This window comes from Prionailurus viverrinus, chromosome C1 (assembly GCF_022837055.1).
Source record: "Prionailurus viverrinus isolate Anna chromosome C1, UM_Priviv_1.0, whole genome shotgun sequence".
NCBI lineage: Eukaryota > Metazoa > Chordata > Mammalia > Carnivora > Felidae > Prionailurus > Prionailurus viverrinus.
This window is the reverse complement of record NC_062568.1, coordinates 28,877,001-29,021,179: the sequence shown is the minus strand read 5'-3', so window position 1 is coordinate 29,021,179 and position 144,179 is coordinate 28,877,001. Positions and strand designations below refer to the sequence as shown.

The following is a 144,179-nucleotide window of genomic DNA, read 5'->3' as shown; positions in this document are numbered from 1 at the left end:
CCCTTTATCTCTCTCTGCTCCTCCCCTGCTCATGCTGCTCTCTCTCTTTCAAAATAAATAAATAAACTTTTAAAAAATAAATAAAAGGCAAGTAAATGACAAATGTACAAATAGTGCATTTTAAATGTTTAAATTTTAAATGTACTGTAAACCACTGAAAAATAAAACATATATAATGGAGACAATAATGCTTACCAGAAAATTTAAGTCACTTAGAGAACCTGGGATTATTAAACAGCTAAAAGGTCTAATTCTGTAGTGACCATGATAACCTACAACGGAGGGGCAGATGAAGAGCAAGGACTTGGGACTGACACGAGGCATGTGCCCATTTATCTTAAATGTCTTATCCCATTTAATCACCATAACAACCCAATAAGCAAGTTATTATCATCCTCATTTTATATTTACACTTTTTATCCACATAGAAATAAAAATGTTTTATGACTCACACGGCCCTAAAAGAGAGCAGGATCCCAGAAATCTGCACAAAGCCAGCTGGATCCAGTTTCAATCCCAATCATAGTGTGGAATGTTATTAGTTGACATTTCTACATGTAAACTATTACTTAGCATATAGGTGTGTAATTTATCAAAATATCAAGACATAAAGAAAAAGAAGACCTTAGGAATTTAGTAAAATAAAGTCCTCCAATATAAATATTACATGAAAAATTCCTTGAATGACAAAACTATGCTGAGTGAAAATAGGAAACAGCAAAATACATAAAGCCTCAGACAACTTGTAAATATACTTCAAATACTCCAAAAGGAACAAAGCAACAGAATATTCAGTGAAGGAACATGAGAATTATGATGCAAAAGGTACATTTGTGAATAAGAATATACCAGATTTAGTTTTTACAAATGGAAATATTGGAAAGATTCTCAATTCTTAGACTTCTGAGGTTATAATTAGTTGATCAAATCACAAAGGCTCAGGATATTTAATCAATCAAGAATAAATAACCAAAGTCCAGAAAATATCAAAGAGATTCAAGGGTGAAACTCGGGAACATCTGCTAAAGAAATACAAGTTACACTAGAAATACTAAGCAGTTCCTAAAGCAGTTCTCAAGGGCTATCAGGTTGCTAATATGATTCCCCTTCTCCAGATGTTCCAAAAAGGGTCTGGGGACAATAGATTAGTAAATCTCACTTTCCACCAAGCACACTAAAGCTAGTATTACTACATATTTCATTAGACAATGAAGGGTTACGAATTTGTGCCAGGTAGAGGAGGTAAGAATGAATATGTCTGATAAAAGCTACATAGATGAAGCATGATTTATTTCAAATTAAGAGATACTTTGATCAGAAGGAGATCAAAAGAAATGAAGAGCAAAGACTCTCTATAAAATACTTGAAGGGTTCCAAGAGAAGAATTACCTCCTAAATATAAATATGTACATGGGCCACAGAAGACTTTCACTAAGTACTCTAGGGCTCCAACTCTCTTAGACTCTCACTGCTTCTCCTGGCATTGTTTCACCACTTTACTGTTACTCTTCTTTCATTATTTTACTTTAAACACAGCTTTGTTATCAGAATATTATAAGCTATATTCAATAAAAGAAAATTTATAAAGTCAAAAGATTTCATGATATTCTTATACTATTTCTTCTTTAATACCTTCACTAAGATCCATGCCTGGCCTGTAAGACAAAAAAAGCCATGATAGTCCAACCAGAAGGGCCACCACCAGATTCACTACAATCCATGGCTGGAGAACCTGTTCCTCAACTCCTGCTGCCCTAAAGACACACAAACACTCATTAGAAATATCTTCATTTAGGTTCATATATCCAAATATATCTCTTTAAGGAACTTTAAAAAAATTAGTTCTCACCTAGAGAAACAACAAGCATGAAATAAGTATACAACATATAATTTCCCTATAAAATACACCATATATATATATATAAAAATACACACACACACACACACAAACACACACATACACACACCATGAGAATAAAGGTTCAAAGGTTACTGAACTCTATCACCAAACAAATTTTCTAGGTTTCCCTTCCATCTACTGTGGTGCTACTCATGTCCCTAGCTACTCTCACAAAAAAGACTGCCCCTCTCAGTTTTGTGAACTTGACTCTCAACTCACCTGTCAGCTTCATGACTGGCCACTGATCTGTGGAGGCTGGTTCTCCTTAGATTGTTCTCTTTCTAGCATTGCTTTTCTAGCAGCATTTCTGACTGCATCCCAGCTACCCACTCCCATCACTATTCTGGAGTATTAGGCCCCTGATCGGGGGCAAAGGTACAAGGCTTCTCCAGTTCATGGTCTATGACTGATCTTACAACCGTAACTTAATAGATTTAAAACAGACTTATAAAAAGAGTACATTTCATTAAAAATGCAATCAAATAGCAATCGTTATCCATTAACCAAGGTAATAGGTATTTTCTTACCATAATTTTGGAAACAAAAACAGGGCCTTCATTATTATTTTTAAATGAAAACATGTAAGAGAGTAGAAGGATAAGAACAGTACCATTACTCCGGTGGTTGCTGTTATTTTACATCAACAATTGCTAATGCTATTGTGAGTTCTTACCAGAGGCTACCATTAACAGAAGAAGGTGTGTAAAGGTGAATTCTGTCACTTGTCATTTGCTGACTCAGAGATAATATAAGAGCAGTAAAGTACACTGAGAAAAAGACAAATGAAATTACTAATGTATTTTTAACAACCCAGTTTATTTTGAATTTATAGATTACTTTAAGGTCAAAACTCTATACTTTGGGGAATGATGACATAAAAGAAATTCATTTGATCAATTTCAATAGGCTGGCTAACCTTATTTTAATTTTCAAGAATATAGATGCAGAAGGGTATTTTGAGATGCTCATTATTTCATCATTAGAAATTATAAGAACCTAAAGGTCTCTGAAGAAATTAAATTACTTACTCAAGGTCTTAAAACTAGTTTTATTAATACTCTCATAATGTAGAACAAAATGTATTCCAAATTATCAAAAAGATATAAAATAGTATTTGTTACTGAAATGCCATGCCAGCTGAATCTGTTTAATATCAAGTAGAAAATACAAAACTGAAACATTACAAAATATAAGACAAATCAAGCTTTTAAAAGCTATCTAGATCAACCTGTACTGGAAAACAATTCTATCAAAATTATGCCTATCATATTTTTTTAATTGCAAATCCCACTGGACATCTATAAGTAATGTTTATAAGTAGCAATAACATAAAATCTTTCTAAAAGTAAAATTAAACTTTTCTTGGTTCAAAATTACAGTGTAATTCAAGTATTACACAATTATCAAATTAAACTATTTACTCACAGAAAGATGCTAAAGCTGTAGGGTCCAGGGCAAGAAAATTTCGGATTGCTACTGATGTTTTAGCAAAGTCGATCCTAGAAAATACAAAATCCACTTGTCACAGTGCATTCGTAAACCTCTCACAAAACTGTACTCTCTTGACTATCATTTTTTTCCTTCTCTATTCTAATGCTACCACATACATTGTCTATTATTAAGCTTTAAGTGGCTACAGTTTATATAAACACACATGAAAGAATATCTTATTTACAAAAGCCACATAAAACATTTAACTAGATTAATATTTAGTCAATATTCTTTTGGAGTTAAGACATTCTTAACAAATTAAATTAAAAATGAACCGCAAAATTTCATTAGATTCTACCTCTTTGTATTACCCATATCATTAGGCTTTAAGTTGTTGTTTTTCTTAAAGAGTTGAATTGTGTTCTCAAAGACATGTTGAACTTCTAGCCCCCTCCCCCTTTTCCTGTGAACATGACCTTATTTGGAAATAGGGTCTTTACAGATGTAATCAAGTTAATATGAGGCCATTAGAATGGGCCCAATACAACTGGCGTCCTTAGGAGAGAAGGGAAGACCATCACGTGACAAAAAAAGCAGAAGTTGGAGTGATGTGCCTACAAACCAAGGAACTCCAAGGATTGCCAGCAACCACTGGAAGCTAAGGAAAGACATGGAAGAGACTCTTGATCCAGCCCTCCAGAAAGGAACCAACCTGACCAACACCTTGATTTCAGAATTCTAGCCTCCCAAACTGAGAGGGAATAAATCCCTGTTGCTTTAAGCCACCCAGTTTGTAATACAATTGATCCTTGAATAACACAGGGTTGAACCGCATAGGTCCGATTACACGCAGATTTTTTTCAATAAATATAGTGCAGTACTATAAATGTATTTTCCTTATGAGTTTCTTAATAACTTTTGTTTTTTCTGGCTTAATTTTTTAGAAGAATACAGTATGTAATACATATAACATACAAAATATGTGGTAATCAACTATTTATGTTATTGGTGAGGCTTCTGGTCAACAGTAGGTTATTAGTTAAGTTCTCCGAGGGGGTCAAGACTTATATATCAATTTTTGACTTGCAAGGGGTCAGTACACCCAACCCCTGAGATTTTCAAGGGTCAACTGTACTTTGTTACAGGAAACCTAGGAAACTCATACAATACCCAGAGTCTCACCTATACCTGATTCAGGTGATTTGGAAGATGATATTTGGAACTGTTTTCATTGACTATATTTGGAAGAAATTTTAAATTCAGAGTTGATGCTGGAATGGGTTTAGATTTGGGAGATGCTTTTGTTGAGAGTATTCCCATCCCCTCCTGCCCCCCAAAAACGGAAACAGACTGGCTTTTAAAAAGAAAGTCAAATTAATATTAATTCTCTTTTGAAAACTGTCATAGGGACAATGCTCAACATTTCTGAAGAAAAGTTAGAGGGATGTGCAGTCACAATAATCTTACCTGTCAAAAGTTGAAACTGTACTTAGAGCCAAAAGCAAGTAGAGAAGACTCTGGAATGGATATGCTAAGGTCTTATACTGTTGCAGAAGGTTTGAGAGGTTAGAAAGCTGATCTCCTGCCAGAATATATATGAAAACAATATTCCACACAGCACAGCCAGCCAAGAAGCCATGGGAAAAGAGACCAATCATCCTGAATGGAAAAGGGTTTAATTATTACACACGCATTACTAAAGTAAAAAGCTAAAATATTTTTTAAATCTCTTCACATGTAAGGATAAAACTCAACATTTCAAAAAACTAAAACCAAGCTTTTTCTTTTTATCACACTGATAGGCAGATGATTTAACTCCAATTAAATATTTTAAAAAATATACCTATTTACTATTTTGTCAATTTTGTTCACAGTATAGAACAATCAAGACTTATTTTTAAAAAAATTATGGAACATCTGTTTTAAGAAAAGTCCAACAAAAGCAGTCACCTGAAAGCCCGGTGCACTGAGAGTGCAACATCTCTGGTCGTCCAGGAAAGCTTCACGTCCATTGACACCTCTATGTTTTCTGTGGTCTTTATCAACTCTGAACGATCAGCAGCCTGGAATCTCCCTAAGAACACATTACACACTTGTCAACAACTAGTAACATTGAACCCTGGCAGGCTGTTTACATTATTTCACACTGTAAGAACCCTCAGACTGAGATTTTGTGGTTTTTCTATCTAAAAACTCTCCCTGATCCAGTCCCGATTTCAGAAGGCTCTTCTCTTTTGGTTGCTTAAATATACTATTTTTTTATCTTTAAGAAAAATAAACAAAGTCCATATATTTCCTTCTCATCCCAAAATAGATGTTAAAGTAACAGTTTTGGAAATCAATTACAGTTAACGAAATAATGAACTTTCCACCCAGAACAAAGTCTAGAAACCTTTAACATGACATAATCCAAAATATTCTAATTTTGAGATGTTAGTTTATTAAAGTTCAAATGCCAACACTATAAAGCTAAGTCAATGTTTGAAAACACTTCAAATTTCTTAGGAAAAAAATGCCAGTGTGTGTAGCATGGCATTCTGTGATGACAGAGTGGAAAGGGGTTGTTTTATAAACATAAAAGTCCTGTGACAAGTATCCGTTCAAGTGTCAGCACCACAACACTGTGTGAGCAGAGCATTATCCTTTTAATGTTGACAAGGCTCCTTCTTGTAGATCTACCAATCCACAAACAGACCTTAGGAAGCAGGAAAGGTTCCATTTCATTATCTTTGCCAAATCTGGCAGTCAAGTATTTGGGAGGATGAAAGACAGAGGTGCAAGACCTAATTTTCCCTCAGAAAAGACAACTTCTGGGCAAGCAACTGGTGTCTTTTATGGTCAGTTATTCTAGGAGGGAAGTTTCTGTGCTAAGGGAAACAAGAATAAAAATGAGGATTCAGTGACATTGCTTAAAAACAGACTATAAAAAATAGATATTGCTTAAAAGTGAGGATTGAGCGATATTGCTTAAAAACAGAAGTAAATTAAAAACCAACATAGTATACTAGTAAAAATGCTTGACTAGAATAGTCATATAACCTCAGTTCAAGTCCCAGTTCTGCACTAACCTACTTCGAGACCCTGTCTAAGTCAGCCTCTCGGGATCACAAGTCTCTCACTGGCTAAGAACTCCAAGATGCCTCACATGGGATCTTATAAAATACAAATTCTAAAATAATTTACATAAAATCTAAATTATAAATTTTAATACCAATGTTTATTTTTCATTTGAGTTCTTTAAGCAGCATATTCATAGCATATTCATGGGATATGTGTGATCATGATCATGCTTTCCATATGTTTTTCTTAAACACTGCAAATGGAGTTTTATAATCAATGTCAGAAAGAATATGGAGCTACAACACTGTATTTCTTATTTAATATGGTAATACCATCATGTATTTTCTCTCATTTATTTGTAATTATAAAAATCATATCATTATCTGCCCTACCACCAGCACCACCATCATTATTGAAAACTGGTAAAGTACAACAAAAAATAAAGAAATGGGTGAAAGTGGGTGGGAGATTTTCAAAGTTACCCACAATCCCATAACCCAGAAACAACCAACATTAATATTTTGGCATATTTCCTTCTAGTCTTTTGTCCTATACATTTTTCTACAGTTGAGCTCAAACTACATATGTGTGTGTATGTTCATTTTTCATTAAATCTTTCCATGAATTGGGGCGCCTGTGGCTCCGTCAGTTAAGCATCGGACTTCGGCTCAGGTCATGATCTCGTGGTTCACGAGTTTGTGTCCCACATTGGGCTCTGTGCTGACAGCTCAGAGTCTGGAGCCTGCTTCAGATTCTGTGTCTCCCTCTCTCTCTCTCTGCCCCTCCCCCACTCATGCTCTGTCTCTCTTTGTCTCTCTCTCACTCTCAAAAATAAAAACATTAAAAAAATTTTAAATCTTTCCATGAAATTAAAAATTCTCTGTAAACACTATTTTTAATGGTATGGAAGATTTTATTATACAGACACACCATAACTGACTGAAATCATGCCCCTTCCATTTTATATTTATATTGTTTGCATTTTCACTCTCAAGAATAACAGTATGATGGTTAGCTTTGTTTATAAATTTTTGTTCATATTTTTATTTCCTTAATTCAGATTTCCAGAAATATAATTCCTAGGCAAAAGGATATCCTTGTATCATTCCTAAAAAGCTCATATTTATTATTTTTTAAAAATTTTTTTTCAACGTTTATTTATTTTTGGGACAGAGAGAGACAGAGCATGAACGGGGGAGGGGCAGAGAGAGAGGGAGACACAGAATCGGAAACAGGCTCCAGGCTCTGAGCCATCAGCCCAGAGCCCGACGCGGGGCTTGAACTCCTGGACCGCGAGATCGTGACCTGGCTGAAGTCGGATGCTTAACCGACTGCGCCACCCAGGCGCCCCCAAAAAGCTCATATTTAAACACAAGGAAGTACTTACGGCTTTTTTCCACAAATACTTTGCCTACAGGCTGGCTAATGCCAGTGGGCACAGTGAATCTAGACTGTTGTTCTGGACTGCTTTGCTCATCAGTAATTATGTCTTCATCTTCTACTCCTAGTTCATTGGCATACTGTAATTCTGCTGGCTGGGTTTTCCTGTAATCAGGAAGAATGTAAGAAAAATGGATTATTACTGTATTTTTACAGACACACATAAGGAGGTACCTGTAAAAGAGCTCTAGACTTGGGAATCGAGAAATTTGGTTTTACTCAAATGGATTATTAACTGTTATGTGCAGCAAGTCATATATATTTATGTGGGCCTCAGTTTTCTCATCTGGAAAATGAAGTGACTGAACTAGATTTGAAAGGTTCTTTCCAAACTAAAAATGATAGGATTGTATACAAATATTGATCACTATTTATTGGGTAATTTCCAAAAACAAACAATAGTGTTATATAACTTCTTTAAAGTATCCCATTCTATTTTATCCGAGACTTAATTTCCTATGCTAAAATACACATTTTTTTATTGCTGAAATAATCACAATTTGAATTCTATTAACATGAGAAAATATATCACAATAGCCCATTTTATTACTATTACCTTCAAATTTCAGTATGTTTAGTATCTAACTTTTTGCTATTCATATAATATCTTCTATTGATGTTCATCTTTTTTAGAGATAGCTCCTAAATTTTTAATTTAAGTATAGTATTTTACATTTGTAGTTGTTTACCCTTTTCAAATCTATCATTAGGTTGGTTTAACTGATATTTTTGTAATCTTAATTACCGTATTTAATATGACTTAATCCAAACCTACAACTTGAGAGCTCTGAATTAAGAAGCATAGTGTCCCTGAAGAATATTTAGAAGGACACATAATTCTTACTTTGTCTTCCTTCGAGGTTTCTGAATAACCACCTCCTCAGTTGGCTCCATATGAATACCATTTTCATTTCGTAATAAAGATGCATTGGATGCCTTCTTTTGGGTAAAGGAAGTCTCCAATTCTGAAAATAAAGTATATTAAATTTTCAAGTTACTACAACATAGAAAGAAAAGTAACGCATAAAACTTATAAGACAAGAAAACTTTAAAAATTCTAATTAGAGTAGAACAGATCAATGAAACCAAAAGCTGGTTCTTTGAAAGAATTAACAAAATTGATAAACCACTAGCCAGTTTGATCAAAAGGAAAAAGGAAAGGACCCAAATAAATAAAATCAAGAATGAAAGAGGAGAGATCACAACCAGCACAGCAGAAATAAAAACAATAATAAGAGAATATTATGAGCAATTATATACCAATAAAATGGGCAATCTAGAAGAAATGGAAAAATTCCTAAAAACATATACACTGCCATAACTGAAACAGGAAGAAATGAAAAATTTGACCAGACGCATAACCAGTAAGGAAATCGAATTAGTAATCAAAAATCTCCCAAAACACAAGAGTCCAGGGCCAGATGGCTTTCCAGGGGAATTCTACCAAACATTTAAGGAAGAGTTAACACCTACTCTCTTGAAGGCGTTCCAAAAAATAGAAATGGAAGGAAAACTTCCAAACTCTTTCTATGAAGCCAGCATTACCTTGATTCCAAAACCAGACAGAGACCCCACTAAAAAGGGGATGATCATGACCACCAATTTCCTTGATGAACATGGATGCAAAAATCCTCAACAATACATTAGCCAACCGGATCCAACAACATTAAAAAAATTATTCACCACAACCAAGTGGGATTTATACCTGGGATGCAGGGCTGGTTCAATATCCACAAAACAATTAACATGATTTATCACATCAATAAAAGAAAGGACAAGAACCATATGATCCTCTCAGTAGATGCAGAGAAAGCATTTGACAAAATACAGCATCCTTTCTTGATAAAAACCCTGAAGAAAGTAGGGATAGAAGGATCATACCTCAAGATCATAAAAGCCATATATGAAAGACCCAAACGCTAATATCATCCTCAAGGGGGAAAAACTGAGAGCTTTCCCCCTAAGGTCAGGAACAAGACAGGGATGTCCATTCTCACCACTGTTATTCAACATAGTATTGCAAGTCTTAGCCTCTGCAATCAGACAACACAAAGAAATAAAAGGCATCCAAATCGGCCACGAGGAGGTCAAACTTTCACTCTTCACAGATGACATGACACTCTATATGGAAAACCCAGAAGATTCCACCAAAAAACTGCTAGAACTTATCCATGAAGTCAGCAAAGTAGCAGGATATAAAATCAATGCACAGAAATCGGTTGCATTCCTATACAACAACAATGAAGCGACAGAAAGAGAAATCAAGGAATCGATCCCATTTACAGTTGCACAAAAAACCATAAAATACCTAGGAATAAATCTAGCCAAAGAGGTGAAAAATCTATATACTGAAAACTATAGAAAGCTTATGAAATAAATTGAAGAAGACACAAAGAAATGGAAAAAGATTCCATGCTCCGGCATAGGAAGAACAAATATTGTTAAAATGTTGATACTACGCAAAGCAATCTAAATATCCAATGCAATCCCTATCAAAATAACACCAGCATTCTTCCCAGAGCTAGAACAAATAATCCTAAAATTTGTATGGAAGCAGAAAAGACCCTGAATAGCCAAAGCAATCTTGAAAAAGAAAACCAAAGCAGGAGGCATCACAATCCCAGACTTCAAGCTATACTACAAAGCTGTAATCATAAAGACAGTATCGTACTGGCACAAGAACAGAATAGAGAACCCAGAAATGGACCCACAAACGTAGGCCAACTAATCTTTGTCAAAGCAGGAAAGACTATCCAGTGGAATAAAGACAGTCTATTCAGCAAGTGGTGCTGGGAAAACTGGACAGCGACATGCAGAAGAATGAACCTCGACCACTTTCTTACACCATACACAAAAATAAACTCAAAATGGATGAAAGACCTCAATGTAAGACAGGAAGCCATCAAAATCCTTGAGGAGAAAGCAGGCAAAAACCTCTCTGATCTTGCTCGCAGCAACTTCTTACTCAACACGTCTCCGGAGGCAAGGGAAACAAAAGCAAAAATGAACTACTGGGACCTCAACAAAATAAAAAGTTTCTGCACTGCGAAGGAAACAATCAGCAAAACTAAAAGGCAACTGACAGAATGGGGGAAGATATTTGCAAATGACATATCAGATAAAGGGTTAGCACCCAAAATCTATAAAGAACTTATCAAACTCAAGACCCAAAAAAACAAATAATCCAGTGAAGAAATGGGCAAAAGACATGAATAGACACTTCTCCAAAGAAGACATCCAGATGGCCAACCAACACATGAAAAAATGCTCAACATCACTCCTCATCAGGGAAATACAAATCAAAACCACAATGAGATAACACCTTACACCTGTCAGAATGGCTAACATGAACAACTCAGGCAACAACAGATGTTGGCAAGGATGCAGACAAAAAGGATCTCTTTTGCATTGTTGGTGGGAATGCAAGCTGGTGCAGCCACCCTGGAAAACAGTATGGAAGTTCCTCAAAAAACTAAAAATAGAACTACCCTACGAACCAGCAATTGCACTAGTAAGCATTTATCCAAAGGATACAGGTGTGCTGTTTCGAAGGGACACAGGAACCCCAATGTTCATAGCAGCACTACCAACAATAGCCAATGTATGGAAAGAGCCCAAATGTCCATCAATGGATGAATGGATAAAGAAGAAGTGGTATATATATCCAATGGATTATTACTCAGCAATCAAAAAGAATGAAATCTTGCTATTTGCAACCACATGGATGGAACTGGAGGGTATTACGCTAAGTATTAGTCGGTCAGAGAAAGACAAAAATCATATGACTTCCAAAGTTGCAGGCTACAAAATCAATGTACAGAAATCAGTTGCATTCTTATACACTAACAATGAAGCAACAGAAAGACAAATAAAGAAACTGATCCCATTCACAATTGCACCAAGAAGCATAAAATACCTAGGAATAAATCTAACCAAAGATGTAAAGGATCTGTATGCTGAAAACTATAGAAAGCTTCTGAAGGAAATTGAAGAAGATTTAAAGAAATGGAAAGACATTCCCTGCTCATGGATTGGAAAAATAAATATTGTCAAAATGTCAATACTACCCAAAGCTATCTACACATTCAATGCAATCCCAATCAAAATTGCACCAGCATTCTTCTCGAAACTAGAACAAGCAATCCTAAAATTCATATGGAACCACAAAAGGCCCCGAATAGCCAAAGGAATTTTGAAGAAGAAGACCAAAGCAGGAGGCATCACAATCCCAGACTTTAGCCTCTACTACAAAGCTGTCATCATCAAGACAGCATGGTATTGGCACCAAAACAGACACATAGACCAATGGAATAGAATAGAAACCCCAGAACTAGACCCACAAACGTATGGCCAACTCATCTTTGACAAAGCAGGAAAGAACATCCAATGGAAAAAAGACAGCCTCTTTAACAAATGGTGCTGGGAGAACTGGACAGCAACATGCAGAAGGTTGAAACTAGACCACTTTCTCACACCATTCACAAAAATAAACTCAAAATGGATAAAGGACCTAAATGTGAGACAGGAAACCATCAAAACCTTAGAGGAGAAAGCAGGAAAAGACCTCTCTGACCTCAGCCGTAGCAATCTCTTACTCGACACATCCCCAAAGGCAAGGGAATTAAAAGCAAAAGTGAATTACTGGGACCTTATGAAGATAAAAAGCTTCTGCACAGCAAAGGAAACAACCAACAAAACTAAAAGGCAACCAACGGAATGGGAAAAGATAGTCGCAAATGACATATCGGACAAAGGGCTAGTATCCAAAATCTATAAAGAGCTCACCAAACTCCACACCCGAAAAACAAATAACCCAGTGAAGAAATGGGCAGAAAACATGAATAGACACTTCTCTAAAGAAGACATCCGGATGGCCAACAGACACATGAAAAGATGTTCAGCGTCGCTCCTTATCAGGGAAATACAAATCAAAACCACACTCAGGTATCACCTCACGCCAGTCAGAGTGGCCAAAATGAACAAATCAGGAGACTATAGATGCTGGAGAGGATGTGGAGAAACGGGAACCCTCTTGCACTGTTGGTGGGAATGCAAATTGGTGCAGCCGCTCTGGAAAGCAGTGTGGAGGTTCCTCAGAAAATTAAAAATAGACCTACCCTATGACCCAGCAATAGCACTGCTAGGAATTTATCCAAGGGATACAGGAGCACTGATGCATAGGGCCACTTGTACCCCAATGTTCATAGCAGCACTCTCAACAATAGCCAAATTATGGAAAGAGCCTAAATGTCCATCAACTGATGAATGGATAAAGAAATTGTGGTTTATATACACAATGGAATATTACATGGCAATGAGAAAAAATGAAATATGGCCTTTTGTAGCAACGTGGATGGAACTGGAGAGTGTGATGCTAAGTGAAATAAGCCATACAGAGAAAGACAGATACCATATGGTCTCACTCTTATGTGGATCCTGAGAAACTTAACAGGAACCCATGGGGGAGGGGAAGGAAAAAAAAAAAAAAAGAGGTTAGAAAGGGAGAGAGCCAAAGCATAAGAGACTGTTAAAAACTGAGAACAAACTGAGGGTTGATGGGGGGTGGGAGGGAGGAGAGGGTGGGTGATGGGTATTGAGGAGGGCACCTTTTGGGATGAGCACTGGGTGTTGTATGGAAACCAATTTGTCAATAAATTTCAGGAAAAAAAAAAAAATCATATGACTTCACTCATATGAGGACTTTAAGAGACAAAACAGATGAACATAAGGAAAGGAAACAAAAATAATATAAAAACAGGGAGGGGGACAAAACAGATGAGACTCATAAATATGGAGAATAAACAGAGGGTTACTGGAGGTGTTGTGGGAGGGGGGATGGGCTAAATGGGTAAAGGGCACTAAGGAATCTACTGCTGAAATCATTGTTGCACTATATGCTAACTAATTTGGGTGTAAATTAAAAAAAATAAAATAAAATAATTCTAATTAGACCAAAATTTTTTCATCATTTTACTAATTTTTAATTTTTATAATGTTATACCTCTAAATGCTCACCAAAAAAACAGAAATTGTAATGCCAAAAATATGGGGAAAATTATGTAATCCAGTACCCAGAGTTTTGGGAGAGCCCCAAGATTACCTACAGATCACATATTCACCCAACGGACCCTTAGGACTCAGAAGTCATTACACTCACCAGTCCTTACATTCATAGTTACAATGTATCACAGTGAAATAACATAAAGTAAAATCAGCAAAGGGCAAAGGCACATGGAGTAAAGTCCAGAGGAAACAGGTATAAGCTGTCAAGAGTCATCTATCAATGGAGTCCACACAGGATGCACTAATTCCTCCAGCAACAAGCTGTGACATGTATGACACTTTCTCTACCAGGAAAGTTCATTTAAACTCAGCACCCAAGGCTTTTAGTGGCACCTGATTACATAGGCACTCCCTGCCTAGCACATACCAAAATTCCAGATTCCCAGAAGGAAAGCACGTGTTCAGCATAAATCATATTGTGTACACAAATGCATAGCAAACCACCCTTATAATTTAGGGAAAGTTTTATTTAAGTGTGGGGAACTGCTTATCATCCATGTTCCAGAGGTTGAAGAGGCAACCTTGCAAGTGGCCTTTCTTTTTCTTTTTTTAAATTATTCTCAAGCTAGTTGTATACAGTGTGGTCTTGGCTTCAGGGTGGATTCCAGTGATTCATCGCTTACATATAACACCCAGTGCTCATCCCAACAAGTGCCCTCCTTAATACCCATCACCCATTTTCCCCGTCCCCATTAACCCTTAATTTGTTCTCTGTATTTAAGAGTCTCTTATGGTTTCCTCCCTCTCTGTTTTTATCTTATTTTTCCTTCCCTTCCCATATGATCATCTGGTAAGTTTCTCAAATTTCACTTATGAGTGAAATCATACAATATCTCTTTCTCTGACTGACTTATTTCGCTTAGCATAATACACTCTAGTTCCAACTGTGTTGTTGCAAATGGCAAGATTTCTTTCTTTTTCATTGCTAAGTAGTATTCCATTGTATATATATACCACATCTCCTTTATCCATTCATCAGTTGATGAACACTTAGGCTCCATAGTTAATATCATCCTCAATTGGGAAAAATCGAGAGCTTTCCCCTGAGATCAGGAACATGAGAAGAATGTCCATTCTCACCACTGTTGTTCAACATAGTATTAGAAGTCCTAGCCTCAGCAATCAGACAATAAAACGAAATAAAAGGCATCCAAACTGGCAAAGAAGAAATCAACCTTTCACTCTTCACAAGTGACATTAAATTCGACATGGAAAACCCAAAAGACTTCACCAAAAAAACTGCTAGAGTTAATACAGGAATTGATCAAAGTTGCAGGATATAAAATCAATGCACAGAAATCAGTCGCATTTCTATACACCAATAATGAAACAACAGAAAGAGATATCAGGGAATCGATCCCATTTACAATTACATCAAAAACCATTAAATACCTAGGAGTAAATGTAACCAAAGAAGTAAAAGATCTATATGCTGAAAACTATAGAAAGCTTATGAAAGAAACTGAGGAAGATGCAAGTAGGCCTTTCTAACAAGAGCAGTTTCAGGCTTGCTATATTAACTCTTTCCTGAGCACAGGGTATTAAGTTTAAGTAAGTCAATGGAGTCTTCCCATCAGCTAGCTATTCTTCCAATGTGAAAATACTGGCAATGGCTTCCTGGAATACCCTCAAAGCCCCCAGAATTCTATTTTAATAAAACACTTTAGCCCAAACTGGAAATACCAAAGAAGTAAAGCATACCATAATCATCCAGATGAAACAAAATAAAAATCATACAAAATTAAGTACCCAGAAATTTAGAAAGCTGGACTTGCATAGATGAGTACATTCTGGAATGACAGTGACAGGTGCTTTTTTGGCCCAGAACTTAGTTGGGTCCATAACTTTCTAAAAATGGTCAAGTCAGAGGCGCCTGGATGGCTCAGTCAGGTGAGCATCCAACTCTTGATTTCGACTCAAGTCATGATCACAACTTCATGGGATTGAGCATCCCGTTCAACTCCATCCTGAGCGTGAAGCCAGCTTAAGACTCTCTCTCTATCCCTCTACCACTCTCCCCTGCTTGCACTCTCTCTCTCTCTCTCTAACTAAAAATAATAAATACATACATACATACATACATAAAATAAAAATGGTCATTTCTGTAAATACATTTTTCATAAATTGTAAAACTAGGTACTAGTATCCATCTTGATTTTCAAATTTGTACCCTAACTAAATTAACTATGGTGGTAGTTTTAATTCACCTATATTTACTGCCAGTAATGAAAGAAATCATAAAACTGTCTGATCGTCATTTCTGTCTCTTTTGCCTTCTTCTGCCTTCTCCCCTTCATAAATACTCACTGTCCCTGGGCACTGCAGCATCCTACTTCAACTTGCCTCTAAACTGTGCTCCATACTATGAACTCTTCTAGTTCCTACCCTCTCCTCCTGTAATTCTTCCATCCCATCAGGACCTACTATTTTCTAAGAGGATAAGTAATTGGTCAGGGTAGTTATTTTGTAATAAATTATTCATCAGGGGCCAATGTTAGTAGGAAAGAGCTAATCTCCCAATCCTCATTCCTTCCCTTTGTTTTACTCTAACAAAACCCATTATCTTTCTTCTAATTACTATAAAAGTCATAATGTTCAATATTTGAAAAATTAGTAAAAAATAAATGAAGAAAGACAATAAAAATCATCCCTAATTCCTTCTTCCAAAAAACCTACCTTTGCTATATCTTTCCATTGTTTTTACTACATAGATGCATGCATATACATGTGTTCTGGGTTGAACTGTGTCCCCCAACAAAAGATATGTTCAAGTCCTAACCCCCAGTACCTGTGAATGAGACTCTATTTGGAAATAGGGTCTTTGCAGTTATAATCAAGTTAAGATAAGATCATGCTGGATTAGGATGGGCCTGAAATCTAATGACTGAAATCCTTATACCAGAAAATATGGGAAAATGTGAAGACGGGTGTACAAAATGGAGTTATATTGCCACAAGCCAAAGAACATCAAGGATTGCCAATAACCACCATAAGCTAGAAGAGGCAAGGATGGATTCTTTCCTAGAGCCTTCAGAGGGAGGATGGCCCTGCAGGCACCTCGTTTTGGACTTCTATCCTCCAGAACTGTTGGAGAATAAATTTCTGTTCGTTTAAGTTTCTCCATTTATAATAATTTGTTATGGCAGCCCTGGGAAATTAATACAACATATTTTACAAAAATAGGATCCTTTGATATATACTATTATATGTATGTATGTATATTAATATGTATGTATGTACTATTATATGTATGTATGTATATTAATATGTATGTATATTAATGTATATACTATTATATGTATTATATGTATGAGTACAATGACTCAACAGTATATTACTGATGGTTTTCCACGTCACTATTTCACCTTAACAATCCTTTTAATGGGGCCTGGTTTCTATTAAATGGATAAAATATGATTTATTTAGCCAGTATCACTTTGTTAGCTATGGTTATTACCAGTTTCTACTCCTATAAATAATGCTGAAGTTACCATCCTTTAATTATTGTGGCTAGTGTAGTTACTTCTATTTCTAGCAGTTCAGACAGGCTATACCAATTTACGCTCTTAGCAGCAGTATATGAGTGTGCCCCTTCCTCATCAATTTTTATACATATATGTAATATATGTATATGTGTATATATGTTTTATCTAACACTTTTAAATTTTATAATCTGAAAAAAAGCATTGCCAATTTGATATTTGACAGTATTTTGTTTACCTTGTGAATAGCGCCTGGGACATAGCAAGACTCAATAAATGATGACTGTTCTTTCATTGCATTGTTCATACATTCAGTATTAACTGAATCTATCCTTTCCCCACTCATCTTAAATGTCCATTTTATCACATACTAAATTCTTATACACACCAAAATCTGAACTTTCTGTTTTAATCCCGTATTTGTATTCCTTCCCTCATAATATACAGAAATATGAAAAAAGAGACTCTCTAAAGGGTTCTTGACCTAACCTATTAGAGTTACTCCAGTGGTAAAACTTTAAGAAAGAAAAAAGTAAAGGGATACGGGTGAGGAAAAATGGGAACAGAGAAATTTTAAATCATACCCCCAACATAACAACTAGTATCACAACCTAACCTTGGTCTCTTCACATACCAAGAGGTAGCCTCGTCTTCCTCTGCCTCCTTGGAACAGGAGCTTCTTTTGGTTGTTCTGTGGATTCTTTAGCTGGTGGCTCACTGCCCTCAGATGGCTTATGAACAGGAGCCTGAACAAGGCCTTCTGAAGAAGCGCTACCTGCAGACAAGTGGAATGGGAAAAAACAGGATAATTTAACCAAAGATCACTGAGTCTTAAAAAGATGAAAAAAAAAATGGAACTAGAATAGTTCCTAAATGATGACTAACTGTCCTTTGTTACATCTTTGCCTATAAGAATTGGTCTTAACCCACACTTATATCACATTATAAATTATAATAAATTCAGTAGTTAATATATCAAATCAATACTCAAGGGTTTTTGTTTTTGTTTTTTATTATATCTCTACATACAGACATAGATATTTTCACATCTTAAGATTCGTAACAGGCAGCAAGTAGAGTGGAGGGACGAGTTAGAGCTGACTGAGGTTTTGAGCCCAAGTGACTGGGAGAATGGGGGATTCCATTAACAGAAATTTGTGAGAAGTAAAAAATTGATTTATGGTTGAAGGTAATGATGAATTCTGAACATGCTGAGTTTAAGTTACTGACAGAACATCCAGGAGTATTAGTGGATAACTAAGACAACAAGTTCACAAAACTTGCTTATTGTAGAACCTGTAACACATGGTTAATATGGCCTTGACTTCAGACTCTTGCTAATGAAGAGATTCTTTGACTGAAATTAGGGATCCCAGGACATTGTGTCTCTAAATCCAGTATCCTGTTCAAGGGTCTGAAATCAATCACAGCTTAAGACAATTTACGTTGTCTAGGGATAAAAGACCTCAAAGAGTCCAAGAATGCTGTGGAAGTAAGAGTTTAAGTAGTACAATCCTTTATTCCACGAATGCTTCTAGACACTCTTCAGGCTGCCCATTGCCTTGTTCCTCACTATCACCTTCCACTTCCTTAAACTGACTTTGATTCTATCCTCAACACAGCAGTGACTTGGGACTTCTGGGGCTTTGCCTCTACCTCATTGGTGATGTTTGTCATGCCTAAGGTCCTAGAAAGTCTTGTGACCCCACAAAAAAAGAACAACTTCTTACCTAGTGTGTTTTTTGTTCTGGGCTTCTTTTTCTTAGGACGACTAAGGGGAATATCACCTATAAAACACACACACAAAAAACAGAAAAGGCTGCCTAAATTTCAATGCAGAGAGCAGTCAAAAGGAACTTTTAGTAGGGAAGACCTTTCCCTCTCTTCCCTAGGTCCAGCCAACTTCTACACATTAGGGGAAGGAGGCAAGAACTTGACAAAATCAAAGAAAGCTTATAGTATAATGCCAGTAGCTCACTGTTGGTCAGTAATATTAGAAAGAGCGACATTAAAAAAAGAAAGAAAGAAACAGTGACATTTCTAACACTAGAAAAGTGGGCTCACAAAATATTCATCTGATCACCCACATTTTCCAGCCCCCTTGCACCCAGGTGTGGCCAGTGAGAACTGATGTGCCAAAACATTAAAGAGCTAGTGAGTAACTCTCCAGCTTTCTCTTCCTTTGCTGAAGTATGTTAAGATGGCAGAGCCACAGAATGGAAGTAGCCTGAATCATGACGTCATAGCAAAGAGTGGTGAAAGGCAACTGGCCTGGATTGTTGCCACGGTGTACTTAGAAATATTAACCAGAAATATTAACCAGAAATAACCTTGTATGATATTAAGTTAGAGATTTTGAGGTTGGTATAGCATAGCCCAGTCTATCCTGATTAAATGAGACAAAAGACAATGTCATCCCTATTACAAAACTATAAACTAGCCAATGGTCATGTTGTGGGTGACTCCATCCTGGAATGAGTGCTTTCATATTTGTAAGGTAAAGTATCACTCATATAACTAGTGCTATAGATCAACCTTCATTTAAAAAATAGCAGTCATAAGGATATTTTGCTAAAAGGATAAAAGTATATTGCAATATTATAAATTATACCATTCAGATTCAACTTTAAGAAAAACATTAAGGAATCAAATTAACTTTTGAACTCCCAGTTTTAAAAATTTTACATTAAGGATGAACTAACTCACCTTGAATAGCACTTTACATGACACCGACCAAATTTAATTAGGACAAAGACAAAAAAAAAAAGAAACTATTAATTAGAAATCTATTATATTGTTAGACTGAAAACTGACTTAAGTCATTGTAAATTTAAAAATAAGCTTTCACAGAGCCAGCTAGTTTATAAACTAGCATATTTTTATAAGTAAAAAAGCTAATAAAACTGTTAACAAAATAACCCCAATAGTTTCTGAACTTACATATACATATTACCTACTGTCTATTAATAAAGTGGATTAAGCAGATTAAGAATTCTTATTTTGTCACTGATTAAAACCAGCTTAAACTGAAGAAACTATTCTAGCAACCCAAAGAGGATCAAAAGTCTTATAAACAAGACATTAAAACATTCAGAATGGATCCATTATCTTACCATGTTGACATTCAGGCTTTGAAACAGAACATTTAATTATAACTGTAATCCTAATGATTCAAGAATTGTTTACCTTCAAACTTTTAGGAAGCCTTTTTCTAAAATTTTCAAGAAGTTTTCTCTGAATTATTATAATTTTGCAATTGTACTAGTCAATTTTTTCACTTTATTCATTTTACATTTTTAAAACTCAATAAAAAATAAAACTAACTTATTTTTACCTTGGCACAGGTGGAAGGGCTCGTGGAGGACGCTATAGGGAGAAGAAGAAAACTGCTTGTAAGTAAAAGCCTCAGAACATCTTCATGTACTTCAAATCTTTTGATAACCCTGTTCATCAAATGAAACCCAAGAAGTACTACTGAGAATCAGATGGGCAATTCTAAATTTGTCTTAACAATTTCTAAATTTCATATAAAATTCCTTCCTTCCTACTACTCCTTTCTATCTACATGTCAGGCTGTGTCCTAAGGACTACAGTTACATTAATGAACAAAACAGAGAAATCCCTGCTTTTATGGAACTTTCTTTCTAGTAGTTAAGTATGAGAAGATTACACATATGCACATGCACACACATGCACACACACTCGCACACACACAAAAATGAGGGAGGATGTGGAGTGCTACTTTATTTTTTTTTTTAATTTTTTTTTCAACGTTTATTTATTTTTGGGACAGAGAGAGACAGAGCATGAACGGGGGAGGGGCAGAGAGAGAGGGAGACACAGAATTGGAAACAGGCTCCAGGCTCCGAGCCATTAGCCCAGAGTCCGACGCGGGGCTCGAACTCACGGACCGCGAGATCGTGACCTGGCTGAAGTCGGACGCTTAACCGACTGCGCCACCCAGGCGCCCCTGGAGTGCTACTTTAGTTAGGGAAAGTCTCTCTGAGATATTTGAGCTAAGACCTGAATAAGAAAGGAGCCAAAGGGGAGCAAACACAAAGGCTTTTAAGAGAGATTACAGTGTTTCAGCTAAAAGAAGGCCAGTAAATCTGCAGCACAATTACAAAGGATAGGCAGGGGCCAGATTAATTAATTGGGGTCTTTTTTTTTTTAAGTTTATTTTTTTGAGAGAGAGAGTGCACACCTGAGTGGGGTCAGGGCAGAGGGAGAGGGAGAGAGAGAATCCCAAGCAAGCTCCCCACTCTCAGCCCAGAACCAACAAGGGGCTTGATCCCACCAAGGGTAAGATCATGATCTGAGCCCAAGTCCAGGGTCTGAGGTTTAACAGACTGAGCCACCCAGGCACTACCATTAGGGTCTTGAAGACAAAAGGTGTCCAGATTTTGTTTTAATTAAACGAGAAGCCAGTGGAGGTTGTATGTCACAGAGTAACACACTTTTTTAAAGAAATCACTCTGAATACAGCATGAGGAATGCATTTTAGGGCAGAAAGAATTACACACACACACACACACACACCCGTTATAAATGCCACTTTACATGAATAAGAGAAAGTGTTTGCAGTTCAGAGATTAGAGATGAGAAGCATTCTGCGATCTTTCAAAATAAAATACTAACAGAAATACCTCAAAATCAATCTAATGTCCCAACTGTCTCATGCTCCTTGCAGAGGGCATGATTCAAAAGGGTTACATTTTAGACACTCTTAGTTTGTTCTGCGATCGTTCCATTTAGCAATCCATTCGTTCAAACGGTGTATTAATACAAATGCTACGAGATTAGGACAAAGCAGGCTGTCTTAATACTATCTGGTAGTTAAAATTACAACTGGAAAGAAACGATAGTCATAAGAAAGCGCTATTGTAAAGATGCTATGGATCGCGTTCTGTCCAAGGATTCAGTTCACACGTTCCACATTTCAAAAGTCCCGCAAAAATGACGTGTCACCCATCCACAAAGCCAACTTTAAGCCCCATAAAAGCAGGACAGCTCGACTGAACACAAAATCCTAATAGCTCAAACATAACTAAGGCTCGCTTACCACCTGCTTCTTTCCCATTCGGTCTAAAACCCTGCTTCCCCGCGGCGCTCAGCCTCCAGGTTCGAAGAGCTCACACCCCGCCCCCTGCTCTCTCCGGCCCGGGCAGGCTACGCGCAGGCGCCATGCGTCATTGGACTGCGCAGCACTGGCTGCTGTGGCGCTCAGCCCTTCTCTGCAAGGTGGGGGCGAGGATAAGCTCGGGGAGCTGGTTGGGCCTTTGCAATCTAGCCTTGCAGAAAAGGGGACGTCGGAGTGGGGGTTGACGTGCCAAGGAAAAGAGACTCCAGCGGGCATAGGACAGCAATCACGGTTCCACCCATGGTTTCCCAAGTGGTTGCAGTGATTTGTTCCTGGGAGGTGGGAAAAGACCATGATAAAGTCTCCGCTAGGAAACTGCGATCTCTTTCCTGGGCAGGTAAATGCCCTCCGGGAGGAATCCGCATGAGAGACCTCGCTGGCAGCCCGGGAACACGCAGGGGGCGGGAAGGCAGCGAAGAGAGACGTTGTCATAGCAACATCGGGCGCTCAGGCCACCAGAAACTTCACGCCCTGCTTCTCCCCTGGCTCCAGGAGTTCGGGTCCTGGCGTCGGGAAGAACTTCTATTGCCCGCTCCAGTCTAATCCTGTGAGCACCAAATGGGTGGACGTGCACACATCACTGGCAGTGCTCTCCCTTTGCGATCCCCAGCCCTAGGCATGGCCCCGCCTCAGGGCCAGCTGAAGCGTTAGGACAGCACCCTCCACCGCTGCCACTTCCGTGGCCGAAGAGCCGCTCACCGGTTCGGCCTCCAGGCGGAGCCCCGAGTCCTCCCTCATCGCGCTCTCCCAGCCGGGGTCTCTCAACGCAACGGCTGGCGGCCCGAGCCTGGCTCCCGCGACCGTGCCTCCGGGGCCTGCGTCAGGCCGGGGCTTTGCGGTGTCGGGTTAGGCCGCAGCTCTGGGGGCCAGGTCTCTGCCCGCCGTCGCTGTGTCAAGCCCCGCCCACCAAGGCGTCAGAGTTAGGGAGGGGCGCTGTTAGCCCTGTAGTGAGCCTGGTGGAATCACTTTTGTCAAGCAGTGAAGAAATGAATCAAGTAGGCAGTCAAGGGCTGTGAGCAGAGAATAGACACCGCTGAACCCAAAACACTCTGTTGGTACCGAGAACTGATAATCGGCAATGCCAAGATTGCCTAGAAGAGCCAGGCACTGATCATCCCTAGAACCAGAAGTCTGGAAGGGCTAAAGTTACAGAGAGGGAAGGAGGCAAAGCATTAGAGACTCTTAAAAACTGAGAATAAACTGAGGGTTGATGGGGGGGTGAGAGGGAGGGAAAAGTGGGTGATGGGCATTGAGGAGGGCACCTGTTGGGATGAGCACTGGGTGTTGTATGGAAACAAATTTGACAATAAATTTTATATTTAAAAAAAAGAGAAAAAAACATTTTACCTTACATGGACAAATATGAATAAATATCAATTGAAATATTAAAAAAAAAGAGACTGATCTCTGAACATAATAGAAACCACTCCACTGCTTGAACATAACGTGCAGGTAGCAACCAGAGCTGACCCGGACCGGACTGAGTTTTCATCTGAAGGAGGCACTCATTGACTGACTTGGCGTTTGATTCTTTAACTTCTTACCCTTGTATCTTGTTTATTGTGACTTTATCTTGTGTCACATATGTGAAGTCAAGTTAAACAGGTAGTGAAATGTCATTCAGTTTGGAATCCTGCATCTGTTAAAATTGTGTAAATCCTGCTTTATGAGTGAATAAAGCTGACATTATGGAAAGACACAACTCGTGTACCACCTTTACAAGATGCTGGAGACACCCACGCCCCCACACCACACACACACACACACACACACACACACAAACACACAAAAGCCCAGTGTTTCAGGGTGGGTATGTATTGATACAGACTAGTATCAGATTTTTTTCCAGGTGTGTGGGTGTGGGTGTGTGTGTGTCTGTGTGTCTGTCTGTCTCTGTTGATACAGGCAATTCTCAAATTTTCGCCAGTTGCTTATCTTCCATCTCTGTAAATCAAGTTTAGGAACACTTTTTCTCAAAAAAACAGAAGATCAAATCCGAGATAACCTAAGTATCATTAAAAATGACTTCTCTTTGGTCGGGGTTTCTTGGGGGGTTAATTTTTTTCTTTGGTTGTTTTTTTTCCCCCTTTGGTAGTTGTTTTTTTAAGATAATCATTTTAAGTAAAAAAGAACTACAAATACCTTGAAGTATGCACTTGGTTTCTTTTATAGTTAAAGAAAGAGATTGGAGGAATAGAGGGATGGTGTGGGTGTGGGGAATGTTAGAGAATGATGCAGAAGATAAACAGATACAGGGCCAATAAGAGTGACTGCAAGTCTCGAGATCTAGGGAAAAAGAAAAATAAGACTTCGTGGAATAGCATCCTCACCTTGTGGTTTTCTCAGATACGAGTCTCTAGGACTAAAGTCAATTGCCCTTTCCTAGTTTAGGCATAATATGGATGTTGGCTTTTAAGCATATTAATGATTGTTACAGCTCTGAACAGAAGAATAATTTTTTCCTTGTAGATTGATTTATAAATGATGAGGGCAGTGTCTCTTCTGTAAGTTTTCACATTAGATGTGAAATGTGTACATTAACCCTTCTTTCTTGCTAAGTCAAGTAAAAGCCATTTTCATAAAATAGAAGTTTCATGAGGCAAAATCCAGTTTCTGAAATTAAATACTACTTATTTTATTTAGGGAAGCTCTTTTATCTGAATTGTACAAAAACCGCATGAAATCTATGAAAGGTTCTCATACTCACTGGCTTAACATTGTTCGTACTCCTACCATTGCTGCATATGAGGTAAAGGAAAACATTTTTTCCTGAAAGCCAAGGAGGTAATTCTACATACATACAATGCAAAATTTTTTTCAAACCGGACTAATTAATAAACTGCACCACTTTTAAAGTTGTCCACACTATAATGGAGCAAATCCTGCTGTTTTAGATTGCAGCTGTTATTCCAGAGCTCTGTAACAGATGAGTATTGTTAAAACCCCAGCATTAAGCAGGAAGCCTCATTAAGACTCAGTGTCAGAGGAAACCCATGTTGCTGGTACCCACTGAGGCTCCTCCTGAGCCTTCTGAACTGCAGACAATAATTGGGCACAGGCATCTTGCAAGTTGTCATTCACAATCACATGATCAAAAAACTGGCCAAACTGTGTCTCCATCTTTTGGGCTAAATCCTCCATCTCTTGTAGATCTTCATCCTTTAGGAGAAATGAAAAAATATGGATAGCACAGACTTAATAAGATAAATGTAAATAATACACAGTTTGTTTTGATGTTATATTCAGTTGTGAAACTATTTATAAAAACACTTAGGTCAAATAAACGTCCTCTATTCTAAACCACAAAACTTATGTTTCTGTCTTTACTCTTACTAAATGTTTCTCTGGTCAAGACTTTGCAAAACTAAGTTAACAGTTGGTAGCCAGAACAACCCCCTCAACTTCTTATTTGGACTTATATTATTCTATTATCTAAACACTTGAAGCTTTCAAACCATATATAACAAAGAAGAAGAAGAAGAAGAAGAAGAAGAAGAAGAAGAAGAAGAAGAAGAAGAAGAAGAAGGCGTCAGAGGAGGAGGAGCAGGAGGAGGAGGAAAGGGAAAGAAAGAAAATGAAATTTACCAGTTAAATATAAGTAAAACTTACACAAATTTCAAATGAAATTTTAGAAGGTAAAATACAGTTTCTAAAACTAAATACTGATAAGAATGATATCATTCTGCCACTTTCAACATGAAGATGGTGACCTGGTTCTATTGAATTAGACATACCCTAATTGTCCTTTGCCTCATGATGCCATGACTTAATTCACTTTTGATATCGATTTCCTCTATTGTGAAATGTTCATTTAGTGAGAGTCATTTGGCCTTCCTCGGAACTAATGCATTAACTTCACTGCTGTTATTTTCTTATTTGTCCATAACAATTAAAACAGTACAGCTTTTTGACAGTGCAATCATAAAAAACAAATAGGGGGGAGCTTGGGTGGCACAATCTGGTAAGCATCTGACTCTTGGTTTTTTAGCTCAGGTCATGATCTTACAGTTTGTGAGCTTGGGTCCCAGGTCAGGCTCTGCGCTGACATCGCAGAACCTGCTTCATATTCTCTCTCACCCCCTCTCTCTTTGCCCCTCTCCTGCTCGCACTCTCTCTCTCTGTCTCTCAAAGTAAATAAATAAACTTAAAAAATAAAGTAAAAAGTAAACACAAATACAAATGCAGGCACTGCAATGTTGTGGCACTACTCCTTTACAAGATGACAATACTCATGATCCAGAAACAATTTTGTTGATTTGTTTAGCTTGCCATAAAAATGAGAACACAATTTTAAATGCCTATGAGATTCAGAGAATTTATCCATGGACTCCACTGTCTGAAACGCAAACTGAAGAATCAGATTCTCATACAGTAGTCACTTAAAAAAATATGAAGACAGAAATAATAACAAAGGATTATACAAATATACCTGTTTTTCACTTCAGAAGCACATATATTAAATTTGGGGTTTTTTTAGTTTTTTTAACATTTATTCATTTTTGAGACAGAGAGAGACAGAGCATGAATGGGGGAAGGTCAGAGAGAGAGGGAGACACAGAATCTGAAACAGGCTCCAGGCTCTGAGCTGCCAGCACAGAGCCCGACACAGGGCTAGAACTCAGACCGCGAGATCCTGACCTGAGCCGAAGTCGGACGCCCAACCGACTGAGCCACCCAGGCACCCCTTAAATTTGAAAGAATACAGATTAACATGGCCCCTATGCAAGGGAGACATGCAAACTTATGACGTATTCTTTATGTTTAATTTCAGTTTTATAAGATGAAAAAGTTCTAGAGATCTCTTGCACAGTGTGAATATATCTAACACTACTAAACTGTACAGTTACAAATGGTTAGGATGTTAAGTTTTATGTTATGTGTTTTTTACCATATACACAAAAAAATAAGTGGATGTAATATATTAATCTAGGTGATGGTTATCTGGGTATATGCACATGTAAAAATTCATTAAGCTGTTATACATAAGATTTATACACCTTGCTGAATGTATATGATGACTTAAAATAGTTAAGGTAGATTTAATGAAAAAAATAAACTGGAAAGAAACTAGTTATTTCAGGAAGAGTTCACTGATAAATCCCACCTGTCTTGGCCCCTCTATTATTTCCATCATCATTAATACATAATATTTGCATTTAGAAATATATTTTATATAGATAACTCATATTACATATAAGATATATTCACTACAACATTTTAAAAGTAACTTCTCAAACTCTTTCATAAGATAAATAATAAAATATAAACATCAGGCTTGTGGACACCCAGTTTCCACGTGGCTTTGCAAACTGTGGCTTGAGGTCATTTTTTTTTTAACTTAAGCCAGACTAGAAAAAAAAATAATAGTATCATAGCATTTATTAAACATTATTTTAATATCTACAAATGATATCCAGTAAAAAGGACAAACCATAGGGCATTTCATTATTCATTAGAAACAAAAATCACATTCCTTAACACCGGAATGTTGTGAAAATAATACAGTGATTATTTTTTTACTAGAAAAAAAATACATCCGTCAATTTTCTCTGTATCTTACCTTGAACTTCATGTCCACAAAGTAGTCTGTAATGATCTTGGCATTTTTCCGAGATTGCTTCATACAACTCATGTTAGATGGCTTTATAAATATGACATAGGGCTTTAGTTCATGGGTTCGAGCTATTTGAATACCCTACACAAAAAAAATAGGTTCATATTTAAAAACAGAAATCTTAATCTCCTAGAGTCAACATGAATGTTCTCAAAATTTCTAAGACCAGAAATTAGCAATTATTTTCAGCCAATTTATTTTTATTTATTCTCCTTTGCCCTCAAGTCCTCAACTCTAAAAAATAAAAATTTTAATAATTAAGAGATGGGGTTCTAGAATTAAAATTAAGTTTAAATTGTGGCTCTTCCTCTCACTAGTCATGACACCCTTATGAAATCTGAGAATAGGATCCTATAAATAATCTCATGGGAAAGAGGCAAAGACAAACTCTGCAGGTGGATCAGTTCTGTTTCACCCTCACTTCCCCTTCCTCTTGGCTATTATCTTATATTGGATACTACTGACATCTTCACACTGACCACCAGCCTTCACCCAAGTAAGAACAATTGTCTTATCCCCTGATTCTCTTTAGTACACGTGGTATATTTAAAATGACTACAAAAAAAAAATCCCACAAAATACAAGGATCAAAAAATGGAGCCTACACATTGTGTGTTCTTTATCCTAACTTGCTCACTCCTGCCTCACTCCACATATAGTCTCATAGAGGTAGCTACAGATATGACAACATGGGAACCTCACCTCCTTGTGTAAAACAACATCTTATTCTCTCCACAAATTTCCTTAATGCCTTTGTGATCAAAGTCAAAACAGGATTCTAACTTTTCTTTATACCCACCAGCTCAGTTCTCTTTTTGTATCTGGAAGCAAGACTCATTCCCTAACTAAAGACAAGATACTGGCAACTGTTCCTTTACATAAGATCCTGGTCCTTAGATATGGTAAGTGGTCTTATCCCTAAAAGGCTAAAAGAATAAAATGTCTCAACTACGATCTACATCAATATGCACAAAATGCAAGACATTCATTCATTACTTTGGGGAGATGGGAAATATTCTACCACAGACCTACCTGAGGCTCTAAGTCCATGACACAGATCTTTCCTTCATCAAGGACTGCTTGAACAGCATCCACGCTGGTGCCATACAGGTGGCCTTTGTATTCACCATACTCGAGCATCCTGCAAGGGTGCCAAAAGGAAAACAAGAACTCTTTCTACAAGTAAAATACTATTATAGTAACATGAAGATAAACTCCAACGAGATAGAACATAAATATGTGGACTTCGGTAGCACAAGAAGAATTATCAATAGGAGAAAATCAATAGGAGAAGAAAAATATTAGGAGATCTAGGACTCAACTATTTCTCCAAAGTCTCTAAGACTGGCAACTCAGTTCTGCTCCCTCTCCCAACCCAATAAGTTAGTGTAGTAGTTGATCAATTTGCATTTCCTTGCTTAACTCTTAAGAAACAAAAGGAATTGCCCCAGAAGCTTTGGATAATGCATAAAAATGGGGCATGTATTTTGAAGGTAAAATAACCAAAGGTGAGAATCAGATTCTGAATGTATAGCCTACCTGTGACCATACATGAGGCTTTCAAATGTTTCCTTTGACACGTAATGATACTCACGTCCATCCATTTCATAACTCTTTTTGGAACGAGTAGTATCTATCAAAAAACGGAATTTAAAAAAATGTTTTCAAATCTTTGAAATGTTTTGGTTTATTACCAATATACATTTGGATAAATATTTCTAATCAAAGTAAATAAATGAATACATAAACAGGTAAATAAAATGCTAGAACCAAAAAGACGGAGCCTAAATTGGCGATAAGAAAATAGAAGTTCTCATCAAAATCAGTTCATCTATAAATCTTTATTAAGTAATCACAGTGTGGACACGAATGTATTAGGTATTGAGCTAGGATGGGGAGACCCTAAGGGATAGCTGCTCGTACTAAAAAACAGGCATGAGTGAATTATATGTGAGCCCTAAGATGCCTAAAGGCCCCCAGGTAGCATATCTTATGTTTAGATAATGCATTTCCCAAGATCTCATTTCATTGCTCACACTGCTAGCTTGATGAAATGCTATTTCATCACCATAGTTTACTGATAACTAACTGAAGATTTTAGAGAGTAACTTGCTCATGTACACAAGACTAATGAAAAGCAAAGTTGAAAACAAGAACCTACGTGTTCTGACTCCTCCTAGACTAATATTTTCTGCTACACCAGATTGTCTCTGAATTGAAAGGAGAAAGCCCATGACAGTCTGTCTGCAGTCTTGCCCAAATGCATTGATAGCCAAGGGAGATGGTGATTAGTTTTAGGGAACTGCAGAAGGGAAAGACTGGTGGAGTCTGGATTCAGTCCCATTTTTTTATTATAGATTCCTCAAGTTAAATAGTACTTGGTATAGAACACAGGAGCTCATTGAATATTTGAAAGTGATTCATTTTCTGTTCATCTATTTATTCAACGAACATGTACTGAGTGCCTCTGTTCTAGATATATTAGTTTCCTAGAACACACAGATGAATGAACCACAGTTCCAACTCTGTGTCCTATATATACTGCAAAGCTTCTAGTCCCTTAATCTGCATTGCCACAAATTCTCCCTGTTCATAAAAAAAAAAAAAAGGCATATTTGCATTTGTACTTGACAAAGTTTAAGAATGAAATAGACGAACACTTGATAATATCAACACATGAAAATGACAAAGCAGGAACTTGACATAGAACCTAAATGATAAAAGGAGTTATGGACATTCAAGAGGTTTAAAAAACAAATGTCATCTGAGAGTCATCTTTTTTTTCTTTATTCAAGGCTCTCTGCAGATACTTAGAATTCCTACAGTTATGCCACCTCTCCTATAGCTTTGTACTGAAAAAAAAAATTCTGGTAAAACACTATACTCTCGGGTTATAATAAATTATGTAAATATAAACCTAAGATTACTAATTCTCCGTGGCTTCTATTGGACTATATTTTATATGGTAGGTTAAAATCTGTGAACTAATGCATAACTAGATGTATTCATTTTAAGATTAAAACTATTCACTCAATTTAGAAAGCAAAATATGGGCAACATTTTCTCATTTGAATGATGACTAGCTATACTGCTTACAATTATTCTATGTTCTATGGGCATTTTATTTTTATCCAGATTATTTAAAAATGGTGATTTCTTCTGTGGTTTTGTTTTAATTCAAGTTAGTTAACATACAGTATAGTCTTGGCTTCAGGAGTAGGACTCAGTGATTTATCTCTTACATATGACACCCAGTGCTCATCCCAAAAAAGTGCCCTCCTTAATGCCCATCACCCATTTAACCCACACCCTCCACCCACCTCCCCTACAGCAACCCCTGGTTTATTCTCGGTATTTAAGAGTCTCTTATGGTTTGCCCCCCTCTCTGTTTTTATCTTATTTTTTCCCTTCCCCCTACATTCATCTGTTTTGTTTCTTAAATTCCACATATGAGTGGAATGAGGGCTCTTTCCCCAATTTGGCTATTGTTGGTAGTGTTGCTATAAACACTGGATGTTGGAGATCAATGTCCATTCTTACACATGTGAACAGTGTTTGGAAAGCACAACCTATGGTATATGATCATAAAGCAACTTTTTAAAAATTGTTTTTAAGTTTATTTATTTTGAGAGACAGAGAGAGCAGAGGAGGGGCAGAGAGAGAGGGAGAGAGAGAGAATCCCAGGCAGGCTCCATGCTGTCAGCGCGGAGCCCGATGTGGGGCTTGAACTCACGAACTGTGAGATCACGACCTGAGCCAAAACCAAGAGTCAGACACTTAACTGACTGAGCCACCCAGGCACCCCTATAAAGCAACTTTTTCTGTCACCTACTGCCTTCTGTGGGACAAGACCTTCTCCTGGTCCTGGATGAAAATCTAAGCAGTTATCAGGACTCTTCTCATTACTCTTAGGTTAAAAAAAAAAAAAAAGGCCACCATCACCTGTGCCACAAATGCAGTCTTGATCTAATAAAATTCCATTCCCATGTAATAATCAAAATTATGATTATTTTAGGCTTCTCCTCCCCACACCTGGCTCAGACTTGCTGCAAGCAGGGAAGCCTGCAGTCAGAGAAACCAGAAGTCAGGAAAGGGAATAGGATTCCTCTCCTCCCTTTCATTGCCTCTCTACTATTCCTCTCCAGCTTTCTAACTGTCCAAGGCTACAGTGCAGAAAGGAAAGGAAAGAGCAGGAAAATTCTCACTTCACTGATGCTGATGCTGGATACTATAGGCTCCTTTTAGATATGTAAATCTGGTAGATATTTAAATCTGGCTCTGCTCTCCTAGAAGATGCATTGGGTTATTCTGCAAACCCTATCACCACCACCATTGCCACTGAGTATCTCAAATCCATCCCTATGCCAGCTAGTCACTTGTGATTTCTCAAAGGGTAGCTACTTCCCAGACTATAGCCATTGGCCACTCCTTTAAACTCTTTCCATTTTTTCAGGTATAATTCTGACATCAGTCTTCCATGCCCCCCAAACTGCAGGGAACGCATGCAAAGCTCTTAAGTGGTTTCTCTAAGTTCCTCTCTCTTGCGTTCAGATGAAGAGGAAGAACCTACATGCACATGCTCTTTCCTGCCATGGATGATATAATCACATATACAGACTTATATAAAATTATATCTGTATATATTGAAAGTTTCAAAATAAAATAAGGCATTTAAAGAGCCAAGCACAGTGCCAGGAAGATGGTAAGTAATTAATGAATGTTAGTTATTATTGCTAAATATTAGTTTTCCTGAAGAGTCATCTATATAGTCATTGAGAAATGGAAAAGAGACAAAGTCCCCCTTTAAAAGCCTACATGTCAATAAATCAATTCCCTCTATTAAAATAAATATAGTTAGAAGTATTATACAAGGAATATCCCTAGTGTCTGATATATTTTTACAACAAAAATGGTATGGCATAGTTAACTGAGATCAGTGCATCTGCAGAGACAAAGACAGTTTTACCGAAACATGAACTGCTAGGAAAGAAAAACTACACATACGTGGCACAGCACTTTGGAAATGGCTAGGATTACGTTCAATAAGTTGTCTTCTCAGTTCATTTACTCCAACGCCCGAAGGTCCTAAATACAGAAAGTCACATGCAGAAATTATAAGATGTGAATAAATATGATTATGTGGTAAAATCATCATTTCAGTTCTTCTACTGAAAAAACTTGAGAGCAAATTTTTTGGGAAATGTTTTTAGTTTCTCACAAACTGAAACAATTCCAGAAAGCTCTTAGGAATTTTCCTGGTGACCCATGGAGTAACCCACACTTCTTCAACATTCCAGAAATAAGCTGGGGAATTGCAGGAACCAGTCACCTCAGCAACCTTCATCTAATGTCGGACACTGAAAATTCTCTGGCCTCACTTCAGATAATCTGAGACAATCTGCCTTTCCTGTCAAATGAAGTTTCCATCACATCACAACCCAGAAATCAGCCCCTATAATTATGGGTCCCATGACTTATAGAATTCAGACATATTTCCTTTTTTTTAAGTTTACTTAAGTTTACTTATTTTTTTAAGTTTACTTCGACAGAGAGAGCAAGTGGTAGAGGGGCAGAGAGAGGAGAGAGAGAATCCCAAGCAGGCTCCACACAGTCAGCACAGACCCCAACCTGGTGCTCAAACCCACAAACCATGGGACCATGGCCTGAGCCAAAATCAAGAGTCGGACGCCCCCAGACATACTTCCTGATAGATAGTTGAGTCAACACTCTGTGTGCAACTGGAGTCAGAGCTGACTTCATGCAATTACATAGGGCCCAGGCTTAGCATACTACACTTGGTTTAATGCTCTTCTTTTGCCTTCTTGAAATCTTAATCATCATTAAACAAGAAGCCCTTGCATTTTCATTTTGCCCTGAGCTCTGCAAATTATGTAGCCGGTCTTGGCTGTAGGGCATGTTGTTCTGCTCTACAGGGGCCTCCCTTGATTACAGTTGGAATACATAGAGATGGCAGCAAGACATTAGTTACTACAGCTGCAGGGACCAGCTTTGCAGAGCTCTTGGTCACAAAAGCACGTCACCCCAGTACTGTATTTGCCCTGTTCTTTAGCACCATATATAGTCCAGAAAATTTTAAACATTTTTCTAAAGAAGGTGGTTACAAATTTCTTAGGGAAATAGATCTTAAGGATTTTTATTTCTTTTTTTTTAAATAAACTGTGGTTTTTTTTAATGTTTATTTTGAGAGAGAGACAGACAGAGAGCACATTCAAGAGGAAGGGAGGGGCAGAAAGAGAGGAAGAGAGAGAGAATCCCAAGCAGGCTCCATGCCCTGCAGTGGAGGCCCAATGCAGGGCTCAATCCCACCACTGTGAGATCACAACCTGAGCTGAAATCAAAAGTCAGATGCTTAATCAACTGAGCCACCCAGGCACCCCAAGGATTTTTATTTCTAATACAGACTGATAATGCAGTCTGGGGGAATACTCACCTATGCTTACAGAACAAACTCAAAACAGGTCAAAAAAAGAGAAAACAAAATTTCATAATACAACCTGTTAATACCCCCAGTATATCATGGCATACCACATGTAATTGTAAACAATAAAAGCATGAGACAATAAAGTTTTATTTATAAACGCACATATAAGACAGGCTTTTTTTTTTTAAAGGTGTTTATATTGGCGTCCCTAAAGAATTCTAGTTTTGCCACCACTCCCAACACAAAACCACTGACTCTAGAAGGAAAAGTTTACTATGGGGGAGGAGAGACACAGTTCCTGAGACGTACCCACGAGCACTATGAGGCGGTGCTTGTCTGAAGGGCGTCGCTGGTACCTGACCACCTCCTCGTAGGGGGCGCCTGACGCGCTCAGACAGCCGCCGGCACTGCAGACCCCCGCGTGCTGCTGGCGCAGGTGAGACTTCCGGCGGCAAAGGCGCATGCTCCGGCGGAAGCCAGCTGGGAGGGTGGAAACGCACAGGATGTTACATCCAGGTAGGAGAGATTATTTCTCTTGCCCCGCCTGATGGCGCCTGCAGTGACTGCAACCAGCAAGTGTTGATTAACATAATCACGTCTGTCTAAAGGTAGAAAATAAGAAGAGAACAGAAGGAAAAATAACAAAATGCCCCCACATGTTGCCGCTAAGTTGCACCCTGTGCCCACCATGTGCCAGGTGCTGGGGTTCTAGCGGTCAACTAAATCAAACTCATTTCCTCATGACATTCACGTTTTATGGAGGAGGAGAAACAAAAGTAAACACATCAACAAAAATAAGTGCTTAGAAGAAGGGGCAGTGGAGTGATGGGGGTGTTTCTTCATGGGGAGTGAGGGAATTCAAGTAAAGTGTGTGTGAAAAGGTAACATCGAGCAGACATGGGAATAAAGTAATGGAGCCAGTCAGGAGGCATCTGGGGATGAAAGCAGCCCAAGCGAAGGGAACGTCAACTGCTAAGGTGCAGAGAAAGGAGTGTTTGGGGAAGCACAGAAAGGCTCGAGTAGGGCAGGGTCCTGAGCAGTAGAGAGAAGGGTAGGAAGTGGCGTTGGAGAGGAAGCAGAGTGTTGGATTGTGGTCCAAATGGGATGAAAAGCCACTGGGTGGTGGAGAAGTGGGTGTGACATGGTTTGATTTATGTGTCTGAAGAATTCCTCTGTTGCTTGGGGAGGATGCAAAGTGTGGGCTCAGGGGAGAGCAGCTAGGAGGCCCTTGCAGTGCCCCAGATGAGGGAGAATAGTGGCTTGGGCCAGGATAGAAACAGGGGAGCAGGCTGATCACTCACATTTTTCAGATGGATACACTAAGACATGGGTTAGGGGGCTGCTCACAACTATGTCATCAGTGGCAGAGTTGGACGCTTTAACCATGATTTCTGAACTCCTAGAATCCTGTTTAACCTGCCTGCTGAATCACAGAGCTTTCTGGTATTTAAAAAAAAAAGAGCTGTTCCCAGGTCCTTTCAATAAGTAGAGCTAAGGACTATATGTATATGTATAAACACAAACACACACACACACATCTATATCTGTATCTGTATATGTCGAACACCATGAGTTCACACCAATACGCACAAAGCCACCTCAACATTGCGGGATTTATTCCAGCCACCACCATCTCCCCACTTTCTGTATGTTTCTCAGTGAGAAACCTGACACTGATTGTCCTCGATACATACTTATTGGTCAAGAGCACTTGTGCAGGATGGGGACGGATGGTGTCAGCAACCTGGCAGAAAGTGTCAGAACCCAAGCTAGGTGAGGAGGCCATCTTTGTAGAGGCTGTGAGGTGTCAGAACCCAAGTGATGGCAGCTGTCCTCCTCACATTGCTCTGGCTCTGACAACCTGTACCAGACCACCATCATCCCCTGCATAAATGGTCTCCTAATACTGCTCAGTGATGCCCCACCCCAGGCTGCTTCTTTCCCACCTTTGTGCGGATGCCTTCCCTTTTAGCATACTTAATGGCGTTGGGGCTGAGTTAACCTCAAAGGGATACAGAAAAGTGGTCCCATGTTGTTGTTGTTTTTCTAAGCTCTCTCAATGATTCTAATGTGCATCTTGGCCCGGGGAACCAACATTTCACTTTATAGATCCTGCTGTTGTCCCACTGTCTCATGGAAAAGGAGGCCCAGTGTGGTTTTACATGAGCCTTTAAAGGGGTCCTTCAGAAACCTCTGCCAAGTTGATAGGATATAGAAATGTGGTCATCAAAGTTAAGTTTGGTAGTCAGACAATTGGTCTCTTTAGAGTAAGACAAATATGTCTTGAAACAGTCTGGAAGAAAATAAAATATTTGTGTTTGCTGAATAATAAGAGATATCCAGTGGAAACCAGATGAATTATAATGAATGATCAACACATCAGAATACTAACCCCCCCCAAAAAATTGGGGGGATAGAGGGAAACCAGAACAAGGAACAAGTTTGGAAATGTCCATCAACAAAAGAAGTTTTCAGAAGAGAGTCAGGATGGTATGACTAAAAAGTTAACAAGTGACAAAGACCCACCTCTTATTAATCATCACCTACCAATAAAGAACTTCTGATCACAGCCAACAAATTCCTCCTTGTCTGAAACACAGAGAATGGCAGGAACAGAATATGTGGAGGAGGAGAAAGAGAAGTTTACTTAGAACAGATGCATGAAATTATCTTCAAATCTGCAAGTGACGCTCTTTTAGTAGATGTCAGCACAGCTGAATTCATCCTGAATGGCTTATTAAAGAATATCCTAAGCACTCTGCAGCCTATCACATGCCCCAAACTATGCAGAAATACTCTCCAGAATTTTAGCAATACACAGAATATATTCTGTCAAGTATAATTAAAACAAAGAGATATTTTAGGCTTGTTTAAAGTTACAAGAAAGATATTGAGTCATAGTCAAAACAAATAAAAATTTGGTATACATTTTTGAACATGCCCAAAGAAAACTGACTTAAAACAGGAAACAGGGGCGCCTGGGTGGCGCAGTCGGTTAAGCGTCCGACTTCAGCCAGGTCACGATCTCGCGGTCCTTGAGTTTGAGCCCCGCGTCAGGCTCTGGGCTGATGGCTCGGACGGAGCCTGTTTCCGATTCTGTGTCTCCCTCTCTCTCTGCCCCTCCCCCGTTCATGCTCTGTCTCTCTCTGTCCCAAAAATAAATAAACGTTGAAAAAAAAATTAAAAACAAAACAAAACAAACAAACAAAAAAAAACCCAGGAAACAGATGAACTGGCTTTGGCTTAAACTTGTGGAAATGGTATTCTGCAGGACCTTTAATTAATCCCTTTGTTGGAGGGGGGTTTTAAGTTTCTCCCTGATAAAATGGTTTATTCTATATAAAATTAGTATTTGCTCTGTGGCTGCCAATTGTGTCTGACTGTCCAAAAATCTGAGGAACAAGAGTGAGGAGAACTGATCCCAGTGGCTCTGAAGCATCTAGAACTTATTTAAACTCCTGTCTCTGCTTCCACTGCAGTCTCAGAAAAATTCATATAAACTCCAGGAAAAAAAATGTTATAAAAATATCATTTTCAAGTTACTTTTTACTAATAGATGTTCCTTTTCACTTATGCAACTCTGTTCTGATCATTGAAGTACTATGTACAGAGCCACTGTTCATAGAATGAACTAACATATACAACCTTTTCTTCTTAACCTTTTTTTCATGTACATCTTAAAATACAAACAAAACACACCAAAATTAATTCCATCTCCTATTAAGTAAGCACTGAAATACGTCAGTAAGTTTAAAAGGAAATGTTTACTCAGGAATATATTCATAAAGCTTAACTACTTTCATTGTTCACTTTTAAATATTTTTCTATGAAATGGAATATCTCATCACTGCTTTCACCCTCAAAATACATCTTATCTTAAAGTGTATCCTGTCAAGTATGCACATGGAGGCACTGAAAGATCTTAAATATAGCTCTGTTTGGCTTACCCAGGAAATAAAAACAAACAATTACCTTCTGAAAGCTCCTCTGGATATTTGGATAAGTGAAAAAACAGACATGAAAAAGTTAAGTCTTTGAGAAGATTGAGTTGGCCATCCACTAAAAACAAGTTACAAAAATGAGGCTTTTATGTCTCTCTTAGAGAAAGTTCTAACCTGGGTAGGTTTGGTAAGGCAAATGAACAACGTACAACTGGGGACTCAGGAACTCCTGGGACCTGACTGTGCTGCTCTGAGGACTATGACTTGTTCTGCAAGTCACTTATCTACATTCTCCCTGAAGATTTTATCTATGAAGACTCCTCTCCACTGGTTGGCTTAAAATGGGGCTTGAGAGAGAGAAATTATAGGAAGGCAACTGATTTGAGCCTCCTCTCTCCTTCTCTCCCAGAGGCCATATGCTGCTGCTCCAGAGGTGCTGCAGCAGCCTCTAGCCTAAGCATCCTCATTCTTTACTCCTCACTGGGTCCAGTGACACATGTCCATCTCCAGCCAGCCCATTGGAGACAAGGGGAACTAAACACAAAGTGTGCTGTTTTCTTTGTTTTCTAGATATCTTAAATATCCATGTTTTCTGTTACTTTTTTTTAATTGGCATTCCTAATTAGATTATATCATCACCTCCCAGAGAAATTCAAGGTCACATGACACTAAATTCAGAAAAGAGTTGAGATCAAAACTGAAGAAATGTAACTGCCCACTAAGAGCTCTAAGTAACAGAAGTAAGCATCATGAATATCAAGAGTTATTTACTTAGAAGGGCACCTAGGATATAAAGTGAGCTCTGTGCTGACAGCAGAGAGCCCCATATGGGGACTCAAACTCATGAATTTTGAGTTCACAACCTGAGCCGAAGTTGGATGCTTAACTGACTGAACCACTCAGGCATCCCAAAACTAGAAAATTTAGAAACAACATAAATGGTAAGTAAATAATTTAGGTGCATATTTCTCAACTCCATATGTCTTAGTGCCATCTTTTTTATAACCAATATTTGTAGCAATCTCTCGATTCTTATGAAATCAAACTAATATAATCTATTGCACACTTAATTTTAAAAACCAATGCAATACTCTGTCATATAAAGAAAAAAATTAAAAAGAATTCATTTATATTTTTAAAATGTGTATTTCAAAATATTAATCCTCAGGCATGACTTCTCTAGAAGACCTAAGAAACTATGAATAAGAAACTATTAGATGCTTATACCCACTTATAATGAAGAAGCATGGATTAAAGGAAGTGAAAATATTCCTTATATGAAGTATAGAAAAATAGAAGGGCAAAGTAACAGTAAATTCTGAAATAAAAAGTGCTCTGATAAGTAATGACAGACCGGGTTTACTTTTATATAAAAGGGAAATTGCCTTAATTGAAGTAGGGATAATATACCAAAGCAATTATAATCTGATGAACTAGAGAAAAGGAGGAAATATACTTGGGAGCAGTTGAGTAACGTTAACATGCTCCAAAAGTTTGCCAGTTTTCAAAATACTCTGTGAGACCTATTTCATTACTAATGATGTCAACATTACTCTGATGTTGGTATCACACACTTGGTGATACCATATGTCATCAATAATAACAAATAACATTTTAAAGTAAAAGAAAATAATCAGCATAGATACTTCACTTTCTAGTTTATTTACTATCAGTATGGAGCGGACAGAATGTGTGGAGTAAATTATTCAATAGTTGCAAGGCAATTTCTTTAATCCTGTTCAAATGTCTCTCTCCATAGTGACTGTCTTCTAAACAACTGAGATTTTCATGTTATGTATTATGAAAATGTATATCACTAGTGTGTGTTAAGGAACTGTTCATTTATATTTGTAATGTGTTTTGTCCAATAGGACATTAAAAATATTATGCAGGATGGTCTCACACTCTGCAGGACATCTGGCATTCCTGAGTCCTACCAGTTAAAGGCCAGTGCCCCAAATCAATGTGACAACCAAAAAATGATCCCAAAGAGCTCCAAAATGCCCCAAAAGAAGCACTGGTTAAGGTGAAGCTTATAATATCTCACAATTATACTGTTGAGGTATTTAAACAATTATTATATCATATCCCTAAATGTGTGTTTAAATTATACCAATATCTGGAATACACTCTTAAAAATCAATACCAAATATTCATTTTTTACTTACCAGATTCAAATGTTTCTTCATCTATGGTTTCCCATGGGGACACAAAAAAAACCAAAAGTGTCATTTTATTACTATCAATACTGAGCCTGTACTTTAACAGATGAATTCCATGACCCTATGCTTCTGCATACACACTAACTTCTAAAAATCTTTCCTGAATCAAGGCCAAGTCAGTGGTGTCTCTATGGCATATTGAACTTTTAAATGAGATATGTGGTATTAAGTAGCTGGGCTATGACAATAAGCAGGTATGCTGTATGAGGCTATAATCAATAAAATAAAAGAGACTAAATAAAATGTAAAAGAGGCTCAGAGGGAAGGGAAAGGTAGAATGTCACAGGAAACTCCAATGGATTGTCAGATAGTGCACAGCTTTGCTATTAGAGGGCTTTCAGATGGAGGAGAGATGCACCCTGACTGAAGGTCGGGGCAGGGTAGAGGGTGGGGAGAAACCATAAGCAACAGGAATGTGGCAAGGAGAGTGAGTATATATAAATGGTTTGATTGCATAGGCTTGTGTAGGCAATAAGGAAAGATTTTATGTAAACCAACTTTCAGTTAAAACAGTTCTTTTTAGCATTTTAAAGAGATATTAAGGATTACAAAACTAGAATGTAGAGGGAGAGCAATTTGAAATATATAGCAACATTACCAATGCTTGCGTCCTTGGATCAGGCAATACTGCATCTGAGGTTTACTCATACCATGTGGAACAATATATTTACAAAGCTATTTGTTGTAGCATTGTTTGTAATAGAACAGACTGGACATAACTCAAACATCTACTGATAAGTGATTATATAAATGCACAATAATTTATTTAACCAATAAGCTGTTAAAAACAAAGGAAGAGGCTCTTTATGTACTAAGATGGAATCATATACAATGCTAAAGAGAAAAGTCAGGGACAGAAGAGTGTGTATAGTGTACCATCAAAAAGTCTTTTTTGTTGTGTTCTTTTTAAAGGTATTTTTCAATGTTTTTTTTTTTTTTTTTTTTTTTGGGACAGAGAGAGACAGAGCATGAACGGGGGAGGGGCAGAGAGAGAGGGAGACACAGAATCGGAAACAGGCTCCAGGCTCTGAGCCATCAGCCCAGAGCCTGACGCGGGGCTCGAACTCACGGACCGAGAGATCGTGACCTGGCTGAAGTCGGACGCTTAACCGACTGCGCCACCCAGGCGCCCCTAAAGGTATTTTTTAAAGAATGGTAAGGATGATGATAGGGAGAGGAGAAAAAATATACATCATCGCTTTTACATGCACAGAATATGTCTAGAGGGATCAGGAAGAAACTGAGAGCATTTATTGCCTCAAGAAATAAAACTGAGTAGAGGAGAAGGGAAAGGGAGGAACTCTATACTTCGGTAGTTTTTGAATTATAAAATATGTGAATGTATTACCTAATAAAAATTGTAAATTAAAATTATAGAAAGAAATGAATATTACTGTAAGTTTTTAAAAACCCGAATGTGTACCTGGCAAAATAAATATCGTGTCAGCATTATTCTGTAGTTGTTCTGGGAAGTATATGCGAATCTTTAAAATATCCACAATTTAAAGATTTCATATTGTTCTTTAATTTCTAAAAACTAGATTAGCCCAGAAAGCCAAGACAAATTCACTTATCTGACTAAGGATTCTCCAACTACTGTCCCAACAATACTCTGGTGATTCTTGAGCCAATCTTCATTATGCCACTAAATTTGGAAAACCTTTTCCCAATTTACAAAAAAAAAAAAATAAGTATAGAAATGTAAAAAGTTTTCATATATTTCTCAAAAATTTGGAACCCACTACTATTTATCTATACTAGAATCCACCAGAAGATGGTACCAAACAATAACAAAAACTATATGTTGCTTTTTAAAAATTGGCATTTCAGTATTTTATAGTATTTCACAAAAGCATGGTGGTTTCCAGACATTCCACCTGAATGTTACTGAATGTAACACCTGAGTATTACTGAATGTTCCTGTGATCATTTCTAAGACACTGCTTTCTAGAACACTTAGTAGAAGGTTGGTCTTGGAGCCTGGAGACATTCCCACAGCTGTGCCTCCCTTCCAAGTGCCAGAACCACAGAAAAAGGCAGGCTCAGGGGAATTCATTTTACACATTTCTTCCAGAGGAAACCTGTGGCCCCATTTGGCCAACTCTGCGTCAGAGAATCTACTGCTGAAGTGCTTCATATGCCTCTATCAAAAGGAAATGTTACCTGCTTCCACACACTTCTCATCAATCTTCATATCATCTTCTATAAAAGAGGACAGTAAGGGAAAAATAGAACTTAAAATGTATGAGTTTCCCAACGTATAGGCTTATGTCAGTAAAACTCAGACCACCTTACAATAATGTTACTCTTACAACAAGCATATTCCTTATGCTTGCTCACTTGGAGAGATAAAAAGGGCTCCACCATATTCAATGAAAATCTATGGTATAGAAGGCAACATAACATAAAATGGTTAACATTTTAAAAGCATTGGCTTTATGAATGGACAAATTAGTTTACCTCAAGCCTCAGTTTTCTATCTATAAATGGAGATGGTAGCAATACCTCCCATGTAAGTGAGGATAAACTGAGATAGTGTATGAAAAGCTCAGGTGTATGGTAAGCACTCAATAAATGTTAAAATAATAAATAATAAATAAATAATATATATTATAATATATAAAAAATAATGTTAAAAAATTAACTATTTTTACCTTTAACTAGCGTATATATAAGAGAATAAGAGATCCATAACTTTTAAAGCCGACCCCACCTAATATTCAAAACCCTCTACAACATGACCCAAACCCAACTTTGAAGGCTATTGTCCACTTCTTTCCTTCACATATCTTATATTCCCATTAGAGTAGCCACCATCAGTCAGTCCTCTGTACCTTTGCTTATGCTGTTCCCTTTGCCTGTAATGCTTCAAGGTCCATCTCAAACATTAACTAAAATGATTATCTCTGCCATGAACCGCATAGCATTTTCTTCCTACTACCTTGAACTCCCTGCTACTACACATCTATTCTAATATATAGATGTAATATAATACAACCATTTGAGTATTTGTCTTATTTGCCCTCCTAGATAGTACCTTAAAAGCATAAACTGCCTTGCTAATTTTTACATATTTTACAGAGCTTAGTACAGTGTCTTGCACAGAATAGGTACATGACAAATTATTTATTAAGTTGAACTGAATTTTCCTTTTAATATGAAAATAGTTAATGTAAATGTACATTTTGAAAAAATAATTTTTTTTCAGAAAGCACTGTACATCTTGTGCCTACCATAATGCCCAGCACTTCCTAGGTGAGAAATAAATAGTGGTTTAATAAATAAGTCTTATCATGTTCCAAAAGTGCAAGTAATTATCTGTATAATAAGCTATAATATTATCAAGTCACGTAATAAACCTATCACCACCTTCTTACAGACCATATCATTAACTACGGTTTTTAAGTAACATATGCAATATAAAAATTTTTACAAAATAATACTGTTTTATAGAGGTAGGGGCACAGATAAACAAGTAACATAGCTGCCATTCAATTCCTTATAATTATTCAGAGATTACATTTCAGATTAGTATTTTATAACAACAGTGAATTTATTAGTTCCTAAGACATAACTAGAGGTTTTATGTTTTGTTTTTTTGTTTTATCAAAGAAAACTATTATTATTCCTGTTTTACAGAGGAATTTACACTAGTGAATTTCCAGTAACAGCACAAGTAGCCCTGATTTTTCTAACTTGCAAGCCTGGGATCCAAGACAGACACTGATTTTATTCTCTCAAAATCAACAATTCCACACTATAGGCAAAGGGTAGGTGTTATGGGCTGATCTGTATCCCTCTCGAATTTATATGTTGAAGTCCTATCTCCCAGTGTGACTGTATTTGGAGACAGGGCCTTTAAGGTTGAATGAGGTCATAAGATTGATTGGGGCCCCAATCCAAAAGGACAGGCAGTCATCTGCAGGCCAGAAAATCTCATCAGAAACCAGACAGGCTGAACCTTGATCTTAGACTTCTGGCTGTCAGAACTGTGAGAAAAAAAGTGTCTGTTGTGTAAGTCACCCAGTCTGTGGTATCTTGTTATGGCCACCTGAGCAGATTAAGACAGTGGGCTTGTTACCCACCAAGACCTCAGAGACCCCGCCTCTCCAAAGACCTGCCCATTTCCAGTTTCAGGATTGAGCTGTGGGGGTGCCTAGGGGAGTGCTCTTCTAGCCTCTCTTCCCCTCCACAAGCAGATAGCATCTTGCCTTCTTGCTTTTGTAAGTGTGTGTGTGGCATCATAATGAGTCATCTGGGTGTCTGGGCTCAGAGAGAGAAGTAATAACTGGAGGTTCCATTTGCCTCCGAAACAGAAGCTTCAGTCCAGACTACACTGCCTGCAACATCTGGCAATACTCTTACCTTCTTTGGATTTCAATCTTTTCATCCATAAAATGGGAACAATCACGAATTCCTTACAGGGTTATTTTTAAGACAGTGTGTGTAAAACAGCTGACACAAAACAGCAAGCCAGTTTCACAACTTTTATTGAATTTTTACCATGTGCTGCATATAAATGTTATCTCTATTTTCTCCTATTCCTCTCAGTGTTAGGACAATTACATCATGTGTGCTTTCTTTTGACTGACATCTTTTGACAAATTAAGATCTTAGTGATTGGAACACTACTAGGTATATAGGAAGAGCTTAATAAATAGCTAAACTGAATTGAAGTGAATTAACAAAACTATACAAAAGTTCTACAAGACTTTGGAGATGAGGGTTTCTTTTTTCAAATACTATTTCTTACCTTCTTCCATAGAAATTGCTGGATACAGACAAATAATGGAAGTGGGAAAAAAAAGAGAGAGTGAGAGAGAGCACAATAGTTAATGCTATAGTTTTTCAAATTAACATAATAAGAAAAGCAAAGTGCCAAAATCATTTAATTAATGTTCTAGGCTTAATCTATAGAAATTTGGTAGAGATTTAGTAATGAAGTGATAAATACGTATCCTATGGAAACTAATACATTTATGAATCTTGTTGGAAATGGGGATTTTGCTTCTGGCAAATCCCACTCCCTTCCCTCCTTAAAGTTCTATAAGGGTTGTGTTCTATTCATTTCTGAATTAATGCACTTAGTTCAGAATATTTTAGGAACTCAAATCTTGACTGGAATAAAAGGGAGAGAGGGAGGAAGAGAGGAAGGAAAGAAGGGAGGAAGGAGTGAAGGAAGGAGGGCAGGAAGGAGGGAAGAAAGGAAGGGGGAGGGAAGGAAGAAAGGGGGAATGAAGAAGGGGGAGAGAGGAAGGAAAGAAAGAAAAAAGACAGAACAGCCACAACTTAATTGTGTGAGCATCTTTAGTAATATATTTATGATAGCCATCTGCAAATTTTTCAGTAAGTCTTGTTAAATAAAAGTGCCCATACCTCCTAATAACCTGTTCCTGAGATTTTTCCCCTCTATGGTAACATTAATCAGAAAGATACAAAATAATACTTATTACAGCATCATCTAAAACAGTTAAAAGGAAAAGGAATGATCTAATAATTTAGAAACTGAACATGCTCCATGAGAAACAACCCTATGAAAAGTGACCAATTAAGTCAGTGGCTCCACCCTTGAAGTTCCTGGACTTAGAGATTTGTGAGTATAAGAATAGGGGCTACAAACCATATTTCAGGATGGGCTTTTCCAAAAGTCTAATGTAAATCACACTTAGGCTACAGGAGCCAATTAAACATCAACTAGGGGTCCTACTAGTTACCAGATGCTGATTAGAAACTTCATTAGTGGGGCCCCTTGGGTGGCTCAAACACCCGACTTTGGCTCAGGTCATGACCTCATGGCTTGTAAATTTGAGCCCTGAATCGGGCTCTGTGCTGACAGCCCAGAGCCTGGAGCCTGCTTCGGATTCTGTGTCTCCCTGTCTCTGCCCCTCCCCACTCATGCTCTGTCTCTCTCTCTCTCTCTAAAATAAACATTAAAAAAATTTTTTAAAAAGAAGGTTTATTAGCATTTCAATGTGCCTTTGAGAAATGAAATAGGAAACTGAATTAAAGAAGTACCTCAATCTGGTTTGGTAAAACACAAAAAAAAACTTTTTCAAAACACAAAGAAATAACTAAAATATCGCTATAAAGATCACATCATGAAAAATGTTTCTGATAAAATGTTTAAATAAAAAAGATAGGTGCACCTGGGTGGCTCAGCTGGTTAAGCATCCGACTCTTGATTTCCACTCATATCATGATCTCGGGGTTCTTTAGTTCAAGCTCCACATCAGTTCTGTGCTGACAGTGCACAACCTGCTTGGGATTCTGTCTCTCTCTCTCTCTCTCTCTCTCTCTCTCTCTCTCTCTCTCTCAAAAATAAATAAACATTGCCACTCTGAAGGAATTATAAGAGAGTTTTCTTCTTTCAAAAATGTCTCTATGATTATCATCATAAATTTTCAAGAGAAAAGGAGAAGAAAAACTAATTTTGGGCTTAGACGAGTAATAAAGTAAGGACTTGCCATGGGCCAATTGGTGACACTGACACTGTTGTCTGCTTTAGTCCCCTTGCAGCCTCCCGTTCAGGTCCCTCTCCCGCCCTCCAGGCACCCCCAACCTTACTTCCTTTCGGGGGGGGGGCCTGGTGGGGGCCATTTCTGAAAGGGCCTTGCTCAGACAGTTCCAGCTGAGCTCTGCCAAGCTGCAGCCCCTCTTTTCAGGTGGCAAGTAGTTCACAAGCTTTGCCACCATGGATACCTTTACTAACCATTCCCCCACTGCCGTTTGAATATTACCATCTAGCGAGGAAACTGCATTGATTAAGTAATAATGCAGTCCCATGTTTATTCATCAAATGCACACATGACTGTTCATCAGAGCTTCTAAATAGTGTGAAATTTAACCCCCCTGCATAGAGCCCACATGAAGGTTTGTGTGTGCAACCTTGTTCACCAGCATATGTATAATGTATAAGCTAGCTGTAAAGACCTCGAGGCACTCAGAGTTGGGGGGCCATCACAGAAGGTATCACCGACACAGGAACATTTGCATCTTTATAAACTGAAAAATCTTATAAATCCAAAGGCATGAAGGTGCAGAGTAGGATTTCAGATGGCTGCTAGGAGCTTATTTGGGCAGTGGGGACAGTCAGAGATCCTCTCTTGGGCAGGAAGCCAGCCCTGGGAGAGAAGGAGCAGGCTTCCCCACGATGCACACGCTGGGTTTGAGGTATCAGCACACTCACATATGATGGATTTGAGGTGGGTGTGAGGCTGGTATGGCTGAGACCACCAGAACTCCCGCTGCTTCCTATGCACAAAGAAATACACCATGAGGAAAAAAAAAAATCAACTCAGGTTAACTCAGGTGAAATAGATCCAGTGCTTCCTAGAATTCTGCTGCTTCTACGCAAGTGAAAAGGGAGATTTCTTCTCCAAACACATTGTCAAATATTCTCCAAATATACAGGTTTTCTTATCACGTTTTTCCTGTCTTACAGGCTCCTTTCAGAGCAACTCTTAGACTGAAAAACCTGGCCACAGGCCCCAGAGCTTCAGCGACTGACCCATAGGCCCCTGCCTCTCCAGTGGGTAAGCCTGCTTCACCTGGTCTCTGAATCTTCATAGCATGTTCCGGTTCCCCTCCCAGGTTGTTGATGCTCAATCCCTTAGAGCCACGTGGATTTCAATTCCTTCTGCATCCTTTATTTGCGCGCTAATCCAATAAGCCTGTCATTTCTGTGGGCTCCTTGCAAGACCCCTGCCTGAGCCTCCTCACTGCTTTCTGCCCTGAGACCATAAGGACTAACCTTGTAAAGCCTTTATCCCTGTTTATGTCAGTCCCCCAAAGCTTGGGTCATCCCTTATCCTCTGCATGTTAATCCCTGTAAGGCTCTGTCCACCACCCGCCTTCCCTGAAGCCCTTTCACACACCCCATGGAAGTCGAAGTCAGTCTTCAACAAAGCCTCCCAGACTTCAGCCCCTACTGTGAGTAGGTGAGCCCTTCACCCTCTTGCTCTAACCAAATCCCAGATCTCCTGAGGGAACTGCTCCCCTGCATCTTTTAAGAGGTGGCTTCTTTCCTCTCCACTGCCAGCTGTGTGCTGGTAAACAAGCTCTGGGGGAAGGGGAATAGCTGTGTTGAGTAGCTTTTGCTGATTTCTTTCCTGCTGGCTGATTTCCCTGACCATGGACGTGAGGAGAAGTGCATGTTTTCATCATTCTTCCTCTCTCTTTCCCAGCATTTCTTTACCCACCCTCACTCTCAGCTTACAATATTCCTTCTTATTTCACTGAGACAATCAGAGAACTTCCACAAGCTCTCGCCATATCCTCACCCTCAACTATGTCCACACAGTCTGGATTCTCTGCTGTTACTATTACTGTTTATGATCCTGTATAAGGCCAACGCCTCTACTTGTATATGGTTGACCTTTAAGCAGGCCCTCTTATACATGGATTTTTTCCAATAAACACAGTACAGTACTGCAAATGTGTTTTTCCTTTCCTTATGATTTTCTTATTAATATTTTCTTTTCTCTAGCTTACTTCATTATAAGAATACAGTATATAATACACATAACAAAATATGTGTTAATCCACTGTTTATATTATTGGCCAACAGTAGGCTATTAGTAGTTAGGTTTGGGGGAGTCAGAAGTTATATGCAGAATTTTGACTGCATAGGGGGTCAGCACCTCTAACCCCTGTGTTGTCCAACTGTAGTAGATCATGTCTCCATCTGTCTGCTCAAGGACATTGACAACAGCAGTTCCTTTCTTTTTCTCTGTCATAAAAGTTTTCCCTCTCACTGGACTGTTCCTACGAGCATTATGTACCTCATCTAAAAAAGTTCTTTCACAGGGGCGCCTGGGTGGCGCAGTCGGTTAAGCGTCCGACTTCAGCCAGGTCACGATCTCGTGGTCCGTGAGTTCGAGCCCCGCGTCGGGCTCTGGGCTGATGGCTCAGAGCCTGGAGCCTGTTTCCGATTCTGTGTCTCCCTCTCTCTCTGCCCCTCCCCCGTTCATGCTCTGTCTCTCTCTGTCCCAAAAATAAATAAACATTGAAAAAAAATTAAAAAAATAAAATAAAATAAAAAAATAAAAAAAAAAAAAGTTCTTTCACACCACTCCCCTTTCCTCTCCAGCTACTTTCCCATTGCTCTGCTCTGCTTTGTACTAAAATGTCTCATGCCATAATTTCTTCAAATTGCTTTTATGACTGCCATATTGCTATCCAATGGTTAGTTCTCAGTCCTCTCTATAGCAGCTGACGTGGTTGGCCAGACACTATACTGTCCTGATTTTCATCCCGGCTCATTGGTCACTCCTCAATCTCTTTTGCTAGTTCCTTTTCTTCCTCTCGATTTCTTAACATTGGCTGGGCCTTGGACCCTTTTCTATTTTCTATCTTTACTCATTCCCTCAGATCTCAAGGACACACAGATTACAGCCGTGGGTTCAGATTCAATAACTGACGTTTCAATTCAGGCCTGAATGATTAATAGAGGGAGTTAGAACTATCTTTTTAAGTTTGAGTTTCACAAGTGCTTTTCTCTCTTTTCTAGATGATATGATTTTTCTGGTCTCCTGAGTATTTAAAATGCTTAGGGCATATGGATAAGTTGACTTTTGGATTTACAGACCAGTGTATATGTTTATCTATCTGCTTGTCACTCTTTACCTAATCTTAACTACAATAACAGAAGCCTGAGAAACATTTTATGTCCTGATAGTTCAGTCCTGAGTCCAGGAGTAAGAATTTCCTTACCTCTTCAGAAGGTGGTTAGAAGGAATTAGACCAGCACAGGTACCAAGGTCTGAGATTTTCCGGGCCTGCCACCAGAGGGCATCGTTCTGGTCCACAATCTGCAGGATGTCCCCTTTCTGAAAAGGCAACCCTGCATCCATGCAGGGGATAGTAGGATCCTCCTGGGGCCAGTACTCGGTCATGGCACGAACATATACCTGACAGTAGGTACAAAATGGTCCCATCAAAAGAACCCTTGCCCATGGGCTGTCAAGACTTAAAACCATTTCTCTACTCCTCTACCTACTGTTACTATCTTTCCTCCCCATACTCTCCAAAAGGGGAATCTGCCTCTTGAACTGAGTCTAAGATCCACCAAAAAAGTGACTTTGCCAGCAGAATCTCTTAGTACCGAGAAGTGTTTGCTCATGTGTTTCCCATTCTTGATGTTACTTTTTAACTTCTTGTACTCCATCTCCTTTTATTGTATTCATTTATTCATTTGCCTCTCATGTCATCAATATTGAAAAATGTCCAGAGCGCCTGGGTCGCTCAGTAGATTAATCATCTGACTTCAGCTCAGGTCATGATCTCACGCTTCATTAGTTTGATCTCCGCATGGAGTGAGCTCAAGCCCTGCTTCGGGTGAACACGAGCCCCATTTCAGGTGAGCCCTGTTTCTCTCTCCACCCCCCCCCCTTCATGGTATTCTCTCTCTCCCTCTATCCATCTCTGCCCTCATTCACTTGTGCTCTCCCTCTCTATCTGTCTCTCAAAACAAAATGTGCAACACAGTATTGAACAAATGTTCAACACATTATAGAGGAGGGTAGTATGATACAAAATATTAAGTCACTATTATTGTTATTTGAGGATTTCCTATATGTGATTATGAAGGCTCAGTATATTCTTACCATCTTCTGGCTATTAACAGGAGGGGCAGAAACTGGAACCACCTTGAACATAATTGTACCACGAGACATAGCCTAGAAAATGTCAAAGGGGAGGGGGAGAATAACAAATCACAGAGTTCGCTGGGTTATGACATTTTAGCAGATGGAGTTATAACACAGTGTGCCCAGTTTTAAGGGTGACATCCCCCACAGGGACTTTTACAAGGGTTCAATAGCTAAATATCACCATGCAGAAGTGGAAATTAGGAAGAAATTTAGCTCAGCTTCTGCCCTGCTATGGGGCTCCAGAGTTCCTGGCCTGCTAAACCCCACTCTGAGGCCTGGCCTCCCCCGGGAACACTCCATCTCGTGACCTTATTCAGCAAGGTCTTCTTCCCACAGACACCGGGGAAGGAGATGAGGTCCTGATCTGACTTTCCCTCCTCAAACTTGAGTCAGTAATTACTTCCCGAACACCTGTTCCTGTGCCAGGCGGCCCAGTCTGATGGGGAAGAAGAGGGCTCCCAAGTCTTCTGGGGGGATGGACAAGCTCTAAGCTCATGGTGGGAAGGGGGGCCCTCAAACATTTTGAGAAGACAGAGAACCTGTTAGACTGATGGAGAAGGCAAGATCCTCCTGTCACGTGCACTGTGGCAGGTATTAGAGATCCAGAGAGGAACAAATGTTGCTCAGAAATTTCACAACCCCACCATCCTGGCTCTGAAGCTGGCACCAAAATGGCTGAGGTGGAGCCATGTGGGTCTGCAACTGACAGTCCTTAAAGCTCATGTGTAGCATCTTATAGCATGTGGTTTGCACAATGTTCTGGTGCTTAGTATATTCCCTATAATCCCACCTCTCACGTAGTCCCTGAGGCACATCTATGAAAATTTAGGGTTCCCCGCAAAACTCAGTTTGAGAACCACTATGATAAATAGTAATCCATGTCAGCCCCCACACTTGGGGTGTGCATGGGGAAGGTGGGGGGGCATACCACTATGGCTATGACAGCTCGACTGTGATTCAGGCAAAGGTTTGAAAAGTGGAAATGGGACCTAAAAGAAACCTAAACCATAAACTGGTCATAAATCCCCAGTTTCAACCACCAATGATGGTGGGCAAGACAGGCAAGGAATTCCCCCTCCCATAGGGTAGCCTCCCCTGACATCTTTTCTACCCCAAAGCTACCTCAAGGAAGACGTTGAATAGATTTCAGCTGTATAAAAATGTTAGGGGAGCAAAGGTAATTTGCTCAGGTTCAGACACTCCTCCAGAGTCTCACTCTGGCCACCCCAGCTTCAGTTTCCAAAGGAGCAACTCAGGCAACAAGGAGCCTGGGCTGGAGGGATTGGCAGAGCCTTACTGAGGCCAAAAGAGCAGCTTGGCAAGAGAAGTCTCCCAGCAGAAACAGAAAAGGTCTGGGGGTCTGGAGAAAGGACCAAACCCCCCTCATGTTTCAGCACACACACCATGGGCCAGACAGGCTCAGGTCACAGCCACAGCATTGCACTGAGTCGTAGAGAAGGCAAACAGAAGACTGTTACCAGAATATGGATCACTTGCTCAGGGTCCAGTCCCTCAACTGAAACTCCATTCACTTCCACCAGTTTGTCTCCAGCATATAACAGCCCTAGGCAAACAGGAACACAAAACAAAGGAAGATACAAGGAAACTGGCAAAAAATAGAGGTAGCTGTACCAAAGATTTTTAGCAAACTCATTAAGCCAAGCATGCTCTAACATTTAAACATTTACTCTGAAATAATAACAATAATAATACAGGCTGGTTATTCTGGAGTACACCACCACCAAAGCACAGAGAATCGCATTTTATACCTCTTTCCTGGGTATTAAGTGATGGTGATATTTCTATTTCTGCTAATCTGATGCTATAAAATGAAGATATCATGAGTAAATGATAAATGAAAAGGAAAGGGGAGGGGCATTCTTCAAAAGAGGAAACGTGGAGAAACATGGGGGTTAAGATCAAGCCTTGAGAAGTATGAAGTAAATAGTGGAGTTGTCAGAGGGAGAGGTGAGAAGCAGGATGACGTTGTGGAACAGAAACCACAGGTGATGAACACTTCAAGACAGTTACGGTCAATGACACCAAATGTTCTAGAAAGTAAAAATAAAACTGAGGCCAAAGGAAGGGCCAATGGACTTAGCAACTAGGAAATCCTGGGGCCACTGCTCTAAGAATGTTGGGGTATGAAGCCCATCCCGTCTCCAAGGCCCTGGGAAGTGAGGAAATGGGGCAGCAGGCACGGAAACGCAGCCGTGAAAGGAAGGAAATTCAGTTCACTGGTAGAAAAGGCAAGCAACAGGCATTTCAAGGTGGAACAGAGCCTTGTTGCAAGCGGAAGGACCAGGTGAAGGGAGAGAATTGGGACTATAGAGTGGACAGACCCGGACTTGCATCCTGAGTCTAACTGAAAACCGTGCATACATTAGTTACTTAATCTCTTTGAGCCTCAGTTTCCTCTTCTGCAGAATGGCCTGATAATACTTAGCTTGGTAGGTTACCACAAGAATGTAAACTGAGAGAACATTAATATGGGGCCTCAGTGAAGGAGGGAAACAGGATTTTCTGGAATATTTATTCCCTCCTTCCTAGTAACCAATGCAATGCACAGAAGCCCTGACCTTGTTTAGGAAAGCTGGGTTTCCCTGGAAAGAAGACTAAACAAGTAATGGTTTCCTATTTCTCTGGTCACATCCATACTCTGCTGCTCAGCTTACCACTTCTCTCGGCCAGCCCTCCGTGGATGACTCTGGCCACCAGGATATCCCCTGTCATCTCGTGGCGCTTGATGGTAGCTCCCTGGAGAAAGAATGCAGTGGAATCCCTCTTTTACCTAACATGACCATTTTTCTGGTGGCTTCCCTCAATATGCCTCTGGTCTGGTCAGAAGAGGATATTTATACCAACCAGGGCCATACCATGCCATCAAAAAGACAAGGCCATTCATTCAACCTTGGCCTATCAAGGTTTCTATCCAACCACATAGATACAAAAGAATATTTAGATCCTTACAAAGATAAAGAAAGCTCTCACCATTACAACCTAATCAAAGAGACTTCTTAGAAAATCAAATTAATGCCTCACTTAGCTTCCCATCAATAAAGAGAAAAAAACTTATATAAGTACATTGGAATTTAGTGAAATGTATGTACCTCAGAGAGCCAAACAATAAGTATAATAAAATAAAATAAGTCTTATTTCTCACAGATTTTTCAACAAAGAAAAACACTAAGCAAAAATCTTTCCTAGAGAAAACATGATAATGTATCATGTGTTTAAAGCCACAGGCAAAAGTTGCTAGGACATGCTTCAGCCATTATCTTGGATCCCCTCACATTTTCTGAATGCCTCAAACTATACTGTGACTAGAGACAAGAATATTTAACATTATATTAAATAACTACTAGAGATAATAGAGTTCACAATCAACCCTTAGTTCATAATTAACCCTTGGTTCACAATTAACCATGGTATAATTCTAACAAAAAGATAAAGTGATTTCCTTACCAGGGGCTGTTGGTTTTTCACCAAACAAACAATCCTCATTGCTTCCTCACTGTCAGGGATGTTGTCTGGCAATGGGGGGAGAAGGGGCTCAAAATCTTTCTGAGCCACGGTGTCATGGGCACTGAGCAAGGCCTAGGAACAGAGAAGACAAGGTGAGTAAACGTCACACGTAGGACATACGCATTTAGAAGACAGGGAGCCAATACTCTGTCCAAGACACCGCCACCATCACTACTACCACAACAACCAACACGTACACACTGGCCTTTTATGTGGATTAACTCAGTCTTCACCATAACTCTGTGAGGCAGCTATATTTATTGTCCCCGTTTTAAAAGAAGCAAGGCAGGGAGAGGTTAAGTGCTACATAATATATTCTTGCATTTCTGCTAAAATGTGTTTTGTCACTTCTCATTTCCTGCAAATCCATGTAATCCATGGTGTTCCTACAAGCTTGAACTACAGAATAACTTTTGTAATATTTTCTCTAATTAAAGCAGAATGGGGGATAGTAATCAAAACATCTTGCTGGTTTAGTTTGTCAGTGACTCCCAAGGGCCTATGAGGAACAGAATGAGAAAAAGTAGCTTCCTGATTTAGGGTATGAGCAAAGAGTTCCTTCTAATGGCCCATTTTGTTCAATTTTTATTTCATTGGGTGGGGAAGTAGTCACTTGATAGCCCAGCCTGAGATTGGAGGACAGAACTTCACTGGAACTCAGAGAAAATTCTCTAGGGTTATCTTGTAAACTAAAAATTTGACTCATAAGTTCCATTGCTCCAAATGCAGACCTTCTCTTAAAATTCTCATCTGTTGATAAAATGATCTCAAATTCTATAAGTGCTATGAGATAGATTTCCATTCTGCAATCAAATGTTTTTTAATCAAATGTTCTTCATATACCTCTCATTGAGTTTATCATCCTTATACTATATTTTCCAAACATCTTCATACACTTTATCCAAAACTTAAAATATTTACAAGGAAGTATACTACCCTGATTGTCCCCCAGAACTTTAGAGGGACAATGGCCTTGTAGGGGGGCAACAAGACACATGGAAAGTTCCGGATGTCTCCTCATAACTCTGGCAGGTTTAGCTCCATGGCTAACAACACAGAGCCAGTCACATCTGAGTCCCACATCTTTAAGAACAATCTGTTGGTCACCCGTGTGCAGTAATAGAATGTCTATTCAGAAAGTGCATTTTCTGTCACATTTATTTCTTCTTCCCAACTTTGCTTATGCACCAGATGGGCATATCTTATCTATTTTAGTAAGCACTTGCCTTAAAATGTGGAGCCTGGAGGATTTGTCTTAGTTCTTGGGTCTCAGGGGATTTAGGAGTTTCACGTAATATCCCCACTACCTGGTTGGTAAAAAAAGTGTACACTGTAAAATTTTTTAAAATCTTCATCACCTAGTTAACCTCACCCAGGCTGGATAACAGATATAGCACATTAACCTAAGACAAGCTGTTATTGAAATCTTCATTTTCATCTTTAAAGTCAGGGCCCAGAATCTTTCCTTCATCATTAAACTTTACTACAGCAAGTTGAATTCAAGATTTGGGGTAGATCTAAACTTCAGTGCCCCAGTCCTGGCATATTACAGGCTTGGAGTAAGAACTAACATGATTTTGTCATATCATATGTACCAAGGCAATTTCCCTCTAGTGGCGCTAAAACTGTTTGTTAACATGAATGCTTTATGGGCAGGTTAAGGAACCTGAATTCTCCAGGTATTTAAGCCCAATCCTGTGGATGTTCCATCAAATGGAAAATGGGAATAGTAGTTTGTATTTTAGGACTTATTATTTCATTACCAATTTTAGTGTTTACTGCAATAAAAAATGTTAAACAGAATAAATTCTGATCTCTTTTCCATGGTTTAGGTGTAGACCTGCTTTCTGATAGGACATGAGACCTTCAAAGACTTTACAGAGCTCTATAAATTCTCAGCAGTTGAGCCTCATTACATACAGTCAAATGAAAATAAATGGTTTACTAAGCTTTACCTCCGTTCACTACAATTACAACAATAAAATATCATATGTGTGTTTTCCTGGGAATAACTGAGAACAATGTGAATTATTGATTACTGGAGTGGAGGGTAAAGTCTTTCTTTTTTTTTAATATTTATTTTAATACAGTTTGGGCAATAAATAATAAAATAGATTACACTTTTTCATCCATTTGATAAATATCTATTGAACATCTACTATGTGCTAGGTACTGTTTTCAGTGATACAAATACAGTGCCAGACAAAAATCCCCATTCTCAAAAAAAAAAAAAATCCCCATATTTTTTTTTGATGGTGATGAGAGTTAAAAAGATAAATAAAACAGGAAGGTGGAGAGGGAGGGGTTGCAATTTTAGGTAGGTGACCAGAGAAAGCCTTAGTGCGAAGGTAATATTTCTATGGAGACCAGAAGGAGATGAGGAAGTAAATCATGTGAGTATATGGGCAAGAGCATTATTGACATATGGCATAGCAGTGCAAAAGGCCTGTGGCAGGTGCATGTTGGATAAAACCACCACAGGGGTTAATCTGGCAGGAGCATAGTGAGCAAGGGGGAGAGCAGTGAGTGTTAAGTCAAAGAGGGAATGGGAACTATATTATGTTTGACTATCTAAGAACTGTGATGTGTACACTGAGATAGGGAGTCATTGGAAGGTTTTAAGCAGAGAAGTGACATGATTTGACACCCCTTTCAAGAGGAATTCTTCAACTACTATGCTGGAATAGACTATGGGGATGGGGGGGGGGGAGGGCAAGAGCAGGAGACCAGGGAGGAGGCTATATTGCAGTTATCTGTATACGAGATGATGAAGGTTTCTATTATGTGGCATACTGGAGGTGATGAGATTCTGGATATATTTTGAAACTGGCCCTGAAGAATCTGTTGTCAGATTGGGTATGAGGTATGAAAGAAAGAGAAAGTCACAGATAACCCCAAGGAGTTTGGCCTGAGTACTACAAAAACAAAGGTGTCATTACTGAGATGGAAAAGGTTAGGAGAGAAGTAGCTTTGGGTGTGGGGACCATCAGGAGCTCATGGGCCATGTTAAGTTTGAAGGGTCCATTAAACATGCATTTAAGTACAATGGGGAGAAGGCAGTGGGTATAAGAGTTCAGGCAAAGAACCCCGCTAGAGATATAAATTTGGGAAACACTTCTATAACAACATTACCCAAAGATTACATGGGATAAACTGAGCCTAAGATTTAGGAGAAAAAGAGAGAAATGGACTTATGCTTAAAATGCCATTTGTTTGTTTGTTTAAATTTGAAGTGCTGGCTAATTTTCTCCCTTCTATTAAAGCTCAATTAGAAACACTTACGCAATACAAAATCATCAAACTCTCCCATTAGGTCCTTAATTCATTTAAATTAACAGTGCAAGTAAAATGGCTTCACGTTTAAAGCCCTATTCTTCTGTGGATTAAAAAACCACCTTACCTCATAGGATAACGTCTGTGCATGAGTTGTGGCGGGAACAAGTTTCTTTTCTTTAAATTCCTGGAGACAATCATAAACCTGCAGAAGGGCAACGGTGGGAGAATGACCTATTGATAACGTGACTATTAATGTTTCAGGCTGGAAGGTCTGCAAGGGGAGAGACAGGCCGGGCCACGGTGCAAGCAGTTGAGTGGCTTGTGTGACTGGCCTTTAATAAGGTGTCTCTCACTGTCTAACAGATATGGGCTCAAGTTTGGTGGTTTCAATGCTTCAAAGGCTTAATTACTGGCCGCCACTAGAAATTGGTCTTCCCCAGCCACCATCCCTGGTAAAAGGAAATTCAAACTTTTACTCTTGTTATATTGACAAGTGGGTTTTCCAGGGTTGGGACCAATAGGGATTTGAGGCCAGAGACCTGTAAGAACCTCTGTGCCAGGGCACCGGCCATGTGGCTTGGGGTTCAGCAGAGTGTGTGAACAAGAGGCCGGGCACACTATATGTGCTTATTGCTGTCTGTTCTCGTCTTCCATTTGTTTCCTCTTCCTCTCTTAATTCTCCAGTAAACGTTCATTTATAAAAATTTCAACTTCGCCTCTGCTGACCCCAGGAATTTTTTCCACAGCAGGATCTACAGTTGGCTGAGTATGCCCAGGCATGCTCAGCTCTGCAGTGAGGCCTTTCTTATTTTAGGAATCTGGTTTCTCTTACAGGTGGAGGGATGAGGCCCAAGAGGCCAGTTAGGCCCAGCCTTCTACCATCTAGATCAGGGATGACAGTGCTTCCTCATGCCGCCCCTGTGCCAAGTGCTCAGGTTTACCCAGAAGACACAAGGCTGATGAACTGAGGCAGGGCACATGGGGTACACACCATCTGCACAGGTGAGCAAGGGATTCCCTTTAGTGACAGGAAAACTCCTGCTTGAGCTTAATCCCAAGAGGAAAACATGCCTGATAGGAATTAGTTTAGGCTTTTCCTCCCAAGTTTTCATGAGAAAACTGACGGGTAACATGGTGTGAGTTTCAGGTGCACAGTATTTTGAGTTGATATATGTATGTGCTACAGAATGATTACCACGGTAAGGTTAGTCAACATCTGCTTTACCTCACATAATTATGATTGCGTGTGTGGGTGTGTGGGGGTGTGTTAAGAACATTTAAGATCCACTGTCTTAGCAACTTTCAAGTATATAATACAGTATTATGAACTATAATCATTATGCTGTACACTACACCCCTAGAAGTTACTCATCTCATAACCAAATCTGTACCCTTTGACCAACATCTCCCCATTTTCTGTAGCCCCTGCCCCTGGCAACCATCCATCTATGAGCTCTGCTTTTTTAGATTCACATAGAAGTGAAAACATATGATGTTTGTCTTTCTGTGTCTGACTTATTTCACTTAGCATAATGCCCTCCAGGTCCATCCATGTTGTCACGAAACGGAGGATTTCTTTCTTTTTTATGGCTGAATAATATCCCATTGTATGTTTCACTTCTGGGTATCTATTCAAAGGAAAAGAAATCACGATCTCAAAGAGGTCTCTGCACCCCTGAGCTCACTGAGGCACTAGTCACAATAGTCATGACATGGAAACAACCTGAGTGTCCAACAATAGATGAATAGATGACGAAATCAAGACTTTTAAAACAAGTTCTGTGAGTGTACCTCTTTGTTCATGCTAAAGATGTTGCCACTTTCTCTTATTTTATTGTATTCATTTTTAATTTATTTATTTTGAGAGAGCAAGAGCTGAGGAGAGGCAGTGAGAGAGGGAAAGAGAGAATCCCAACTATTATTGCAGAGCCCTACACTGGGCTCGATCTCACAGTTTGTGAGATCATGACCTGAGCCAAAATCAAGAGTGGGATGCTTAACTGACTGAGCCACCCAAGCACCCCACCATTTTCTCTTATTTTAAATAATATATTAACAAGCATCAGAAGATTGACCACATTTCACACTTAGCTGAAGGACACACCCACATCCAAAAATTAACTTTAAAAGAATCTTTCTTAAAAATAACATTTGAACAAAATTATAATTAGATAGTAGATGTTATTGTACAGTGCAAGAAATTATAGCCAAATTTAAAAGAAGAAGAAGAAATTTTCAAGGTAAGAAAAATTTAACATTGGGGTGCCTGAGTGGCTAAGTCAGTTGAGTGTCCAACTCTTGATTTCAGCTCAGGTCAGGATCTCACAGTTGTGAGATGGAGCCCTTAGGCTTAGCCCAAGGAAGCCTGCTTAAGATGCTCTCTCCCTCTCCCTCTGCCCCTCCCCCACTAGTGGCCGTGTACAAGCTCTTGCGCTCCAGCGCATGCACGCTCTCTCCCCCTCTCTCTCAAAGAAAGAAAGAAAGAAAGAAAGAAAGAAAGAAAGAAAAAATTTAAATGTCTAAACAGAACTGCATATATCTCATTTCCTGATTTTAAGAAACAGGAATAATTTTTTTAAAGCATTTTTATTTGTACTGAGTTTTAGCCTCAAGGACAAAGGGTTGTAGACAGATGCTAAAGGTGCTGATGGCCATTTGTGGTGGCTGCTTTGTGATCCCATGGTCCTCTGGACGAAAAGGAACTAGGAGAGAAAAGAGGAGCTGCTGTATACTTCCCCACCTAAATTAAATTCCTTCATAAGCTAATAGGTTTGTGTAGCTCTTCTCTGAGAATTGCTGTGATATTGTGATTTATAATAAGAATTACATTATTTAGTCTGGCCCTGATTCTGGCTCAGAGCTTCTAAAACCCTTGGAATTTCCTAAGCAAGGAAAGTGCTCTTTTTTTATGTTAATGAAGTGACTACTGGAATGCACCTAAGGTTAAGGGCAGGTTGCCAGGAGAACTAACCATGTAATTAGACTGTTGGAATTTTCAGTCCCACCTCACCCCCACCCCCTTCCTCCACCTCTAAATCTGGGGGAAGGGAGAGCGGCTGGAGGTTGAATCTACACCCACTGACTAATGATCTAATCAGTCATGGCTATGTAATGAAGCCTCCAGAAAAGCCCAAAAGGACTGGGTTTGGTAGAACTTTTGGTTTGTGAACATGTGGAAATCTAGGGAAGAGTGAAGAGGGCATGGAAGCTCTTCATCCCTTCCCACAAGTCTTGGTCTATTTATTTCTTCCATCTGGCTGTTTCTGAGTTATATCCTTTTATAATAAACTGGTAATCTAGCAAGGGAAACGTAGCAAATTAATGGAACCCAAGGAGGAGGTTATGAAACCTCTGATTTATAGACAGTTGGTCAGAAGTACAGGTACCCATCTTGGCTTGTGACTGATGTCTGAAATGGGGGGAGGGTACAGCAGTCTTGTGAGACTGAACCCTTCACCTATGCTATCTCCGATAGGATCCAATGCTATCCAATGCTATCTCCAGGTAGATAGTGTCAGAATTGAGATGAATAGTAGGACATCCAGTAGTATCCCGAGAATTGTTGTTGGTGTGGGGACGCCCACCCCCATGTTGGAAATTCTCAGAACACACATAAGAATTGGCCTTCTGGGGCGCCTGGGTGGCGCAGTCGGTTAAGCGTCCGACTTCAGCCAGGTCACGATCTCGCGGTCCGTGAGTTCGAGCCCCGCATCGGGCTCTGGGCTGATGGCTCAGAGCCTGGAGCCTGTTTCCGATTCTGTGTCTCCCTCTCTCTCTGCCCCTCCCCCGTTCATGCTCTGTCTCTCTCTGTCCCAAAAATAAAATAAAAATGTTAAAAAAAAAAAAAAAAAAGAATTGGCCTTCTAAGAACATTTACCAAGTTGGAATTTCCTGACAACTGACCAGTGGCACAGGTGGGTAAGCAGTTCCCAGCTCCCACAGTAAGCAAAGGCTTCCGGGTAATGAGGTGCTCACCTTCAGCAGAGCCTGCAGCCACGGCGAATGGAGAAGATCGTACAAGAGACACACTCCATTCACATCTCGGCTATAGAACAGATTCAGCTCTTGTAGCACAAGCCTCAGGATCTGGGAGAGACCTGGAAAAGGGCGAGGGCAGAGATGGGGTGGTCGGTGTGGGTGAAGAAAGGCAGGTGTAAGTATGAAAGACAACTCAGACAGCTGGGATGTCCTAGTGACTATGGAGGAAGGAGATGATGCTGGATTTAAGGCCAAAGACTCAGGTTTCAAGCCCTGTTCTATCACTGTGTGAGCTTCAGAAAGTCACACAACTATCTGAAAACCAGTCCTTGGGGCAAAATGAGAATATGCTAGCTTTCCCATTGGGTTGTTGGTAACATTAGATGAAATAATAGATCATAGTATATACAGATGTAGGATTTTATGAGAGCAAAATTGCTTTCCCTTCCCTACTTTTATCAGCCTTTGGTTTTTTTCCAAAATTATCTAGTTGTTCTCTGGATCTTCTTTCTCAAATTCATACATAGTCTTTGTCTTCACCCTTTTTGAGAGTTCTTATTGAAAATGTGATTGAAAAACTTGGTCCATAGGTTTTCAATACAAATCTCAGGATTCCACTGATTAAAGAAACTGAACAGATTTTAGTGAATGCTTGATTTTTTTACAAATAGAAACTATTTATTGTGATATCTTGAATGTGAACAAGTTGTGAAGTTCTAAGTTTAAATAAAACACTGGGAGATCAGAGAAAAAAAGAGGTTCTAAACTCACTATGCCAATTTCTTTCCATCCTGACTTGAAAATTGCTTACACTCATCACTAGTAGATGTAGTAGGACACTCTTAAGTGTACAACAATGTCCTTATAAGGATCACAATAAATCTGGGGCACCCAGGTAGCTCAGTCGGTTCAGCTTCCAACTCTTGATTTTAGCTCAGGTCATGATCTCACAGTTCATGAGATGGAGCCTCAAGTTGGGCTCCATGCTGACAACAAGGAGTCTGCTTGGGATTCTCTCTCCTTCTCCTCTGCCCCTCCCCTGCTCGCACTCTCCCTCTCTCAAAAATAAATAAACATTAAAAAATAAAATAAAAATAAAAAAGAATCACACAAAATCTATCAGAATCCCTTCCCCTAATTTTGATCTCATATTTAGAATGATATTATAAGGGTTTTCCAATCTAGAAAGGAGTCCTGATACCACATACCATTCTCTGGATTGGTGGCCGTAGAGGGCTTCATGTCCTTCTTGTCTGGTGGATCTGTGCCTTTGTCTGTCTGTATCCCTCCTCCCTGCACAAGCTTTCAGAAGGAATTTGGAACTGGGAGCAGACCAATAGCTCACAGCACACAGCTCACTCAGTCATGCTGGCCATGCAGCTCTCATGCACTGGAATATATTTTCAATAGCATTTATATTGAGCAAGTCAAGCACTGTGCTATACTCTGGGATCCATATCAAAAAAAAAAACACTTGCCCTGTGGAGCTTACTCCCTAAATTAACCCCTATGAGAGAACACTACAATTTCATAAAACAGTCTTCCCACTCTTCTCTTTTTTTAGCAAGTGACAAACAAATCTTTGTTTCTTTCCCTTCTCTTTGCCAAGTTAATTTTACCATCCTTCAGAGCCAGAAGAGGCTTCCCTGGCTTGACTCCACTCAGGTGCCCTGTTCTCTCTCACTGCACCTATAGTTCTTCATGGTACTGATCATAATGGCAAGAGTCATGGCTACTCCTGAGGCATACTCTTAAAGGTTGTTTTCTACGTTGCTTTCAGAAGGTTTATTTTCAAGAAACAGAAACACAATAGTGGCGAAACATCTTGCTTATGTAAAAATGTAGAGGCAGAGAAAATTCAGGACTGGTAGGGCAGCCTTGCTCCATGAAGTGCTCAGAGAATGGTCTCCTTCTAGCTCACTGCTCTGCCACCCTGGGGTGTGGTATGGTTCTCATTTTCCTGTTCCAAAATGGTAGCTGGAGCTCCAAACATCACTTCTACATTTCAGCCAGCAAAATGGGGATTAAGAAAATAAGGGCAAAGGGGTCATGCTCACAACTTCAGAGAAGTTGCCTTATATGATGAAAAATCACCTGGTATAATTTTCAAACACCTCACTGGACTTTGATGTTGCTCAAAACAACAACGACAACAACAAAAAAAACTGTATAATTATCAGAGCCTGGAACCCAACTTTTCTTTACCTATAAACACAAAGTATTTTTGTATAATATACATTGAATTTTCTGAAATGGTATTACTGTAATTGAGAAATGAATTTACTTTGCTTTGCTTGGACTTTATCAAGTTGCTCACTATTTCAGAAAATCATGTCAATAGTGCTAAGGCTGCTCATACCATTTCGGGTATCACAGTGTCACACCACACTATCTGCCTTTATCTGTGTCTGCATTCAAAGCTGCTGCATCCTGGTGGATTTTTTTTATAGGTGCAAACATGTTATTTCATTATATATAGTGATATATATGATGTAGTGATATTCCAGATTTGTATATTGAAATATACAATGTCTTATTGACTACATTTATTTAACGTCTCCTTTTTATTATTCTTAGGACATGATATAGATGGATTTTCTTTTTTTGAGGTTGTGTGTAAGTGTCTTATTTTGGGTTTCCCCAGAATCAGACACAGACAAAGATTCTAGTGGGATGATTTGTTTGGAAAGTGATCCCAGGAAACACCAGTAGTAGAGTGGGATATTAAGATAAGGCAAGGGGAGCGCTGTCGACAATAGCCAAAGTATGGAAAGAGCCCAAATGTCCATTGACGGATGAATGGATAAATAAGATGTGGCATATACAGACGTGGCATTGTGGTACAATGGAGTACTACTCAGCAATCAGAAAGAATGAAACTTTGCAATTTGCTAACTATGTGGATGGAACTAGAGGGTATTATGCTAAGGGAGATTAGAGAAAGACAAATATATGACTTCACTCACATGAGGAATTTAAGATACAAAACAGATGAACATAAGGGAAGGGAAGCAAAAACAACATAAAAACAAGGGATACAAAACATAAGAGACTCTTAAATACAAAGAACAAACTGGGGGTTGCTGGAGGGGTTGTGGGTGGGGGAATGGGCTAAATGGGTACGGGGCATAAAGGAAGACACTTGTTGGGATGAGCACTGGGTGTTATACATAGGGGGATGAATCACTAGAATCTAGTCCTGAAATCATTATTGCACTATATGCTAACTCGGATGTAAATTTAAAAAATTAATTAAAAAAAATAAAATGTGAACGATGACATTAAAAAAAAAAAGGCAAAGCAAAGGGAAAAAGTCAGTGAAAGGTGTACCAAGCAAGTAAATCCTTGGGAAAATATGGGACAAGACAGTGGGGATACTTATACACCAACGCTGCCAGTGATTGGTTGGGAGCTTTTCCTAGAGAACATTACTTCTAGTTCTTCCAGCCTGCTACATGCATACTTTCAGATAGTGGGTACAGGTGCTGGCAGTTTGAAGTTGGCCTGGAGCAGGGGGTTGGGGAGGGCACCTGGGTGGCTCAGTCCATTAAGCAGTTAAGCGTCAGACTCTTGATTTTGGCTCAGGTTGTGATCCCATGGCTGGTGAGTAGGAGTCCCGTGTTGGGCTCTGCACTGACAGTGCATAGCCTCCTGGGAATTCTCTCTCCCTCTGCCCCGCCTCCACTCATGCATGTGCTCTCACTCTCTCAAAATAAATAAATTAAACAAAAACAAAAACAAAAACAAAACTCTGTCTCTCCCTCTGCTCCTCTCCCCAGCTGGCGCTTACTAAAAAAAATAAATTAAAAAATTAAAATGATGTTGGCGTGGAGTGCACCAAAATTGTAAGGACCAAGGGCATGTGGGTAGGGCACCAACAGTATTTACTAAAGTAGGAGAATAAAGGGTAAATCAGGATTCTTTTAAAGGAGGATTTCAAATTAGTTGTTAGAGACTGGGATATTGCATCTGATGTGGTTGAGAACTTCTGTCCAGAGTTTAGACATTGTGGGGTTGAACCAGGGAGGCCATCTAGAAAAAGATCATTATTAGGTTGTCTCTAAATTCCAAGAGAGTGAGAACAGCAACACGGAAAGCTGTTATGAGATTTTAGACAACTTTCCCATGCACATTCTTTCCCAGTCACACTAAAGTATTCTAGTTTGCTAGATTCTAAGAAAACCTGAGATCAACATGTTTCGCCACGCCAACCACCACCCACCCTGCCCAGCCTCAAATGAGTTAGGTTAAACCCTGTCCTTTCCCTGTATTCTAGTTTTTGAGCCTCTATTGAATCACTTAATTCAACATGTGCATGTATGACTCACCTTCCTCCCAAGATGGGAGCACGTTTAGGGTAGGGAACTGAAAAGAAAGATGGAGCATCTTCCAGAGAAAAATCAGAGCAAACAGATGGGTCTGGCACCAAGCCATCATATTCAGGCAACTGCTGAAAACGCTACCCGAAGGGTGCCTCACAAATTACATATCCTTAGAGAGGCAGCGCAGATTAACAATCCAACTGCTATTCATGTAGGGTGGACCACATTTCTTCCATATTTGATGCCCAAAAGACGGTGTGCCAAACTAGACCTATCTATGCAGCAGCTGGGGGCACTAGACAGTGCAGTCCTGAGATGAACTTACTGTTTAGGAGATTTACAAATAAACTGTGGTTTCTGTAGTCGTTTGATTAAGAAAGCTTCCAATAAATCTAACTCCAGTGTTGCACAGATAACTAATTGATATATTCTAAAAAGCTCATGTTGACTAAAATCTCCTCACTCATGGAGGTATAAACAGTAATTTTCATCTCCACAGCTTGGGTGAATTCTAAAAACGTTGCTTGCCTGGTCGTTGTTAGGGTCCCAAGACAAATTTGCTATGGACGAATTGTGTTCCCCCAAATTCAGCTGTTGAAGCCCTAACTCCACTGTGATGGTATTTGGAGATGGGACCTTTGGTAGACGATTAGGTTTAGACGAGCCCCCATGAGGGCATTAATGCCCTTGTACAAAGAGACACCAGGGAGCTTGCTCTCCAGTCAGTCTCTCTGCCAAGTGTGCACACAGCGAGGAGGCTCTCTTCAAGCCAGGAAGAGGGGTCTCACCAGAACCTGCCCATGATCGCACCCTGATCTCAGATTTCCAGCCTCCAGAACTGTGGGAAAATAAATCTCTGTTGTTTAAACCACCCAGTCCCTGGTATTAGCCCAAAGTAAGACAAAAATTCGTAGAAAAAAACTCAGAAAATGGTTTTCCCTCTCTCTTTATGGCTACAAAAACTGTTGTGACACTTCAGTTCACAATCTGCTTTGCAATTCTCTTACGCATTAACCTGTTCAGTGTCCAGCTCCTGTGTGGGTCATGTCTGCAGAGGGCCTGGAGAGTGGACCTCGTGCTTTCTGGTTCACTGCTAAAGCCTCAGCACCTGTAACAACACCTGGGCTGTTATTTCCAGTTGTTGAGAAGCAGAAAAATAGGAGGCCAAAATACAGAAGTACAAGGCTGATACCTTCCCAAGCAGTTCAAGAACAGCTGGGACGTTAGTCCTGAGGTGGGAGCTGCTGGACTCCAAAGGCCTTCCCTTCCTCTCTTCCTCAGCTTGGCTATATTGACTTCAACCTCTTCCCCTACCAAACTTTGAAATTGGGGGCCGAGACCTTGGGAGATCATCCAAAGTTAACTTTCATTTTTCAGATGAGGAATCTGACATTCAGAGGGGGTATTCAGTAGAGCTCACAAGTAGTAAAATCAAAAGGTTTCCTCTTTTGTTTCCAGGACTAGCCCTGAAAAATGCTAGTAACTGGCAAAAGACTACATAATGCTTCTCCCTCGCTTTTTCGTGACTTCTGGACCAACTTTGTAGTTAGAACTTACTTATTTCTGCTGTCATGAGAACGAGAATTCTTGATTGAGGCTGCAAGTAAATAGCCAACCATATGCAATTCTAGACTAAATAAGTAACAGAGGAAGGAGCACCAGTTCTTATTAACTGAGAAGCTGCATTAGTGTTATTGACTCATAAGGAATTTGCCTCAAATATTACTTTAAAAATCAGTATTTCCATGAACCTGAAAAAATGTAGTGATTACTATTAAATGCCATTCCCTCTACCCCATTAAGCTCATTTTTCAAAATAATGCTTCCTAGTAGACCAAACCTGAGAAAGCACTTGAAAACTTAGTAAGTAATGGCCCGTACAAAAATGGCCCAGCTTCCCCAGGGTCAAAATGCTGTTGGCTAGCGCTAGGACAAATGCTCAATTTTACTCAGTCTACATGACAACTCACTATTCCATACTTAAGACATGGTTTCCCAAAGCAAAATCTGTTCTTTCAAAATCACAGAATTCACCATATGATTTGGGTTACAATGAAACCAAACTGTTTGAATTACATTACCCAGAATTTTCTTCTTAGTTATTAAAAATTAACAGAAGCACAGACATTTATAGATCTCTTCTGGTAACCGAGAATCATTTGGCAGAGTCTCTCACCTGTAAGACTGCAAACATCCAACGTTGCTCCTCTCCAGAGAAGCGCTTTGGTAGAAAATACACTCGTGGGCTATTAGCTGCCAAAGTCACCTCACTGTTCTAGAGAAAATCTCTGCACATCCTCTTTGATTTAATCCACAGAAGCCTAACCCAGCCTAACCACTAAATTACTCCTAAGCTTCCCCTGTCACAAATCTTTAAGCATTCCTTGTACTGAGAGGTGTAACATACCATTTTCAACCTTCGCATTGATACCCTCTCTCAAAATGCCAGCACAGTTAACACCAAAAAAGTTTATTTTTGTTGACTATAGCACGATAACAGACACCCCACAACAGCATCTTATTTTTGTAAGTAGGCTTCACGCCCAGCATGGATTTCAATGCAGGGACTGAACTCACCAACCCGAGATCAAGACCTGGGCTGACACTTTACTGAGCCACCCAGGTGCCCCCAGACAATAGCATTTTTAATGAAAGAAAAAAAAAAAAAAAAAACTGGAGATACCAGAGAGTAAGCTGATCTTTAACCTGATTTCTCATGTTATGGTGAGAAAATGATGGAAGACTGTTTAGCCAATAATAATGAGGCCTATAAAAAAGTAGTTCCTTCTGGAAGTTTCCCTACCAACTGACTGTCCTGAACTTAATAGTTATCCATTCTCTATCTCAGACTGGAGTTACTTTATTTGAAAATTTTATATTGCAGCAAGGGGTTGGTGGGAAGCAGATATCCCAGAAAAAAATGAAAGAAAGAGTACTGCTAACATCAGAGGATAAAGACCAAATGGCCATTGTCAGAGGTTTTTCAGTCCCTTTATTTGAAATTAAATGGGTAGCTTCCCTTTGCTTTCCACTGTTGATGAAAATACAAGCGGAGAATGTGATACATCTGTGACTGTTTTGAGCATACCATATTTTATCCTACACACCTAATTTTATTAAGTTTTCACTTTCAACTCATTTTTTACTTTATGATGTTTTAATGCATAACCAAGCTATATTCCATCTCTGGCAGCAGCAATAGGAAAGAGCCATGGAATTAAAGTTAGGGAAGTTCTAGAGTCCCAGCTCTAGCAGTGAGTGAATCCCAGCCACTCCTCGTCTGCAAAATCAGCGGGGCTAATGCCTGCCTCACAGGGCTGCTGTGAGCATTCATCACACATGTGAAAGATCTGTAAATTGCTGCACAAGTGCTAGTATTTCTATTTAGAAATAGTGGCCTGGAGATTTAGAATTGAAAATTTATGGTTTTAAATATGCTATCTAAAAGGTATATAGTATGAAGTAACTGGCCAGGGTCACTCAAAACTCCAATAAAAGGATGATTTAAAACATGTTTTTCGGGGCGCCTGGGTGGCGCAGTCGGTTAGGCGTCCGACTTCAGCCAGGTCACTATCTCACGGTCTGGGAGTTCGAGCCCCGCGTCAGGCTCTGGGCTGATGGCTCAGAGCCTGGAGCCTGTTTCCGATTCTGTGTCTCCCTCTCTCTCTGCCCCTCCCCCGTTCATGCTCTGTCTCTCTCTGTCCCAAAAATAAATAAACGTTGAAAAAAAAAAAATTAAAAAAAAAAATGTTTTTCTTAGAATTGAGCCAGTCTACCATAATTTTGAGAATTTCTCAGTGGGTCTCAAGTCTTCGTTCATTTCTACAACTATCCCTGTCTCTCTCTCTCTTAAAGGGGTCAAGGCCTATCAGCAGATTTGCCTTTAAGAGCCAAATGTGGAATCTGTGTGTTTATTCCAAAATCAAAACAATCCCTAATGGAAATGCAAAGTGCTTAACATAATCAAGCGTTGGTCCTTTTCCAATAATGGGTAGCCACCTTCTGAGACAGCAGCGGTGACATGGACAGGCTTCTTGAGAAGACATTACAACTGGGAGGTGGGCTAACTAATGCCTAATATTTCCAACCAGAATTTTAAACATCTTCTCTTCCCTTACCTGAATCTGTTTAGGAGAAAAAAAAAAAAAATAACCAGTGAGAATCAAAATATGCCATTTATTCAAAGAAATAATAGATTTAAGACCCCCGCCCTTGGGGTATTAGGATCAGAAAGTCAATTTGTGGTCAGCAAAAGTGGTTATCATAATTATAAATTTACGTTCATTTTAAAGAGAGAGATCTCTAAAACCCCAGAAGGACCTCTGAAGCCAATACAAAGAGTCATGAATTACAACTTGGGTAAAAAACAAACAAAAACTAAGGCTGGGTTTAAGTTTTTAGGCTGCCCTGGGATGCCTGGGTGGCTCAGTTGCTTGAGCATTTGACTTCATTCAGCTCAGGTCATGATCTCATCATGAGTTCGAGCCCCAGATTGGGCTCTCTGCTGTCAGCACAGAGCCTGTTTCGGATCCTCTGTCCCCCTCTCTTTTTGGCCCTCCCCTGCTGGTGCGCTCTCTCTCTCTCTCTCAAAATAAATAAACTAAAAAAAAATTTTTTTTTAGGATGCCCTGTGTTATTTCTTTTGCAATCATAAAACAACCTCATAGAGATGAATGTCTTTTATTATGAAAATTGCTGTTACATTACAGCCAACATTCCAAAACAGTATTTTAATAAACACGTCTTGATTATAAAGTAGAGCAGAAACCATGATCCTTTTTCAAAACTGAATAACATCTGCTGATGTTAACATAAATCTGGAGGACACTCTGTATGCTCACCATGGTGTGTAGGAGATGAGATGAGGAAGAGCACCTATGTTATTCAAAACAACTACTAGTGTTACTAGTACAGTGTAAACCAACCATTTACAATAGGACATTAAAAAAAAAAAAAGGTAAAAAGCAAAACACTAAAATGTTGAGGTGTTACAATACTTTTGAGATGGGAAAAGCCAAAGCTTGTTTCCTTTTTTCTTCCCCTCTGTGAGTTCAGTGCGAGGTAGAGGGAAGAATGCTAGATCAAGGATGGATGCTATTTCCCAGAATTTAGTCCTGCTCCAAAACACAGCCCACATGCAAAAGCTCTTCAGGCTCTCATTCACAGGCCTCGGAATACAGCATTTGCACATGGACAAATGAGGTTCCATAGCAGCTCAGAGTCAGTGTTTGAATTCCAGTGTATTCACTCTGTAGCACTGTAAGGAATCCAAGAACAAATTTCCTATGTTCTTCCTAATCAGGAGGCAGAAGACTCCTATTTAGATGTGTTCCATGTTTGGGGTCAGGGTGCGATAGTCACTGCATAGAACCTCTCCCATCATGAACACTACCTAGTGGAAAAGCTTAGAAAAAGTTAAAACTGCAGTTTTAGAAGGTCCTCTTCCCCCTCCTTCAGCAAAGAAGCATGATGCACACGTGACTGCAAGGAATTCCGGAAGGCATAGTGTGGCTACAATAGTTTCAAGTACCATCTGCTCCTTGCAAAAGGGCCTGGGGTAACTGCAGGCAAACCTGAAACTCAAAAATATTTATTAACTTCTTTAATGTAAGAAGCTATACTGAGAACTTCTCTTACGACTTCATGTAGCTGGCATAGTCTTTACTGTAGGAAGGGATATCCTCTTTTTCCAAACAGTAAATGTGTGATATTTTGGGAATTTAACATAGGCGAGGGACTGGTTTAATTGAATCCTATGCCCTTTTCATTCCTCCCTTTAAACCAGACAGTCTTTTTTCTGGACTCAGAGCTATCACCATTAGTAAGGCTCAGAGATAACAACCAAAATAATACAACGTCCTAATTTCAACACCATTCTTTTTTGCCACTACAGGAAGACGCCAGATGGTGCTAAACACCCTACAGATAATCCAGTTGTCAGGCTGTTCTGCATCCTAGTTAAGCTTCTCACGCTGGATCTGGTAGTAACACGCCTGAAAAAAAGTTCAAAACAATTTAAAATTTACTTGGAAAGAAATTATACAAACATAGCAATGCACAGGAGACTAAAGAAAGGAAATCTTTGTTTAATACTGATAGCTCCAACCAAATCAGTTGGTTGCTTTCTTTTTCCCTGTTTTCTAGTCCCCATATCCAATGTCTATTTTGCCTAGCTGTAATTAGTGGAGATAAAATTTTGCACACTTTCTAATTCTCAAAACAAACTTTTTACAAGCTGTTTAATATTCTTCAATGAGTAGAAATACCTTAATTGGCTAAGCCACTACTGATCAGACATTTAGAATATGCTGATCATTATAAGGTACACAAACAACTGTAATCAGAATCATCTAGTAAGTTTAAGAAACTGCAAATTAAGGTTAAGTATCATTCCAGACCCAGTGAGTCAGAATTTTCAGCAACAACTTTTTAAGAAGCATTCCCAGGTGATTCTGAAAGTATCCAGGTTGGGAGTTACTCACACTACAAAGAACACCTCAGCCAAAGCAAACACAATGTTGTCCATTCTTTAATTCCTCAGAATAAATCCCCAGGAGTGCGTTTACTCAAACTCCGAGAACATTTTTGATGTGGCTGATATCAATGTTAGTAACAAAAGTTTTCCAAAGGTGATTATTATTTAATCCATTATCAGCAATATGGGAATAATTCTGATTTCGCTATACCCCTACTAGCACTGGGTATAATTTTAAAACATCTTTGCTAATTTAGTAGGCACAAAATGGCACCTCGTTTAAATCTACAGTACTCTGATTTTCAGTGAGGTCGAGGATATTCCTACATATAAATATACTAGTTGTTTCTCCCTTGGTGATATATGAGAAATGCTCTTCATAGAACATGAATACTAATGATGTAAATCATTGGTGGCCACTATTTTCCCCAATTCCACCACCCTTTTCAATTTAATAGAAATGTTAATGGTATTTCAGTTGAAAAGTTCAATTAACCCAAGCCAGAAACCTGACATTAAGTTCTAATTTCTTTTTCTCATTTTAATTTGCCTGTCTTTCCTTCTCTCTTCCTTTTGCTTAAAAATCAAAAAGCATCTATAGTTTGCAATGCAGGTGATTCTGCCCTGATTCTACCCTCCCTCCAAAACAGGTAATAAGCTATCCCAGTACTTTAAGCATTTATTAAATAATTCCTTTCTTTTCTATTTTTGTACTGATGTTTCCATTTTTACATGTGAAATTTTTATTATAACACTGTCTTTACAACAGCTATCCCTTCTATTAGAGGTAATGTCCATTCTTGTAACAGGAACATACTATCTTAATTATTGTATTTTTATGAAAGTTTACTAACTGGCAGAGTGGGTCTAATCCTTTTTTTCAGAAGTATTTATGCCATTTTCAATTTGTTGTTCTTCCAATATACACACAGAATTATTCTACCAAATTCCAAGAAAAATCAAGGTAGGGAACTAAAATAACTTCCAACAAACCCTAGACTACTCTTACTAGAGAATCTCATTTGTAACACACTGGTTACAGTAAATACATGGAGAAAAAAGAAGATACAATTCATATTCATTACATACATATTGCCTTCTGTGTTTTACCTCATTTCCATTAAATAACTAGTGCCAGATACTTTTGGACACTAAGAATCCTTTCTGTTTCTTTTCTAGAGTTACATTTATAAAGATGGTCTACCTTTATAAGCACTTGTAATCATTTGAATGGTCAATTTATAGGGAAGATTGGGTAATGTGCTTTAGTATTTTGAAGAAGAACTGATTCTACTTTTAATGTATTATATTTTAAAATATTAACAATATGTACTCTAAAGGCATTTAATGATTGCATTAAACCTCTGTATAAAGAAGACAATGATTAATGATAGATATATAATATGGCAAATTAAGGACAGATTTTAAGATTAAAAAAATTAAATATCACCTATACTTACCTTCAAGGTGGTGAACATTATACCCTGTTCCCCATGCTGAAGATACGGGTCCATCAGATCCTCAATGAGGTGTACCTCGGAGCCTAAATTCCTAATCCTGCCCAATAAGATAAAGATACTGAGTTACTCCTATTTATATGTATATCTTCCTTCTGAATCTATGTGAGGGAAAATAAAGAACAGCTCACCATACTGAAATGGGTAAACAGAATTTTTTTTTTCCTAGTAGGGGAGCATATTACTGTCATCAATTCAGAAAAAGCACTTGTTAAAATGAGTCACTGTAATAAAGTCAGAAAAGGTTGGTCACCTGGCCCGTAGCACCACATATAAGAAAACAGGAAACAAGTCATCCATGGACCATAAAAAGTCTTCCTGAAGTGATGCCAGGACACTCTGAGAGATCTCTTCAAAAGTCTGCTGGATGACCTTAAGTTTGTCTGACGGGGTAAATGTCGTGCTGTTGTTATTTAAAAAAAAAAAAAAAAAAAAAAAAATCCTATGAACTGCTTAATATTAAATATTGTTTGACAATATACCCTCCTGGGGTGCCTTAAATTGGACACTTCAGGCATAATGAGTTGCTGGAAGGGATGATCACTGTAATCCCACAGTTTTTTGAGAAAAGAAGCCTCCAACGATCTATGGTTCTTATGGAAGAATTCACTAAGTCGTAGATTATCTCCTTTTACCCAGGATCTTATTTTTCTAATATATGCTCTTCTCTGAGTCATTAAGTTTGGTTAATTTCCATTTGGCTAAAGATGTGATTATGTAGATACATTTCTGGGTAGGCTCTCCACCTTTTTTGAAAATACAAGGGACTTGTAGAGTAAAAGGTAAGCCAAATGTCTCAAAACAGCCTTTTCTGATCTCCAGGCTGAGTGTGACACCATCTAGGACTGAAAGGAGCACTTAGAGCTTAGGTTAGGATAAGATCTCATTAACATTTTAATAGACTAACTACTACTTTGATTTATGTGATTTTCAGCAAACGAGAGATTACCTAATCTGCTGTAGACATTCTACAGCTGAGGCAAAACAAGCATCTTTTGTGGTTGGCAAAACCTGCAAAAAGAGAATTTATGAAAATCAAAGAGGAAAGCTGTCTTCTGCAGTAACAGTAAAAAATAATGGCACAGCACAATTCTTCAGTGAATAACTCATGCTTGGGTACTATTCTACCAAAGTAAAATGAATTTTTTTGCTATCTTGAACACCCCACATCAAAGAAAAACTTATTTGCTGAGGACACTGAAATCTACTATACCTTTTTACTCTCTCCAAGGATTGACAAGGTCATTGGCCAAAATTTCCTACAATAGAATCCACACTGTTAATACAAGTTATTACTTAGGGCAGATTAATCCCCGTAAAAACAGTTGATGGTTACATGGCCTTCCCTGTCCCCATTTAAAATAACTATTCCACAGATAAAGTGTTCTGGTTTTTTTAAAAAAAAATTTTTTTTCAACGTTTTTTATTTATTTTTTGGGACAGAGAGAAACAGAGCATGAACGGGGGAGGGGCAGAGAGAGAGGGAGACACGGAATCGGAAACAGAAACAGGCTCCAGGCTCCGAGCCATCAGCCCAGAGCCTGACGCGGGGCTCGAACTCACAGACCGCGAGATCGTGACCTGGCTGAAGTCGGACGCTTAACCGACTGCGCCACCCAGGCGCCCCAGTGTTCTGGTTTTTTAAAAAATGTTTACTTTATTTGAGAGAGTGAGCACGGGTGGGGCAGAGAGAGAGGGAAGGAGGGGGGGAGAGGGGGAGAGAGACAGACAGACAGACGACAGACACAGAGAGACAGAGAGAATCCCAAGCAGGTTCCGTGCTGCCAGCACAGAGCCCGACACAGGGCTCAATCCCATGGAACTTCAAGATCATGACCTGAGCCAAAATCAAGAGTTGGACGTTTAACCAACTAAGCCACCCAGGCGCCCCCAGAGATAGTTTTAATAAACATTCCACAAGTAATTTAAGAGCTTCTATCTTGTCCCTAAGAGATCTGTCAATGAATACTACAATAACCCTATACATTACAGATATTACCAAGTATTGGCCAAAATCTTTCCTTCACTCAGTTTTATCTCATTTTTAATGTGAAATTATTCCACTGAAAAAATTTACTTTCTGATTAAGGCTTGTTCACTTTTTTTTAGAACACAAATATATAATTAATGGTGCTGGGGTGATCAGCTTTATCATCGTACTAGAAGAAAGGATAACGTGTTCTCCCGGAATAACAAGAAACAATGCTCTACAACAAAGCACTTCTAAAACTTTTAAATTACAAATTGTACATGGGGAGGAAAGAAAAAGAAGGGAAGGAAGAACATCAAAGACTAAATACAATTAATTTTTTCTGAAACTATAAACATGTATTTTGTTTTAAAGAACAGCAAAATACCAGATGGGATAGCTAAAATTTACATATATATATACACACACACACAAACATTTCATACACACACACAAATAAAACACATTCAGAAGAATAATCAAGATTTATACCCCACTTCAAAAATTCTCAAAAATAAAGATTAAATGTCACTATTTTGCTGAATAATAGATATGCAAGTAAGTGAATCAACTGCAAATCATAGATTCAATTAATAATGCTGTTTGCATTTAAAAAAAATTTTTTAATGCTTTTTGAGACAGAGACAGAGCATCAGTAGGGGAGGGGCAGAGAGAGAGGGAGACACAGAATCCAAAGCAGTTTCCAGGCTCTGAGCTCTCAGCACAGAAACTGACGTGGGGCTTGAACCCACAAACCGTAAGATCATGACCTGAGCTGAAGTCAGACGCTTAACTGACTGAGTCACCCAGGTGTCCCTCACTGTTTGCATTTTAAATTAAACCATTTGATTTTACTCGTAACTACTGTACTTACCTCTGCACCCCAAGGAAGCCCAGAAGAGCAATATCTGGCTGTTTATTTAGTCGTAGTACACATTCCCAGTAAATGTCTTCCTCACGATCATTATCCAGGGCATAGAGCATAAACAGTGGTGGGTAGAGCCGAGGTAGTAGTACAGGAAGCAGTAACCCAGAACTTGTTACCACATAACTACAAAATATTGGAGAAGGAGAAGCATTCATATCAAAATTGAATACAGAATCAAAGAGTTTCAGTTTCAAGCTGAAAGGAAGATGGGACATTTTGAATAAAGAAACAGTTCTAACATTATTCTGCGTTTTTATCTGGAGGTAACATGAAGAACTTACCTATGGCCCCAGAGTTTTATATCTTGGACCAACTGTGAATTCTTTTCATTACCTCAAAATCTAACTAAACCCAGTTGGTTTCCATTTTGAAAATGATTCTCTGTGGATATTCTAGATGAACATGATGTTACTTTGCTCAGCAGGCTCGGAGCCCAGTAACTCATGTGTGCACTTCCTTGGGGTTTGACTAATACAACTTAAGACCTGAAAGGGACCTCAGAGATTACCTAGTCCAGTCACATTATTTTAAAAATAAGGAAACTGAGATCTAGAGAAAACTCTTCCTTGGGATTCTTTGGATAGGATCACCCACACTCTTTCTTCACTATCTCTACCCAACTCCATTTACCCAGGCTCTGGAGATTCGGATCTGGAATCTGATTTCCCAGTGCAAAAGGATTTCCTTTCAGTTGGCAGAGGAGCAGAGAGAGGAATTGTGCTGCCCTCTTCAGGAAGCTCAGGAAATAAGAATCTAAGGAATAACAAAACACAATTAGACAATTATACCTCTAGAATGTCTAAAAAGAGTAAAAATGCATTTCTATTATTTCATCTATTTAAAGACCTATGAAATCAAAATTTATATCAAGTAAATATTTTAGTTTCCTGAGATTCTTAACTGATGCTTCTTATAGGATAAAATTAAGACTGTAGCTAATGAATAATACCACTAAAAAATCTTCATGTGCTGTGTTTTTTGGTTTTGGTTCTGAAGTAGGCTTTATGCCCAGCACAGAGCTCAATGAAAGCCTTGAACTCACGACCCTGATATCAAGACCTGAGCTGAGATCAGCTTACCTGAGCCACCCACGCACCCCATTTCTGTCTAGTTATTAAAAAGTGAGAAATTCTGTTTTTCTAACTGACAAATCTCATTTGAGGTCAATTCATATTGAATCTTTAAGCAGAAACAATTATTCTCAGGGTATAAACAAATATTAGCTGAAAATGACTTAAATATTCAACATTAAGAAAAAATGAAAATCTAATCAATATAAAAATTTGTAATGTTTTAAAATTCAAGTTGCTAAAAAATTTTTGCACATGATAAAGCTGCTAAGTTATGAGGACTTTTTTTCCTAGGTTTTGAATTTGCCCTAGATTTTATCTCTGAACTCTTACATGCAAATGATGAGCTCTACTATAAACAACTTTATTGTCCTCTTTACTTTCAGACCTAAACCTTGAGTCTTCAAAGGGAGTTTCCAATCTTCTATTTTTGTAGACTTATACCTTGCCCCTGCCTCTGCCCCTTATTTTATATTTGGGAAAACTAAAAAAGGTCAAAAACTTATCTTCATTATACCCATCTAACTAATGTCAGAGCTGAAACACTCCCAGCCACTGGTCTTTTTAGTGGATTACGCTGCCCCCTCAATCTGAGACATTTCCAAATACATCTATCAGTTTCGAAGCTAATAACAGAAGGAAGTTTTCTGAGACAAATTTATAAATTTTCATATAATTATCTCAATATAGTAATTACTTATTGGCTTAAACCCAATAAAGGATCTTGAATTTCACATATTCCAAATTTCCTACGTGAAACTCTTTCCAAAGATGCTCTATTTGCTTCCTTTCTTCCTTTTCAAAGTCTCTGCTCAGGTATTACCTTATTAGGCCTCCTGGAACCTCTGTTTAAAATAGCAAGCAGCCTCTTACCTCCAGCTCCATCTTTTGTCACATTTACCAACACCTGACATACCATATGTTTCCATATGTTCCACTAGAATGGAAGCCTATGAGAATATAGACATTTCCCTGGTGATTAGCGATGTCAAGCATTCTTTCAAGTGTCTGTTGGTCGTCTGTATGTCTTCTTTGGGAAACTGTCTGTTCAGGTCCTCTGTCCATTTTTAATCAGATTGTGTTTTTTTTAAATAAAAGTGTTGCATATGTAAGTTCTTTATATATTTTGGAAATTAACCTCTTATCAGATGTATCATTTGCCAATATCTTCTCCCACTCAGTAGGTTACCTTTTCATTTTGTTGATGGTTTCCTTTGCTGTGTTTATTGCATAAACATAAAGTAAAAACATGAAACATGTTTTCATTTTCATTACTTAATCTATTTAAGGATCTGTGGCACAAAACCATTTTCTTGATGAATAATTTCTGTGATAAAGAGGAAACTTAATGATTCTTCACAAAGTTGTTGTAATCTCTAGATTCAGTATGAAGACATCCAAGCATTAGCATTAACCACTATTCCACAGTTTGCAGACTTCAATGAGAAAGATCTCTTACCTCACCAGCTGGAAAATTCGCTTAAGGTAGGACTTAATCTCCTTCACAGCCTCCTGCAATAACCGGCGATTGGCTCCCACACCCACATATGTCATTCTATAAACTGCAACCAGTGTCTCCACAAGCCTGCCCAGGGGGTGCAGAGGAGTGTCACAGGCCTGAACAGGAACGGGATCAATGAAGTCAATGACTAACAACAGAAACAGTCAACCAATAAATAATAAAACAATTTCATAAATGATAGACAATTCTCAAACTGGCAAGGACTAAACATTTGGATGAGAAAAATTCAAATACTTTTAACTTTTCTAAAAGAGTTGAGTCTACATATAGAGTAGGAATTCCTAATCTTAATCAAAGAATGCCTTTAACATCTTGGGAAAATAGCTTTGGATATACTGATAAATATAGTTAAACTATAAACTTCACAAAAACAGATGTTACCTTTAAGAAAACTAAACGGCAGTTGATTATGCCTGAAAATACTCTTCAGTTCCCTTGATTTCTCTTAATACTCCTTCCTGCAACCCCATATTGATGCATGTCATACTATAAATTGTAGCTAATCTTACAGGACTTGAGAAGGAAGCAAAGAGCATAACCATGGGGTGAGGGCAGCATGCTTTATTTATACAATCTCTAGTTTGTTACCAACAAAAATCAATTTTAAACTTTGAACCTTGTTCTCAAGAACCCTCTTGAGCACTTTACAAAACTTAAAAAGTTCTATCATCATGATACAGCAATCTTCATGTGAAAATGCGCTTTTAGTAGTTAGAGAATTAAAAAAGAAATACTTAGAAAGCAAAAATAGGATTAGAGCACCAATAACCTGTGAGCAGATTTGAATGATACACTGTGGTAGTTGTGTCATTAATTCATAAGACCGGTGTAATTGACTCTACCTTTATTAAATATTTCTTGATGTCATCATATTTCTCCACAGAGAAGGCACCAACATGCTGAGGAATGAATTCCAAACTCTCTAGTGTTTGAGTCTGTGAACGACTTAATGTCTCTGGACTGTAAAAAGACAACAGAAAGCCCATTATGTATTTCATATCATGAAAGCAAGAGGGGCGCCTGGCTGTCTCTGTCAGAAGAGCATTATGACTCTTGATCTCGGGGTCCCAAGTTTGAGCCCCATGTTGGGTGTAGAAACTAAGTACGGAAAGAAAGGAAGGAAGGGAGGAAGGGAGGAAGGGAGGAAGGGAGGAAGGAAGGAAGGAAGGGAGGGAGGGAGGGAGGGAGGGAGGAAGGAAGGAAAGAACAGAGACAAAATAAAGAAAAAAAGAAAGAAAAAAGAGAGGAAGGAAGGAAGAACAAACGAACGAACAAAAGCAAACTGTAATGTGCACATGAAACACTATCACCAAGTAAGGACAAAATGGAGTACCCAGTACAGTGCCTGGCCCAAATGAGCTCATAATAGGTAACTGACCTGCTATTAGATTTTTTTTAAGTCATTCCAGTGTCATTTAATGTTACTTCATACCAACTACAATTAATTAATGAAGATTTTGCTTTAGTATCAACCATGGTGTTAGGTGATACTATGTTAGCTTGAAGAGAAAACTGGTAACAGACTTGTTAATGACAAGAGAAAAATGGAAAATAAGAGAGGAAGGTATGAGGAAAAAGGAAAACAAATGAAATGGCAGCAGAAAAAGGAAAATGAGCTCAAGTAAGGAGATCATGAGGATGCTACAACAGGTGGTGAGGTAAGTACATAATGGGTAAAGGGAAGCTTTGAGCGAAGAGGCTATGATAAAACACATACTTAATAATCAACAGACATTTTTGGTAATGGTATTCTATTATCAGATTACAACCGATTAGAAATGGTGTACATTATTATACTATTTTAGATAAATAAGACCTCTGTGGTAGCAACATGTTTTATTATATAAAAGTTCATTCACTCTCATTCCCTGTAAACACCCAACAACAGTTAACCAAGGTTAACTACAGGACCAAAGTCTCAATGCTTAAACTGACAGGCTCTATCAGTGAAGGCTGACCCTCTGCATCACACACAAGGGAAAGTCCACAGCTTTCATCAATCCTAGGAGTTTCCATTTCTTCTACTAATAGAAAGAATACAAGGCAAAAATCGTAAACTTCATGAATAAAACACTATATTCAGTTCCCATTTATACCAAATATAGGGGGGAAAGAACCCGAACTTCTTTCAATACAAAGGGATTAGTAAATTCTTTGGGTCCAAATTCCAAGCATTGCTTGTGGGAGTTACTGGCCAAGTTAAAGAATAAGGAAATATGTACAAAAGCAGACGGAGAGGGGGAAAAAAGTTAGGAGAAAAGGAGAACAGGGAGAAAATAAGAAAAAGAAAAAAGAGAAATGAAGAGGTACATCTATAATTTTTCTTTCAGTACTTCAAAATTGTTGTGCCACTTGTTTTTGGTCTCCAGAAGATACTGATGACAAATATGCAAGCATTTGAATGGTGGTTTCCCCTCTGTGTAATGCCCTTTTTTTCCTCTAGTTGCTTTCATGATTTTGTTTTTCAATTTGACTGACATGTCTGTTCACGGATATCTTTTTTTCAGGACACAGGTTGCTCAACTTCATGAATCTGCACATTTGTCTTTCACCAAATTTGGGATGGTTTCAACCATTATTTCTTCAAATATCTTTTCATCCTCATGATTTTTCTCCTCTCCTTCTGGGATTCCAAAGACACAAGTACTAGACTCCTTAGAGCTCTGTTTATTTTCTTTTTCCATGTATTTTCTCTCTGTTGTTCAGTTTGGATAGTTTCTATTAATCTGTTCTCAAGTTCAGTGACTCTTCTGCTGTCACCTCTATTCTGCTAGTAAGTTCTCCTAGTGATTTTATTTTGGTTATTATATTTCTTAATTCAAAATTTTGATTTGGTTCTTCTTTATATCTATTTTTTTGCTAATACTTTTAATTTTAGTATTTGCTTCCAGGATGTTTGTGATTGCTCATCTGAGCATTTTTATAATACCTGCTTTAAGTTGTCATAATACTAAAATCTACGTTGCAGAGTCACTGGTGTCTATCATCTTTCCCAAAATAAGTTGGTGGTTCTTTGATTGCCAAGTAATTTTGGTTTATATTCTGGACATTTTTGAGTATTATGTTATGACACTTTGGGTCTTGTTTCTATCCTATGAAAAACGTTGACAGGCATAACAGAGTACACATGGAAGGCTTGAAACTATTATCTTTAGAAGGATCTGCTTCCTAAATTCCCTATACGGACATGAATTATTCCCTACCTGATAAGGGTATTTTGCTGTCCATAGACTATGCTAACAATGTGATTTATGGTGACTATCTGCTTTCCTTCTGGGACTGTGGAATTTTGGTAGTTGCTAAGCATAGAGTGCCTATGTGACCAGGCCCCTCCATTAAACCTTAGGCACTGAGGAGTCTCTAATGGTTCCTAGGCAGGAAGACTGTAAATGGTGGCTGCATTTTACTGCTGGAAGGATGGTGTGCTCTGTGTGACCCCTCACAGAAGGGTGAGAGCATGGGTAGCTTGCACATGGATTCCTCCAGACTCTGCCTGTGTCTTCTTCTCTTATGATCTGGCCGTAGCTCCTTACTGTGTTGCTGTAGTAACTCTTACCTGCATGACTTTACGATGAGTCTTATGAGTCCCTCTAGTCAATCACTGAACATGTAGGTGATCTTGGGAACCTCTGAAACAGCTGATATTTTTGATTCAGTCTTCTGTGGGCAGTGGTGCCAATGTCAGTTCACTTCTCAAAGCCTTTGCAGTTCTATTTAGGTATGTCTGTGAGCACACCACTCAGTGGTCACTCTGGGACATGGTTGAAAGTCTACCTATTAGCTCAGTTCTCAAAGTGTCTGGTCTGCTAATTAGGATCAAATCCACATATGTGCAGGTCTGGGGTGAGCCCAGGAGTTCATAAACAACTTTACAGGGTTGTTTTGTAGAGCTCTTCTCTCTCCATTACCTCCCCAGCATTTTCTGGGTCCCCTGTTAGATCCTCAGGTCAGAAACTGCTCCCTTCTGTCAACATGCCACTTCTAGGACCAAGGGGTGGGAGGATAGAGAGAGAGGCCAGAAAAGCAATGGAATTCAGCCATGACTACTGCACCTGAGGATCCACCAGTGGAGGAAGAGGTTTCCAGTCCTCCAAGAGTTTTCCCTGTTCCTGGCTGCTCTAGCAAATCCCACTGCCACCCCTGTCCCAGAAGAACATGGAGGCTGAAGCATGAGAAAATGAAGAAAAAAAAGAGAGAAAGAAAACCCATATGTATCTCCTCCACTCTATCTGAGCTTTAGGAGTCTCTTTGTTGCATCTTGAGCCAGAAGCAAAGGGTTTTTCCTCAAGTTATGTCTAAATCATAGTACTTACTTGAAGCTTTCAGGTTAATGGAATTCAGGGTGAGGGATACTGAAGTTAAAAAACTCAAAACTAAAAAAAAGACAAAAACAACTCACTTGGTACTTTGATTTCAGGTATTCCTCCTCAATATACTAGCTGATATTTACCTTGTAGAACAGCTGTTCATATATTGTCTGGGTTTTATAGCTGAGTTCAGTAGAAGATAAAGATAGGTGTGTTTTATCTAAATTACCCAGAACAGAAATACATCATTGAAACTTAAATTATATTTTTAAGTTAAATGTGGCAAGCCTTGACTACTTGTTAAGTTTCAACTTCCTACCATACTATGCTGGGCAAAGCATTCACTCACCTGTCTCTGTGTTGGCGCCGATTGGTAGTCAGGGCCACAGCAATATTGTCCCATGCTTTCCAAACTTCCCCTTGGCCTGGGTTATCACAGCCCAGTTGATGCCAACATTCATCAAAGACTGCTTTCCATTTCTCATCAGCTGACACTGCCAGGTTTCCTAGCTTCCTGCTAATAAAGTCACATCAAGCTTTTATTAATCTCTTGTGCAAAAATCCTAAAGAACAGAAACTTTCTGATATACAACTGGGAACGCTTCTGTAACACAACTGCCCACACTGATGGTGGTTCTATTTCATAAACACTGAAAATTTTAAAAAAATGGTTTTTAGCTACTTAATGTTCATCAGATACTAAGGTGTATAAATGGTTAAGTATGAAGCACATCAGAATTGACTCCTTTGTTTCTACATTTCCACATAATCAATTTTGTAAAACTGATTCCTGTTAAAACAAAGACTTCCTGTGCTTTGCACATCTCATAATGAGAACTGTGAAATGCATTACATACTGAATTCTAAAAATACTGAGTAACAGAAAACATATCAAGGTTCCATCAGAACAAAGAATCTGAGAATCTACCATAATACAAACACAAAGCTAATGCTGGAATCAAAAAAGGAAAATAAATATATGCCAAAAACCTGAAGAACATAACACACTTAGAGATAAAGATTTTGTTTTTTTCCCTACATATGCAGAATATACTATTCCACTTGGTACATATATAGGCTTGGCTTTTACTTTTTAGAATCAAGTTGTGTAGGGATTCCACTTAACAATGTTCTCTTCCAATCAATTTGGATACTTTTACCACTAACAGTAAAACCACTCCCATACACAGAACTTTTATTTTAAATACCCATGACTATAATCTAAGCCAAGACTAAAGATTCAGCTATCTGTAACAGTGGCAGTTGGCAATATAAGGAGGTTACATTTTGTTAAAAAATGACTTTAAAAATTTGTTCTGCATTTAAAATATTAAGCAGCTTTGATATAATCAAGACAACTCAAAACATTTAATAATTAATCCACAATTAACACTAGTTACTCACAAAACTTTGGGTCTGTCTTTATCACTCTCATACAGACTAGGCTTGAAGTAAGTTCCGGTGATTTTTATCCCAGATCCCCATTCTCCACTAAAATAACCTTCAATGTAATCTCCATTTGGCATAGTCAGCATTCCCTAGGTAAAGTAAAAGAAAATGTCGAATTAGAAGCAGTATTTCCAGTTTAAAAAATCAAGAGAAAAAAAAGCACCAACTGGTTAACATGTTCCATTATTTTTTATTTTTTTAGAGAAAGAAAAAGAGAGCATGCATGTGCAAGTAGGGAAGGGACAGAAGAAGAAGGAGAGAATCTTAAGGAGGCTCCATGGCCAGTGCAGAGCCTGGTGTGGGGCTGGATCTCACAACTGTGAAATCATCATCTGAGCATAAATCAAGAGTTGGACGCTTAAACAACTGGGCCACCCAGGTGCCCCTAATACATTTTCCTTTTTTAACTCATTAGCAGTCCCCAGTTCTCTAGCAGGGGAGGGGTGGGGGGGCGGGGCAAATATACATACTATGCATCTCTAAAAAGATTGTATGAAAATAATCCATGGGTAAAAGAAAAAAAAAATCACTGAATAATTGGTAAAATATTTTGAGCTGAATGAAATGAACAAACAACTTATCCAAATTTATCCAATCTAGTGCCCAGAGGCAAATTATAGCTATAAATGCCTGTATTAGAAAATAAGATCTGAAATCAGTAATCTAAAAGTCCACCTTATAAAATTAGAAGAGCAAACAGACCCAAAACAAGGAGATAACAAACACTAGAGCAGAAATCAATGAGATTTTTTTTAAAAAGAGAAAAATCAATGAAACCAAAATTTGCTTCTTTGAAAAGATACACAAAATTAGCACTTAACTAGATCAAGGAAAAAAAAAGACATAAAATTACAAAGTCAATGAAACAGATATTACAGCAATCTTACAGAAATTAAAAAAGATTAAGAAAAAACTAAGACAACAATTTTATGCCAACAAATCTGAGAACTTCAATACAACAGAAAAGTTCCTAGAAAGAACCAAATTGCCAAAACTGATTCTAAAAGAAATGGAAAATCTGAATAGACCAATTTAAAGAAAACTGAATTAGAAACTAAAAGTATTATCATAAAATAATGCTCAGGGCCAGATGATTTCACCAGTGAAGTCTCCAAAACATTCAAAGAAGAAATAATACCAAGATTTCACAAACTCTTTCAGAAAACAAAGGAGAAGGGAACCCTTCCCAACTCATTCTATGGGGCTAATTTTATACCAAAGACAAAGACATCATGAGAAAAGAAAACTATAGACCCTTATCTCTCATAAATACAGAGGCAAAAATCTTCAACAAAATATTAGCATTAAATCTCACAAATTATAAAAGTATTATATACCATGACCAACTATGATTTATCCCAGAAAAGCAACCAATACACTATATTAAAAAAGGACAAACATCACACAATCACCTCAACACACAGAAAATGTTCTTTGACAAAATCCAAGATGTATTAATGACAAAAACTCTCAACAAACTAAGAACAGAACTATCTCAATCTGATTAATCTATGAAAAACCTTTAACTAACATCATACTTAATAGTGAAAGATTCAGTGTTTTTCCTCTAATTTTTTTTAACGTTTATGTAAGAGAGAGAGAGAGAGAGAGAGAGAGAGAGAGAGAGAGAGAGAGAGAGAGAGACAGGCCGTGTGCGCAGGGGAGGGGCAGAGAGAAAGGGAGACCAGAATCCAAAGCAGGCTCTAGGCTCTGAGCTGTCAGCACAGAGCCCGACGTGGGGCTCGAACCCACGAACCGTAAGATCATGATCTGAGGCAAAGTCAGACCCTTAACTGACTGAGCCATCTAGGCACCCCTTGATTTTCCTCTAAAATAGGGATTAAGGCAAGGATATCCACTCTAACCACTTCTATTCAACATTCTACTGGAGAATCTAGCCAGTGCCATCAGACAATAAAAAAAAAAAAAAAGAAAAGCCTTCCAGATTGCAAAGGAAAAAGTAAAACTGCCTTGATTTGAAATCAACATGATCCTGTATGCAAGAATTCCTAGGAAATACACACAAATACACACACACACACACACACACACACACACACACACAACCACACCACACCAAACCTGTAGCAGAATAAACAAGTTCAGCAAGGTTTCAGGATACAAGAAAATACATAAATCAATTTTATATGATAGCAATATAAAATCAAAAAGTAAAATAAAAAAAATTCTCTTTACAACAGCCTTAACAAGGATACTTAGGAATAAAGGTAACCAAACTTATGCAAGAGATACACATTAAAAACTACAACACATAGCTGATAGAAATTAAAGATGATCTAAATAGAGAGACATTTCATGTTTATGGATTGGAAGATTCAGTATTATTAAAATGGCAATTCTTCCCAAAATGATCTATAGATTCAACACAATTTCTATCAAAATCTCAGGCTTTATAGCAGATATTAACAAACCAGTCTTAAAATTTATATGAAAAAGCTAAAGATCCAGAACAGCCAAAACATTTTAAAAAATAATTCTTGATTTCACTAGAATTACTAGAAATCTACAGTGATCAAGACAGTGTGGTACTGGTATAAAGAGAGACATGTACATCGCTGGAATACAAGAGTCCAAAAAGAAACACATTTTATGGTGAATTAATTTCAAAAAGGTGTCAAGAAAATTCAGTAGGAAAAGTTGCTGAGGCAACTGGATACCCACATGCAAAAAGATCAAGTTAGGCTTTTTTTTTTTTTTTATTTTTTATTTTTTTAACGTTTATTTATTTTTGAGACAGAGAGAGACAGAGCATGAACGGGGGAGGGGCAGAGAGAGAGGGAGACACAGAATCAGAAGCAGGCTCCAGGCTCTGAGCCATCAGCCCAGAGCCCGACACAGGGCTCGAACTCACGGACCGTGAGATTGTGACCTGAGCTGAAGTCGGATGCTTAACCGACTGAGTCACCCAGGCGCCCCTCAAGTAAGACTTTTAACCCACACCATACACAAAAGTACCTCAAAATGAATCACAGACCTGAATATAAGAGCTAAAACTATAAAACTTTTAGAAGAAAACACAGAGGAAAGTTGTTTTGTTTTTTTTTTTTCTATTTGAGAGAGAGAGAAAAAAGCATGCAAGTGGGGCAAAGGAGCAGAGGGAAAGAGAGAACCTCAAGCAGGCTCCACACTCAGCGCAGAGCCCAATATGGGGTTTGATCCTATGACCCTGGGATCATGACCTGAGCCGAAATCAAGAGTTGTACATTCAACCAACTGAGCCATCTAGGTGCCCCCAGAAGAAAATCTTAATACCTTGAGTTAAGGAAAGATTTCTTTATATATGCCATCAAAAGCCTAACTCATAAAAATGTTTTTGATATAATGGATTTCATTAAAAAGTTTTGTGCTTCAAAAGTCACTAAAAAGAAAATATAAAGACGGGTGCCTGGGTGACTCAGCTGGTTAAGCGTCCGACTTCGGCTCAGGTCATGATCTCACAGTTCGTGGGTTCCAGCCCTGCATCAAGCTCTGTGATGACAGCTCAGAGCCTGGAGCCTGCTTCGACTTCTGTGTCTCCCTCTCTCTGCCTGTCCCCTGCTCATGTTGTCTCTGTGTCTCAAAAATAATAAATAAGCGTTAAGAAAAATAAATGAAATGGTTCAACATTTAAAAAAAAGAAAGAAAATAAAAAGACAAACCACGACTGCAAGAAATATTTGCGAATCCTATATCTGATATTAGAACTCATATCCAGAACATATAAAGAACCCTTACAATTCAATAAGACTATAAGCACACAAATTGTCAAAATATCAAAATAACTGAATAGGCATTTCACAAAAAGATAGAGGAATCACTAATAAAAACATGAAAATATGCTCTACATAACCAGTCATTAGGAAAATGTAAATTAAATCCATGAAGTATCATTTCACACCTAGTAGGATGGCAAAAAGAAAAAAACAAAAAATAAAAATACTGGAAAATATGGAGAGAAATTAGAATCATCATACATTAGTGATGAGAATGTAAAATGATGCAGCCACTCTGGCAAACAGTTGGCAATATCTTGATATGTTAAATGTCAATTTCCCATACAACCCAGCAATTACTCTCCTAAACACTTGCCCAAGATATGAAAACATATGTTCACATAAGAAACTGTATTCAAATGTTTATAGAAAGATTATTCATAATAGTCTGAAGTGAGAACTAATCCAATGCCCATCAATGATGAAGCGATAAACAAAATGTGGTTTTAGAATACTATTTAGCAATAAAAGGCAATGAAGTACTATACAGGTCACACTATGGGAAAACCTCGAAAACATTATTCTAAGTCTAGGAAGCCACACAGAAAAGCCCTCATATTGTATGAATCCATTTATAAGAAAGGACCTGAGGGACGTCTGGCTGGCTAAGTCAGAGTGTACGACTCCTGATCTCAGGGTTGTGGGTTCAAGCCCCATGTTGGGTGTAGAGATTACTGGGGGGAAAAAAAAAATCTTTAAAAAAAAAAAGGCAAAGCAAAGCAAAAAAAAACCTGAAAAGGCAAATCTACAGAGTTATAGAGTCCACTAAAAGGAGATTGTCTAGGACTGGTGACAGAAACGGTGAATGACTGCAAATGAGCAGGCAATGGTGACAGAAATCTTTTTTGGATGACGTGAAAGGATCTAAAATTGGATTGTGGTGATGGCTATCCAACTCTGTATATTTACTAAAAATCATTGAAATGTACTCTTAAAACAGGTGAATTTTATGACAAGGTAGCTCTTTTTTGTTTAAGGTCAAGAAAAAATAAGTATAAGATTTTATTAGAGGAAGAAGAAAGTTAGTTTCCAACCTTTCCATTAAGAGTCCAGTCATCTGAAAATTCTCCCTCATATATAGTATCATCTTCGGAAAGTAAAACCCCATTTCCCTATGGGGAGAAACAAAACAAAAATCACAACAGATAAAATGCAAAGTAACTTAAGGAATACATGCAGCCATATCCCCCAAAGCCTTACATAATTTTAAAAGATAAGAAAAATAGTACTAAGAAGGTAGAACGTTAATAAAAATGATTTAAAAGGACATAGAATTTTTAAAAAGTCAATATAAGTATATGCAAAATATTTTACTCACCATCATTTTATTAAGGTGAAAGTTGCCTTCATAGTATAATCCAAACTGGGTAACTACCACACCATTCCCTTGACATACGTCATCTTGCCACATTCCCATATACTTTTCCCCCCTGTACAGAAATAGAAAAGAAATGAAAATGAAAAACTGATGGTAAGGATGAAATGGAAAAACAATTATAACATGGGAGTTGCCAGAAAAAAAAAAAGAAATGAGGTTTATCATATAAAAACTCTCATTCTGAGGCACCTGGGTGGCTCAGTCAGTTGAACATCTGACTCTTGATTTCAGCTTAGGTCATGATCCTAAGGTCATGAAATCGAGCCCCATGTTGGGCTCCACGCTGAGCATGGAGCCTGCTTAAGATTTGTATTCATATTCTCTCTCTCTCTCTCTCTCTCTCTCTCTCTCTCTCTCTCCCCCCCCTTCCCTCCCTCCCTTCCTCCCTCTCCCCTGAGCAATCTCTCCCAAAAAAAAACAAAAAGGAAGTCTCATTCTTCACATACTCAAACTCAGAGAAATCTTACTAATCTCCACTATAAAAGCAAAGTATAAACTGTTAAATAATCATGGAGTTTAGTAATAACATCTAAATTTTAAAATCCCACATTATGAAAATGACATGAAGGGGGAAAAACGTATCTATTAAGTCCAAATGCAAATCAGACTAAATCAAATATGGAGGCAAAAGAACTACATTCATCCTCAAGGTTTAGTTAACTGAATTTAAGCTTGATTCCTAGGTTATTGGCATAACAAGTCCCTGACCTAACAGACCTAAGCAAAAAGATGTTTAGATACCATTCTACGACCCAAAAAGGGAATTTCCACTCGTCTCCTTGACCTTTTACTCCTATTATGTCTGACTGTTTTAAAGGTTTTTCTTTTTATAACAGTCAAAAATTTGGTAACTTCTAAGACACTAAAAGCTTCATATGTGTGGAGCTTTAAGGAAAATGGTACCAATGTTAATTTTGAATGATCTTGATCTTGTAAAGAAGTAATCCACTATTTGGTTCATAAGCAAATGGATAAAATAATGCCTGCCAACTGTGTCTTATTAAGAATTTTCTCAATACTGTCCAATTAAGATGCTCAGCCTTCATAAAAACATCGCTATTGGGGCCCATGAGTGGCTCAGTCAATTAAGTGTCATGATCTCACTGTTCATCGAGCTTATTGTCAGGCTCTGCTCTGACAGTAAGGAGCCTGTTTGGGATTCTCCCTCTCTCTCTCTGCTCCTCCCCAACTCATGCAAGCTCTCTCTCAAAAGAAATAAATAAACATTTAAAAACATCGCTGTTACTGGAGAAATACAGGAACCTTATCCTCTCATACTAAACTTTGAGATTAGAAGGAGAATACTATACCTAGTGATATCATCAAAGACACCATATCCTGCTTTCTTATCCATTACCCATTGGCCAATGAACATACTGGGAGAAGAGGAAGTCAATTTTCCACTCCGTAGGAGACCATGACCATGACGCATGTTATCTTGAAAACAGCCTTCAAACACTTCACCAGAGGCATAACTGTGGTTACAAAAAATGGATAAAGACCAAAAACACATTGAATTCTGAGGCTCATTTTTACAAAGTTCAGGAAATTTAAAAGTATACTCCTGTCCCACTGGTATCTCTATTTATTTATATGATGATTTTTCACCATTTTTTTTTTTCATGTTTGAATGACTAAGGCTAAGAAATTAAAAATATCCTGGATGGTATTCTGTGTTAACATGGGGAAAAATGTGTATTAATCTCTTATGAGAAAATGAAATAATGAGTAATCTCTGAAAGGATCATACATTTTATCCATATTAGAGTTATTTAATAAATATAAATTTATAAGAAAGACATCTAGGAGATCCTATGAGAAAGCTATGACTTCTAAGGTTTGTACTATTTTGTTGAAAATTAAATAATAAATAACCTAATATTTTCACCTTGTGATAGACAAGAAGTTACCTTTATAAGAAGACTTTTGAGGCAGTTTCAGTCAAAAAAGAGTAAATAAAATTTACTCCTTGGAAATGTTGGCTACACATACATTTAAGTTTACATGATTCTTTGAAAAAGCAACACCAGTCTAACAACCTTTCCAATGTTATTACCTATAGACTCCTTGACCACACATTTTTCCTTCTTTCCAATGGCCCACATAATGGTCTTCTTTGTTCAGTGCTTTGTTTGGGATTCTATATTCTCCATATCTGCCAAGGAGAATAAAAAACATCAGAAGATGCATTTAGGACACATTCGCCTTTTCTAGGTATGCACTTGTAAACATTTTAACAAGGAGAACAGAAAAGGGAATTACCTGTGGGGGAAAGGGGTAAGTGGGGTTTTGGTTTAAACTGTATTTATTATCTAAGCTATCTAGCAAGTCTTAGAGGAGTAGGGCATCAATCCCACTACACAGAGAGATCAAGTATTTTACCCCAACTCCAGTGAAAAACAGAAAACCTGTGTCCTAAGCCTCTGCCACTAATTAGCAACATCACCTTGGTTAAGTCCAGGTAACCAGCAACCTCACCTGTGTAAGCAGGGGGAGGGGTGGTAAATGAGTTATCTAAAGTCTCACATTCTAAAATTCCATTAAAAGGAAATTAAAAGACATCATAAAAATTTATATCATCATATACACAAAAATCATCTACCCAATTTATATAATAACCTTTTTTATATAGTAAAATAAATTACTTCTCTAACATGATACAAAATACTTCACTGCTGTAAGTTTATCATGCAATTATTTTTAGTGTTAGAAAACACAACAAGCTGATACAAAAATAATGTCATTTGAGTACCATTAGTATATCATCTAGAAGATTTCTCCTTTAGCACATCACAGAAATTAAAGATGATTTAAAACTACTGAAAGGAAAATTTTTCTATATCCTTTGTGTAAGGGGGGCACTATTATCTCAACAGTTCACCATCAATATTACCCCAGGTACTCAGTCTTCACCACTGGGAAATGGACAGAAAATAGTCCCATTTTAACACACAGAAAGAAAGGCTGTGTCACTTGAGGTCACAAGGCTATCAAGGTAAATGATTCACTCCAGGTAAACCAAGGCTGCATCCTAGATTCCCAGCCCTCTTCATGATCACACATCTGCATCATAAGCCCTAGCACACTGCATGCATTTCTAAAAAACAAAACAAAAATCTATTTGTTTTGAAAATAGTTCCCAATACATAATGATGTCATCAGTGGATGAAACTGAATTTACTCTTATGTTTTACACCATCTTCTTACCCATCTTCCAAGCCATTCCTGAACATGCCAGAATACATCTTTCCATCTGGCCACTTCAAAACCCCTCTGAAATGCATAAGCAAAAAATAATACATATCAATTAATGTTTCAGATAACCAATACTTTTTCAATCTTGAATCAGACTATCATCTTCACCCCACTCATAAATCTTGAGCATTTTCACCTGCCATGGGGCTTCCCTGAAAGCCAGCGTCCATCATAGGTTGCATCCTTTAGGCGAGGATCCTTATAGAAAGTATATTTGGCACTGCGTGAAATGGGTGGTTCCTGCCTCTGAATACTACTGCCACTTCCATAAGGTGGAAGGTCAGATGTCCCCCTCAAAGCCTGATCCACAGCTTGGCTTATAGCCCGTAGCCACTTAGTCTAGGAACAAAAAGTAAATGTGAATAACCTTAAAGCAACAACTCATCACGCACTGCCTTAAACCCTGATAGCTTTCCTTGCTGTGTCCTAATGATAAATAACTTTTTGCTCCTAGTAATTCTTAGCTCCTAAATAATTTTTCTGTCTCCTAATGCTTTTCTTAATGAGTAATGCTGACTGGCTCTTGGAATTTACTGCTGTATGTTTAAAAGTAAGTCACATTAAAAAAAAAAAAAAATCTACAGTCCTGGTTTAATGAAGACTTACCAGACATAATTACGGATCATTAGCCAAGCAAGAACAATTTTTATCTTTTCTTTCCTAGCATAAGATACAGAAGTAGTCAGGCCAAAGATAAAAACAAAGTATCATAATGGACTAACCTTTTCCTGGGGTGTTGATGAAATGAGAGTGAACTGCTCCTCAGGTGTAGTTATCTTTAAGCCATTCCTAAAATGTTCACAAGGATAAACACCAGGAGGTATGACAACCTGTCATTATAATATCACTCCTCAAATATGAAAAGCAACTTGTTTATTTTGAGAGGAGAGTCAATTAAATGTAAATGCAGTCATGCCCTAGGTTTGGTTCTTACAGCACACAGAGTTACTTTGCTCCAGGTGTTATCATGATCAGCCATGATCTTCACAGGCCGTTTAACTATCTACATGCTGGGAAGGTGAGCCTCGTTTCACAGAATGGGGAGGCCTCCTGAGCTTTTTATCATGTCTAAGGAAATAACCTTGACAGCAAAGGGAGAGAATTAGGGTGAGGGTCGGGGAAGGGGGACACACTTACACACCACCAGCTTCTTCAGAAAGTGGCTCTGCCCATAATGTGGCCAAAGGGAAAACATGATGTGTGGAGAACTGAAAGAAACAACATGGAGTCACAGCTGAGAAAACCCATATAGGCCCTGGGTGGGGGGTGGGGGGGGGGGGGAGGGGGGAGGTGTCTCTGCTACATAACCCTTTTCAAATGGTTAAGTCCACATGGGTGCACCATCTCAGCCACATGATCCCCATAACATAGCTAATGCCAGTGGGTCCTGCCATCTCTGCCACAGGACTCCACTTGGTTGATACTCATTTTCAAGCTGGAAAACTAAAAGAGCTCTCTGAAGTTTGGTCCATACCACAAATGCAAGCTAAACATTCTCTTTTATTCAATAATTTCAGCAAAATCACAGTACTTTTAACAGAAACTGATGGTATAATTAATTAATGTAACAGTTAGGAACCCAGCATACCTGAGCATGGACTAGGGCATCATTAAAGAGAATGAACCAATTCACAGAAAACCTCCCAGCATGCTGCAGAGATAGGGCTCGGTTACTGCTCTCACACAGCAGTCGACGCTCTGGCTTCCTCAAGGAATCCTGGAATTGAAGACAAATATATAAACGACCTTCAGAATTATTTTAAAATGCAAGGAAAAAATGAAAAAGACACTAATCACATTTAGGAGAATCTGTGGCTCATAGCTTAGGTTGGTGTTGGACCTGAAGTTAGATAGGATCTGAACACTTAATAAAAGTGCTCAAAGAAGATTAAGAAAAAAACAGGAACAAACAAAAGGTGAGTGTTCAGAGAGGATTCTTAGAAATGAGGGTAGATGTTTACAGCATCTATTGCTGTGGCCCTTAGACCACCCTTAGAAAAAGGCTTATTAAAGCATTATTACCATAAACAAACAAATGAGGAATGGAGAAAATTATGACAGTTGTTATGGATATGCCTGCTGTTTGCTGGGGTAATGCCAATTGGCGTGGTTTACCGTCATTTTTCCAGGAAAGGTCTTCCAGAAGCCCAGTGTGTATTCAGCTTCCTTCCTTTTCCTGCCGAGATGGAGAGCAAGAGACTCATAACAAGAACTGGAATCCTGCAGTTTCTGGTATTCTGGAGATGTCTGAAAGCCAATAATTAAGGGAAGGGAAAAAAATATATAAAACAAATGTCCACAATCTGTAGCCTTGGTGTGGGTTTAGATATGTAATATTAAATTTATGGCAGAAATCCAAATCAAGAACAGAAATGGTATACTAAAGGGAACTGAGCAGAAAGAAAATTGGTTCCAGAAAATTCTACTACACAGAGATACATATGAAACACTGGAATAACTCAAGGGGAAAGAAACAAACACTGGCAATTATCAGTGAGGAGAGCAGCAGAGTACTCATGATAGGGCAGGAATTCTCAAATGTTTTCGCCTCAGGATCTATTTTGCTTATGTGGGCTTATCTATTGATATTTACCATTATTAGAAAATAAAGTCGAGAAATAAAAATAACCTTTATTAACTCACTTCAAATATAGTAACAGTTTAAGTGAAAAAGAACTGTATTTTCCAAAACAAGAACAAAATGCTTCGTGAGAAAAGTAGCAATTGTTTTACATTTTTTCGAATCTCTTTATTATCTGGCTTAAAAGAGGAGAGCTGGATTTTCATTTCTACTACTAAATTTAATGTGTTGGCTGAAATATATGAAGAAAATCTTCCTTTATAAGGATATGTAACTGGAAAGGGAGGATTATTTTAATAGCCATTTCAATTAATAGTGGATATTCTCCTTTGAAACTAAACCAAAATTTGTTAAGTGGTTCTTAAAGAGTAGCTGCAATGTGGAACCTGAAACTACATTAATCAAACTTTCTGTACTCTATTCTCTACATAATCAAACTTCCTCTACTCTATTAAATCCACTGATCTGTGTTACACTTTGAATAGACCCTTTACCTATGCATGGTGTTTTAACATGTGGATTAGACTTCTGGAAAATAGTGTTTCACTGAGTTATGCAGACCTTCCCAATGTTGATACGTTTTATTATACAACATCAAAAGTTCCATGTTAATATTATCACCAATCTCATCAGAAAAATCTTTAAGTACTGGGAAACTGCCAAACTCAGTGACCCATACATGTTTCCCACATTGTACTTTTTGCTTCACAGTTCAGATTTTATCACTGGCAACAAATACTGTCTGTTGTTCTCCTTGAAGGAACAGGTTCATTTACTCATTTTTGAGAAAATATCTACTGAATACCCAGATCTGAATTAACAGTTATCCATCAATTGTCTTTTCAAGTTTAAAAAAAAAAAAAAAAGGCAGCTCTCAACTCAAACAATAGTAATCTTGTGTTTTTTCTGGAAAACCTCCAAACTTCAGTACCCAGAAGAGCTGCTTTGTGTACTTCCATCTCATCATACAGAATATTAAAAAGATATATACTTCTACATGTGGCAATGATGTTAATTAGACTTATTGTGGGTGATCACTTCACAGTATGTACATCTATCCAATCATTATGTTGGACACCTGAACATAACACAATGTATGTCAGTTATATCTAGCTTGACCAAGTCCCAGCTATGCCTCAATTCTCTCATCTGTAAAAAGGGGATAATGATATCTATTTCACAGGGTTGATATGGGGATAAAATGAATACACGTAACATGCTTAGTACCTGGCACATGGAATGCATTTAATAAACATTAGGTGTTATTATTTTTATCTAGAAAAGCGTACATGTATATACGATGTCTAAGGTGTACCTGAGACTTACTAAATAACAATTTGCAGTGTTCAAACGTGGCCATGTGTTTTGAAAAAATTTCCACAGATGATTTTGATTCCCAGTCCTGGTTAAGGATCACTGATACAACACAATAAGAGGATAATGGAGAAAGATAGCACCAGTATTAGCAAAGCACAGAGGAGGGATTAACTAAATCTTTTTTTTTTTTTAATTTTTTTTTTTTAATGTTTATTTTTTTGAGAGAGAGACAGAGACAGAGCATGAGCAGGGGAAGGGCAGAGAGAGAGGGAGACACAGAATCTGAAACAGGCTCCAGACTCTGAACTGTCAGCACAGAGCCTGATGTGAGGCTTGAACTCACGAACTGTGAGATCATGACCTGAGCTGAAGTCAGATGCCCAACCAACTGAGCCACCCAGGCGCCCCGGGATTAACTAATTCTTAAAAGATGGGAAGAGAAGGGAATGTGGTATAGTCAGAGAGGGCTTCATTTTCATGATAAAATGACTTTGGACCCAGGCCTTGAAAATTTCCTGTAATGAGAATGGTGGTAGTGTGTCTCGGGAAGGAAATACAAAACATGTATGTCCATGGAGCTGAACTAACATGTAGGACACAGGGGTAGTAGATAAGGCTAGAAACAAAAGAGGATATCAGATTGTTAAGCGCCTTAGATGCCAAACTGAAGAGTCTGGTTTGCTTTCAAATTTTGAAAGCCCACATTAGTTCCTGGGTCACTCTAAAGACTGAAATCTGTCCAAATAAGGAGACAGTTCTCATGATTTAAAAGATTCTAAAGTAGGGGAACCTGGATGGCTCAGTTGGTTAAGTCTGAGACTCTTGATTTTGGCTCAGGTCATAATTACATGGTTTGTGACATCAAGCCCAGCATCAGCTAACAGCACAGAGCCTGCTTGGGATTCTCTCTCCCTCTCTCTCTGCCCATACCCTGTTTGCGTTCGTTCTCTCTCTCTCTCTCTCTCTCTCTCTCTCTCTCTCTCAAAATAAATAAACTTAAAAACAAATAAAAGATTCTAAAGTAGAAGAGATCCTAGAATCATATGGCTTCTTGGAGTCCTTCAGAGAGGGAACAAAATGAAATTACACATTTTAGTACAATTTCAAAGGTGAATGTCTCAGGACCAGCTTTAACATACATCCATAACCTACAGTGGTACTAATTTCCTAGAACTCCACCCAACTAATTTTATACAGAAAGTAGACCATTTGAGAAAATCCTGTAATACTGTGATTTCTCATAGCATATGCTAAGGTAACTCGAATACCTGGCATGGAACTATCTTGAGTCCTGTCCAGGTGGTAACTCGGCTGCCTTACAGGTATGTCATTATACAGAAGGCCTTTTAAAGAGCTCTGTGTAACTCATACTTAGTATGCACTCTGACAACTATTGGGTCAGTAGCATAATTGGGTCTCAACTTTAGACACAGTTTCACAAAATGAATACAATTAATCTTGATAAGGTCCTGAGAAGAAACTAAATCCACAGCAAAGAGAACTAGATCTACCTATAGTCTAACTTTCTTCTTTCATTTTCTTAAAGAAAAATAAATTTAATTAGACACATATAAATATTAAGTTAGTGGAGTTGGAGATGCTAGGGTAGCATAAACCAAACAAGCAACTATGATCCTTGCCTCCCCAAGCATTCAAATCAGATATTTATGGGATCTTACCACTTCAAAACAAGTAGTGAGCTTTAGCAAAACTTTTGCATAATTATGAAGTCGTCTGATTGGCAGGAAAAACAGAGTATTCAGTATTTCCATCAATTGAGTGTTTTCATCATTTACTTCTGATAAATCTTGTAACAGCTCCTGGTTTTTATTTAGGAAATCACTGGAGGTAGAGAAAAAAAAAAAGAGATTTAATTAATCTTTTGGTTTGACAAATGCATGATACTGAATAGACATTTTTCACTAGATGACTACTTTTTTCAGAATGCACATTTTTAGGTGCTATGAAAGCAGAATATAAATACAATGAAATAAGACAGATATAATTAAAAGAATTTTCCTGCCTATAAAATAGAGGATTTTTGCATATAAAAAGTAGCATATGTAAGCAATAGTAACTCTATAATAGAGATGCTTAATCCCAAACTGTGACTAAGGTCTAGGAAATGAATCATGCATCCCACAGCTTCAGGGAATAATTGGAGACCAGCTGACACCATTCATTACCTGTTAATTTCCAAGCCAAAAGTCACAGCAATAAATGGCAATACTAACTGCCCTAATCAGTTGTATTAAACAGAAATCTGGAGGAAAAATAAAGCTCTTCGCTCCAACACAGCTGGCATGTAATATTAAAATACTTCTAATTTCTTTTCTTTTCCTTCACCTAATAAGAGTTTATACAAAAGAGTAATAAAAAGCTATAAGTACCAGTACTACAATTAACAGGAAGTAGTAAAGCATATTCTGTGTGAAGATTTCAATGCTGAGATCTTCAAAAGGATTTCAAACTGAAGCCAACATTTATTTTGTTTTTACATTGTTTTACATAAGTTCATTATTAAAATTTTATTGCAAATTTTAATGGTGGTCAGTAACCCACTGAGACTATGTTCATCAGACCAAAATACTTAAAAAGATGTGAAAGAAGAAAAAAAGATGTGAAAGAAGTAAGAGTTGGTGGGACAGAATAATAATTATTATCTGCCCCTTAGTAAGCAATAATTATGTGCCAGGTACTACCCTTGAGTGCTTTACAAGCATTATACTACAAAATTCTTACCTATAAGGCTTCAAACAAGACAATGCCACAAAAGACTATGAGGCAAAAATGAAACATTTTATAATCCCTTAGAGAACTATAGAAAAAAGAAATGTTTAACTCAGAAATTATGAAATATTATCTCTGAAGGGAAAATATGCAATAATTTCCAGGTACTCAAAAGTTCAATAGCAAGCACAAATTGGATCGTTTTATAGTGCAGTTAAGAGATCTGAGAGAGAGTGCCCTGGGGAACATGACCCAGATTTTTATTTACATTTGGCTTGTGTGGATGTTCCTACTTCCTCCTCCATGTTCTGCTGCTGAGATCAGCTGAGGACACTCATTTAACCCCACAGAAGTGTTCTGCTTTAACGTGCTCCTGAGAGATGGAAGCAGTACATGTTGAACACATACTCACTATGACCACATTTCTTCTGGATGCACAGTACTAGACCAGAAATGTTCCAACTCTTTTAAGTCCTATTACTTGTCAGCACTCACTCATGTACTCTTCATCACTCACTCATGCACTTGCCTATAGACCTTCCCCAAAAGAGCCTAACTATGCTCTCAGGAAACCAGAGACTGTTTAGCTTATCCTCTCTTGGGAGTTTTAATCTAATAATGGCAATACTGCTTTTCCTTTACAAGGCTAGGTTTGTAACTGTTACTCAAAAAATAAATATAGTAAAGGAAGAAACAATCCAAGTGTCCATCAACAGATGAATGGCTAAACAAAATGTGGTATATGTATATAATGGAATATCATTCGGCAATGCAATGTAATGAATTTTGGTATATGCTACAACATAGACAGACCTTGAAAACATTATGCTTAAGGAAATAAACCAGACACAGGAAGACAAATACTACATGGTATCCTACCTAGGACATCCTACCTAGGATAGGCAAACTCATAAAGAAGTAAAATAGAGGTTACCAGGAGCTGGGGGGCAGGGGAGAAGTTGTTGCTTAATGGGTACAGACAGTGTTTTTGCTGCGGTGGTTTTTAAAAGTTTTGTGTATAGTGTGGTAATTGTTTATACAACAGGAATGTTCTTGGTGCCACAGAACTATACACTTAGGAATGTTTAAAATGATAATTTTTTTTAAACCTACATGATGATCAAACCATCAGACTAGCATGAATTGAGTAGCTAGATGATAAACCAGCTTAATGACGGGAGTCTGAGTATCAATATCCAAGACCCACTAACTGCCATGTAGGCTCACCAGCTATGCTCTAGAAGTTGTTTTTTTAAAGAAATACTTTAGGGGCGCCTGGGTGGCGCAGTCGGTTAAGCGTCCGACTTCAGCCAGGTCACGATCTCACGGTCCGTGAGTTCGAGCCCCGCGTCAGGCTCTGGGCTGATGGCTCAGAGCCTGGAGCCTGTTTCCGATTCTGTGTCTCCCTCTCTCTCTGCCCCTCCCCTGTTCATGCTCTGTCTCTCTCTGTCCCAAAAATAAATAAATGTTGAAAAAAAAATAAAAAAAAAAACAACTTTAAAATAATTTAAAATACTGACTTTGTAAGTAGAAGTTGTAAAAAGATGTTATTATTGCCTTTAAATATGTAAAACCCTGGGGTTCATGAACCACAGTTTGGGAAATGCTGCCCAAATTCAGACTTCATATTTGCTTCCACAGCTTAAAGTCACCCATTGTTCATCAATTGCTTTCCACCTGTCTAGGCTCTGGCAAGAGGCTTTCATTTACATCATCTGCTTTAGCTGCTCTGACAATGAGTCAGGTCAACTCCTGAGTACTGTGAACTCAATTCTGAAATAGTAGAGGAAGGTTAATAAAAAATAAAATAAGGCAAAATAAGGCACCAGGGTCAGCAACTACCAGGGTCCCTCAAGTAGGCAAGAAAACCCCATTTTTAAACCACCACAAGTCACCTATTTTTGCATTAACTAAAATCGCTTTTCCTCAAGCATTACTATTTGCAAAAATAACCATTCCTTTTTTTTTCTTCATTTAATTATTGGTTTGACTGCAGTTATTTTCCCCTACTTTTTTGGCAAAGATTCACCATTTCACCAACACTAAAGGTTAAAAAAGCTTTTTTTTAGTCATTATAATGTACAGATTATATATGTAAAATTGGAAATTGTAACAAATGTAAACTTGTCAGTTAAAAGCCAGAAGCTCTCAGATTAAAAAAAAAAACAACAAAGCAGTAAGTCCATCAATTTACTATTTATAAGAAACACACACAAAAAAACTACAATACAATATAGGCAGGTTAAAATAGAATAGAAATTGGTGTCATTATATTAATATAAAATAAAATAGCAAGATCACAGATTTAAAAGTTACTACATAAGGTTAAAATATGACACTCTCTAACTTGTCATTAAAAAAATGAAGGCCAAATCCTTATTTTGGAAATGAATGAGCACATGACATAAGTCAAAGATATCAATGAGCACATGACATAAATCAAAGAAAAAATCACGACAGAAATTAGAAATACATTTATAATTTAATGACTATAAAAACAAAACTTTAAGATACAGCCAAAGCAACACTTGGAGGGAAATTTATGGCCTTGGATGAGTACATCAGAAAAATTAAAGGATTGGAAAATTAATGAACTAAATGCTAAACTCAAAGTTGGGAGATATTAACAGGAGAAAACAAAGAAAGAAGAAGGAAATAAAAGGCAAAAATTAACGAAAAAGAATGGAAAAACTAAAGCTTAATCTTTGGAAAGAAGATTAAAAAAAGGTAAACTATTGACAAAATCAACTAAGATAAAAAGATAAAAGGCTCAAATAAGAGGAATGAAAAACAACTACATTTATTATGGAGGTGAAATTAATCTTAAGAAATATTACGCCAATAAATTTGAAAACTTGGATGCAATGAACAATTTTCCAGAAAAGTACAAATAATTAAAGCCACAAGAAGAAATAAAGACCTGAACAGATCTAATCATGAAAGAAATTAAACTGGTAGTTTAAAAACCCCCTACAGAAATGCCCCCAAAGGGGCGCCTGGGTGGCTCAGTTGGTTAAGCATTCAACTTCGGTTCTGGTCATGATCTCACGGTTCGTGTGTTCAAGCCCTGCATCAGGCTCTGTGCTGACAGCTCAGAACCTGGAGCCTGCTTCGGAGTCTATGCCTCCCTCTTTCTCTCTCTCAAAAATAAATAAACATCAAAAAAAAAAAAAATGCCCCCATGAAAGCCATATCTTTTCATAGATGAATTCCACAAAATCTCAAAGTACAGATATTCCCTATCTCATGCAAACTATTCCAGAAAATAAAGTTCCCACACTCATTTTGTAATTGCTAGTGCAACCTTCTTACCCAAACTGAGCAAGTTCAGAAGAGAAGAAAAACCTCACATTCACATAGTTGCAAAAATTTTAAATATTAGCAAATGTCAGTAACGTACTGAAAAACTAATACAAACAGGCCACTGAATTCATCTTGAGAACTCAAGGATATTTGCCGTTAAAAAAATCAATTGCTCTTCAACTTTCAGGAATAGTGGGAGCCATTTTTTTTTTCTTAAAGAAGGGAATCTTTTAACCCTATAAATATTTACCAAAAACCTAAGGCAATCATCTTTAATGAAGAAATGCTAAAACTATCCTCTTTAAGATCAGAAATGATCTTAGGATGTTATTACTCTATTAGGATATAAAATCAAAAGCAAACATGGCAAAACATTAACGTCTATGAAATCTGGGCTGTGAGTACATATTTGATATGTTTATTATTGAAATACATGTGAATTTTTTAAACTTGCTTTTGTCTATAGGTCAACACTTGTTGAGAATCTACATAGTTCAGAATGATTAGATTCATGTAAGGTGCTTTTATATTTATTATCCAGAAACTAAACGCAGAATCTATCTGTGCAACACTTTGCGTTTTTCTCTACACCATCACATATGTTATTTGTTCCTTACCAGGGCAAAAACATTCCCTTCTTTCAGATGAAAAAAATTATGCTCAATTTGGTGAAGAGAGTTGTCTAACATCTCAGGGATAATAAGTGGTAGCACTAAAGAAGGACCCAGACCTTGTAGTTTTTTCAGTACTACACTACTTCCAATGATAATCAGGAGCTAATAATACCAGTCCTTTTAAGAGTCAGTGAAAGTCTACATTTTGATTCATTTGGTAAAATGACGAAGTCAAAGCTTTTCCCAGGCACTCAAAAACACAGAACACAATAAAATATGATCTTTGGTTGTTAGAATAATAATGGGAAGGTAAGTGTTTGCTTACATGGCAGGCTTAGCAAGGAGCTGGAATCCTCCCATAACCAGGAAATTTGTAATAGATGTGCAATACCTTGAGCAAAAGAGAAAACACACATATGTTAGCATTAAAATGTAAATTTGTTCTTCAGAATTTTCAAACAAGCAACTGGAGCAGATACTTTTTGGTATCTCACCAATAAGTTTCAGTACTTTTGTGATGTCAACATTCATGAACTGTAAAGGACTGAAAAGAAGGGCAGGTTATGTGATAATCACAATACTCAGGCAGGGGGAAAAAGCCATTTTAGTAAAAATATTACCATAAATTATAAATTTAAAATACACCTAAAATTATGCAGAAGATCCTAGAATTTGGTTGGTAGATTTTACTTTGGTAACTTAACAAACTTGAGAAAATATGATTTAAACTGTTGGATTTTAGTGAAAATTAAGTCTTCAGAAATAATAGAGAAGAAAAAAATATGTTAAAAGAGCTCGAGTGAAACTTAGAAAATGTTGGTTAAGTTTTGATCAATTGCTAGAGAATGTCTTGATATACTGTTTTGAGTTGTGTATACTTCTACCATACTCCCAGGATGGCAAAATGGAATCAACTGACTTTCAGAAAGAGGGTAAATTCCTATTAAAAACAGCCCAAAGTGGGTGCCTGCATGGCTTAGTTGGTGGAGCATCCAACCCTTGATCTCAGGTCTTGATCTCAGGGTTGTGAGCTCAAGTCCCACATTGGGCATGGAGCCTACTGGAAAAAAAAAAAAGCCCACGGTACTGTACACTTAAAAATGGTACTACTAGGGCACCTGGGTGGCTCAGTTGGTTAAGCATCTTACTTCAGCTCAGGTTTGTGAGTTCAAACTCCACATCGGGCTCTCTGCTCTGAGCACAGAGCCTGCTTCCGATCCTCTGTCTCCCTCTCTCTCTGCCCCTTTCCCGCACTCACTCTCTCTCGCTCTCAAAAATAAACATTAAAAATAAATAAAACAAAAATAAATAAAATGGTCCTGATGGTAAATTTGATGTTACATGTATTTTACCACAATTAAAAATTTTCAAAATTCATAAACAAATCAGGATTTTACTTGTCCCATCAATATGAATAAATTGTGTTAAAAAAAAAAAATAGTCCAAGGTATAAAAAAAAAAAAAAAAGCATTTCTAATTATAGGTCCTGAAGTATCAGAGAACAAAACAAAAGAAGTAAAAAAGATTATGAGATAAATAAGACAAAAAAAGAACTATACTAGTAAAAGCTGAAAGCTTCACAGAAACAAAATCTTGTTTAAAAAAGTAAATTGGTATCAAATTATGTATTTTTCATGTCTGATAGACAATGAGTTAAAAGGCTTCAACTTGGGTATTTCCTCTCAGACAATAGCTTCAAATACATTCAATTTCATTTAGAATTAAAATCACATGCATCTAATCTATCTGTATATACATGCATAAATGCGAAAGGAAATATACTAAGATTATTAATAATGGCTATTTCTGGTGATCAGATTACGGGCAACTTTAAACATCTTTTTGACTATCTTTATTTATACAGTTTTCAATAATAAACAAACTTTACTTATATTAAAAACAACTTCAACAAAACACCAATAGAACATTAACTCCTTTTCACTGGCTCTGCACTGTGGCTGCATGATCTCAGAGCTCTACACAGTGCCTGGTACTTAGTGGGTACTCAGTCGATATTTGCTAGATGGATGAGGTATTAATAAAGAATAAAATTTTCACTTCAGATCAAAGCATTAATGTTATTTTAATGCACATTAAAATAACAAATTATGCCTCACGTCATAATGTCAATATACAAATTAAGAAAAAGTGAGAAATATTTAAATTTTCAAATATATTTGGTATATTTTACTTGAAAAACATGAAAAGAACTTTGGATAACTATCCTAGATTTTATTAAGGAAATATCTTTATTTTGAAGATAGTATGGTCTTTAAATCCTCCATTTACACAACAATAAAAAACAGACATTGGAACAAGTCGATATTTACCATTAGCAGTTGTTCTTAAAATAATTGTTCTGTTACTTATTTCCTCTAATTTTAGCATAATTTACTTAAGTAAGCAACACTGTTCTCTAAAGAACCATATTTATTATAGTATATTTTATGTAAATTAAGTAGACTATCAATCATTTTGCTAAACTATAGAAGGAAATATAATTATTTTTAAGACTGTTTCCTCTTAAAGAAAACTAAAATTTTAGCAATGCAGAACTATAGTTGGTTTAAGATTAAAATACTGCTTTGCAATTTCTATTACCTTATATCACTGTCCCTAATCTAGTCTCTTCTGATTAAGGAGCTGTTCTCCTTGGCAGAATAACCCTGCAGAGATTGAACATGACACGGGACTGGATACTTGCTCTGTATAACTATCCAAGAAGAGACTTGCATGCTTCAGAATGACCAAACTCCTGGCTTCCTTTATCCCATGAAGGAAGCTGCTCAGTGAGGCTCCATGCTGACCAATTAGGTAACACAGCTTGCTGAACCGGCTCGCCACCTCCTGCAACAGCTGGACTGTACTTGCAGTGCCCAAATTGTCTGTAACAATATGATGATGATGACATAACCTGAAGACTCATTACCTGAATACTTTCTTATGATCAAGATTATGAATCCTCCTTTTCTAAAAATACTTAACATGTTGAGACGTACTCTCAACTGTGGAACTCAAATAATCAGTGGTAAAGAAAGCAACTTCAGAGATCATAGAATCCAGTCATTTGAAAAACTTGTTAAAAATATATTCACAGGGATTCTATAGATTCTGACTCAGTAGACCAAGGTTAAGATCCCAGGATGGATATATTCAGAAGAAAAGCTGTCCAGGGTATTTTGAAGACCAGCCAAATTTGAGAACCACTGAGCAAATCCAACTCTCCTCTCATTCTGAAGAGAAGTAATCTGAAGCCAAGAAAGGGGAAGTGAATTATCCAATTTCACACAACTGGAAAGTAACAGCTAGGAATCAAACTCACTTTTGTAGTTATATCTTGGTTAATATTTTCAACTTTTTGTACGGACTTCTGCTCTATTGCTCCTGGGACAAGCCCAACACTTCAGTGCAGAGAGGTCAATCCCCCAATCAGACTGACCAGATTGCTCTGAACTTTATACAGGGCACCAGGAGATTATTTGCTTTTTCCCAGTCCAAAGTTCCTAGTTTCCAGGACATCTCTCTAAGCACTGAGGCTGATGAGCAGACAAGGGAAAAACAATAAAGAAATCAGGAATCAGGACAAGGACAAGGATGATTTCACTTTTCTTTTAGAGCAATCCAGGAAGCTTCCAGCTTAGATTGCTGCTTTTCCCCTGCCAAACTCCTGGGATATTAGGCCCACCCACTGGAGAAGAATTTATAGAACAAGCACTCTACAACACTTAAAAAGGCAAAACATATCAAAAACTAAAATAAACAAACTGGGGCGCCTGGCTGGCTCAGTTGGAAGAGCATGTCTCTATGTGAGTCGTGAGTTTGAGCCCCACACTGGGTATAGAGATTACTAAAAAATTAATAAACTCAAAAAAATAATAAAATAAAATAAACCAAAACCAAAATAAAACAAAATAAATGCAGACAGTCCCCAACTTACAAAAGGGGGCATTCTGAAAGACCATAAATTAGTTATTTGAAAAAATAGTGGTTTTCCCATTATAAAATGGGCTGACCCACACAAACCAATGTCAACCTAATGTGGAAAATCTGATGTGCTAATAAGGCAGAATTTAAGTATCACAGTTTTGACCTGAATTCTAGGTCCTCAGAGAGGGTCAAGGATTGCAGGAAAGAAAAAGAAAAGTTCCTCTCTATTTTCTATGTGCAGGGCCAAACTTATAAAAATTTTTGAAATAATGAAATTTGATCTTCAATAGCCACTCCCCCATCTCCATTTTGTATTCCTCTCTAACCTCCTAGAAACTCCCGGGATCTAGTGTACATGGACAGTAGCCCCCCCTCTAGAACTACTGTAATCCATTTCCTCTGTATTATCTCTTCATCTCCAATCCCTCCTTGTTGACGACAACTAAGAAAAGAAATCAGATTTAGCCAATTCGTAGTAATGTGGGATAAGACCCTGAACACTCTTATCCACATTTTAAGACACTACTTGTAAATCTAAATGAATCTCTACTTGGTATAATTCTAAGAACTAGAACAAAAAAAAAAAAATTAAAAATTCAGGTAGTCTAATGTAAGCTATCTTAGGACTCGTGGGGCTAGAAGTGTTGTTTAGAAGTCTAGTTCCTAGGATCAACTTTCCCAAAGCTGTTCTGCTTCTCTGCCATGAATATCCTGAAAGTGCCACATCTTACTTCCACAAGGACAAAGAGCTGTGGGAGTGGTAGAATACTTAGGGGCAGCTGGGCTACTGACAAAGTGCAAACAGTTTGTAAGTTGTTGACTGCCTGTGTACAAAAATAAGAGAATGGACAGGACACCTGGGGTGGCTCAGTTGGTTGAGTGTCTAACTCTTGGTTTTGGCTCAGGTCATGATCTCACAGTTCATGGGAACAAGCCCCACGTCAGGCTCTGCACTGACAGCGTGGAGCCTGCTTGGGATTCTCATTCTCTCTCTCTCTCTCTCTCTCTCTCTCTCTCTCAAAATAAATAAATAAACTTAAAAAAATAAGAGAATGGAAAGAAAAGAATAAACCATGACTCAAGAAGTTTTTTTTTACTTCTGACACAGGAAGAACAGGTAAGAGTCCTGATAACTGAGGGAGTTCAGGGGAGATTCTACTTACCTAAACTAAGAAGAGGCCTGAGGATGTGAGATTTGATGTCACTTAGTTTTGAATAGAATCGTCTTTCTGTAGTAGCCAACTCATGGAGACTGGCAATATATCCCATAACATTTTTGTCCACCAAAGCTAGATAGCTATCTTTTCCTGCTGTCACTCTGCTTATATATCCGAGCTGAAACAGAGAATAAAAAGATTAAAGGTAAAATATAATTTACTAGCAGCAATTTGGGTGCTAACACTGGCTAATATCAGCTAGCAAGAGCCAAATGGGAAATATTCAGGAATTTTGCAAGTTAGTTATTAAACTACTAGTAGCTTGAAATTAGCAACAGTAAAATTACCAAAAACAAATTGGCAAACACTACAAATCACAGCTAATTTTTTTGTTTTGTTTTGTTTTACAGCTGGTTAACCAGTACAACACTGTTATATATGTGTATCTGGACCTATATACAACTATATATATCTATGCTTTTATTTATTGCCACAATATCTTTTATTTCACATTACACGTGTTTAGAACCACAGACACCCTAAATATACAAAGATCCAAATGTCAGAGATACATGTCTCAGGAACCTTCTTTTTTTTATGAGATAGGATAAACGAAAGCAGAAAAGATCTCTATGCTAAAATATTAAGGGTCTAGAAGTTATCTTGTATCTTAAAAGTACAACATAATGGGATTTTCTTTAAAAGGGACTCTTTGTCATTTACCTATTACACCACTAAACAAAAATAATGAATGCATACACAGATCCCTACAAACCAGGCCACCAAGCTGCAGACTCAATAAGCTACTTAATGCCCCATGGTAACTAAAAATACATGTTAGAGCCTTGTTCGTCTTATCAGCCTATTTCATCATTTATCCAGACTGAAATTTTTCATGGGGAATGTGGAGCCAGGGCCAACAACTACAAAGAGTCAATTAGTATGTCTCAAATAAGAGGCTATATATAGGTCAGGAGCCAAATCTTGGCCAGTGTTGCCTTCAGCAAGAAAGATGTTGTCCCTATACAATCATAGCTTATACATTTAGTCAAAAAAACAAACATGAAAGATAAAAAAAACAATCCATAGGATATATTATTCAGTAAGAATAAGAAACCCAGAATGTACTACCTTTGAGGGTTAATTCCCTTACAGCATTATCACTTGGAGGATGTGAGTTACTTTAATGAGGAAAAAGAAAACCAGAAACATGCCAGTGGTTTATGAAAAGGGATAGGAAGTAGGAAAGCAGAGAAATCCAAATGAAAAAGAAGGGAGTAAACAGCAGTAAATAAATGAAAAGTTAACAGAGAGGGAAGGAATGGGAAACAGAACACTGCTGGTAGTCGTTGGGTCTGCCATGAGCCCACCATGGGCCTATGCAATTTTTACTTCCCGTTTACAATTAAACACTCATCTCTTGGGGCGCCTAGGTGGCTCAGTCAGTTAAACATCCAACTCTTTTTTAAGTTTGTTTATTTTGAGAGAGCTCAGAGAGAGAGAGATAGAGAGAGAACGAACATGGAGAAGAGGCAGAGAGACAGGGAGAGAGAATCCCAAGCAGGCTTCACACTGTCAGCACAGAGCCTGATGCAGGACTTGATCTCACGAAGCGCGAGATCATGACCTGAGTCGAAACCAAGAATCGGACGCTCTACCGACTGAGCCACCCAGGCGCCCCAAGCAACCAGCTCTGGATTTTGGCTCAGGTCATGATCTTACGGTTCAAGGATTTGAGCCCCGCATTGAGCTCTGCACTGGCAATGTGGAGCCTGCTTGGGATTCTGTCTCCCTCTCTCTCTGCCACTCTCTCTCCTCTCTCTCTCTCTCAAAATAAACAAAAACTTAAAAAAAAAAACAAACTTATCTCTCTAATTCTATTCTAATTTACCTCTGAGAGCTCCATGAATGCAGTCAAGAAATTTTATTATGAAATATACTTTTTGATATTCTTACAAGAGTGTTAATTCAACAAACATTTATAAAGGACTTGCTGTTGAGAATACAGCAGTAAGCGAGAGAGCTTAAAATCTCTCCTCTTAGGAGTCTTACAGTTGAGGACAGAAAATAAAAAAAGCAAATTACATAGGTTATTCGATGGTGATAGGCACTGTGGAGGGAAGTAAGTCAGAAAAAGGAGATAAGGAGTAAAGAGGGATGGTAAGGGTTTCCAATTTTAAATACAGTAGTGAGATACTTAATAATAGGCATACATACAAATAATAACAAAAACAAGACTGCCCATGTGTTACAGAATGTGGGCCTTAGGATCCAATTCCTGTTCACCTTACTACAGGAGAGAAGTACTGGAGTCTTAGTACCACTGTGATTCTCCGGAAGGTTGTCAACTTCTGTAGGGTCCTGTCGGCCACTATAATATAACCCAGGTTGGAAGTCTTCTGTATCCACTAAAAACAGGGAATAATCCTGGCCTGCAGCTACACTCCAGACTCCATTTTCACTGTTCACCTGTAACAACAGCAAGAAATTATCTGATAAGAGAAGGAATTAAAGAGAAATTCAGATCTACCCGAACTGAAATGTCAGGTTAAACAGGTGTGGTGCAAAGTCACTCACACCTCAGAGGGCAAAACTCTCCCAGTGATGTGCCCGATCAATTGCAGCACAGATGCAATCCCTTGTTCAGCTTTTAGTTTTTTTTAATGTTTATATTTATTTTTGAATGCAGAGCTGATGTGGGGCTCAAACTCATGAGTTCATGACCTGAGCCGAGGTTGGATGCTTAACCAACTGAGCCACCCAGGCATCCCCTCAGCTTTTAAATTTAGAACTGGATTGTTTTTATAAAAATCTGAAAAACTGGAATTTAAAAAGGAAAAACCATAGATCTAATTTTTAATAGTTATTTGTGGGAGTACCCACAGTTCTTAGCCTGTATTACAATCAGGAGACACAGAAACTTCTACAGCCCTATTCTGACAGCTACGACACACCTCTGTCCATTCACATTGAACCGTGTACAAAAAAAATCAAGACAGAAAGAAACAATCTAACAAGAAAAAATTCCACTCTAACCAACTAAACCCTTGAGCACTAAAATTCAGTTTTCCCACTTGGAACTCACTACCTCTCAGATGTGACTTCACTGTACCAAGCCCCAGGATGTTGGAACAGGCAGGACCCCTTAGAAGCCCATCTACAGGGATCCCCGAGACCAGGGGTTCTCAATGAGCAGTCTTTGCAGAGCAGCAGCGATCACCTACAACCTGTTAGAAATGCAAACTCTCAGGCCAACGAGCTACTACTGGGGGTTAGACTCAGCAATCTGGTTTAATACACTCTCCAGGTGATGCCAATGTGTGTAGAAGTTTGAGAACCCCTGTCTTAAACCAATGGTTTTCAAAGCTTAGGATTCCACGTAGTGATTCAGGAGCCACCATGGAAATGCAGGTGCCAGCACTCTGTCCCCATTCCCCCTCCATCCTTCAACTAAAGTAGCTCCATGTTTATCCATTCTATGTATGGGATTACACAGAAGATTTCATTTGAAGAAAGTGTTCTATGAAAACTACTGCCCCAACCTGCAGCCCCAGCTTTAGCTGTGATTTCTATATTGATAAGCAAAAATCCTCTAATCTGTTGGATTCTTTGTGTCTAGATGGGCTCCAAATCCTAGGTGATTAGGTGACTGTGTGAGTGTGTGTGCATGTCTCTACTACTTCACAGCCATCTTCTTCCAGCATGACACCATCTCCTCAAATCCAGGCTATCCAAATAACGGGCTTCCTGTTAACTTTGTAAAGAATGGATTAAAATTTCTGCAGAAGAGTCCTCTTTCTAGTCTTTAATCAAAACTAATTCAGATCTCATTCTACCTTGACTTTTAATTCACAAATTAAAACAACTTCAGAATGTCTTTCTCATCTTTCCCATAAATATAAAACCAAAATCCCGGTGATGTAATTTTTATATGTACAGTTAATGAGTAACAAAACTAAGATCTTATTCTCTCTTGTCTAACTGTATAGTGTTAAGTAAAAATTTGATTTCCAGAGCGTCTCCATTCTATGTTACAAAACTTTCGTTGGTAAGAATAAATGCACATTCTGCTTTTCTGAAATAAAAAACAGGGAACAATGATAAGCCATATTTTTTTTGTTATAAAATATCAGTAATTAAATAGCTTACCACTGAAATGTTCTATACTGAAAACATTTAAGATTGGAACTAGGAAGTAATAACTGTTCCCTAATGTTTTATTTAAGTCTTTCCCTCTCAGTGAAATGAAGTGCACTAGAAGGAAAGGCAGCAAATAAAAGTCTTATGAAGTGATAAATGCACCAGACACTCTGAAAACATGAATTATTGGAATATGTATTATCTGTAGTTTACATGTGAATCATGTTCCTGAAGTTGAAGGAACCATCCTTTTTACAGTCCCTCAGTGGAGGGAGCATGTCTTGGGACGGGGGAGACAGCACAATCAAACTACAAATATATAAGAAGTTCCATATTCCATTCTGTTAGGCTATCACTATGTGTACTCCTCGCCCTCTACCCTTCAAAAAACAAACCAACCTTGCATAAGGAGTCAATACCATTAAAAAAAACAAAAGGAACCAATACTATTGATGAGAATTTAGTATAGACACTCCTCTAGAATTGCATCACAGGAACTAGATAGAAGCTACCAATCTCTGAACAGCATTACATAAACTGAAAACTAAAACCAACTCATACATAGTGAAGAAATCATCCATACTTTTAGCTTCACTACAGAAAATGAAAAGAGTTATAAAAAGATTTTACTACTATGACTATGTGTGTAAGAAAAACCAAAAAAATACCACCACCATAACGTTATATAAAAGTCAAACTTAAGTGAAAAGTCAGAAAGTAATAAGCATTATTTGGTAGTGTAAATCTCAAAAGTCAACATCACAATCCCAGAAACATTTGTTTTAAAAGAAAGAACTTTTCATTTTTATTTTTAAAGAAGACAAAAAATTATGAATATTCAAAGTACAATGGAAGCTAAGAACAAAAGAAATATAAACATATTATCTAAAAAAAAGAATATTTAGCCTGAAAATAAGGGGCTTCATGTTTAAAAAAAAAAAAAAAACTTGAAGTACATGAAAACAAATTTAGATTACAAATATAAAATCCCAATTTTTTAAAACACAAAATAGAGAAATATTAAGTGTTACAACTTAGAATTGTGAAATAAGTTGCTATAAAAAATCACCAAGTTCTCAAAAGTACCTTTGCAAGACGAGGAACTGTTGTTGGAAAATCATAATGCCCAAGTTGACCAAAGGTATTGCTACCCCATGAGTAAACCTATTAGAAAATCACAAGAAAGTAGGTAAGAGTTGTAAATCTGATTTTGCATGTCAATTCTGAACCTCTACAACATATACATGTGTATCTATGTATATATACACATACCAATAGTTACACATGTATTACTTTCTTCTTTAAAATAAGAGATACTGAGAAAATTCCCTTTTAAACAAGACCAGAGATAATGAGCAAACAGTACACTAGAAGACAAAGTCCAAGGGTTAAACAACAACTAACATGTCTCAAGTGTTTACTACCTGCCAAGTATTGTTCTCAACATTCTCTTTGTATTAACTAATGCTTAATTCTCATGACAATCCTTTCTTTACCGATAAAGAAACTGGCTCAGAGAAGTCACAAATTTATAAGTGGCAGAGCCAGGATATAATCCCAGGAATTGTCTTACACTGCCTCTTACAAAGAAAGTGATAAAAAATACGGATAAGTGCTATAAAGAAAAATTAATCATGATTTTTTTGTAAGTTTATTTATTTTGAGAAGGAGAGATAGCATGAGTGGGGGAGGCACAGAGAGAGAGAGAGAGAGAGAGAGAGAGAGAGCGCGCGAAAGAATCCCAAGCAGGCTCCACAAAGTCAGTGCAGAGGCCTCCTCGGGGCTCGATCTCACAAACTGTGAAATCGTGACCTGAGGGGAAACCAAGAGTTTAACGCTTAACCTGCTGAGCCACCCAGGCACCCCAATGATTCTTTTTTCTATAGATAGAATACTATGACATAACTAGAATACCTTTCCATATATGAAGAGTCACTGCAGGAGAAACACAAGTACCTATGTTCCACTACAGACAAAAGAAACTGGATTACAGTGCCTATGTTTAATGAAAATGGTTTTGTTTCTTCTGGTTTTAAAAGCAATTCATGGTCACTGTACAAGACTGTCACAGTACAAAGAAAAAGTGAATGGATGTGTTTATTTAATGCTATGCACTGATATTTTTCTATGTCAGTAAATATAGAGCTACATCAGTCACGGTAACTACATAGATCTCTACTGTGGGTGTAGTTTATTCAATTACCTAATGAAGTAAACATAATAATTTCTTTCCAATTTTTTAATATAAAAAATTGAAAATCCTTGAATATATATATTTGTGTAAATTTATTTATTTCCTTAGAATAAATTCCTAAGCAAAGAAGTCTGGGTCCATGAATCTCCACATTCTGATTTTTGATACATACTAACAAACTGTCTTCCAGCAAGGTCCAATATATGTTCTTGTCAGCACTGTATCTTTTTCCTACATCCTTACCAGCACACAGTATTAAATACAATCCTTGCTAATCTGACAGGTAAGAAAATATTTTGCTGTTGTTTTAATGTATATTTGTTTACTAAGTGGTTGACCATCTTTTTATTCATCGCTGGTCATCTCTATTTCTTCTTTTATGAATGGAATATAAATATCATTCGACAATTTTTCTTTAGTATTAGGTAGTAACATTTTATCATATATGTTACAAATTTTTTTTTCCAGTTTGTTATATATCTTAATTTTGTTTGCGGTGTTTTTTGCTACTTACACGGTCTGAATTATCACATAGGCTAACATATCTTTACTTTCTAATTTATGGTTTTGATGATCACGTCCTTTTCAACTCCTGAGGTTACTGGGGGAAAAAAAAACCACCTAAATTTGTTCTTACACATGTAAGGTCTTATTTTTTAACATCTACATTTTTAATCCACCTGGAAGTAGATTATGTGAAGTTATCTTTAATTTTCTTCCGCAAATAAGAAGCCAATGGTTCAACAGTATTTACTGATTATTCAGTCTTGCTTCGTCAAATGATTGGAAATGCCCACTTATCCTATATTAAATTCTCATATATACTTGAGTCTATTTCTAGTCCACAGGTATATTTCTGTTTCACTGATCTGTTTCTAGTCTAACAACATATAAACATATCTTTTAAGTTGATTTATTTTGAAAGAGAGAAAGTATGCATGCACAAGCAGAAGAGGGACAGAGAAGAAGGACGAGAATCCCAAGCAGGCTCTGTGCTATCAATCCCGTGAACCGTGAGATCATGACCTGAGCCAAAATCAACAGCTGGACACTTAACCAACTGAGCCACCTAGCACACCCAGGTCCCGCAACTTTAAAAAAGAAATACCTTTTGTTTTCTTTTCATAGTGTTTTATTTACAGATTTTCTTCATCAAAAAACAAGTAAAAATTCATCAATATCCTGGAAAGTCTTGAGTTCTATTTTTTGGGAAGAGCACATTATGGAAACTTTCTTTGTTAGGTAGACCAGTGTTGAATCAAATTCTACTATCACCCGTGTGACTTTACACAAGCTACGTAACTTCTCTGAACCTCCCTTTCTTTATCTGTAAAATGGAAATAATATAAACAGTGCAATGTAAAACACTACAAAGATCAATGAGATATAGTATTGTTGCCTGACACACAGTACACACTCAATAAATGATGGTCCAGTTTGGTCATGTTAACCTTCCATGAAATTAAATTAGTTTTTAATAGTTTGCATCCTACCTGGGATTTCGCAGTAAGTGCAAGAGAATGGTAACCCCCTGCCTCCAGATAGATTACTTCTTTCCCATCGAGACATTTTACACATAGTGGTTGAAGCCTTAAAGAAAAAATACACACACAAATTCAAGTAAAAAGGCTCAGCAAGAATCTTGACCTCTTTCAAATTACAGAGTAAATGCTTTTGACTAAAAATAAACATTTTAAAAGAAAACATTAAAATAAAAATACTGGGGCACCTGAGTAGCTCAGTTGGTTAAGAGGTCAGGGCATGATATCACAGCTCGGGTCATGATCTCATGGTTTGTGGGTCTGAGCCCCACATTGGGCTCTGTGCTGACAGCTCAGAGCCTGGAGCCTGCTTCAGATTCTGTGTCTCCTTCTCTCTCTGCCCCTCCCATGCTCACGCTCTATCTCTCTCTCAAAAATAAACATAAAAAAACAATTAAAAAATTAAAATATCGAATATATATTCAATTTACTTCTGAATAGTATCAGTAATCTTAGATGGTTTTAATTTAATCTCTGTCAATCAATCACCAATTAACAATCATAATTCAGAATGTTAAGAATCAAAAGACTACTAAATGATTCATTACGGCAGAAACAATAAAATTTAGGATACAATACAACCATAGAGGGAACTCTTTTTTTTTTTTTTTTTTAATTCCACAGTTGCCTTCACTCTGCTAAGAATAGAGACATTTACATTACTTGGCTGTTTTAGATAATCACTCCATTTATACACCTTCATAAATATCTGATCTGTTAATATCATGAGTTCTTCTTAAAACAAGTTTTTCCTTGAAATACATGAATGGTTTAATATTGCTATTACAGTTATTTTGGTGGCAGCAGAGGAACATCTTTCAAGTAAAAAAAATTTGTTGGTTCTTTTTTATACATTAAAAATTTGAACTATTCAAGTGTTCCAATGAAATACAATCTTTTTTTTCATGTTTATTTATTTTTGAGAGAAAGAGAGACAGTGCAGGCGGCGGGAGGGGGGGGGGGGCGGGGGGTGGAGACACAGACTCTGAAGCAGGCTCCAGGCTCTGAGCTGTCACTGCAGAGCCCAATGTGGGGCTTGAACTCATGAACCATGAGATTATCACCTGAGCAGAAGTCAGATACTTAACTGACAGAGGCACTCAGGTGCCCCTCAATGAAATACAATCTTATCCCAAACATCCCTTTCTGTTCCAAGATGAATACACATCAAAGAAGAGATGGAAAGGTACACCATAGATACTTAAGTCCTTTACTGTTACGTATAAATTCAAGACTAACATGACAGGTTTGCTGTTGTTTTAAATCCCTATTAATAATATATAATAACCTGGAGCTAGAAAGGACAGGATTTCCTCTGGAGGAAATGGTGATATAGAGACCTTAAAGCCAACTCCTAATAGTAAATACTGGCAGCACTTACCTAGGCAGAACATCACCGTGCCCCAGCTGTCCTTCCTTCCCTTTCCCCCAGGTCCACACCTCCGTTCTCAGAGAAGGCAGGAGTGCATCTGCTTCTCCACTGTACGTAGGGGTCAGAACCACTGTCCGAGTTTTTACCCGTGCAGCTTTTCTTAAGAGCCTGGGGGAAACTGAAAACAAATCAGAGATGAAGTGAGGGAGTAGATGGGTGGGAAAAAAGATACCATTTTGACCAACTCTTGGTTTTCAAAGAAATACACTAACACGGTTTTTGTGAAGGAAATTCTATGGAGATTTAATAGTCAGATGAGTTTGGTAAATGCTGTCTACTACATTATATCCCCCTGTAGATTCACACACATTAGCATGCTAAAGGCCCTGACAAGTCCTGCAATTAAAATACTTGTTTAAACTTAACTTAGCCCCACTTCCAAGCATTTGGCTACAGAATCCCTTTTTGTATAACATTTAGGTTATATAGAAAGTCTATGTGATATCCTGGGGAACTTGCATTCTAAAGAATATGCTTTACAAAATACTACACTAAGGCTGACAAATATTTTTCCCATTTCAAAACAGAAATGTCCTTTATTTGTGTAGATGAAAATCTAGGGGCAATGAGAATTGGAAGGCAGGACAATAGAAGTGCTCATTGACACAACAGTGCCGTAAGTAAGTGGAAGTGCAAGAAACAGGGCAGAGCAGAAAAGTTTTAGTATAGTCTAGAAACTTTTAGAGCTTTGCCCAAAATAGTGTAAACCAGGGATTGGTAGAGTCCACTGTCTGTTTTGTAAATAAAGTTTTATTGGAATATATAGCCTTGCTCATTTATCCATGTATTATTTATGGATAGTTTTAAGCAACAATGGCAAAGTTGAGTAATTATATAACGCAGACTGTGTGGCCCGTAAATCATACAGTATATCTTTTTAGCTCTTTACAGAAAAAGTTTACCAACTCCTGGTGTAAACCCAATGCTTCTCAAACTTTAAGGTATACACTAGTCACCTGAGGATCTTGTTATAATGCATATTCTGATTCAACAGGTTTGAAGTTAAGTCTGAGACCCTACATTTCTAACAAATTCCCAGATGCTGCTGTTGTTTCTGGTGCAGGTCACATTTTCAGAAGCAAAAACCTAAATGACTGAGATTCCTGAACCAACTGAGAAACACTGAAGAACCAACTGCTTAACAGTCTTAATATTAGAAGAAGTTTATTGCTAATTGTATCCGAAAATGAAATTTTCGCTTATTGAAGCGTAAAATTATTTCCACTTTTAGGTCAAATACAGTAAATCCCTACTTACCCAATGGCCACATCTGCACCTTCATCTATCTGGACTATAGGCCCCAACTATGATATAAGGAGGCTATCGCTACATTCGAGAACAATAAGATTCCTAATAAGGTTCATAAGCAGAAGCAGACATCACACACAAAAAATTAGCTTCTACAGTTACTTCTAAAGCAGAAAAATATGTAACTTTCTTTTAAAACCACCTAAATACCAAAATGAAATAAATTCTGACATTTGAATATGTCAGCTTTAGCAATCTGGAAAGTTACTAATTTATTATAATATAGCACATGATGTCAGCAACATTTTGGATTTACCAAAAGTCAGTTTACAAAACGTGACTATTTCCTTACCTTGGGACAACAACCCAGGGAGGGAGAGTCTTCGGCTGCCTCCCTCTGATTCTTCTTCTCTGATATCCACAAGACTTGAACTTTTCTTTCCTTGCATTGATTCCTGCTTAACCTGTTCTTCTCTGCTATCTTTCAGACTTTCCGGGCCTATGGAACTACTGCCTGCCTGAGTTCCAGGTTCACAAGGGGCTGTGCTATAGAAGTTCATAACTTTCTTAAGGGACAAGGCCCCGGCTTCATATGTAGCAGCCACTCTCACACCAACAGCAGATGCACAAGAGACTACTAGGCTGTTTAGGGCTGAGGTGCTTGTGGTTGGTGGGCTGTGAAGATTAGGAACTGCTTCTTCTATAAGAGGCTAAAATATACACACAAAAAAGTATATAAAAATATAATCTCTTATACAATCAGCAATCAGTATAAAGTTTAACCAAAACCATCCATATTTGCAAACATAAGACTCTAAAACAAAAGTCTCTTTATCTTCAACTTAAAGGTATCCCTTCTTGGTACTGGATTTAACTAATACATTATATGGATAGGAGTACTCAAAATACAGCTCCTTATCAAAAGTACTTCCTTTTGTTTGAGTGTTGTGGTTTTCCATGCTATTCAAACGTAAGCCCCAGCTGCTTTAATAACATTGAGCACAGAAGCAGAGAGGGGAAGAAAGGTCTGGAAAACATAGCCTTTAATATGAGGTACACTGTGACAGCCCTGGATATACAAGGGTGATAGGGTTAACAATACATAAAATAAATTTTAAAAAATATTATTATTGATGAGTTTCAAGAAAATTTACACAGATTGCTACTAAGAAATACAGAAAAAAATACATTAAAAAAAAAGCTCTTCCTAAATTGTTTTATAAATAGTAATTTAGATATAGCATATACAGGCAAAAAAAAAAAAAATGTTATACCTCTGACCTATCTGCCCCCCAACTTCTCTTCTTCAGTTCAAGTCTTTCTGCTGCCTCATGGATGTGTTATTTTCCATGATCCAGGACCTATCTAAGCTGACAGATTACTTTTGCTCTCACTATGATAGAGTAAATGTGGTAGGTTAGTAATTAAACATTTGGGACCAATGTTCTTTGTGTTATTCACAGCTGTATTTGAAAGTCAAACTAAAGTTTTCTAATATCTTAGTAAAAGCTCAGTTGAAACTTACTCTGAACACCAGTTAAAACTTACTCAAGCACCATTGTTTACTTAAAGGAAAGTCATTAAACACACAAAAAAGCTTTTGGCTTGTCAGCATAGCTCACAATGAAAAATTTCCCTCTCACGCTGTCAGAAGGTCCCAAAGGGTATATATACACATTCCTCAATTAGTCCTAAATTGAAAGCCAAACACAAACAAAATTTTTAACATCGACTTATGGTTCTCTTAAAGGACATAATTCCTGTTGCCTGCACAGTACCTTAGGTACTCAATACATTTTGCTGAATTAAATACTAAATTCAGAGGAGCAAAGGACTCTTTAAAATAGTCAACAAAATAAACAAATAGACCATATCAAGCAAAAGGTAAATACAAAGCCTATTAATCCCTTGGTGATACAGTTCCCTGATAACTTGCTGAGAAGAACTAAGGTCACTATTTTTACCCTTTGTGTACGAAAGATCATAATAGAAACAATGATGGTATTTAGGTGACTATCATAGGGGGTTCTTACCAAGAGACCGAGGAAAGTCTACCTTCAATCAACTTTATTGTTCTTACTGGCTCCTCTACTTATACTTAGCAACACATAAAATAAATAAATCAACAAAACAAAAATACATAGCCAGTAATTTTGATGAAAGACATAATTTTAGGAGTCCTGGTCAATCAATAAAATTCAATTGTGAGATATATGCTTCAATGCCAAATATGATTTATTTTACAAAAATGAGACAGTCTTTTGGTTACATCTGGCCACGGGAGAAAAAACCTGTCCTAGACTATATAAGTTCCTAGTGAATTACCTGTACGATTGAGATACTATTTACAAAAAATGAATTAAATTTAGTATAAACAGACATTGCCAAAATTAGCATAGGCTACAAAAAATTTACATATTTAACAAAATATATCCAAAGGAAAATGCAATTTCAATAATAATAAACTGTATACAATTAACTTTTAACTTCAAATTTAATAAATTAGCAGGACTTCTAAAAAGTCAAAGTCCAAATTTTTTATAAGCATGTTCAAGTCTAAGAATGTTTCTGTTTAGATTTTAATAATACCTTTCTCCAAACAGCTTAATTAAAAAAAAAAAATCGATATCCACAAGATTCAATGAGTAAACTGTGAAATAAAAACTATTTCTAAAAATACCTCTAAGCCATGTTCTTATCCTGACAGAGTAAAGAACACGAATAAACAATCAAGAGGTATGTGATTTCAAAAACCTGAATAAACACCACAGGACAGTTCTTTTATGATTAGAGGTTTCTGTTTTGTTTCATTTTCTTAGAGTTCTGGTAAAAACAAACCTGAAAGGCTTACACAAAGAGTAAAAAACAAATTATCCTTTTAAAACAATTTGGTTTAATCAGGGAGACTCCAATGTTACTGTATGCTACTGGTAAATAGCTTTCCTCCATTTATAAGTTTTCAAAATGACAGTAGTTTAAATAAGATGAAGAAAATTTTAATGCCCTGCCCCACAACAAAGCCCAGTAAGCTGAAAAAAATTCAAACAATATTTAATGCCAGGAGGTTTTAAGTTTGCCTACAATTGAGGGATCTACCACATAGTAATCTTCCCTAATAAAAAAGAAAAGGACTTCTCTCTACAGAATCTGGAGTTAATACAGTACAGGTGAGATGAATCTTTGCAAATACATAGTTATATTAAAAGTATTCAGAGGGACACCTGGGTGGCTCAGTCGGTTGAGCATCCGACTTTGGCTCAGGTCATGATCTCTCGGTCCGTGAGTTCAAACCCCGCGTCGGGCTCTGTGCTCTGTGCTGACAGCTCGGAGCCTGGAGCCTGTTTCGGATTCTGTGTCTCCCTCTCTCTCTCTCTGACCCTCCCCCATTCATGCTCTCTCTGTCCCAAAAATAAATAAACGTTAAAAAAAAAAATTTTTAAGTATTCAGAAAAAACAAAACCAAAAACAGTGCCCAGGAGCCCACCAAAATTCAGTATATTTAGCCATGGGAGAAGAAGTACTAGAAAAAAATAAATGAAATTTTGCTACTTATAAAAGAAGCCCAGCATGATATCTTTCAATATCTTAAAGGGCAGAATTTGAACATAAAAAGTAATTCTGAATTAATCCAGGTTTTCCTTATTTAGGATTGCATGATAAAACAGATTTACAGTCAAACTCAAGCCTTAAGCATTTTAAAGTTGCCAAAAAACAAACAAAGAAACAAACAAAACTTCAGATGGTTTACTCCAGAAATGCCTTTGTATTACAAAATTTAGCAGGTACCTGAGATGGCATTGGCTTTTCGCCGTTCTCTGAGTTCTCTCTTACTGAACGATCTGACAGTGTTTGCACGTATTCATTTACTGCTTGAGTATCAGGGTAAGATGGTGTACTTCTGGCAGAAGAAATTTCAGTTGTTCCCATGGTGTCTTGTTGGGAGGAAATGGCATCACCTCTCGCGGCATCGGTAACAACAGGCACATCATTTTCTACAAGCGTATTCTCAAATACTTCTCCCTGGTTGTCCAGGGTTTCAGTGGAGGGGCTGATGGCAGTGCTGGCCTGGTTTTCTACCTGGGATTCTGACAGCGTCACACCTAATGGGCAACAATGACTATCTGATATAATCACATGGTCTTCTTTGTCAGTCATAGTAATTAAGAGTTGGCTGCACTGGTTGCATCTTTCTGGGACTGGCTTTAGATCCTGGGAAGGGAGGCACTGTACAAGCGCTAAGCTGTGGAACGCACCACAGGCAACTTGTAGCACCACTCGCCCGGCAAGATGTTCCACCTTTTGTGGCTTTGTCACCGGGAAGGTGGTGGTAATGAGACCCAACTGACAACCGGTACCCCATGCCCAAATCTCTCTGCTTATTGACAATGCCAGAGTGTGCTCCTCACCACATGCCAGCTGCAAAATCCTGACTGCTAGCAAAGAACTGGTCTCAGAATCAGAAATGCTGACAGGATTTGGTTCTGGAACATACTGCTGGTTAGCCACTGCACACTGGCCTGCAGAGTTCTCCCCCCACATGTACACTACACCACTTTCTGTCACTGCTCCATTGTGGAAACTCCCTGATGCCACAGTAACAACATATTGCCCGACCAGGGCATTTTCTAGAATGGGGCTACTTGGACAAATCTCTGCTGGTTCACTTCTCCAGGGAAGAGTTCCAAAGCTGTAGACCTCACCATCTGAAGGTTACAAAAAAAAAAAAAAAAAAAGGAAGGAGTTAGTGAATTAACTAGAAATTTTATCAGCAAACTTCTGGCCCCTCTAGATTTAACAAAATAGGGTTGTTGCTGATTTTTTTTTTTTTTTTAATTTTCAAAAGCACAGTTGTAGAGAATTTGGTTCAAGCATAGAATATTCCACAGGTATTCATCTTCTAACAAATATCACCTTGTAACATTCTGAAAAATAATGAGAATTCTACCAACTGGAGGAGGCTACTTTCAAATGAAAATGAAGGGTTATTATTCCTTTCCTTCAGCCTCATCCTACAAAGTCCTAGAATGGATCCACTACAAATGGCTACCATTGTAGGCTATTACAGGAGCAGTTTCCAAGTGTTCAAAGACAAAAATAATGACCATGATAAGATAAAATGAGCAGGGAATAAAATAGATACATTGACTAACATCTAAAACATTCACTACTATTTGAATAGGTCAGAGCAGCAGAAAATTATGCACTAGAATAAAAATACTAGAGGTTTATTTTGGCCAAAATTAAGAAATCAGCTTTATACTTCCAGATCATAAGAAAGCACCAGTGTTAACAAGACATGGTTGTTTTCATGTCGTGTAGAATACCATGTATAATTTTAAATATTACACAGAATATACATTGTGTATGATATAGCATTTCTGAGGTGCCATTTGTTTAAAAAGCAAATCGTCACAACAAAACAAAACAAGCAAAAAATCCCCAATAAAACTATGATTAGCTAGCTTTAGAACAAAGGGCAACTGGCTGGCTTTAAAAGTCAAGTAAAGGGGCCCGTGAGTTGGGCACATGAATGATGAGGACTTGTTTCTGTCCAGGTGTGCTATCAAGTCGTAATCTCTCTGAAGTATTGTGGTAGTTTAGGGGCATGTGCACATGACCTGTATTACCTAAAAAAGTCAAATGGAAATAAAGACTTGGCCATGGGTTTTGAAAAATACTAAGCCATGCCGACTATCCCTCTTTTTCCATATAACCATAGACTCATCCATTTTTTTTAATTAATAAGGAAATAATGAAATAAATTTATACAAGTTTGTTCCCCCACAAAACAGCAATTGAGCTGATGATGAATAAAATGCATTCTTTATCTTGGGCCTATTATACATGGCAAAAATAGCAAATATATTTATACACTCAAGTTAACTCACCAGAACATCTATGTAAGAAAGAACACAAAAGTGGCTAGAGGGAACACATGAGCTTTTATTAGGGAATTTCCAGTTTGGATAAAAAATACTGAGAAAATAAGCTCATTAATTAAGTTCTTTTAAACTTTTCTTCCCCAAAGATACAGCAATACACACTTGCAACAGTTCACCAACTCTTTCAATGATTATCATTCCACTAGAACGAGAAATAGTGCACAGAAATATTTAGACAACTCCTCCCTTTTTTCTACCTGGAGTACCTCAAAAATAGTGATTTAATGAAGTGTCCTCACTGAATTATGAGCTAATAGTCAAACTGAATAGAGACAAAGCAGCTTGAAAATTTCCAGCATTCCATGAGTACCATTTTCTCATCTGGAAAAGATACCACTAGAGATCTTTTTCCCATTTCAAACTACACGCTTATGTGAGGTGAGATCTTTTTTGTAACTTTGACACTTAAGACTAGGACACTGCTTAAACATGAACAATGATAGGCAATTTATATTTTTTAGATGTTTTCCCTCTGTTGTCCCACTTTTAGGTATGATTCTAGAGGTTTAAAGATCACGTTCATAAAGGATTCCTGAATCTCTTACTGAAGAGTTAATAAAACAACAAGAGAATTCTACTTGCACATGCTTGAGAACTGTGTATTTTGAAGCCCCTACAGTAGGTATTGAAAACAGGTCACTTTTTTTTACAATAAGGCTTTTTTCCAAATTCTGGCCTAATAATAATAATATTCTTATTGTATATCATTACAACGAAAGTGATATAATAAAAAAGAGGCTAGGGCTGCCAGGGTGGCTCAGTCGGTTAAGTGTCCGACTTTGGCTCAGGTCATGATCTCATGGCTTGTGGGTTTGAGCCCCACATCAGACTCCGTGCTGACAGCTCAGAGCCTGGAGCCTGCTTGGGATTCTGTGTCTCCCTCTCTCTCTGCTCCTCCCCCATTCAAGCTCTGTCTCTGTCTCTCAAAAATAAATTAAAAAGTTAAAAAAAAGAAAAAGAAAAAAAGAGGCTAGAAAGAATTCCATGTGTATCCCATAAAATTACCAAGGTCAGATTTAAGCTTTATTTCTTAGAATTTGTTTTCCCTTAGTTCCTACAATGAAAATATCAAAACATTATCAACTACTTAATAAATGCTTATGGAACAGAAATTTATAAATTAGTTGATGGCAGTCCCAGCTCAAACCAAATTTGCCATGATTGAGTTGGTAAACTGCTATCAAAATTAAAGGCAACTCTATAAACTATAACCTATGCTTCTATCTCTTATAGATTTATTTTATTACATGTTTTTATGAGCTGCTGTTTATGTCTAAGAAAAACTGTACTGAGACAAGACAGCCAAGCAGCTTAAAAAGAGGCTTTGGAATCAGACTCTCTGAATTCCAATCCTGACTCTGACACTCCAATAGCTGTGTGGGCTTGTGGAAATTATTTAACCTCCCTAACCTTCAACTTCCTCATCTGTGAAGTGAGGACAACAACACTAGCTACCTCATAAGGTGGTTGTGTGAAGACTCAATCAGGTAAGACACATAAAGTGCTCAGTACAGTGCCTGGCATGCATCACTGTTTAATAAACGTTAGCTATTATTAGCATTATCATTCTGACACATTTAATGAACAAAGGTCCAACAAAAGAGTTTCTGAATGTTTCAAAAGTTAATTTTTCATGTACTTATTGCTATAAAATTTACAAACTATAATTCTCCCTTTTATTCTAGTTATAATGTATCTCAAATTTAAGAACTACTCTGATTTCTGATAAAGGAAGTAAGGACATATTTTGAAAACAAAAACCGTCTAAGCTCCAACGAACTTCATTAAGAATTCCTGGAATCCAGTAACTCCCTTACCTGACCCAGGTATTGTCCAGTAACTCCCTTACACACCCAGGTATTGTTAGCATTTCAGTTAGTATTTGTTAAGCCACACTTTTCAATACCTTCAGTCAGAAGAACTCCATGTTTCACTCCCAGGGCTGCTTGAAGAACAGTCTTTCCTCCCCAGCCTGGCAATCTCTCTGGTGCTAAAGAACAGGATCCTGCCTGCCAGACATGGACCAGGCCTCTTTCTTTGGATCCTTCTGCCTCTACTGAGCTACAAACATTAAGAAAAACCACTTAATTGTTCCCGTAATTAAAACTGTATTTTGGGGGGATATTTCATTAGATCTGTACCTTTTACCAGCACAGGTGACTGGGTCAGATGGTTTAGCACCTATTTAATGCTTTGCTTAGGACACAGGGGCAGAAATAAAACAACTGTTTACATAAAACGCTTGAGGACAATCTAAACCCACAAATTACTTAACTCTATATCTAAGGAGCAAACAAAATCTGGGCTATTTTTTGAAGTTTTAGATTTAATAGCACAAAATTTTAAGATTCTAACTTCTCAATATATTAAGTCCTTGTTTAGATAGTAAAGTTACAGCATGTCCCAAGTTGGAGTCTTATTTTAAAATTTTAGTTTTTAATGTACTAAAAAGTATCTGGTAAGAAGGAAAAGTGATCCATATTTTATGTTACACTGACTAAGCTCTATAATTGCTATTCGAATTTTTAAGAATCAAATTTATACCAGCAACAGTAAAACTCTGCGTGCTTTACTAATGTTTTAGCCAAAGAATTCTATCCATGTGATGACTCTAGTGCAAAGAACATAAAACACACAACTTCATAATAATAACCATACTATAATTGCCTCCCCTTCTAAGAAAGAGGCATAATAAAATACCCTAGATTTCCTTTACACCAAGTTTCCCTGTCTTGACACTGATGATATGTTTTCATTTTCTTTTTTTCTAGAACACTAGTGCCAATTTTTTAATGAGGCACAGAAACTTTTATGGTTTTATTTATTTTATAATATCTAGGGATTTCTCTATTTTTGCTAGGTAATATTCCTCTAAATTATGATTAGGCATAACCATGGTTTTATGAAAGGAAAGCCGCAAACTTAATCCTCCTTTTTAAATATCATCCATGACTAGTTTTCTAGGGATAGAAGATGATTAAAATTAATAAGGCTTTGTCTGAAGATCTAAAATTGTGGGAAAAAATGGCTTCAAAAGCTTTAAGATGATGAAGACACCTCGTGCCTTTTTATAAGCATAAGAAAGAAACTAGCAACAAAGCTGATCATTAATCAGCTTTATTTTAGTATCTTTCTCTCTTTACCAATCAACACAAATGTCACTATTCCTACTTATTAACCACGAACAAGAAATTAAACTGAAGAGAAGCTACACATATGTAGAATCGTTTGTGTTTTCCTAAAAGGATAAGGGAGAAGGAAAAAATGGTTTTACCTTCTCTTCTTTGAGTCCATCGGTCAGGGGCAGCAGCACTCCATTACCAAATCATTTCTTTTTTGCAAAAGGCATATAAAGACCTAAATGGCAAAACACAGGTAAGCACAAAGAGCAATGAAAGAATATTTTGCTACTTCATTTCTCAGATTAAAAAAAAAAAAAAAAAGGACAGCCCTCTAACAAGTGCACATTCACTGGGCAATAAATATGCAGTGAAACTATTTCAACTATTTCATATCCCGCCTGCCAAAGTTGAATATCTAGACTGAGCCTGCCCACTGAGCTTATAAAAATGCCTATTGACCACCAAATATAATGTCAAAGGAAGAAAAGACTACCTACAATTAAGATGTACTTTGTCAGGCAACAGGTTTTGGCTTTTAGTATAAAGAAGGAAGTTCAATCTGAAAACTCAGTGTTAAATATTTATTTCATATACATTAAGGTTACTTTTAAAATGCTTCTGGAACACATGAACATGTAAATACCAATTGGGAAAGAATTTCTAAAATCTCTTCAGTAATGTTTCAGACTCAGGTAGTTTTAATTTACATTTTTCAGCAATGCACACACACAAAAAAAATCACACCATTAAAATTAGAATCTTTTCTATTTATTGGAACTAGCAGTATTTTCCACATATCAACCTCCATTCAAAACCACAGTCCAAAGGGCTGGAAAAAAGAAATTTGGATTTCAAAATATGTTTCAGGGGCACCTGGGTGGCTTAGTCACTTAAGCATCTAACTCCTAATTTCAGGTCAGGTCATGATCTCAAGGTTCATGAGTTCGAGCCCCACATGGGGCTCTGCACTGGTGGTGCAGAGCCTGCTTGAGATTCTCTCACTCTCCCTCTCTCTCTACCCCACCTTTGTTTGCTCTCTATCAAAATTAATTAATTAATTAAAAAAATAAAATAGCTGTTTCAAAATCTGCCATTTAATAGTACAGAGCTATATGAAAATTATGGCACGAATATCATGACCCATCAGTTTAGAAACTCATTGTTTAATGAAGAGACAGAAAATAAACAAGCAGACAAAAATGCTCAAAGCATTCAACTAAAAATTCACATTTTTAAGGGCACCAAAAAAATGAAAATATAGGCAATGATGTTTTATTTGTGAGAACCATAAAAATACTCGGGCCAAATGTATGGTTTTTCTGCAAAGGATATGGCATGGTCACTGTAGTCTGGAAACAGCCCACACCAGCAGGAGTGATGTAAGAGCCATCTGTTTACTCCAGGTTGCCTGTGAATTCTTACCGTTTACCATCTGTATATCTGGAGGAAATTACTCTCTACCTAATGCTTATTTTAGAAAGATGGTGAATCATTCAAAGTTGGATGAAGGGTACCATGTAAACAGAACATATACATGAATAGATTTAATAAATGCTATTAATTTAATAAATATGATGATTAAGTGGTACTATGCCTTGTGTGTGATGATTAGCTTTTACTAAAATGTACAGTTCACGGTGTACAGAGAAATTCTGAAGACAGATCTAACCTGTGCTTATCTGTCAGAGATCAAGGAGTAACTAACTGCTCCCTTGATTAAAGTTAAACAGTACCAGGTAAAAAGCAGAGAACTCCTCTGGGAGGGTGTGGAAGTGCACAAGCACACTTTGCCTCCCATCACTGATTCACTGGATGTAAAGTGGATTTTATCCTACTACCTGACAATCAAAAATGTTGAGAACCTTTTAGCGAAGTGAATAAAACAGTCAACCTTTTTCCTCTTTTAGTGCCACATTTTTTTAATACAAAGATTTCTTAATGTGGTTTTCATCTTATGCCGTATTTTTTTTTTTACCACCACACATTTTTTTCAAATCCAAATGGAATTAAAACCATAGAAACTGTTCTGAAACTTTCATTATAGTAAATAACTATAAATACTAGGCAATATAAATACTATATATGCTACAGAATAAATGGCTCCTCCCAAAGATGTCCACATCCTAATGCCCAGACCTGTGAATAAGTTAGGTTAAGGGCAAAGGGGAATTAAGGTTGCTAATCAGCTGACCTTAGGAGAGGGAGATTACCCTGGTTATCTGCGTGGTTATCACAAACATCCTTAAAAGTGGAAGAGGGAGACAAAAGGAGAAAGAGAGAGAGAGAGTTGAAGGAAACATGTCAGAGATTCTTCACTGCTGGCTTTGAAGAAGGGAAGGTGGGGAGCATAAGCCAAAGAATGGGGGTGGTCTCTAGAAGCTGGAAAAGGCAAGGAAACAGATTCTCTCCATGAGCCCCCAGAAAAGAAAGCAGCCCTGCTGACACCTTGATTTTAGCCCAGCAAGACTGGTGTTACACTTTTAACCTAAGGAGTTGCAAAATAGTAAGTCTGTGTTATTTTAAGCCACTAAATTAGTAGCAATTTGTTAAATAGCAACAGAAAGCTAGCCAATATACTATTTTGTACACATCTTCCTAGATTAGTATTTATAAATCTATCTCACTTTGTTTTAATGGTATTTATTATGTTTGACTTACAAGAAGACAGGTCTGCCTAAGTCTCAAAGACAGCAAAGGGAAAAAGAAATGACTGCTAAGGAAACATAACTAAAAAAAATATTGCAGATAAATGTGGGAAGCTTATGTTATAAAGTTTTACCTTACATACTTAAATTTATATTTAGTGGCATTTACCAACTCTAATCTAACATTCTTTCTCAACTGTGTATCCATATAGAGAAAGTAAACCCAAAATTTTTGTTTTTCTAATATTTTTATGATCCCCAATCCAGGAAATCTTTAAGATTTGCCTTAAGCATTCAAATCGCATTTAGATTTTTGTATCCTCTTTCATTGCTTCACATTTTTAATTGTTACAAAATTGTCTAATCATGGGACTTCTTCTGGGGATATATCTTACCAGGTGAATTTTAAGGTTCTCATTCTACATTCCTTTGAGGAACAGAATCCCTAAACTCTGCTACTTTTCTTCTATTATAGTAACTTTCCTTCATAGGTCTTTATTATATTAAACCAGCTCTGTGTTTGGGTGCCTCGGTGGTTCAGTCAGTTAAGTGTCCAACTTCAGCTCAGGTCATGATCTCATGGGTCATGGGTTCAAGCCCTGCATTAGGCTCTGTGCTGATAGTGCAGAGCCTGGAGCCTGTTTCAGATTCTGTCTCCCTCTCTCTCTCTGCCCCTCCCCCGCTCACACTCTGTTTCTCTTTCTCTCGCTCTCAAAAAGCAAATAAACATTAAAAAAAAAGAAACTGTGTATTGTACAGTCAAAAATCCGGGGTCCTCTTTTGCCTTGCACGGCCTTTCCAGAGATCAAAGTCACCTGTAAAATGAGCAAAAGAGACTCTAGCATCCCCTCCAGCTATTAAGTTCTATGAATTACACTACAAAACCAGATTCATTTAAAATTTTTTTTAATGTTTATTTATTCTTGAGAGAGAGACAGAGTACGAACAGGGGAAGACTAGAGAGAGAGGGAGACACGGAATCCTGAAGCAGGCTCCAGGCTCTGAGCTGTCAGCACAGAGCCCCACGTGGGGCTCAAACTCACGAACCGCGAGATCATGACCTGAGCTGAAATCCAGAGCCAGACACTTAACCGACTGAGGTCACCCAGGTGCCACTAGGAACCTGTAATCTAAAACAACTATCATTTTTGGTGGGAGTCCGCAACTTTTAACTATTTTATACTTCCTTTACTTTCTTTTATGTACTTTTAATATCAACTTCATCTTGAAGAGTATACTGGAAAGCTGCGTTGCTTACAAGACCTTCTATAAGTGCTTTAACTATGCATTCTAATGGTGATGATTTACATTTGTCTCAAAAGTTTTAAGTCTATTTTATGGTAAACATACTTGCATATAGTGCCCAGATTAATTTTGCAGGGAGTAGCCTGCCTGCAAACACTCACCTGGCTCATCTTCTCACTGGAAGAAGGAAGCCTGAGCGCTTTTAATTTCATAAAAGGCTGCCAACTTGGTAAAAGAGAAACCAGTAAACAAATGAGAGGTCCTTTGTCCTAGAACAACTACGACTTGGTAATACATTAGACGTAAGTGGAGGATAAAGGAGAAGGAGGTATCAAAAATGATTTCTAGGTTCTGCCTTGAACAACTGTGTGTTAGTGGTACCATTTGCCAAAACGGGAAAAGTAAAAAAGATAGGAATCTGAAGAAGTTTTTTTTTTATGTTCAAGATGGCAGTGAGAAATACTAGAATACCTATGAAGAGCAGCTGAATATGTGAGTATGGAGTTCAGAAAAAAGGTCTCAGCTATTGATATAAACTTGGGAAGGCATATAGATAATATGTGAAATCAAAACAATGGATAACAACATCACTGGGTGTGTAATAGGAGAAAGGAAAGGGACAGGACCAACCTGTAAGGAGCTTCTGCATCTACAGATTGGATAGGATGAGGAACTAGCAATGACAACTGAGTGAGAAGTGATCTGAAAGGTGGAAGAAGCATGAGTCTGTGGGGCACATAAAAGCAAAGCAGAGTGTTTCCAGGAGGAAGGCCTGGTTGATTAGGTCAATGCAGCTGGGGTCTCAGGTTAAGAACAAAAATCTGTCCAGTGGATATGCCAACACAGATATCACTGTTGAGCATGGTCAAAGTTTCAGTGGTGGCAGGGGACTGAAAACCAGATTGGAGTAGGTTGACTATAAATGGGGGGTGAGGACAAGAAAATTAAGTTCATATAAAGAATTCTTTTGAAAAACTCTGCTGAAATGACAGAGAAATAGAGCAGAAGCTGGAGAAGAACGTGAAGATAAAGGGTGTTTCCTGTATGTGTACGGTTGGGGAGATAAGACAGCTGAACATGTTTGCATTGACAATGACACCAATCCTAGATTCAAGAGGACAGAGGGCAGAACCAAAGTCCTGGACAAAATGAAAGAGGATGACATCCAGAACACGTTTTGGGACTGATCTTTCACAAGAGGAAGGGCTGACATTTTAATAAGAAAGGAAACAGATATAGATTATAGATACACACATATATTTAACAGATACAGACAGGATTACAGATTTAGTGTTGAGAGAAAAAGTCCCATATGATGGTATGTGTAAGTGAGTAGGACTTCCCAGTATACGTGTGCTATCTATTCTAATCTCATTCCCGGCTCCAGTCATTCCGTTTCTTTATCTTGCCATATTATAGATTTTCATATACTGCATTAAATCCTTTTAGAAACAAGGCAGAATACAAATTTTTAAAAAATTAATGTGGAACAGAAATGTGGACTATTCTGTGGAACAGAATAGTGGACTATTCTCTCAAATGCAAAGAGAAAATTAAAATAATGTAGGATTCTATTTATTCATCTCTAATAAACTTTATTCTCTGGATAAAGTCCTCTTCCCTTAATGATTTAGTGAAAGATAAATTTATGAGTCATAAGTATATTAACTCTCAAATGCTAAAATTTCAACAACACCACATGTATTTTTTTCATCTATTATGTTCCAGGTATGCCAGTCTAAAATTTCTATGAAAGCCAAAAATATCTTATTCTCTAGGATAGCCCAGCTACTTAACATAGTCCTGATGTATAATACTGTTGGTACTCAATAAGTATTTGTAGATAGATTAGGCCCACATAAATAAAGGAGTTCCTGTCCTTAAGAAGTTTACATGCTATCATGTTCTGTCTTTCTGAGAAGAATGATGGCTCTCTATATGGACAGCACCCTGAAAGCATAAAAAAAGCAGCAAAGTTGAGCACTTTCAGTCTTATCCTCATATCTCACTTACTGGTTTAAAATAGGTATATTGATTAAAACTATTGCAATAACTGTAACTACAAGAGTAATGATACTTGGAGATTAGAATAATAAGACATTAAGACAGAACGACAATAAATAATAGAGTGGTAAACTGTATCATAATGCCCTGAAAGAAACTTGGACATACACTGAATGCAAAATAAAATTACTACAGATTTCATGCATTTACACTTTTTTAAAGTTTGAATTGGCTGCATTTTATTAAAATGTAGTAAACCACAGTTTACATTTGTGGATGCAGTAAACAATACTTTTAAGACACTATGGCATTGCACACATGGTTATTGTTGAATAAATATTTTCTTTTAGAGACTCAGTCAATATATTTACACATGGATCAAGGCAACTTTTGACTCAAACACCTGACTTACAACTAATCTATACATCAACAACTGCTACTTCCTGGATATACCACCACCAAAGCCTTTACCATCCATTAATGAAGGTTGAGGAACACTCATCTTGCACTGCAGCCTTGACAAACCAATCACCAAAGGATGAGGCCACTTCAAAACCCAGCTCTCCCAGCCCTAACTGGAAAGCAATGCCTGATACCACTATGGGAGCTGACTAGCCCCTTAAATACTGACCCAGAGTTCAAGAATCCAGTAAGTTAATGCAGTGAATAAAGTCACTCAGTAGGCTAGCCTAGAAAGTACTTATCTATAATGTTGTTACTAATGGAATAATCCCTCCCCCCAAAATCATTGATTTAAAATATATTATAAACTCCTGAGAGGTCAGAAACTATGACTTATTCATTGGTACATTCTCGTATCCATAGTAATCACTAGGTACAAACAAGCTACATTTAAGTGAGTACTCAGGGAAAGATAGCGCTTTGTCTTAAATTCCAATCCATGGGTTTCCAAATGATGTAGAAGATTTCTAGTACCTGTAATAAAAGTCAGTATCATACATAAAAGTAAAGTGTCTAATTACACAGTAGAAACTCATAATTTGCTAATGGTATTCCCTAACAATTAAGATCCTTTTATTTCATGTCAGTTCACAAATGTTATATAACCCAGGAATGAACAGCCTCTTTCTCCTTAGTACATGGAGACACTTTTTGGTGCCATCAGGGACACTTAAGATTCATAGTCTTTTTTATGGCCTGCTTATTTTCACCCTATAAAGTACTAACACTGCACTCTACTGATTGTGAAAATCCTCTAAAATGGATATTACCCATGGGGAGGTTGTGTTTAAACTTGGTAAAATAAATGCCTAGTGATGCCCACTTAGCTCCATTTTGTATCCAATGCAAATTTTTTTTAAGGTAAATTTTTCCAGATAAATAAAATAAAACATTTTGATGGGTAGTACAATACTAGGAATTGAATCAGGGATATACAAATCAAAGCCACATTGAGATACCACCTCACACCAGTCATAGTGGCTAAAATGAACAACTCAGGAAACAACAGATGTTGGCAAGGATGTGGAGAAACGGGAACCCTTGTGCACTGTTGGTGGGAATGCAAACTGGGGCAGCCACTCTGGAAAACAGTGTGGAGGTTCCTCAAAAAATTAAAAATAGAACTACCCTATGACCCAGTAATAACAGTACTAGGAATTTATCCAAAGTATACAGGAGTGCTGACTCATAGGGGTACATGTACCCCAATGTTTATCACAGTGCTTTCAACAATAGCTAAATTATGGAAAGAAGCTAAATGTCCATCAACTGATGAATGAAGAAGATGTGGTTTGTATGTACAATGGAATACTACTTGGCAATGAGAAAGAATGAAACCTTGCCATTTGCAACAACATGGATGGAACTGAAGGGTATTATGCTAAATGAAATAAGTCAGAGAAAGATATCATATGCTTTCACTCATATGGGGAATTTGAGAAACTTAACAGAAGACCATGGAAGAAGGGAAGGGGTTAAAAATAGTTTCAAACAGAGAGGGAGGCAAACATATGAGGCTCTTAAATACAGAGAACAAACTGAGGGTTGAAGGGGGGCAGGGATGAGGGGAAATGGGTGATGATGACCGTTGTGGAGGGCACCTGTTGGGAGGAGCACTGGGTGTTGTATGTAATCCATGAATCATGGGAATCTACTCCCGAAACCAAGAGCAAACTGTATACACTGTATGTTAGCTAACTTGACAATAAATTATATTTAGAAAAAAAAAAATACCAGGAATTGAATTTCAAATTCTCAGGTACTGCAACAATTCATGTCTGTTATTATATGATAGAATATAATTTCTGATACAAATTGTTTATTCCTTTAATATTTTGCCACTGTTCTTTCATTTAAATGGCCACAATTTTTTCTAAAAAAGGCAATATTACAGAAACACGGTTCAAAGCATGTTGGCTTATTTTATCAATCAATAACATCTAGAGCTTAAGGTAATCACAGGGCCACATAACTCGACAGGGAGTATACATGCCAAAAAACAGTGCTCTGGAAATATAGGTTTCACTTATTTTTAAAGAGCTAGCAACAGGTATTCTTGATCAGGAATGAAATATTTTTAACTCACAAGTTTAAATACTGAGGTTATACTAGGAACTGGCTATTAAATTTATTATTCACTACTCAAACCATTTAACGCATTCTCATCATGTTTACTTATTGATACCTATAAAGAGAGAATTAATTTTCTTTGAGCAATAACTAGACACCGCATTCACAGTATAAAATCAGTTTTACCACACTGTAATAAAAATATAACCAACCCAAACTTTAAAAAGTGTTAATGACCACATTATATCTGTGGTAATTTTGCATCTGAGTCACTCTGATCAAATTCCTTTTAGGGTTTTATGATACAATCTGCTTCCCTATCCTTTGAGAGGTCATGATCAGTATATGCCTGCATTCCCCAAGAGTCTCTAGAATTTAAATTCCTCTGCAGCCTTATAAGAAGCAGTATTCCTCATCTTAAGAAAAGCATTTTCCTAGGGGCACAAGTCAAAAAGGAAAATAAAATTGACTAAATAATTGGTCTGTCTTCTCTCCTTAGAAAAGCTTTACACAGTGGAACTACACTGACACATTCTTTCCCTACTGCAGAAGGAAAAGAATTATTTTTTCCAGAGTCAACTACTTTGAGACTAAAAAGTAAAATAAAACATACTGGAAGAAAGCCCTAATTATACATAAAAACTGTATTTTTAAAAAATGTTTTATTTATTTGAGGGGGTAAGGGGCAGAGAGAGAAGGAGAATCCCAAGCAGGCTCTGTGCTATCAGCGCAGAGCTGGACACAGGGATTGATCTCACGAACCGTGAGATCATGACTTGAGCCAAAACCAAGAGCTGGACTCTTAACCAACTAAGCCATACAGGTACCCCAATAAAAATTGTATTTTTACAAAATTTCTCTTTAATTATATAGAATTTAAATTAAACATTTTCAAGTGCTAGTTTCACAAACTGTGTGTGTAGGTGTGTGTGTTTGTGTGTGTGTGTGTGTGTTCCAATAAAACTTTATTTACAAAAACTGGCCACCAGTCCAGGGATGGTACAAACTGTTAATCATACACAAATCTGTAAAAAAATGAGCAAATCCATGTACCTACCCATCACTCAGTTTTAACATATATTAATTAACATATTTTTATATTCAAAATACTTCAGCTGTTTTTAAAATAGAAGGAAAAGTTACACAGATTTCTGAAAGAGCACCACCCAAACCTATCTTCCAGAGTTAGCCACTATTCCTAAACTTAATGTGTCTCATTGCCATATATGGTCTTATACTTTCATGTACTTTCATTAGATACATATGTATTGATATATACCAATGTAAGCTATAGTGTTTTAAAACTACATAAATGCCAGGTGCCTGAATGGCTCAGTTGTTGAGCATCTGACTCTTGATTTCAGCTGGGGTCATGATCTCATGGTTGGTTCCTGAGAACAGGACCAGAGTTGGGCTCTGTGCTGACAGTGTGGTCTGCTTAGGATTCTTTCTTTCTCTCTCTCTCTCTCTCTCCCCCTCTCCCCCCACCCCACTTCCAGCGCATGCGAGCATGCACATGTTCTGTCACAAAAATAAACTTAAAAAAAGAAAAAAGAAAAAAAACTACATAAATGCATCATATACATCCTTTAGCAACTTGCTTCTTCACTATTATACACTTGAGATATATCCACATTAATAAGTATACATCATTTTTACTAAGGGATAGTATTTCATTGTATTAATAAACCACAGTTTATCCCTTTCCCACTAAAGTGCAGCTGGATTATTTTACTTTATTGCTATTTTGAGAGCTGCTATTATCATCTTTGTTACATATTTGCTTGGGCAATTGTCCTAAGTTCAGTTAAGAATTCAGCTCAACAAAAATTTAAGTTGTGGAAGAACCCTGGAATGAAAGTTACCCAGCCAGATGCCATTATTGGGTCTAACCCCCACCTTCCTAATAGGGAGTTCATGTGAAACAAAGAAATGCATGATGACTCAGAAGAAAAAAATCTTTGAATTTAATAATTTTTATTTAATAAATAATTTTTATAGTTTAAATATGTAATAAGGGAAGCATGAGTTGAATAATTTGTGGAATTAATGAGACTAAAGTTGATCTCTTTGAACATAATTCACTGGCAGCCAAGTGAAATTCTATGAAACAGACCCAGTCTTTTTCTCATGAGTTGAGAGAACTATACGTTTCCTTCAAAAAAAAAGTCTTTAATACATTAAAGAATAACTTTACAAGAGCCCAAACAAGGAGTAATTACCTGACTAATTTAAATATTTTTGTTCTACCCACTTGGATCAGTTAGTTCAGCTACTTTACCAACTGTTCAGCTTATCTACCAATTGTGTGATGCAAGAAACATCAAGACACTAGGTAAAGACAGCACTATGACATACACAGAGGAATGAGTAAGAGATTGGTATAGGAAAATAAATGCAACACTAAAAAGAACCATGTCAGAATTTGTTACTATTTTATTTGTGGTTACCCTGGCGTATTTTCTTAAGGACTGATATCCTACAAAATCTACTACTTTCTTATTACTGATGACTGAATTATCTGGTGGATCAATGGAGAAGAGTGACAAGAAAAAAAATTGTTTAAAAAAAAAAACCAAAAAGCTCTACCAGAAAAATCTCTCATACAGTTGGACTATGTGCAAGGTTTAATTCCACAAAGTTATAAAAAGGGCTAAATGATCTAAAAGTCATTAAAATCCTCACAGCACTCCTCTGTGTCTGAGAAAGGGGTTCAACCTCATACGACACAAAAACAGGCCTTCTTTTACACCATCTCAATAATCACCAGTCTTTACCTTCCTTTGTGGTTGTTGGTTTGTGTTTTTTTTTTAACTCATACCTTACCTAGTGTCATGTTAATACAGGATTATAGAAGGTTTTTACAAGTCAGAAATATTCTTTGGAAACTCCTTTAGAATGGATGCAGCAATACTGCATCAAACCCATGTTTTTTAATAAAAAAAGTAGATTAATAGTACTCTTTCCACCTACCCACACGAAACTGAAATCATGTCTTGGTGAAGTTTTTAACACACTCTTGTGTCTTTAACAGTCAAAATGCCCAAAGATGTCTCAAATGATAACCGAAATTTTGAAAGGCTGCAATCTGGGCAGAAGGGATTTCAGTTCACATTGCTTGTATCTATTTAAAAAACAAGAGGCTTGCATGATGCAGCTGAACCCTACCCCCCCCCCCCCACCACCAAAATGACCCATTTGGTACTTTATTTTCTTGATCATTATCTTTTCAAATGTTAATACTGTCAAACACCTTTGAATTATTCTTGCTACAACTATGAACCTTGAATATGCCAATACTATAGTTTGCAAACTAATAAATTTACTTTTTTTAAATGTTTATTTATTTTTGAGAGACAGAGTGTGAGCAGGAGAGGGGCAGAGAAAGAGGGAGACACAGAATCCAAAGCAGGATCCAGGCTCTGAGCTGCCAGCACAGAGCCCGACGCTGGGCTCGAACCCACAAACCGAGAAATCACGACCTGAGCCAAAGTCAGACTCTTAACCGACTGAGCCACCCAGGCGCCCCCTAAGTAATAAATTTAAACTAGGTATAGATTTCAAAAGCATCTCCTCCACATTAAAATACCCTTACTGAATACCAAAGTTATACAGACCAACCAGAAATCATATTTTCTGTAACTATAAGTCAATGTGTCATAAAATTATCTGGAAACCATCCCTTGAATTAAAAACTGAATTATAGGGGCGCCTGGGTGGCTCAGTCAGTTAAGTGTCCAACTTCAGCTCAGGTCATGATCTCAGGGTTAATGAGTTTGAGCCCCACATAGGGCTTGCTGCTGTCAGCACAGAGCCTGCTTCTGATCCTTTGTCTCCCTGTCTCTCTGCCCCTCCCTTTCTCTCTCCCTCTCTCTCTCCCTCTCAAAAATAAACAAACATTTAAAAACAAACAATAAATAAATTATAAAATAAATTAAAAAATAAAAAGTGAATTATAGTTTTTCTCTAAAAATATTCAGTGCTCTTTCCCACTTAGAAGAAAGTGAGTCAGTGTGGGTCATGAAATAGTGGAAGAAGAAATTATTATAAAAATAGGTAATATGTACTGAATATTTACCATTGCCAGACACTCTAACAGATATACACGAACCATTAAACGTAGAGATGCTATTATGAGGAAGGTACCTTAATTCTCAATTTAGAATTAAAGAAAATGATACAGAGAAGTAACTTTCCCCAAATCAAAGATATAAGTGGATATGTCGTCAGGTATGCCCATATCCAAAGCCTAGGATCTTAACCACTATGCTTATATTATTGAGATTAAAATACTGCAATTTACTGTAAAAGCCAATTTTTTACTGCTTTAAATTGCTTAGTTAACTCATTAACTCAAAGGTCAAGTGGTCACTCCAAATCATTCATATTTATGATAAACTGGGGGAAAAACTGGGCCAATAACCTTACTGAATTTTGATACCTGTTCAGAATAAACACACATCACACAATTTTATTCTTTAAATCCTTAAAGAGCATTTACGGCCACGAACAAATCTAAAAGGCAATAGACTAAGGATCTGCGTTTGTGTTTAACAGTTATTTCCTTTTCCCTCCTAAACTAGAGAGAATACTGTTCTTGAATATGCCGCTTCAGCCAGTGTGTTTTTCTTCTTCCCTCATTATCAAAGCCCTAAGCAGGAGTACAACACTTCTGCCAACCTATAGCTGCTTGTCTCTAAAGTAGCCCTATTACCCAAAAGACCCAACACCAGCGTCAGTACAATTTCCTAATGAGACCCTATGTTACTTTCCTGCCTTCGTTTCTTCAAAGAACTTCTCACCCTCTGATGGTTCACTTGACACGCCAAAGGACTTGCTTAAACTACTAATTCTTAATATCAGAGTCATTTTCATTTTCTGCAACCGCCCTCTCGAGCCACGGAAACACTAGGTCCACCCCTCACCGAGATCTGCAACCTGGGGCAAACCCGTCTGGGACACTCACCGAGGTTCGAGGCCAGGGATTCCGGTGTACCTGCTAGGCGTCTGGAGTGGGTAGTCAATAAATCCTCATGAATGAGTAAAGGAGGCAGCGTGGGTGGAAGCGGGAAGGGGGGCGGGGGGGTCGTGAAACACTTTCGCGCCGCTGAGACCAATGCAGTGGCGCCCGTCTGACGAGGGAGGTAGGGGGCGAGTGAGAGAACCTGGGGCCGGGACAAGGGGCCGCCACGGGTGCTCCTTGGCGGGCAGGCGCCGTCGGTCGGACGCAGGCTTTTTGGAAGACGCGGGCGCCGTCTCTGTGAGTCACCAAGGGCGCTCCCGGGCCTCGGCCTGCGCCTTCGCCTCTCTCTGGGACCCCCGGCCTCCCGCACACAGGACAGCCCGGCCTATCAGCCCTGCGAAGCCAAGGGCCGAGCGGGGACTCACGCTCGCTCACCTGACGCTCCACCCGCAGCACCCCAGTCTGCATCCGGCGCGAGCTTCACAACCCAGCAGGTCCCTGAGATCAGCTGATTCACGAGGGGCGGGGCCTCCGTGAAGGGGCGGGGTTGCAGGGCGGCTAGCTTGGGTGAAGGTGCTCGGGGATTGCCCCTGAAAAATAGGTAGGGTTAGACGCCGACGGCGTCTGATAGCGATCAAAATTAGCCAAAAGGCCTTAGGCACTGTGGGTAAAGCCCTCAGGAGTACTGCCCCTCCCTTAGGACAGGGCGGAGCCACCAGTCCTTAAAAGCGCTTGGGCGATGATGTAACACGCAGTCGTCGGGTCCTAACTACCCGACCGCTTCCATGGTAACAGGTGGTGATGAGCGTGATTGGGAGCTGCAGACATTTTGCTGCCACTTCAAACGGCAAAAGTCAGATAAATTTGCTACTCTTTACAGGGAAAATGTGAAAATATTTTCAAACTGCTTCCATGGACTATGGTAGTAGTTGTTTCCGCCACTACAGATGACGTCATCGCCACGCGGCGTCAGTTGGCTCTGGTGTCCACACTTATTTACTTGGTTGCAGCCCCGAAGGGTGAAGTGGGCTAGGAGGCAATGAATTGGTATCTTTTATGATTTCCCACAGGGTTCCCAGTGTACAGTCTGAGTAAAACTTGTTTGCGTGCTCAGCACACAGTTTCACGACAGTTTGCTTGTCGTAGCCACAGCCCCACCCCGACTCAGCTCGCAGCTGGCAAGTCCCCTCGGGAAGATTTTCCGGAGCTTGCCACCCTTGGTATGCAGTGGGTACGAACTCTGCTGTTAGGCAGAGTGCCATCGCTGGGCCTGCAAACCTGTATTCAGACCATCAGCGACGGATAATGCAGTCACGTTCTGAAGTTCCTATGCATAAATGGGTCGATCACGTTCACCCTCAACTCAGTTGCTTCCTTGATCCTCCACCCATCCGCAAAATCGTTAGTCTGCAAC

At 38.0% G+C, this 144,179-nt stretch overlaps 3 protein-coding genes and 1 pseudogene across 11 annotated transcripts in view; 1 reads left to right on the top strand and 3 right to left on the bottom strand.

Moving 5' to 3' along the window:
• The window catches only part of TMEM237 (transmembrane protein 237), a 24,386-nt gene extending 975 nt beyond the window's left edge, over nucleotides 1-23,411 (bottom strand). The window contains exons 1-12 of one of the 2 annotated variants that reach the window (XM_047873342.1): nucleotides 23,216-23,411; nucleotides 20,711-20,742; nucleotides 20,083-20,093; nucleotides 19,107-19,163; nucleotides 18,011-18,151; nucleotides 8,676-8,796; nucleotides 7,779-7,936; nucleotides 5,282-5,405; nucleotides 4,799-4,990; nucleotides 3,326-3,399; nucleotides 2,574-2,667; nucleotides 1,633-1,754 (exon numbers count right to left, since the gene is read on the bottom strand). In XM_047873342.1, the coding sequence (XP_047729298.1) occupies nucleotides 1,633-1,754; nucleotides 2,574-2,667; nucleotides 3,326-3,399; nucleotides 4,799-4,990; nucleotides 5,282-5,405; nucleotides 7,779-7,936; nucleotides 8,676-8,796; nucleotides 18,011-18,151; nucleotides 19,107-19,163; nucleotides 20,083-20,093; nucleotides 20,711-20,742; nucleotides 23,216-23,254 (1,165 nt within the window). In that variant the 5' untranslated portion in view covers nucleotides 23,255-23,411. Of the gene's footprint in view, nucleotides 1-1,632; nucleotides 1,755-2,573; nucleotides 2,668-3,325; nucleotides 3,400-4,798; nucleotides 4,991-5,281; nucleotides 5,406-7,778; nucleotides 7,937-8,675; nucleotides 8,797-18,010; nucleotides 18,152-19,106; nucleotides 19,164-20,082; nucleotides 20,094-20,710; nucleotides 20,743-22,438; nucleotides 22,510-23,215 lie in introns of those variants that run through there. The other variant, XM_047873343.1, reaches the window with a different exon arrangement.
• A 1,738-nt stretch (nucleotides 23,412-25,149) lies between these two features.
• On the bottom strand, nucleotides 25,150-64,156 carry MPP4 (MAGUK p55 scaffold protein 4). The gene is made up of 22 exons (XM_047868785.1): nucleotides 64,085-64,156; nucleotides 63,372-63,465; nucleotides 62,161-62,282; nucleotides 58,310-58,387; nucleotides 56,136-56,216; nucleotides 54,850-54,981; nucleotides 54,060-54,141; nucleotides 52,863-52,948; nucleotides 51,340-51,411; nucleotides 50,447-50,643; nucleotides 47,922-47,986; nucleotides 45,489-45,506; nucleotides 42,899-42,937; nucleotides 40,682-40,702; nucleotides 38,545-38,559; nucleotides 37,120-37,161; nucleotides 34,882-35,052; nucleotides 33,135-33,215; nucleotides 29,670-29,763; nucleotides 29,163-29,271; nucleotides 28,077-28,211; nucleotides 25,150-25,675 (listed from the first exon to the last, which is right to left on the bottom strand). The coding sequence occupies exons 1-22, from the start codon at nucleotides 64,154-64,156 to the stop codon at nucleotides 25,484-25,486; spliced, it is 1,998 nt and encodes a 665-aa protein (XP_047724741.1). The 3' UTR covers nucleotides 25,150-25,483.
• LOC125174234 (uncharacterized) lies at nucleotides 27,180-27,279 on the top strand (annotated as a pseudogene).
• A 6,993-nt stretch (nucleotides 64,157-71,149) lies between the features above and the next one.
• On the bottom strand, nucleotides 71,150-143,294 carry ALS2 (alsin Rho guanine nucleotide exchange factor ALS2). Of its 8 annotated transcripts, none has more exons than XM_047870876.1 (35): nucleotides 143,201-143,294; nucleotides 129,529-129,611; nucleotides 128,161-128,315; nucleotides 124,099-125,015; nucleotides 120,665-121,022; nucleotides 119,014-119,182; nucleotides 117,585-117,681; nucleotides 114,984-115,061; nucleotides 112,044-112,226; nucleotides 109,764-109,935; nucleotides 107,378-107,558; nucleotides 104,999-105,064; nucleotides 101,025-101,129; nucleotides 99,706-99,868; nucleotides 96,244-96,375; nucleotides 95,717-95,845; nucleotides 95,266-95,336; nucleotides 94,851-94,917; nucleotides 94,265-94,467; nucleotides 94,081-94,146; nucleotides 92,930-93,028; nucleotides 92,184-92,348; nucleotides 90,814-90,925; nucleotides 90,530-90,607; nucleotides 85,678-85,811; nucleotides 84,623-84,790; nucleotides 80,809-80,926; nucleotides 79,904-80,061; nucleotides 78,005-78,127; nucleotides 77,321-77,497; nucleotides 75,691-75,736; nucleotides 75,427-75,488; nucleotides 74,731-74,880; nucleotides 74,421-74,517; nucleotides 71,150-72,478 (listed from the first exon to the last, which is right to left on the bottom strand). In XM_047870876.1, exons 2-35 carry the CDS (start codon nucleotides 129,546-129,548, stop codon nucleotides 72,440-72,442), a joined length of 5,058 nt encoding a protein of 1,685 aa, XP_047726832.1. In that variant the 5' UTR covers nucleotides 129,549-129,611; nucleotides 143,201-143,294; the 3' UTR covers nucleotides 71,150-72,439. The 8 variants fall into 8 exon arrangements, 6 of the variants coding, with proteins under 6 accessions (XP_047726832.1, XP_047726831.1, XP_047726833.1 ...); XM_047870875.1 differs by lacking the exon at nucleotides 143,201-143,294 and adding an exon at nucleotides 142,769-142,905; XM_047870877.1 differs by lacking the exon at nucleotides 143,201-143,294 and adding an exon at nucleotides 142,769-142,905 and having other exon boundaries at nucleotides 84,623-84,787.
• Between the last annotated feature and the right edge of the window lie 885 nt (nucleotides 143,295-144,179).

What these genes read in the sequence shown, in the direction of transcription:
- MPP4 (XM_047868785.1), bottom strand. Translation starts at nt 64,156, where the DNA reads ATGTTTGGAGCTCCAGCTACCATTTTGGAACAGGAAAATGAGAACCAT. An exon ending in AGGGCTGGCCGAGAGAAGTG is followed by an intron (nt 52,949 to 54,059) that starts GTAAGCTGAGCA and finishes CTGTTTGCCTAG; the next exon opens with GGCTGTTATATGCTGGAGAC. An exon ending in TCTAACCACCTTCTGAAGAG is followed by an intron (nt 47,987 to 50,446) that starts GTAAGGAAATTC and finishes CTTTGTGCATAG; the next exon opens with GAAGCAGCGGGAGTTCTGGT.
- ALS2 (XM_047870876.1), bottom strand. Translation starts at nt 129,548, where the DNA reads ATGGACTCAAAGAAGAGAAG. An exon ending in CACTTACTGCGAAATCCCAG is followed by an intron (nt 115,062 to 117,584) that starts GTAGGATGCAAA and finishes ATTTTCTAATAG; the next exon opens with GTTTACTCATGGGGTAGCAA. An exon ending in TGTGGTCAAGGAGTCTATAG is followed by an intron (nt 92,349 to 92,929) that starts GTAATAACATTG and finishes TTGTAACCACAG; the next exon opens with TTATGCCTCTGGTGAAGTGT.